The following is a 144,179-nucleotide window of genomic DNA, read 5'->3' on the forward strand; positions in this document are numbered from 1 at the left end:
GCAGGGGGTCCTCCTTCCCAAGCTCCGGTTCTCCTCTACTAGGCCCTCGGCCGCAAGCCGAGGAATTACCTGCAGCCGCCAGGGGTCCGCTTTTTCCGCCAGGGAGTGGACGCGGAGAGGCGGGCGTTGGCAGTCACCCGCCTCTCCCTCCCTTCTCCCCGCCCCGTCCACGCCCCCATTTCCTTCGCCCCTCCTTCCCAAACACCGCTCTGCTCGGTCAGGAGTTGCTCCTGCTGCGAGGAGTTTCCAGCCGCCCCACAGCAGAGTCTTCGCTGGCCCGCTGAGCGTGAGCCAGGCAAAGGGCCAGAGCCCGGGCGCCGTCTCCGTCTCTGCTGTCCGTTTGGGTTGGACCCTGGCATCCAGGTGGGACCCGCTTCTCTCTACTCCATTCCCCTACGGCCACCTCTTTCCGCCCAGGGCAACTCCAGGAGCCGGGCTCTGGGGCGCGCGCGCCCGGCGCGCAACCCGTGGACTACGTGGGGACCGTGAGTTCGGGGCAGCCCAGCGGTGCCGCCAGAGACGCCAGCGGCCGGGGGCGCTTGGAGGGGCCCCGGAGAGCTCTCGGCTTCCCGGTGCTGGGGAACGGGAGGCCCCGGAGGGGAGGGGAATCACGGCTCGAGGCTGAGGGCAGGCAGCGGAACCTGGGCGCACCTGGGGGAGGCTCAGGAAGGATTTGCCAACTGGCCAACTTCTTTTCCAGGTCTCCTTCTTACTTTGGAAACTGAAGGGGCTGCGCCATAAACCAGTAAGCCATGGGGCCTGGAGGAAGGTTTTCTTGGTTTGGATGACAAAACAAAAAAATTGTGTTTAGACCTGACCCTGTTTTCCACCTTCCCTTGCTGTCCTCAAGCAAATGAAAAAACAAGATAACAGGAAGCAACCCCAACCGAAGCACTCATTTATAAGGCATTCATAGAGGTGTGAAAGAGAGACCCAAGTGGGGATTCACTTTTGAAGTGTCAGGTGCGATGAGGCTGGCTAAGAAATTGATTATTCTGGGCACTATTTCTAGGACTGTGTTTGTAAATAGAGGGTGACCCTGGCTCTTGTATACCTGAGGGAGTTCTTCATATTGAGGGTTCCTCGGAGTGTCCTCTGTTACCATTATTTACATAAGTGTCGAAGTATAGCGAAACAAATGCTCTTTTAGAGCATTGGAGTTGGAGTCACAATTTTGGTATGATTTGCCATTTATCTGGGACACTGGTTAACTTCTCAGATAAGTTTCCTCATCTGTCAAATTAGAGGGTTGGATTAAGATTCTACTGGCCTTTTTTTAATTTAAATTTTATTTTTAAAATATATTTTATTAATTATGCCATTACAGTTGTTCTATTCCCCCCTTCATTCCCTTCCACCCTGCACACCCCCCCCCCCCACCATTCCCCCCTTTAGTTTATGACCACGTGTCTCAAGTTCTGTAGATTCCATTTTCCCATACTATTCTTGCCCTCCCCCTATCTATTTTCTACCTACCGTCTATGCTACTTATTTTCTGTACCTTCTCTCCCCTTCTCCTACTCCCCTGTTGCTAACCCTCCATGTGATCTTCATTTCTATGGTTCTGCTCCTGATTTAGCTGTCCTCTTAGTTTGCTTTTGTTTTAGGTGTGGTTCTTAATAACTGTGAGTTTGCTGTCCTTTCACTGTTCATCTTTTTTCTCTTCTTTTTCTTAGGTAAGTCCCTTTAACATTTCATATAATAAGGGCTTGGTGATGATGAACTCCTTGAATTTGATCTTATCTGAGAAGCACTTTATCTGCCCTTCCATTCTAAATGAAAGCTTTGCTGGATAGATCAATCTTGGATGTAGGTCCTTGCCTTTAATGACTTGGAATACTTCTTTCCAGCCCCTTCTTGCCTGTAAGGTCTCTTCTGAGAAATCCGCTGATAGTCTGATAGGAACTCCTTTGTAGGTGACTGTACCCTTATCTCTTGCTGTTTCTAGAATTCTGTCCTTCATTTTAATCTTGGCTAATGTAATGATGACGTGCCTTGGTGTGTTCCTTCTTGGGTCCAACTTCTTTGGGACTCTCTGAGCTTCCTGGATTTCCTGGAAGTCTGTTTCCTTTGCCAGAGTGGGGAAGTTCTCCTTTATTATTTGTTCAAATAAGTTTTCCACTGGTGGCTGTTCCTCTTCTTCTTCTGGTACCCCTATAATTCGGATGCTGGAGCATTTAAAGATGTCCTGGAGGTTCCTAAGCCTCTCCTCATTTTTTTGAATTCTTGTTTCTTCATCCTTTTCTGTTTGGTCATTTTTTTCCCTCCTTCTGGTCCACTCCTTTGATTTGAATCCCAGTTTCTTTTCTATTACTATTGGTTTCCTGTGCATTTCCCTTCATTTCAATTAGTTTAGCTTCCATATGTTCCTCTGATTTGTGACTAAAATCAACCAGTTCTGTGAGCATCCAGATCACCAGTGTTTTGAACTGTGCATCTGAAAGTTTGGCTATTTCTTCAGTGCTTAGATTTATCACCTCTGGGGCTCTGAGTTGTTCTTGAGCCATGTTTTGATCTGTTCATGCCTATTATGTATGAGGAGCAGAGTGTTAGTTGTTCACCAGGGCGGGGCCGCCCAGGTTGCTGGTTTGTGACGCTGTATGTGGGGGCGGGGTCAGAGAGGGACAATGGCGGTTCCCTCTGCCGCTTTCCACCTCTGGGGCCTGTGAGGTTCGTCTCATCACCGCTAGCTCCTTCACTGGTTTATCTGCACGAGAATGTGTGACCACGGTTCACCCTCAGTGGGTCTGCCTGCTTCTCCACACCTGGGATCCGCGCACAGCTGCTGGTGCACCTGGGTCTTGCACCTGGGGTTGGTCCAGTGGCTCTTTCCTGCCTGACCCGCTCTGCTGCTGGCTCTACCCCTCTTACCAGTTTGGCTGAAGGGTTGGTTGTTGTCAGACTTCCGTGTAGTTCAATTTTCTGTAGTTTGGCTGCGTTTTTGTTGCTCAAACTTTGTTGTTTTTAAACTTGGTTGTGTGAGAAGGCGAAGTGCTTCCACCTACACCTCTATCTTGGCCGAAGTCCTTCCACTGGCCTTTTAATAATATCTAAGGCATTTCCCAATTTAAAAATTATAATTCTTGAATTAACATGTTAGATTCTTTATTTCATGACAATGCTCTTAGCATTTTTGTTTATATGCATTTATGATTTATATCTTTAGGATTTTTCAAACAAAAATAGAAGACAAAGATACTTGTAGAGGGGTTCAGAAATATATAGTTTATATGCAAATACTTAGCTCATCTCTCATGCTGCCTTAAAGAATCATGTTACCAAAAAGAGTCATGAGTTCAGTGGTAAGTCAGTATTTACAACGCCAAAACAAAATGTGTGACTTCAGCATAGTACTCATTCTCTTCCAGTATTTTACATTTGGAATACATAAAAATGGTTCTGGAGGAAAACACAAATTTTACCTCCTGTCAATTACTGATCCTAAACAGTGCTTGTTACTTTTTAGCATAAAGTTGTGTGCAGAATATTAAAAAAATGGTTTCAGCCCACTTCAGAGCCTCTCTGAAATTAAGCTCAGGAGCAGAGATGCCAATTTTAGTAATGCATTTTAGTTGCCTTGGAATTAATCCCAGAAAATAGCAGAGGTTAACTAAACCTACAAACCAGAAATTAGGAATTTCCACACACACACAAAGTTATACAAGAGTGAAAAAAAGAAACAACAACAAACCACTACTGGTGTAAGCAGACAGAGAATGTTGGAATGGCTTTGGTTGTCACTTGTATTTCAAAACTACTTAAGACTTAGTCATCTGTCTTCAGGATGGGGTGAGGAGTGGTCTGGTTCTTTCTGGTGGTTTTGAGCTAAAGTAATGTGTTTCCACCAGCATGTGTGTTGTATGTGGTTTGGGAGAGTGGAATGGATTTGAAGTACTCTTTCATGAACACATTTGAACTTAATTTCAGTGCCTTTTTGCTTTTGGGCTGGAGGTGTCAGCAATCAATCATTTAGCCATTTGTCTTTCCTTATATCCTCTGGTGAAGTAGATAATCATCTCCTTTGAAACAGATGCTCAAGGAACTCAGCAAATTATGGAATGAATGCAGGGTAGTAAAACCCTGCTTTCTTGTTGCTTGTTGGAAGACATCAGGAAACAGTGGATAAATCTGACTGTTCATGGTCTATAGTTGACTCATTCATAGCTTAGAGTCATCATTATGGTTGGCAGAAGCTCTATTCCACTTTTGTAATATAGGGATTTGACTCTCATGAATTTACCAAGAAACAAATCATGTCTTCACCCTTAGATCACTATTATATAACCAAATGGTTTGTGTCTGCAGTGCAATATCTTGGAAATAAAACGAAAATATCCAGAAAGAAATGAATTGTCTTGGCAGTGACTTACTCTACCGCACTTTTTCATACTCAGAGCCCAAAACACAATACCGTCAAAAATGAAGACAATGGCTTATAGTCTGCTTTAGTTCTTAAGATTTTATGTGATTCACAAATTCTACTTTTAATTAAATCAGAAAGGCACAGATGTTCACCTACTGGCCAAACCTGGTACATATAAGTTTTTGAAGTTTCAATTTAAATTTTGTCTGCTTATAATTTGAAATATTCCTTTACAAATACTTTTTAAAACTTTGTGACAATTGTGATATTATCTGTTGTCTTTTCATACACATGATCTTACTAATTAAATTTTTTAACACTGAACCATAACATTTATAGGGAAAAGTCATAAAATAAATGTACTCATTGACAAGTAATATTATGGATAATTATAAGGCAAATACCCCAGTGTTCACTATGTAAGAAAGAGAGCATTTGCTAATAATACTCCGAAACCTCTTGCTTATTTCTTCCTGATCACAAGGTTTTTAAAAACATTTTATGTGACTGTGGGAGGCATTCTTTCATAGATTCTTTTGCTTAACATTATGTTTGTGAGATTAATCCATTTCTTTGTTCCCCTTTAAAGAAAAAAATTTTAAGTTGTTTATATTCTTTCTCTCTAATTGATCTTTTCAGTTTCTCTTCAACTCATTCTTACCAGTCTTTTGTTTTCAATACTCAGCCAAAACTACTCTTATCAAAGTCACCAGTATCACCATCTTTCCTAAATCTGATAGTCAGTCATCGGTGTTGATCTTACTTTGCCCACTGGTAGTATTGTCACAGTTGAAATATTTCCTTGTTGACTTCCGGACACTATGCACACTGGATGCCCTCCCTCACTGGCTACTCTTTTCTGTCTCCTTTGTTGGTTTGTCTTCTTCTCTTCGAGGTTTTGAGCTTAGAATGCCTTAAGACTTAGTTCTTGGAGCGATTTTCTCTCTATACCCTTTGATGATTTCATGCAATCTTTATTTTTCCTCTAGTTTCTATATTTTTATGCTGATGACTCCAAAACAATAGCTCAGTCCTTGACTTCTTTCCTGTATAATGCATATCTCTCCATCCATCTGCCTACTTGGCATTTCCATTAGGATGCTAGTAGACACCTCTAGTTCAACATACTCCAAATGGAGTCTTCATCTTGCCCAGCTCTCTTTATCTGCATGCTTTCCCATCTCCTTCAAATTGCTTAGGCCCACAGTCTTAGAATCATTTTTGATTTCTACCATTCCCTTATACCTTAGTACCTCAGTTATGAAGTGTCAGAAGATCTTTTTTTGCTCTATCCTCAAAATAAATCCAGAACATAATTACATCTCATCTCCTTCAGGGCTGTTATCCTGGTCTGAGCTTCCATCATATCTCACATGGAGTATTGCAAGGGCCTCCTAACTGGTCTTCATGCTTTTATCCTTTGCCTTCCATTATCCATTTTTAAACTGCAGTTAGAGCTTGCGTTTTTACAACATGTCAGATCATGTCACTTTTCTGCTCTGAACTCCCCAGTGGCTTTCTAGTTTATACAGAGAAAGAAACGAAGTCAAGATGGCCTACAAGGCCCTACCTCATTTATCCATCTCCTCCCCTTTGCTATCTGATCTCATTCCCTACTGTTTTTCCCACTCACTCAGTTCCAGCTACACTGGATTCCTTGCTATTCCTTGACTATATTGGAGACCATGTTTGCACTTCAGCTTTCTCTGCCTGGAATGCTTTTCCCCCAGATATCCATCCACATGGCTTACTCTGTTACTGCCACTTCCTTTAAGTCTTCATTCAGTTGTCTCCTTTTCCATGAGGTCTACCCTGATTATTGTATTTAAAATTATATATATTCTTACTTTCTCCTTTCCTTTGCTTTTCTCCATAGTACTTGTCACCTTTTAAAATACTGTACAACTTTTATCATGTTTTCCTGTATCATTTCTAGGAGAAATGTAAACCCCATGGAGGCAGATTTTGTTTTATCTTATTTTACTTACTAACATATCCATTGTACCTGGAATAGGACCTAGCATGTAAGAGGTGCTCAGTAATTTTTTTGTTTATTTAATGATATCGTCGACTGTGGCTCTTGCATGTTTGTTTTTGTTGCCAGATATATTGCATTGTGTGAATGTGTCTTTGTGGTTTACTGGTTCCGATTGTGGATAACTGTGCCACCTCATTCCTTGCTGTAGCATGGATCAGTACTCCATTCCTTTTTATGGCCAAATAATATTCCATTGAATGGATACACCACGTTTTGTTTATTCATTCATTAGTCAATGGACATTTCGATAGTTTTCACTTTTGGGCTATTATGAATAATGCTGCTACTAACATTTGGGAACAAGTTTTTGTGTGAATGTATATATCTCTCTTGGGTATACTCTTATACCAAAGAATAGAATCGCTGAGTTTATGGTAACACTATGATTAATATTTGAAAATTCGCCAAATCATTTTCCAAAGTAGCTGTCATCATTTTGCATTTCCACCCGCAAAGTACAAGGGTTCTAATTTTTCTACATCCTTGTTAACACTTGTTATTGTTTGTACTTTTGATTATAGCTGTCCTCGAGGATGTGAAGTGGTGTCTCATTATGGTTTTGATTTGCATTTCCTGATGACTAATGATGTTGAGCATCTTTTCATGTGCTTATTGGCCATTTGTATATCTTTTTTGCAGAAGTACGGTTTGCCAATTTTTTCATTGGGTTATTTGTTTTTCTGTTTTTGTGCTGTAATAGTTCTTTATGTACAGATAAAAATCCTTTGTAAGGTACACAATTTGCAAATATGTATACCCATTATGTTGCCTTTTTAAAACTTTTGATGGTATCCTTTGAAGATCCAAAGTTTTAAATTTTAATGAAGTACAATTTAACAGTTTTTTTTTATTTACTTTTGGTGTAATATCTAAAAAAACATTACCTAATTCCAGGTCATGAAGATTTATGTAGGCACACTCATTTTACTGTACTTCACTGTAGAGTGCCTTGGATATACTACATTTTATACAAATTAAGGTAAGACCTTCCACCAGCGAAAATAAAGTTTCTTTTTTGAAATATGTGTTTAATTTTACATTTTTAAAAACAATTTTTTCAACTACAGTTTATTTTTTAAATTATATTTTATTGATTATGCTATTATAGTTGTCCCGATTTCCCCCCCTTTTTCCCCCTTCCACCAAGCACCCACCACTCCCTCAGGCAATCCCTCCAATATTATTCATGTCCATGGGTCATTCACATGAGTTCCTTGGCTACTCCATTTCCTATATTGTACTTTTCATGCTGATTGCTATTCTGTAACTATCTATTTGTACTTCTTAATCCTGTCACCTCTTCACCCATTTCCTCATATCCCTCTTCCTTCTCGCAACCATCAAATTGCCCTCCATATCTGTGGTTCTGTCTCTGTTCTTGTTTGTTTAGTTTGTTCTTTGGATTCAGCCGTTGACAGATATATAGTTGTGACATTTTATTGTTCATAGTTCTGATCATCTTTGTCTTCTTAAATAAATCCCTTTAACATTTCATATAATAATAGTTTAGTGATGATGAACTCCTTTAGTTTTTCCTCCTCTGGGAAACTCTTTATCTGTGCTTTGATTCTAAATGACAGCTTTGCTGGGTAGGGCAATCTTGGCTGTAGGTCACTGCTTTTCAAGACTTTGAATATTTCTTGTCAGTCCCTTCTAGTCTGCAAAGTTTCTTTTGAGAAATCAGCTGACAGTCTTATGAGAATTCCTCTGTAAGTAACTAACTGCTTATCTCTTGCTGCTTTTAAGATTCATTCTTTATCTTTAACCTTGGCATTTTCATTATGATGTGTCTCAGAGTGGGCCTCTTGGAATCCATCTTGTTTGGAACTATGTGCCTCCTGAATTTACACATCTAATTCCTTCACCAGATTAGGAAAGTTTTCTTTCATTATTTTTTCAGATACATTTCCAATTCCTTGCTCATTCTCTTTTCCTTCTGGCCACCTCTATGATGTGATTGGTGAAATGCTTGAAGTTGTCTCAGAGGCTGCTTATACTAATTATCCTCATTTTGGGGGGTTCTTTTTTTCTTCTTGTTCTGATTGGTTGTTTTTTGCTTCCTTAGGTTCCAAATTATTGATTTGATTCTCGGCTTCATTCATCCTACTGTTGTTTCCTTGTAAATTGTTCTTTATTTCAGTTAGTGAATTCTTCATTTCTGACTGGGCCTTCTTTATGCTGCTGAGGTCCTCATGAAGTTCCTTGAGCATCCTTATAACCAGTGTTTGGAACTCTGCATCTGATAGATTGCGCATCTCCATTATGTTTAGCTCTTTTTCTGGAGTTTTGATCTATTCTTTCATTTGAGCCATGTTTCTTTGTCTCCTCACTTTGGCAGCCTCCCTGTGTTTGTTTGTATGTATTAGATAGAGCTGCTTTGACTCTGTGTCTTGGTAGTGAGGCCTAATGTAGTAGGTGTCCTATAGGGTCCAGTGGCACAGCCTCTCCTGTTACCTGGGCTGGGTACTTGAGGTGTTCCCTTCATGTGGGTTGAATACACCCTCCTCTTGTAGTTGGGCCTTGGTTGCTGTTGGCAGGTCAATGGGAGGGATTTACTCGAGTCAGCTGTGACCACTTACCACCAAGCTCCCCCCTCTGTGGAGGGTCAGCTGGGCAGGAACAGGGTTGTGGTGCTCTGATGTGGTCTGTATCTGTTACCACGTAGAGGAACAATCAAAATGGATGCCCCAGTTCACTGGGTGTGCTGGCCCTGGGGTTTTTCAGCTGGTGCAGGCCAAGGTCAACCCCACTCCCCCGTGTTTTGCCTGGGACTCCCCTGCCTGTGCTATAGAACAATCTGAGATGGCTGCTACTTGTCCTGGGCTTGGAGATTCCCAGGAAAAGCCAAGCTGTGATCTAGGCTGGCTGCTGCTAGTGTTGTTCCTGGGGCAAGAGGCATAGGTGCTTGTACTTACTGAGGCCAGCTATTGCTTGTTTGAAAGGATTTTGGAAGTTGTGAAGCATGAGCTAAGACCCACCATGGAAAAGCCACCATTAACAGTTACAAGTTGGATGGGTTGGAGGATCTCCAGGGCAGGTAAATAGTGTTAGCCAGGTTATGGAGTCTGAGATATGGCAACCACCTGCTGGCTCTGTGGCTCTGCCCACCTTTCTGTCTGGGGGAAAACTGTCTCTCAGCCCTGGTCTTGATGCCAGACAGTTCAGTTCCTCCCCATATGCCACCGGTACCTTTCAAGACCCTACTCTGGTGCTGGAGCTTAGAGGGAGTGAGTCTGAGTAAGTTCGTTTGTGGGTTCTTTAAGAGGAACTTCTTGGAGCTTCAGAAATTCTTCCTCTTCCACTAAATCCCTGCTAGCTTTTCCAGCCCGAAGTTATGGGAACTTAAGTCATGGGATGTTATGAGATGCTAGCCTGTAGTTTTCTTTTATTGTAATATCTTGTATTTTCCATCTTGGTACCTGAGTGATGCTGGCCTCAGAATAGGTGCGGCAGTATTTAAAACACTTGGTTTTATATAGTTACATATTCTGCCAGCAACCTTGCTGAATTTTCAAATTAAAGGTCCAAGAACTTACACAGAGATACTTTTGGATTTTCTACTTTTCTTAAATAATGACTGTTTTGTTTCTTCCTTTATAATCTTTAAACTTTTTTACCCTTCTCTTGCTGCATTGACTAAGACATCAAGTATAACAATTATTTTAAGTGCTTACAGAAGAAATCATTTTGCCATTGAGAGTGATGTTTGCTTTGGTTTTGGTTAGATATGTTTTTTGAGATTTACTTAGTTCCCTCTGTTTCTAACTTGCAAATAGTTTCAGTTTTGGGGGGTCATGAATGGATATTGACTATTATACAATGCTTTTTTATACTTACTGATATAATCAAATGCTTTTCTTCCTTCAATTTATTAATGCGGTAAATTGATTAATTGTTTTTTAAATATTTTATTTATTTATTTTATAGAGGAGTTAGGGAGGGAGAAAGAGAGAGAGAGGAACATCCGTGTGAGAGAGATACGTTGATCAGTTGCCTCTTGCACGCCCCTAGCTGGGGACCCAGTCTATAACCCAGGCTTGTGCCCTGACTAGGAACTGAACCTTTAGGTTTGCAGGCTGGTGCTCAATCCACTGAGCCACACCAGCCAGGGCATGCTTTTTAAAATAGTAAATCATAGTAGTCCCCTGCCCCACTATCTTTACCATAATAATTGTACTCATGCTATATGCATTTTTTACGCATTGCAAAAATCCATTTGCTAACATATTGTTAAGATTTTTTAAAAGCCTGTAGTCTTACATAAAGATTGGCTATTATGTTACTTTTTCAAATTGTACTTGTTGCATTTTGGTATTAAGGTTATTATCTATAAATTTGAATTGTCAAGTGTTTGACTTTTTCTAGTCTCTGGAAGTTTTTTGCTAGTTTAAAATTACATGTTGCATTGTAAAAATCTTTGGTGAAACCAGATTTTTTTTACCATGAAATTAATTTTTTATGGTTATAGGACCATTCCCTCTCTCCCTTCGTTCCCTCCTCCTCTCTTCTTCCCTCTTTCCCTCTTCTTCCTTCCCTCCTCCGCTCATCAGCTTTGGTAAATTATATTTTCTAAGAATTTGCTTATTACATTTAACATTTCAAAATTATTGCCATGAAATTGGTCCTGATGAATTCTGCATTAATGCCCTGCTTTTGCTGCTGATATTGGTTATTTGTGCCATCTCTCTTTTAATCCCATCAGAATTTTATTTATTTTACTTGTCTTTCAAAACACCAATTTCATGATTGTTGATTTTTACTTTTGTGTGTTTATTTTCTATTTTATTAACTTCAACTCTTACCTTTATTTGACTTTTTACTTTCTCCATTTTACTTTTTATTTCTCCATTTTACTTTCTTTGAATTTTTTCTATTCCTTTCTAATATCTTAAAGTGAATGATAGCCCATTAATTTTCAGCCTTTCTTCCTTTCTGGAATATCATTTTCTCATGATTTTGAATTTCTCTTTAAGGACTCCTTAATCTGCATGGAATAAGTTTTGAGGTGCATCTTTCACTGCCATCAATGTAAAATATATTTTGATTTCTATTTTGTCTGTTTTGTCCAGTGGTTTGCTCAAAATATTTTGTCCTAAAATAGGGCATCTGTGCAGTTATGTTTTTGCTGTTTATTTCTGCCTTAGAGTGTCTATGGTCAGAGAAAGTGGTCTGTCTGGTTTTGGTCCTTTGGTTTCGTTTGTAACATGCTTTGTGCCTTTGTGTGTGTTCAGTTTTTGTAAATGCACTATTGGTGCTTGCAAATAGTGTTTAATCTGCATGTTGAGGGAGCAGAGTTCAATGTATGTCAAAGTTGTTAATGTTGTTCCAGGTTACTTGTTAGTGTTTTTCCCATCTCATGTATCTTTACGTATTATATATATATATATGTTGTTTTGCTTATTCTATTCATTCTTTAGGAGGGAGTGTTAAAATCTTCCACCATCTGTATGGATTTCTGCTTTTTTTTTGTAGTACTCTGAATTTTCACTGTATATATTTTGAAGCTACATAATAAAATGCTATTTTGAGGTTATATTATAATTTATACACACATTTAAATTATATATTTCTAGTGAATGGAAGTTTTCATCAACTGGAGTGACTCTTGTTTCTGCTGCAGCAGGATTATATTGGGGGGATATTATTTTAAAACTTATGTTTACATATGTAACAACCTTTTAAAATAGTTCTGAGTTAGGGTTATCCCCATACTGTCTTTTAGCTTTAACATAAAATGTTTTAGCTTTAACATAAAATGTACTATATCTACTCTGTAAGCCCTGAAATCTGACATGCCAAGCCTAAAGATGTGACTAGTGCCATTATATTATTTTTAAATGAATTTTAGTAAGTGTAAGAAATATAAGAGACAGAAATGCTGACTATGTAGTAAAAATCATAGTCAAATTTAAGTGCCATGAAATTGGAAGTTTAAAATCTTTTTAAATAATTGTGAACACTTAATGTGTTTAAAGTAGGCTATGGGAAATTTGGGGGAATAGTGATTCTCACTGAATGAAAGTCAGCAAGTCACTTACTTTCTCATAAAATTAGTATGCTAGGTTCTTCCCACTTAAACAATTTTACACAAATGAAGTCTCCCCCAGAGTGAAAACAGTTCACTTGCAGTTAGCTGGGGAGAACATTTGCTTGGTCATTGAAGCACTGATGTAATCCCCTCCGTGGGGATAAGTGGTGGTTCTGCTTAGCACAGCATGGGGGCCAGCTGAGAAGAGATCGGAGCTGTGGGGAGCCATGGCCTGGTGAGGTGTGGCTGATCTTGAAGGAGAGAGTCACACATTTGAGAACTAGTGGAAAAAAATTTGTGTTATCCTATGGACTCATTTAGTCAAACTAGAATAGTATGGACTAGCAAATGAAAATTACCTGCTAGAGATGCTTAGCGGGTGTTGTGGTATTAACATTAATTTAAAGTCTTTGCCAGTTAGTAGGGAAAGATCTAGAAATAATATAGCCTTACAAATGTGTATACATATGTGTGTAATAATGCATAAAAGAGAGGAAGAGGAAGGAAGAGAAGATTGGGGGGGCAGGGAGGGAGAAGAAGAAAGAGAGAGAAGGGCTCTATTCTGGCACAATAATTTCTAAAAGTTTATGGGAATGTATAAGTGTTTATGTGTTTGTACTGGATAATAGCTAAACTTAAGGTCTGAGCCAAATAGAGATTCTCATGAGCTTCTATAATGGTATTATAATAGGCTTTAAAAATGTGAACTCATGTTTAAGAACAGCTGTTACCAAATATCTATTTTGGGAAGGCATAGGACAACGTAGTTTTTCTTAGAATTATATTATCTTAGTTTTACTTTAACTAGCAGCTGTTATTTGGGGTTTTCATAGTTTCTATGAAAATTAAGAAACTATAAACATGAGATATTTGAACAGTTATATTTTTGTATGCACCAACAAAATTTCTGAGCCAAATTGGTCAATGTTTAGGAGAGAAAGAGAAAATAAATTATAAACACACATATAGTAAACAGAGAGAAAGTATGTTGACACCTTCATAGTAGCTCCCAATAATTGTAGTTGCTGTAACATTATTAAGATGTTACTCTTTGAATTTGACACACTTACTGTATTAGACTTACCCTGGAGGTAGCTGGGTATTTCTCTAGCCACCTAGAGAGTGTCTTGCAACAACATTGTCAGTCACAGGTTTGATTTAGGGGAGAAAAGATTTTTGCCCAGAAAGAACAGTATGTACATATGTTCTTTCTGTGAAAAACAGTCATCTGCACAAGTGGCCTCATGGTCTTTTGATTCCAGATTTGCAAATCAGTGCTCACGCAGGGGTTCCTCTTGTGTTTTACAGATATTTTTTGGCTGATCTTGAATCTTTTTTGTAATACTTGCAATATGCTTCATATCCTCCCCATTCTTCAAAGGGGTGGTTAAATCCCCACTTTCCTTTGGGAGCTCTTATGATTTCTCCAAAGTAAAAGTAATCTCTCTGATTTCTCCTAATTACCACTCTTTTTAGGTAGTTGTGATTCTTTAAATCTAGATACTATGATTTTTAACTATTTAAAATATTATTTAACTATTTCACAATGCTGTTCATCTTTTATTTAGAATTTATTGTACCTACTGGGAGAGCTCTTTTAGGAATTTTTAAATGATGATTTTTGTTTAAGTCTTATCACTTTCATAGGAGATCATAAACCAAAGAACTTGGTTAAGGGATTCTTGTTTTTATATTCAGAATCTGGTTTTCTTTTTAATCACATTGCAGTTCAATGTTGTTGATGTTCATGTTTTCCCAAATGATACGGTACTCTGGGTTATGAAGAATATTTGGGATATGCACTTCATAAAAGAATGCTTCACTATGGTTTCTGAGATTTTCTTCTAGGTTTGTCCATTTTACAAATTTTATGCTGGATGTTTATTAATATTGTCATAAGATGTCAATGAAAGATTTCTAGACAGTACTCAGCACTCGTATTCCTTCATTAAATGGTCTTTAAATAGGTTGTTGATCAAAATATTGACAAGTTAAAATTATCCAGTCTGTCGTGAGGCAAGTGCCCCAGTTTTTATGTAAGCAGTCAATGACAGGCAGATCACAGCTGCTTCCAGGCCATCGGTAATTGTAAGATGACATCGATTTTAACAAAGATCCTAATGTCAGAGATGTGAAAATATTGTGAATCTTAAAATAGAAGAAATACAGTACTATTCTTTTCCTTTGCATTTCTTAGAGTTCAACTACAATTTCATAATATGAAACTTTTGTTGGCCCTTGGACTTTGATAGTAGCTATTGTCTCTGAAATCTCAGAGGACTTTATTTAATTAAAATAATTAAATAATAATTTTGCATGAAAAAATCCATTCATATGGCTACACAGACGTACAGAAAAAAAATAGTACTCCCGAGGCCCAGTACCCTCACTATGCCAGTCCCGATCCTGGTGACAACTGGTTCGAATCATGTCTCGGTTTGGTTGTTAGACTCGCGGCTACCCTTCTAAGGCTATAAATATACTCAGGCTGCTTTTTTCTTTTAACATTTTATCAGATATTCAGTTAATATTTAAATGAGTTGATTTAGGTACAGATTTTTAAATTACTTTGTAGGTAAGATGCTTATTCTGACTCAAGATTGTTGACTTCAAATTTTTGAATTGTAGCTGATCCCTCTGCCTTTTCAAGCAGTTAATTTCAGACAAGGTCACACAATTAGAGTCATTTCAGTAATTAAAGTACTTGAAAGTATGTTTTCAAAGTGACATGCTATGTGCCAGGATGATGGAAAATATGTTTTTTCATTTCAAAGATAATTTAAGTCTTTAAAGCTACTTGATGGGAATAACAACCAATTTCTATTGTAAGTGAAGAAATAAAAGTAAACATACTTCAAATGACAAGGTTACCACAAATAGACCAGATAATATTTATTTTGTTAAATATTTGACACTTGAAGGAATAATGTTTTTCATTTATATTTAAATGAAATGCTTAAATGTTATTTAAGTGAAAGATAGATGGGTACTTCTCCTGCAGAATAATAAAAGCAAAAATTAGTGGCAGATGGACTTTATTAAGCTTATTCATCAAGGCAAAGAATTGTCAGAATAGCTTTCCTTACTCATAATTTTTCAAATCTAGAGACTTTATGAGGTCATTGGAATAATTTATTTCCTGCCCAGTTATCCATTCAAGCACTAATTGAGACTATCCTGTTTTATATTTAAGTAGAATCTTATACATAAAAGTAACACAAAGAGAGTTCCCTACAATAGAAGTTAAACAGTCTGATTTTCTTCTGAAAACCGATAATATCATAATTTATCAGAATGTATATTTTGATTTTTTTGTTTAAAGTTTATAGTAATCATTAAAGAGTTAGTGTTACATTTAATATGCTTACTGTGCTTAATGCATTATGCAAATAGAATTATTGTCTCCACGTCCAGGTATACTTGATGCATCATTTAGATCAGGCTATGACTGAGTCTTTGTATGCTTCAGAAATATTTCTTCAAACATATTAATTAAAACACATTTCTCCTTTTAATTGTCAACATGGAATGACTACATACCAGGACAATGTTAGACAGTATTATCTCAAAATCCTCAGAGCTTGGTATCCATCAGTGGCTCAATTTAGGGAGCTAGACTAACAGAGGATTGTCTGAGGAAGGAGCACTCCTTTGATTACCTACATCAAGCATTAGAAATGCTGTAGAAACCATAAAAAATACCAGTCAGAGATGAAGAATGCAGTATCTGAAATGAAGATGCACTAGAAGGAATCGATAGCAGAGGATCAAATCAGTGATTTAGAGGGCAAGATAACAGAAAACACCCAAGCAGAGCAACAAAAAGAAAAAGAAGCTAAAACATGAGGAAACTCTAATGGCTCCTGGGACAACATCAAGCCCAACAACATCTGCATCATAAGGGTATGGAAGGAGAAGCGAGAGCAATGGATCAAGAACCTGTTTTAAGAAATAATGGCTGAAAACTTCCCTAACCTGATGAAGGATAAAGACACAACTGTCCCAGAAGCACAGAGAGTCCCAATCAAGATGAACCCAAAGAGGGTTTAAGACACATCATAATGAAAATGGCAAAGGTTAAAAATAGACAGAGAATCTTAAGAGTGGCAATAGAAAGGCAGTTATCTTTAAGGGGGCTTGCATAAACCTAGCTGATTTCTCAACAGAAGCACTTCAGACCAGAAGGAAATGGTATGAAATACTCAAAACGGTGAAAAACATGGACCTAAAATCAAGACTACTCTACCCAGCAAGGCTATCATTTAAAATTGAAGGTGAAATACAGAGATTTCCAGACAAGAAAAAGCTAAAAGAGTTCATTACCACCAGTCCAGTAGTATAAGAAATTGCAAAGGGCCTTTCTGAAAGAAAAAACAAAAGGAAAGGAACATAGATATAAAGAATAAAATGGCAATAAATAAGTAGCTATCAATAATTACTTTAAATGTAAATGATTAAATGCTGATATCAAAAGAGATAGGATAGCTAAATGGGTAAGGAAACAAGATCCATATATATGCTGTCTCCAAGAGACCCACCTCAAAACAAAAGATACACAGAGACTGAAAGTAAAGGGATAGAAAAGGTATTTTATGCAAATGGAAAGGAAAAAAAGCTTGGGTGGCAATACTTTGGCTTCAAAATAGGCTTCAAAACAAAGGTCCTAACAAGAGACAAAGGAGATTACATAATGTGAAAGGGATCAGTTGAGCAAGAGGATATAATCCTTGTAAACATTTATGTATCTAACACTGAAGTACCTAAATATATAAAGCAAATCTTGATGGACATAAAGGGACAGATAAACAGTAATATAGTTGTAGAAGGGGATTTTAGCACCCTATTGACATCAATGGATAGATCTTCCAAACAAAAATTCCAAAGGAAACAGCAGCCTTAAATGACACACCAGACCAAATAGATTCAATTGATATTTTGGGAGCATTCCATCCCAAAGCAGCAGAATATATATTCTTTCAAGTGCACATAGAACATTCTCTAGTTAGATCACATGTTAGAGCATAGAACATGTTAATAAATTAAAGAAGATTGAAATCATATCAAGTATCTTCTCTGACGACAATGCTGTGAAACTAGAAATCAATTACAAGAAAAAAACTGAACAACACACAATGACATGGAGGCTAAATAACATGCTCCTAAACAGTGAAATGGGTCAACAATGAAATCAAGGAAGAAATCAAAGGTTACCTTGAGACAAATGAAAATGAACACACAACTCCAAATCTGTGGGTCACAGCAAAAGCAGTCCTAATAAGAGGGAAATTCATAGCAATATGGGCCTACTTCAAGAAGCAAGAAAAACTCAAACAAACAGTCTAACTTTATTCCTAAAGGAACTAGAAACAGAACGACAAACAAGGCCCTAAGTAATAGAAGGAAGGAAATAATAAAGATTAGAGCAGAAATAAATGACATAGAGACTTAAAAAAAACAATACAAACAATGAACAAAATGAAGAGCTGGTTCTTTGAAAAGTTAAACAGATTGACAGCCTTTAGCCAGGCTCAAAGAAAAAGAAAGGACTCAAATAAATAAAATTAGAAATGAAAGTGGAGAAGTAACAGCTGACAACACAGAAATACAAAGGATTGTAAGAAAATACTGTGAAGAACTACATGCCGGGGCTGCTTGGGCCAGCTGAGGATGAAAGGCTTTCCCCTGCCACTCTGGGTTGGTGTGCCTACAGCATTTCTAAGGTGATGCTGAGGGAAACACCTATGAATGTTTCTGTGACCTTCCAGACACTAGAACATCAGTTCAGAAGTTCAGATTTCCACTACCTAGAAACAATGAAAGAGCTACACTTGCTTTTTGGAGAACTGAAAGATTGTGATAAAGAGCTTAATGATATGGTTACAGTACATCAGAGACAACTTCTTTCATGGGAGAAGAGGATTGGTAGAAAATATTGACTTTGGAAGACTATTAACGCAAATTAGGTGAGTGACAGGAAAGACCTGAAATAATGAGGTTACTCATGGAGATGGTAAAAAGCTGTGAATCTAGTCAAATAGAATGACAAACAGCTTTACAGAAGACTCAACTACAGCTGAAGGAAATGGTTCAGAAGGCAACCCATTCTTCTCCCCTCTCTGGAGACCTTGAGAACAAAGATATTATTGAGGCAGTCAGTCATGTTGTAGAACATTCAGGTAAATTTAAATCCTTAGTACATGCATTATATGATGCCAAGATGGTGGAGACTTGTATTGTGAAAGAAAAGCAAGATTATAAGTAGAAATTGAAGAACCTTAAGATTGAAATCAAATGAAAAGAGGATCTAACTGAGAAGATAACAGAAAATACTCAACAGTGAGAAGAGATTATTTGCTGAAGCAAGAGATGAGTTGCATACATGATGAATTGGTTTTTACTATAGAGAAAAAAGGAAAGATGAGTTACTTGTATTGCAAGTCAAAGCAAGAACATACAAACTCAGAACTGTATTGTCTGAGACAGATTTACCTAAAAATAGTAGAGTGATCAGCAGCTTTTAAATTTCAATGTGGAAAATTCTTAGGAATTAATACAGATATATAACTCAAAGATGAAAGAATCGAAGGCCTTGGAGTGTAGACTTAATGGATAGAAAAATCTTAGTCTCTGGGAGGAAAACTCCAGATTGAACCCTAAAACAAAAGTACCCTGTGTAAAATCAATGCAAAATCCCCTAAAGGTAATATAATTGAGATTCAGACTGAAGAGAACCAGCTCTCAGAAACTTCATCAAACTTCATTTGATGAAAAGCCATGGCATGATGTCAGTATTTACCTGAACCTTGCCAACTGTTCAGGTTCAAAATGACCAGAAAAGCAGGATGCCGAATGCCATGATCACATGGAAAGACTGGGATTCTCATGTTGACGAAAAAAATGAAGCCTGTCTGGGTGAAAATGACATGTGTGAGTTCAGGTGCTGCCACTCAAAAGACTTCATCATCGAGGCCCCAGGCCATATGTCTCACATCTAGAGGATGAGTATTTTCAAGCCTTCTAAACTGCAGGGAGTTGTTCACCACAGGTCTGTGTGCACTTGTTCAGAAAGTGCCAGTGGAACAAAATACAGCTTCTCCTCGGGTGAGCTAATTGTCACTCGGCATTCCTACTGTTTGGGTTCTGCCTTAACAGAGGATGAGAAGTTGGTAGAGACAGCATCTTCTGATAAAAAGAATTCACGTACAATTTTGTTGGTGAACAAAGATGCAGCATTGCTCAGGGAAAAGGATGATTTTTCTGCTACAAGTCGTCTTAAGCATCTGCAGGCAGAATCTCATCAGATGGTTACAGATCTGTAGTACTCTGCTCCCCATCAGCTCTGAGAGTTTTAACAGCATAGCCAAACATAGCTTAGAAGTCTCAGAAGAGTCAGTTCAAATAAACACCTCTCAGTAATCGAAGAAAACAAAAGACTATTCAATATTCAATATTTGTGGAAGCAGATTTCTCATATATATATGCAAGGCAGGAAGCAGATATCAATATCTAATACTTAACTTTGAAAACACAAAGAGGATTGGAATCCTTCATAAGCAACATTTCATACCAAAGGGGAGCAGAAACTGAAAGCTCATTTTTAAACATCTCTGTTTTGTTTGTTTTCAAGTTAACCATTTGCATAAATCAGATATTTTTTACATGTAAGAAATTAGACCTTATTGTCTGTAGTATATACACAAACTTGGAATTATGCTATGAGAGAAAATGACTTCCCTGTAAAGATACATACTATGATTAAATACCAGAGAACTTCTTTAAAAGTACAAATATCAAATTGAGAACCCCTGTACATAAAATGCTGTTTTCACTATCTGATTTTTTAAAACCTCTACATACATTTAAATTATAACCAGTAGCTTATCAGAATGAGCTCCAAATGTATGAGGACTAGTATTCTCTTTTCTTGTGGTTTTAGCTCTGAAATTTGCTTGTAAGTAGACATAAAGTTATATAAAATATTTATGACTGGAAGTTATCTCCTCTGTTACTGACAGTTGAGGTCCTTGTCTCCCCAGGCTGAGCAGAGCCCTGTCTTGTCTGGGTCTGTAGTTGTCCCATCTACTTATACAAACAACAGCTTGCTGAAACATCAAGCTTTATACGCATTTAAAAAATGATTAAAGTCTAAAACACTTGCATTTTAACTTGTTATTTAATTTTTAAAGAATATACTATGTGCCTCTCTGTCCTTCTAAGAGAATTGATCAGCTTCAGTCAATAAAATGATGTTTAGTAATTTAAAAAAGAAAAGAAGAACTCTATGCCAGCAAATTGGACAATCTGTACAAATTGAATAAATTCCTAGAAACTTCAAAACTTTTGACAACCGAATCTGGAAGAATCAGAAAATCTGAATAGACCTATTACAACTAATTAAATCAAAGAAGTAATTTTAAGAAACCTCAAACAAACACAAGTCCTGGTCCTGATGCCTTACAGGTGAATTATTCCAAACATTCAAAGAAGAGTTAACACTATCCTTCTCAAACTATTCCAAAAAATTCAAGAGGAGGCAAGATTCCTAAGCTCATTTTATGTGGCCAGCATTCTCCTAATTCCAAAACCAAATAAAGACACTACAAAGAAAGAAAATTATAGACCAATATCCCTGATGAACATAGATGGAAAAATACTCAAGAAAATATCAGCAAACCAAATCCAGCAATACATTAAAAACATTATACATCATGATCTAGTGGATTTATTCTGGGGATGCAAGGTTGGCACAATATCCACAAATAAAAGCGATACACCTCATAAACAAAATGAAAAAAAAAATCACATGGTCATGTCAACAGATGCAAAAAAAGCATTTGATAAAATCCAGCACCCATTTATGATAAAAACTCTCAGCAAAGTGGGAACAAAAGGAACATACCTCAACATAATAAAGGCCATGTATGACAAACCCACAGACAACATCATAATCAATGGGCAAAAACTAAAAAAAAAAAGTTCTGTAAGATCAGGAACAAGACAGAGATGTCCACTTTCACTATTCTTTTTAAACATAGTACTGGATGTTCTAGCCATAGCAATCAAACAAGAAGAAATAAAAGGCATCCAAATTGGAAAGGAAGAAGTATAACTGTCATTACTTGCAGATGATATAATACTGTATGTAAAGAACCCTAAAGATTCTACCAAAAACTACAAGAACTGGTAAATGAATTCAGAAAAGTAGCAGGATACAAAATTAACATTTAGAAATTGGTGGCATTTTTATATACCAATAATGAACTACCAAAAAGAAAAACTAAGAACCAATCCCATTTACATTTGCAACAACAAAAAATAAGATACCTAGGAATAAATTTAACCAAGAAGATAAAAGACTTACACTTTGAAAATGATAAGTTAGTGAAGGAAGAAATTGAGGAAGACACAGATAAGTAGAAGCTCATAACAGTGTCCATGGATAGGAAGAATTAACGTCATTAAAATGTCCATGCTACCCAAAGCAATCTATAGATTCAATGCAATTCCTATCAAGATTCCAATGACATATTTCACAGAAGTTGCAGAAATATTCGAAAAATTTATATGGAACCACAAAAGACCCTGAATAGCCTCAGCATTCTTGAGAAAGAACAAATTTGGGGAGTATCATGCTACCTAATATCAAACTATACTTCAAGGCCATTAGAATCAAAACAACATGGTACTGGCATAAAAACAACATAGAAGTTAATGGAGCAGAATAGAGAGCTCAGAAATAAACCCATGACTTTATGGTCCCTTAATATTTAACAAAGGAGGGAAAACACGCAATATGGTAGAGAGTCTATTCAATAAATGGTGTTGGGAAAATTGGACAGATAGGTGCAAACAAAAAAGAAACTAGGTTACCTTCTTACACTATACACAAGAATAAACTCACAATGCACTTAAAGACTTAACATAAGACTCAAACCATAAAAATCTTAGAAGAAAACAAAGGTAATAAGATCTCAGACTTTTCTCTCAGTGACATTTTTTTCCTGATACATCTTAAGTAAGGAAAAACAAAAGAAAAAAAGAATTAGTGCTGCATCACACTAAAGCTTTTGCACAGCAAAGGAAACCATCAGCATAATGAGGACAACCTATGGAATGGGAGAACATATTCACTGATTATACATGTGATAAGGGGTTAATATCCAAAATTTATAAAGAACTCAGACAACTTAACACCAGAAAAACAACCAATTGAAAAGTGAGCAGAAGACCTGAATAGACACTTCTACAAGCAAGACATGCAGTTGACCAATAGACATATGAAAAATTGCTCAACATCACTAATCATCAGAGAAATGCAAATCAAAGCTACATTGAGATAACACCTCACACCTGTCAGAATGGCTATTATCAGTAAATCAATAAACAAACGTTGGCTCAGATGTAGAGAAAAGGAAACCCTCATGCACTGTTGGTGAGAATGTAGATTGGTTCAACCACTATGGAAAACAGTGTAGAGGTTCCTCAAAAAATTAAAAATGGAATTGCCTTATGACCCAGTGATTCCACTTCTGAGAATGTATCTGAAGATGCACAAAACACTGATTTGAAAGAATATATGCATCCTTATATTCATTGCAGCATTATTTATAATAGTCAAGATTTGGAAGCAGCCCAAGTAGTCATCAGCAGATGAGTAGATAACAAGAAGTGGCAGCACATTTACATGATGGAGTGCTATTCGGCCACAAAAAAGAAGGAAACCTTACCTTTTGTGACTGCCTCAGCAGACCTGAAGAGTATTATGCTAAGTGTAATAAGCTAGTGAGAGAAAGACAAATACCATATGATTCCACTTATATGTGGAATCTAAGGAGCAAAATAAACTAATAAAATAGAAACAGACTCATAAAGAGCTCAAACTGACAGCTGCCAGAGGGGAGACACTGGTGGGGGGAAGATGAAGGGATTAATTAGTACAAATTTGTACTAGTAGAATAGCTACAGGGATGTGGTTTACAGTGTGATGAATATAGTCAATAATGTCAAAATAAGTGGGTATTGGTCCAGGTGGGTCCAGCTTGGGGCCCATGTGGGGGAACATTCTGTAGAGAGCATGATTTTCTGGCTACTTTGCTGTACAACTGACACTGATGTGGAATGGTACTGAATATAGAAGAATTCTTAATTTCAGAGTTTTGCACAAATTTTACAGAGTTTGTCAACCTTATTAAATTATAGCTTTAATTTTGGGTGTATGAGTGTCTTCCAGGCAGTTGGCACATTGCTGTCACTAAATTCTCTATAAGGTATATATTGAATGAGAATCACCATTCTGAAATTCTCTGTGGTATTAAGTTGGATTCTTAAAGAGCTGTGTGTGGATGATATTAGAATGCTTCTTTTAAAGACTGCTTTTTCTCAGTTTTGTCTTGGAGTGATGGCACCAGCTTACTTTGGAGAATATTTCAGAGAAAAGTTATATCTTGCGATTCACTCATTCATTCAGTTAATATATATGGAACACCTACTATGTGAGAGGCAGGCTTTTGTGTATGAAGGATGTAATGATGAAAAGGCAATAGTAAAAAAATAAGTTATTGGTCTGGTGGAGTTGACATCCTAGTGGAGAGAGTTAGACAATAAATAAGAAAAATAGAAAATCACCTTCACATTAGTATTAAGGAGAACAAAGTTAAGCACAATAACAGATATGACAGATTGGGGTGGGGAAGGTGTTGACATTTTAGATAGGTTGGCCAGGGAAGGCTCCGCGAGAAGGTGACTTGAGCAGAGGGGAGAGCAGTGGTTGATGAGGTCAGAGAGGTAACAGGGATTCTGTGCAGAACTGAGACTTTTACCCTATATGAAAAGGGGAATACAGCAGTGGTTTGGGAAAGAGGCATAATCTGACCTCCACATTAACAAGACCACTCTGGCCACTGCATTGAGAATAGATTGATTTGGGGAGCAAGGGCAGCAAGCAGCAGGGAGACCAATTAAGAGGCTCTTCTGCTCTTCCAGGGAAGAGCTAGTGGTGGCTTTAGAGTGGAATATTAGCAATGGTGGGGGTGAGAAATGATCAATTTTCTAACTTCCTCTGAAACTCTGCTACTATTAGGATATTAATGAGAGTGTTACCTCCTATCTTAAAGTTAGACAATTTTTTTTCTGTTCTTAGTGTTAGGATTATTTGTACATTTCCCTAAGCTGTTGCTCTTATTTTATATTAATTACTCTGAATTTATAATTGAAAAATTTGACCATACAAAAGCTTAAAGTATAATAGCTCATTCTTACAAAGTGAATTCCACTTAATGACATTTTGTATATTAGACTTATTTTGGTAACTTTACTACTAGTTTTCCCTTTGGAAAACAGATAGGACAGATAGGAGGCAATGAGCAGACCCAGTGAGGCACACAAGGCGGCTGGCTGACTGCAGTCACACATTCTCGGGCAGATAAACCAGATGAAAATGGGGAGCAAGACAGACTGTGCAACCCAGGGCCCCAGCACTGGGAAATAAAGCCTAAAAGCACCAATTGAAAACATTGTGGGGGCTGAGGTGCTGGGAGAGACTCCCAGCCTCACAGGAAAGTTTGTTGGAGAGACCCACAGGGTCCTAGAATGTACACAAGCCCACCCACCCAGGAATCAGCACCAGAAGGGCCCAATTTGCTTGTGGGAAGCAGGGGAAGTGACTGAAATCCAGCAGAGAGTGCAGCGAGCCCCATTGTTCCCTCTCAGACCCCTCTCCCACATATAGTGTCACAACCCAGCTACTGGGTTGCCCCACTCTGGTGAACACATAAGGCTCCACCCCTTACTATGTAAGAGGCATGACAAGACCAAAAATGGCTGAAACAGAAGAACAAATCAAAGCCCCAGAGCCAATACTTTTAAGAGACCAAGAGTTACCCAACCTATCAGATGCACAGTTCAAAGCACTGGTGATCAGGATGCTCACAGAACTGGTTGATTTTGGTTGCAAATTAGATGAACAAATGCAGGCTATGCTAAGTGAAATGAAGAAAATACACAGGGAACCAAGAGTGATGGAAAGAAAACTGGGACTCAAATCAAGGGAGTGGACCAGAAGGAAGAAAGAAGCAACCAAGCAGAAGACAATGAAGAAACAAGAATTCAAAAAAAATGAGGAGAGACTTAGGAACCTCCAGGATATCTTTAAATGTTCCAATATCTGAATTTATAGGGGTACCAGAAGGAAGAGCAACAAGTGGAAAACTCATTTGAACAAATAATAAAAGAAAACTTCCCCAACCTGGCAAAGGAAATAGACTTCCAGGAAGTCCAGGAAGCTCAGAGAGTCCCAAAGAAGTTGGACCCAAGGAGGAACACACCAAGGCACATCATAATTACATTAGCCCAGATTAAAGTGAAGGAGAGAATCCTAGAAGCAGCAGGAGATAAGGGGACAGTCACCTACAAAGGAGTTTCCATCAGACTGTCAGCTGATTTCTCAAAAGAGACCTTATAGACAAGAAGGGGCTGGAAAGAAGTATTCCAAGTCATGAAAGGCAAGGACCTACCTCCAAGATTGCTCTATCCAGCAAAGCTTTCATTTAGAATGGAAGGGCAGGTAAAGTGCTTCTCGGATAAGGTCAAGTTCAAGGAGTTCATCATCACCAAGCCCTTATTATATGAAATGTTAAACGGACTTATGTAAGAAAAAGAAGATAAAAAACATGTATAGTAAAAAGACAGCAAACTCACAGTTTTTAACAACCACACTAAAACAAAAACAAACTAAGCAAACAACTAGAACAGGAACAGAACCACAGAAATGGAGATCACATGGAGGGTTATCAACAGGGGAGTGGGAGAAGGAGTGAGGGGGAGAAGGTACAGAGAGTAAGTAGCATAGCTGGTAAGTAGAAAATAAACGGGGAGGGCAAGAATAGTATGGTAAATATAGAAGCTAAAGAACTTATGACACATGGACATGAACTACAGGGGAGGAATGTGGGTGGGAGGGGGTGTGCAGGGTGGAGGGGAATGAAGGGGGGAATAGGACAACTGTAATGGCATGATCAATAAAATATATTTAAAAAAACTTCAGACACTTCTCTGAAGAAAACATACAAATGTCCAGTAGACATGAAACGATTCTCAACATAATAGTCATCAGAGAAATATAAATTAAAACCATGATGAAATACATCTCATAACTGTCAGAATGACTATCATCATAAGTCAGTAAGTGCTGACGAGCATGTGGAGAATAGGGAACTCTCATGCACTACTGGTGGGAATATGAATTGGTGAAACCACTGGTGGAAACAGTATTGAGTTTCCTCAAGAAATTAAAAATGGAACTGCCTTATGAAAGAAAAAATATTGTGATGTGAGTTTATAAAGAACCCAAATTTTGATAAACAACAGATAATCTGAAAAACAAATTTACCAGACTACAAAATATTTATGTACATCTATTTTTTCTCAAGAGTTATTAAGTTGTGAATGAAACAAACATGTTTTTCTGTTCACTCGTCACATGGTACCAATTCTGAGACATGACTTATGAGACATGTTTCTCACTTAATATTTTATAATATTCTTTGTGGTAAAGATATGAGTTCTGTTTTCAAATAAAATCGCTCAGCATTAGGGAAGCTCTGAAAGTGACTGTAGAGATTATCCATCAGTCTGATTTGTAGATGAGGAACATGAGGTCTAGGGTGTTGTAGTCCCCAATCTCATAGCTGATCAGTAAAGAGCCTAGATTGGCATCTAAGACACCTGACACCTAATTCACAGCTTTTGTCCTCAGATTTACTTGTGTATAGTGAACTGAATCTCCAGTTTGAGGTAATAAAAAATTTGGAATATCAGAAGCTTTTAGTGTGTCATTACAAATCTAACCCCAATATATTAAAGTAATAACCAGCATTCTACTTCATGACATTCTACTACAAATAATCTTATTTAGAATGTGGTTCATACTGAGTAGAATTCAAGGGAAGGCTTGTATCTGAAGTCAGCTTATCATTTGGATATATTAAGCCATCAAATTTTCCTTGAATTACTCTGATAACTCTCCAATGTGGGTATCGCCTCATTTGCAAATGAACAGCTGGTTTCCAAAAACGCATTGGAAAATTTCCTCTTAATTGGAAATAAATATGCAGTCATTACCTATGCTATAACTATTTGGCTTTGTTGTATCTTAGGAAGAACAAAGATCATTTTTTGATTATGTCACATATATGAATGTGTGGCTTATTTTAATTATGTGAGATGGCATGTGACCAAGAATAAATGTGTAACACAGTTGTACTATAATGTGAGACACTTCCCTAATATTGATCCAGAGTATTATAGATGATAAAAATGTAGAGACTTATTTATAATCCCTTTCCTTTTATATTTTCCACAACTTGTATGTATATGTGTCAGTTTTGTGTGTGTGTATATATGTATGTATGTTAATTTTAGATTTACTGTTTTTCAGGTGTTCTTCTCTGAAGTAAGATGGGTTGTCAAAAATTTTGTGTGGCTTTGCTGTACTGCGGTAAGTTATTTGCCTTTTAAACATCTCTGTGTAAGGTAGAGATTTGCCCTTTGAGATACTCTTTCCTTTATTGGCTAATAGAATTTTCCATTTCCAGTTAGGAATTCTCATCCTCTTGCCTACTGAACAAAAGTGTAAATGTGAAAATAAAACCCCTTTCTAACCCTTTGAAAATAGAGTGAAAATGAAAACTACTACCAAACTCTTAGACAAAACCTGATAAATGCATATTCCTTCCAAAAGTGTAGTACACATACACAGTTCATATCTATAGTTGCAAAAATAGAATTGGTTAATATATACTGTTCTGCAGTTTTCTTTCTCCACTTAACAGCTTTTCAATTTATCATGCCAGTTTTTTTTTCAGTATTTACCGATGCACTTATTTGTTTAAGGTCACGTGACAATGAACCGTATGAATGTACCTTAAATTATTAGTTTATTTGACTGATTTCTCATTGATAGAAATTTCTTTTTATGTAACAAATAATGCTGCATTGAAATCCATATATCTTTGAATATTTGGGATAGTATTTCTGTAGATTAATTTCTAAAGAAGGATGTTTATATTGTATAGTGTACACATTTTTGAATTTGATAGACACTGTGAAGTCTCCACAAAGCTTTGTAACATTCCCAGTCTGAACATAAGTATATGAATGCTATTCCATGGCACTCATGACGAAGAAGCATATTATCATTATTTTACTTTTTTTGCCCCGTCAGGTAAGCAAAAGATGGCATCTCATTTTAATTTTGTTTATTTGATTATTTGTGGGGTTGAGCACTGTTTATTGATATATTTCTTATGTGATTTTCAATTCATATACTTTGACCATTTTGTTGTTGGATTTTATTTGGCCTTAGGTGATTTTTAGGAATTAAAAAAATGTAATAGATATTTAGATTTGTAGTGGTAGTCGGGGTTCTCCAGAGAAACAGAACCAGTAGGATTTATATATATATATTCAGGAAGAGATTTATTATAAGGTTATTGGCTCACACCTTTATCTTTGGCAAAGTCCCTAAATCTGCAGTTGGTGAGCTGGAATCCCAGGAGAATTGATGGTGTAAGTTCCACTCAAAACACTGGCAGGTATGAGACCTAAGAAGAGCTGATGTTTCAGTTTGAGTCCACAGAAAGGAAAAAGCTGATGTCAAGCAGGCAGTGAGAGTTCCTTCCAAGTCAGCCATCGTGTTCCAGTCAGGTCTTCACGGGATTGGATGAGGCCCCTCCACATTAGGGAGGGCAATCTGCTTTACAGGTTCAAATGTTAAGTTCATCCAGGAATATTCTCACAGACACACCCAGAATAATGTTTGACAAAATGTCTGAGTAATTTGTAGGCCTCAACAAGTGGACTCATAACACTAATTATCATAATCCTAACAATTTATTATGTTTTGCACAATTTTTCTCTCTGCCCATAATTTGCGTTTTAGCTTTGTTTTCTTTTACATCCCCTTAAATTGATAAATACACAGTGATACCCTTATACATACTTAGAAACAAGATGTGATACTTAACTATTTTAATTTTATTCAGTGAGTGTAGCACTGTTAAATTATAAATATATGTATGTATGATATTTAAAATAAATGACTGGCACAAAATGATAGGTTTATTCTCAAGTGGAATGGAGTTGTCACTTGAAATGCAATCTTTTGCACTGTAAACAATAACAAATATAATGTTATAAAGGGATATTATTGAGAGATAGTGTACGTTACAAATTTCCATCTTGAATACCACTAGAAGAATGCTTTCAGAAATTAAGATGTATACTTGTCTTTCTCCTACCCATTGCAGGAATATCCTCAAGAGAAAGCTTACAGATACTCTTTTTTCTATCTTGTGATTTAAACTGCTCTGAACCACAGACTTCTGTTTGAAATTAGTCATACATTGCTGATGACTTTTGAGCATACTATTTTCACTTGTTTCTTACTGTATTCTAGTTTTATTCTGGTGTTAAAAAAACCTATCATCTAATTTAATTAGGTTGGTTTCCTAGTTTTCAAAAGTAAAGTGAAGCTATCTTGAACAACACCCATCGTATCTGGCAGTCTTTATCTATGTGCCCACTAGTTCTGAGCATCTCATAGACCGCTCCAACCTAAAGGTGCTCTTGTGAGCTTCTCTACTAGTCTTCCCTGTTGCATCTAACTGTTCTTTCTCATTGTCGCCATCTATACATTCACAGAAAATGCTCAGGACCACTCCACTGTTACAGATTTCAGGAAAAAGTGTGCCACAAAAGACTATCAAAAAGTAATAACATACTCTTTCTTTCTAATATAATTCTCTGTTATATTCTCTATCTTCTTTTTGTTAGGTTCCACTCAAAGGTTTCACATTAGCTTTCCAAAAGGTCTGCAGTTTGATCAAGTTTGTGAATAAGGAAAGTTCCTGGGATCTCGTTACCATGAAAACATGTGCTTTCAGATGCAAGTTCTGGACTCTTAGCAGGTTTAGAACTCATTTGGAGGGAAAGAAATATCATTTGCAAAGGAAGCAGTGCAAACAAAATAGGATCACTTCTAATTAAACTGATTCAATAATTGCTATGTTTGTGACATTCATTATTACATTTTAAATTTCTTCTTTGAGGAATTTAGGCTAATTTCATTTCAGCCAACTGAATTCTCCACGTGCAGCTAGAAAATATAATGCTTTTAATTAAAAAACACATATTTATGGTTTTGTAACACCAAAGAAATAACTTATTCTTTTTTCATTGAGATATTATAATTTTAGAAATGTGTTAGTAATATCGAAGTACAAAGGAACACAACTTCAATGAGGATTCACTTTCGGTAATGTTATGGTAGCTAATCGTGAACACTGTGGGCAAAATATTAGTCATGCTAATTATTTGTGCCTTAATTTTTGCATCTGATACATATTTATGATAACTTATAGAAAGGATTTAGAAACCAAATTGTTAACAGTCATTTATGTATTATCTGAATATTTTTACATGTATTATTTTTATAACTTAAAATGATTGTAAATTGATTTTTAAACATTTCTGTTTTTTTACATTTCCCTAATCCTTCAATATATTTATTCCATATAAATCCATGCAGAATTCTCAGGATTCTCATTCTTCATTAGTTTGTATCTGAAGTAACACAGCTGTAGGATTATTTGGGTAACTTGTAGAAGAAAGAACTATGGAAAATTGTTATTTTATTTTTAAACAATTATTTAAAACTTGAGGACCTTTTTGTTACAGGATTACATACGTGTTTTAACTTTTATGTATCTTAAGTGATCATTGTCTTTAATCAGCAGTGGAAGATTTCTGTAAGAAATCTTGTCATTGTGCCTTAGTTCTTGGAGAGTGCATTAAGGGCATGACTTATGTGATGTCGTACATCTGGAGGATTAATGGCAGAGTCAGGTCATCCAGCTATCCTGACATTGAAGACAAAAGCTTTCTAGAAGCATTCAGTGAAAGTACTGTTAACATTTCAGTGTTATTCTCTTTCAGAAATATTAAAACAGCACTTTAGTATTTGTTTATGTAATTGGCCATCCAGATATTTCTTATTCATGCTGGAGTTCATTGGAATATTGTTTTTTAGAAAAAGAAATGGAAATATTTAATTATAATTTCCTTTCTTTAAAAAATATATGTGAGACTAGTGAGGAAAAGGAAGCATGAATTTCCAAAAAGGGGTTTTAGAGTGTGAAGTTGTCCTGAGAAATAAAGGTACCCACTCAAGTCTGCTCGCTGTACAAGGGAAGGGCAGAGCTATGTGCTGTCAGGCACTGGTTGAGCACTTGGAAAGTTAAATAATTACTATTGAGCACTGCATGGTTTGTTCGTAGATACTTGCTATTTTTGTCTTAGCCAAAATGATTAATTGTTTTTCCATGCATCTTTTTACTGTCCAAACAGAATTTATTTATTTGGTAACGGCGTTTAACTTGGCATATCCCATTAAGTTGTTTTGCATGCCACCAAACACAACCTATGACTTCCTCATGCCTGCTGGAATCTCGAAGAACACCTCACATTTGAATGGACATTCTGAGACATTTTTTGAAGCTAAATTGAATTCAAGTGGTACCAACTCTTCTAACTTATTATCCCAAACAACTTTCCACTGTTGCTTCTGGAGGGAGGAAGATAAAAACTGCTCTGTGCGTGCAGATGGTATTGAAGGGAAGGCATTGGTTTCAACAGTAAATTCTTTAGCTTTTCAGCAAACAGGTAAGTATATTAATGCCCCAACATTTAGCTGTTATTTAATTGTATTGAACAAAATGTTTTCATTCTCTGAAAAATGTATGAAATAGATGCCTTGGGGATGGGATTCTTCACACATCTTATGTTAGCATCTTCTGTTAGTTATAAAATTAGGATTTATCATGTGACCAAATTAATAAACCCCAAATTCTTAATATCCCATAAAATAAAATAAAAATGTAACAAGGGAACTTTTTTAACTTATAAATTCATTTCTTGCAGTCTTCAAAATTTGCTTTAAAATAGGAAAAGCACACCTTATTTTTTTTTGTTAGAGAACATATTTAAATTAGTTAAATTGTAAAGCATTTATGAATAATATTTGTTTAAGCAAAGAATTACTATAATGACCACTGAATGTAGCTAGTGTAGTTAAAAATGTTGCATCCTGGTCAGCATGGCTCAGTTGGTTGGGCGTCATCCTGCAAACCAAAAGGTCGCCAGTTCTATTCCTAGTCAGGGCACGTGCCTGGGTTTCAGACTCTGCCCTGCCCCCATCTGGGTGCTCACAGAGGGCAGAAGGCAACCAATCAATGTTTCTCTCTCATATCAATGTTTCTCTTCCTCTCCTCCTTCCCCTGTCTCTCAAATAAAAAAGAAATATTTTTTAAAATGCCACACCTGGAGATATAAACAACATCATTATCTCTAAGCCTTCTGGAAGCACTAATAGAGCAGAGTCAATTGACTCGGTAATAAGAGACCTACAGTGTGAGAATAAAGCTCATATAGGTAAAGCACACCTATGCAGGACTCATTAGGATTTCTCCACCTGACCACTTTTGACATTTTGGGCCAGATGATCCTCGGTTATGGGAGCTGTTCTGTGTGTTGTGGGAGATTTAGCAGTATCCTTGGCTTCTACCCACGAGATGTCTGCAGCACTCCCTTCCCAGTAGGGACAGTCCATACATATATATCTCCAGACTTCGCCAGATGCACTGTGGAGGGTCCGATTGCCCCTGGTGGGGCACCGCTGATTAGATGGAGGGAACACTCCAGCTTGTTGAAATCAGTTTAGGAATAAGCATAAAGCATAAATATGCAGTAAAATCAGTTTTAAAACAAGTTAGCAGTACCTCCCATTGAATCCACAGTTATTTAATTTAATTTTGTTATACAGTGGAATTTTTATTCCACTGCATCATCATTAAAATGAAACACTTAAAAAATATTGTAAGGAAACGTAGCCATTCCAGTGATTATTAAATGTACTAAGAATGAACTTAAAAAAAGTCAGGGCCCTTGGGGTAAGCTTTGAAATGATCAGAAAATGTTAATATTTTCACTGCTGTAGATTTTAATTCTATATGCCATATAAATAAAGGCTAATACCTAGTTACTCCTAAGTGAATTAAAAGTTTTGTAACTAAAGTTACTAATTTCAGTAGTGGTTACTGAGGATTTCCATTTATTATTCTGCCGTGAGGCTGATAACTTCATAGGGCTCAAGAAGGTTGCAAAGTCCTTCTCCTAGATAGAAATCCCTCAGGTTTGAGGAAATATGTTGGTGTTGCCTGAAGAAGTTTAGTCTTGTCTTACATTAGTCTTTAGTTTCAGTCATTGCTATTCTTGCTTTCTAAATTACAAATCACCTTTATAGTTTTCCTATATTACCAGGTGAGTTTTTCAGTGTGCAGGGGAATAAGCTTTCCCCAGTTATGCTGAAGCCTGTAATATGATAATCGCAAGGATTTGACATGCATCCCAGTTCAAACGTGAATCATCATACCTTTATTGCTAAAGCAGACACACATAAGTGCTGCTCCAAATTTGCTTGTACTTTGATATTTAATGTTCTCTTTTCTCTTGGAAAGTGAGCATGAAGTGAGCTACGTGAGGATTTTGTTTTTCGGGTTTGTCCTACTCACGTGGTTCAGGGTAAAAAAGTTTGAGAAGCAGTCATTGAGTTTAATTCCCTTACTTTACACAAAAAGGAGTCGGAAGGCCGAAGGGGCCGTGGGACTTGGCCAACACACACCACTAGGCAGTAACTGTTTTTTTTCCTCTCAGAACGGGCAGTGGAAGTTGTAACAGAACACTGGTAAATTTAATTTAGCTCTTCTCTGTCAGTGAGTTGTTCAAAATGTTTTTCAGATTTAAAGTAGTTTATTTTTAATTCAGGTGCAAACTGGAACATACAGTGCTGGATGAAAGAGGACTTGAAGTTATTCATCTGTTCTATAGAGCCATTATTTAAGGATTCTTTCAAGAATTATGACCTTAAGGCCCATCTTTTGTATGTTCTGTAAGTACCAAATTAATTTGTACATTTTTATGACACATTTTTAGGGAATGAGACAGTGCCTGTATACAGAAGCGGATTGTGAAACCTTTCCTATCCCCACATTTCCTTTTATGTTGTGTAAATTTCTGTGAGGGAATTTATATATTTTTTATACAACCTTCTGTTCCATTAAGTTTTCTTTTTTCTGCTCCTGTTGATTCAGGTGGCAAGACATTGCAGACAGGAATGGGCACATATTCTGAAAAAAATGTGAATTCAATTTAGCGGTCTCTGATGTTTAAGTGGAGGATGGGAACATTTTGTTTTCTATTTTTTTCAGGTAGACTTTTTTCCTCATTATTGTGTGAAAAGTATAAGGTGATTAATTTTATTTGTGCTATGTGCAGTGCCAAGATGCTGGTTTCGAATACCCATACACTTATGATCCTCACAGCGAATACAGTATTCAAGTTTACTAAGAACTCCAGTATTCATACGTACCATTTCTACATGACTTTTAACTCTTTAAGATTCTTCCTCATTTGTTCTTTTGTTTGATGCTTGAGAAAGACTCACCTTCAGTTCTCCAGATAGAGAAATCACGCCATTAGGAGGCGAGGTGCTAGAAACACGATACATACAAAGATAAACAGATATAAAACAGGATGATGGTTACCAGAGACTAGGGGTAGAAGTAGTGGGGGGCTCTTGTTTAGGTGTGTACAGAGTTTCAGTTTGGGAGGATGTAAATTGTTATGAAGGTGGGATGGTGGTGATGACTGCCCAACAGTGTGAATGTACTTAATGTCACTGAATTGTGCACCTAAAATGGTAAATTTCATGTTTGCCACAAAAAAAAATGTAAAGAAATAAATTTAGATTTGTCAACCCCCCCCAACAAAGAATAGGTATGATCTGTGTCCTTGAAGCGCTCTCAGGCTGGTGGTGGAGACAGGCACAGGGTTTCAGCGTCGGTGGTTACTGGTGTGTGTTTGGTGGGCACAGGAAGCCATGGGCACACAGGGGTGCAGTGGGGGCCTCAAATGAGGTTATCTAGTACAGCTGGTGAGGGAAGACAGGTGCGAGGGCTGCCTGAGGAAGGAGAGGGCTGAGTGTGAGGCAGGAGACAGCATAGGAAGAACTCTGAGACTGCACTGCTGTCACTTGCCCGCATCTAGCGTCCTGGTTGCCAGGAAATGCCTCTTAGCACTTAAATAGAATGAATAGCAAACTGAGGCAGGGAGGAGGAAGGAGACATGTCTCACCCGCAAACTCTTTAGTGCTGAGCCTGGTCTGATAATATTGCCAGGTGTTCTGACATCACAAGGAACATTATGTTAGCAAGAAAGAAGGGAAGTCCTTGAAATTCTACGGATGTTTCCACTACCTGGGAAAGAAAGTCCTGAAACCGTGCTTTCGTCCCAGGGCCTAGAATGAGTGAGAAGGTCCACAGTGCCCAAAGAAGAAGCCCATAGAACAACTTTGGTTAATTATCTGTCTCTGGTCACCATCTGTTTTACTAGGGAGTTTCTAGTGTTTATAGAAAAAGCCCCTAAATGACTTTGGGAAAGCGCCCCACTTTAATGAACTGCCTCTTGCCATGTATTTGTTTTATGGCAAGGTGAACAAATGGAGTCTGGAGCAAGATAAGGATTTGGACTAACAGACCCCCACACATACCTAAGTTTGGGTAGTCACATTCCCCCCAGGAAAGCTGGCACCACATTTACATGTTAATCAATATGTAACTTTTTTCTCCTATCCCACCAACTATATAAATCCCCCAAACAAAGGGCCCTCTCTCTCTTCAGGGGCTCAGGGAGCTTCGGGTGCTCTTGGCACTCTTGGCTCTCTGGCCACCCGGTCTCAGACCACCCGGGGGCTTGCCACCTGGTCTTCAGCCGCTCCTACTTTTGCCACCCTGCTTTGCCCTGACTCTTTGCCTTTCATCCCACACTCTAGCTAGTCCCATTCTCTTCCACGGGAATGGACCCCTAGTAAACTGATTGCATGCTAGTAGATTTGCTGATCTGTAGTTTTTTACACGTGTCAGCAAGAAGAACCGGGTCTCTCCCATCAACAAGTTGAGTGTCTAAGGATGAATAAGAGCTAATAAGAAAAAAAAAAACGTTAGTAGGTGGTATTGAGAAGCTGATCAGCATCACCTGGAGACTTCTTAGAAATTTTACTTCTCTAGCACCACCCAGAACTAGTGAATCAGAAATTCTGAGGGTGGGATCCATCAATCTGTGTTTTTCCAAGCCCTTTAGGTGATTCTGATAGAACCAAAGTTTGAGAATCCCTGGTAGAGAGGTTGCAAAGATATATTTTAGAGTCGGACCACCTGTATCTACCACTTACTAAATGTACACACTCAGCACTTGCTATGCTTACCACTACTCCTAACTCTAGAATTAACTCACTGGAAGGAGTCACACAATACTTCAAAATTATTTGTTGAATCAATATTGCTAAAATGCTTTCTAAGAAAATTTTGTCAATTTATCCTCCAGAAATGTATTAATGAGGTAAAAATTATTGATGAAGAGATAATATTATCTAAAGGTGAAACTATTGAGAACTCAGTTGTGCCAGATATAACAGAAAGGTGTAGTAAGATCTGAATAATATCTATTGATTTGGCAATGCCGAAGTCATGGGGACTTTGGCCAGAGCTGTTTCAGGGAGAGGAAAGGGTGGTAGCTAGAGCAAGGAGAAACTCAGAGGAAGTATGTGGAAGAGCTGACTTCTGAGGAGTTGATACTGGTTCTTCACATACTTGATGGAGGGGTCCATGTAGAGCTGGAAGGCATATAAATGGGGAGGGGAAAATAGATGGCCGGTATTGAGGGGTCTCTGAGGAGCTGTGCTGTGGTTGGTTCTGAGAATGTGGGGCTGGGGCAACCTGGTTACTGAAATCCACTGCAGGTCCCCAGTTGAAGAGACTTGGGTGATGAATGGAAAGCGAAACAAGAAGGATGAAGTCCCTTGTCCCTCTATCAACCTTCTGGTGTCCTGGCGCCCCCTCTAGGTAGAAATTAGCCAACATTCAGTAGTGTGCAGAGTTGCAGCCACAGATTAGGAAAGCTGAGAGACAAGAGCTGCATCACCAGCGTAACTCACCCTGTTGGCTACATAGCGTCCACACACCTTTCTACACATTCTTGAACTACAGCTTCCCTATAGCTTTATGCTTTCACTTAGTAGAATGCAACTACATTTTGAACAAAAGGAGACACCAAAAACAGGGCAATGCTGTGTGTCCTTTGTCATTGTGTCCATTTCTGGGCAATGTTTACGGAACTGATATCTGGACAATATTAATTTCTCTTTCCATTTAGACTCAATCCCACTTAAGTGAATATTCGGTAAACTAAATACTAAATTGTAAAGTTAACACCACCAAGAATCCTTTTATGTAAAATGATAGGGGAAGGCAAAAATTCATAGGAAATTATTTAATATAATAAAAAAAGAACAAAAAAGCCCTGGCTGGTGGCTCAGTTGGTTAGAACATCATCCTATAGACCAAAAAAAAAAAAGTCAGGGGTTCTATTCCTGGTCAGGGCACATCCTGGGTTGTGGGTTCGATCCTTAGTCAGGGTATGTATGAGAAGGCAACCAACTGATGCTTCTCTCCCAAGTCAGTATTTCTCCCCCTCTCTCCATTCTGCTGTCTCTAAAAGCAGTTAAAAGATATCCTTGGGTGAGGATTAAAAAAAAGAAAAAGAGAAAAGTTGTCAATATATGTATTTTGTGTATATAGTATATATACAATATATAATACATATATAATAATATATAGAAAATACAGTTCATGTATACAAAAAAGAAGAAGATATTCTTAATTGACAGCATCCTCATTTTTGTATTGATTGTCAGGCTGTAGTGAATATTTATAACTTGTTGAACTAATTCTTAAAGTCACACCAGGAGTAGCCCAGATAGTAGCCCTCGCTGTCACATCTGGACATTGAATGTCTCTGTGCTAATAATTTCTACATCTAACCGCCGGTCACAAGATGCTACCACTGATGAAGCTACAAGTCCCTGCTAGCCCCCGCTTCTTTGTGCAGTTCTCATAAGGGCCAGAGTCCTGACTGGGAGTATCCGATTGGCCAGTATTTCTTTCAGCCTTACAAAATGGTAGATTGTCCACTCTGACGCTGGGCAGCCAGGGCACCTAGACAAGGGTCCTCAACAGAAAAGGGTGAACTATGAATCTCTAGGGGTCCAAGAAGCCTCACTGAGATTGTAAAGTGGGGAAGGTGGAGGTATATGGGTAATGCCCGGCAAAGGGTAGACATGTAAGTATGAGAAAGAATGAGGTTATTTCTAGTCTATAGAAAATGACCCAGCAGGGACAGAAGAGTTGAAGATATAATAGAAAGGGACTTATTGAAGATATATGGTAGATAGTGAATAGTTGATAAGCAAGTTCCAAAAAGAGAGCACAGATAGAGGGTCAGTCCTAAAGTGAAGAAGGCTCACCTTGTCTTCTGAGTATTGAGAGAATAAAGGAAACTGTGGGGATGAAGATATATTTGAAGCTCGGGGCAGAAAGTTCCCTGCTTTAATGGGTAAAACAGATTTTAGCTCAGAGAAAAGGATTGCTTTGCAATGTATTACATTCCTAAGTGACCTAAATACTTTGGATGATGATCAAAAACTCACTGGGTGTCTATTCGAGAGAATTTCAAATATTATCAGCAGGCTAGGGCAATGTACTCAGATTCAAAAGCTCTGTGGACATGTGTAAGGATTTAAATTTCATCATGGATAGACTGTATTCATGCCTTGAGGTCTGACCTTTCTGAAAAAGATATTTTTAATGAATGTATCAGAGCATTACACAATGGCGCAGTAACTTAGCCACAGCTGGAAGTTTTTCAGCTGCGTGGCCACTGGGCCAATTCACCTAAAAGGTAAGACCTAGAAAAATGAGAAAATTATGATACATTAACTAAATTTTTAAAACTTGCTCATATGATGAATTTAGCAGATTCTTTTCACCTGCTTTTATTTTGAACTGAGGTTTCTAAAGATATCAGTACAGGAAGACCTCTCATAAGTGCATTCAGTTTGAGAAACATTCTTTATTTTTTGCCACATTAATTATTTTATCCTTTGTATGATTTGGTTAATTTGGGTAATATGTATATTTTACCAATTGCCACATGCTATTTCTGCTTTGAAAATTCTATTTTTGTACATAACCTTTGGCAATGTATCTCCAAGTAATTTAAATAAGACTTGTCAGATCAGGTTTAACCAATGAGACCTCCATGGAAGAGAAAATCCGTAATGGTGGCTACTGTAGAAAAGTGTTTAATCAGAATCACACTTCCTGGACATTAGGGAATTCACAAGAGATATCTTTCAAATGCTTCCTTGTATAAATAATTAGTTTTTCAAAAGGAACTAACACCTAATGCTTATAAAAGATTTAAAGCTCTATAAATGTATTCCTTCAAGAAAGCATTGTTTGAGCTCAGATATTAATGTTTGTCAGAAAATCTGAAGGAGAGATACCAAAGAAATGTGCTCTTTTGGAACTGCTTTCAATCTTTTATCTTAGACCTGGGGCAGACATCCTCTTCTTCCATCATGAGGTGCCTCCTGTGTACACCAGGCACTGAGCTGAATGTGGGAAATAATGTCGAACAACTTGAACTCAGCCCCAGCTCTCCTGGAGCTAATAGTAAAGACGATGAACATAATAAAGTTTGAAAATACTGTCATGTAATAAATACAGGGACTTTTGGAAACATACTACAAGCATGTACAGACATTTGGAGACCTGGAAAGTTCAATGTAGTTGGGTTGGGAAGCTGGGCAATGATTACAAACCCATGTGGATGACTCAGCAAGGGTTATCCAGGGGGTCAGACTTTTGTAACTGTTGACACCTAGTTTACTTGGTCTCTTCACTGGTACTCCTGTCAGCTCCCTCGGGGACTTCAACATGTACAGGGATGATCTTCAATTTCTTTAATGCTTTACTGTCACTACTTTTTTTTTAACCCCACCTAATTAACCCACACTCATGGACATACATCTAGATCTTGTCCTTAATGATAAGCATGTTCTTGCTATAATCTTAGTTTCAAGGGTACCACACTTTGACCCTCTCTCCCCCGACTTCTCACGTTAAGCTATTCCTTCTATTACTTGTACTTCAGGAGTGATTCTCCGTGTTTCACGGCTCTGTCTTCTGGGTACCTGGTTCTGCCATCTGTATCACCCTCCCTTTTTCATGAAAGGTCACACATCTCTGAAGCCGAGTAGTTTTCTCAGCACGCTTCTGGTCGGCACAATTTGGGGAGCCGGTGGCTTTGTTTCATTCTGTACTCTTTGAGTCTAAGCTAGCAGCGTTTCTGCTACTCACTCTCTCACAAGACCACACAGCCTCCTGTGAATCATATGGGGGTTCATTCTAGTAGATAAAAGTCCACAGGTCTCTTTGAGATAAGCCCATCTCCGCCTTCTCCTTGATCTTGCTGAGAAGCCATTTCTTAATTTTAACATCCTTCGCCATCTGGAGAGCCTATGCATTTCACAGCTCTCAAGTCCTGGTTCCTTCTCCTTAATAGCCCATTTCCTCAATGTATATCTCTCCTTTTTCAGCAAGAAGAAACCAAGAGGCACCTTCAACACCTGCTTGAAAATCTAAAGGAGATCACCCAGTTCATTTATCACAGGCACATTCTATGCTGTCCACACAATGGCAGATGTGTTACTTAGCTGTCTGCTACAAAGGAAAGATCCCCTTTCCTCGGTAACATGTTCCTCACTTCTTTTTGTGCCCACATGGACAGTGTCCTCAAAATCCAGATTTCTACTTAAAGTCTGTGTAAGGCAATTTAGGCTTTCTTTGTCATGTTTCTCCAACTCTCTCCAGCCTCTGTCTAGCTCTACGTTCCAAAGCTACTCACATATTTTTAGTTATTTTTTATGGCAGCATCCAACTCCCAGGTACCAATATCTGTCTGGGAGATACTGGTTATCTGTGCTGTACAATAAATTACATCAAATTTAGTGGCTTGAAACAACAAACATTTGCCATCCTACAGTTTCTGGGAGGGGCATCTGCCTCATGGTCTTTCACAAGTTTGCAATGAAGATGTCAGCTAGGACTACAGTTGTTTCAAGGTTCAACCTTAGGAGGATCTGTTTCCAAGCTCTCTTCCTGAGCTTCCAAGTTCCTCATAGGTCATTGGACTGAGGGCCTCAGGTCCCCCCTGACTGTAGCTGCAGGTCTCCTTCAGTTCTTTGTCACATGGATTTCTCCACTGGACACCTTACAATATTGCGGCTGGTTCCCCTTAAAGAGAGCCAGAGAGATCTGCTGGATTTGACATTGCTTTTGATTTTCACCAGGAAAAAAAGAGAAGGGAGGGAGGTTCTCTTGTGATTGTTTTCATAAAAATGTGTCAGCCTGCTCATGTCCATGTCCATAGAGTTTTCTTCTTGAATTGCGAATGCAATTTCTTTAATCGTGGGCAATGTCTCTGTGTTCCAGTCTAAAGTGAGCTCTTTCTCATGGATTTTCAGTTCATTCCCTGTTACCTGCTCAAGAACTTTGTTCTTGCAATGATCCCCTTTCTTTCCTGCATTATCAGGTTTTCCTCTCAGCTGATAGACATGCTCTAATAACTCCCACTTAAAACATGGATTTTCTCGATCACATATTTTCATCAAGAAGCTACCCCATTTCACTACTCTCTTTAAAGAAAACCAACTTTTGGGCTGTGTGAATGAATACCTTATATCTTCAGAAGTTAATATAAATATTCAACAAAAGTAGCTTCTGACCATGAGCGAGAAACTGGGTCTGGGATTGCTCTTCTGTCATAAACAACTTGAAAGCTTGATAAAATGTGTGAAGCATCTCTTTTCAGATATTGGACAAATACAGAACAGAACTGTGATTTCTGAGAGAAGGAAGCAAAGTGAGTGTGATATTATTCAGCTTTCTAAACTAGAGGTAATTTCTAGAACATGGCACAGGGCTGGGGAACTCAGGCAGAGCCCAGATATACTGATGACTCAAGAAGACAAAGACAGAAGTTCAGGGAATACAAAGAAGTGCAGAGCTTGAATTCACATAGCAGAGTACTTGAAGCAGGAAGTACATAGAAATTGTTATGGGGATCTCCTTGACTCTTTGGCTGAATACCAATATGCCTGTGATGTTAGGTAGGAAACCTTCTAGGAAGAAAACAATTACCAGGAGCTCAAAGCTAAACAATTCCCAGAAGTCACTCAGGGCCAAGAATAATTAAACTTTGCATCAAGCAGATTGGAGAGACCTTGTTAAATATCAATGACATTTGGTAAAAAGCCATAATAACCTACTTTTAAGTGGGACCCGATTAGTCCTAGAGTCAAGGCTTCCTTATAACTATCCCCAAAAGAGCTTAAAAAGCTTTAAAGGTTTAAACTGGTGCCAAAGTGTAACAGGGTACAGGGCATGGGTCATGTGAGGGTGGGGGGAGCCCCACCATCACCCCCAAGTTCTGCAGGGGGTAGGAAGGGGGCCAGAGGGATGCCCACAGAGTGGCAAATGCAGCATTTAAGAAATATTGCATAAGAAAGGCAGGTTAACAGCCTGTGCTGTCCTGAAAGGAAGGTCTTAGTAGCTGCAGAATTGTATACGTGACTGTAAGAACATGTAGTGACTCTTGACACAGCCAGGGGGGAAGCTCACCCAGTGTCTGTGGGAGCGATGGCTGGGGTGGTGGAGGGAGGGGGTAGATGCCCTCCCTGAATACCTGTGCGTTGCTGGGGTCTGTTGTCCTGACTAGAGATGGTAGCTGAAAAAAGGTCAAAGACACTGGGGAGCTGACAAAAATGGTGGACACTAACGTGCCACAGGAAGAGCTAGATGTTAGATTATGCAGGAAATTCTGAGCTGAGCATTGAAAATTGGAGCAGAAGTTCTGAAGGTCAGTCAGCCACAAGGTCTGCAGAGGTCAGACATGAGGGCTGCAAAAAGGTCTGTGAAGAAGGCTGCCACGGGCTCAGGAGGTCTGCTTGGAAGTCTGCCTGTAGAAGATGGGGCAGGGCTGGCGGTGCTGCAGGGACCTGCCTAGCCAATCACACAGAGACATGAGAAATGCCAGGAGCTGGACTGTGGCTGGGAATGCTAAACTATAGACCTGCTTGTCTGAAAGATGGTACCTCTAAGTGGTGTATTCTGAAACTGGACCGATTTGGCAGAGGGAGGGAGGACAGTTTGTTTTGGGGGTGTTTTTAAAGGAAGCAGGACTTAACAGCAGAAGTTTGCCATTATTTGAAATCTGTATAATCTTTAAATAAACAATGCCTTTCCTTTGTCACCAAACTCTTGCCTTGTAGTTCTCTTGCCTTCTTGGCAGTGGGCAATTGAACCCCATGGCTATTTCAGAACACCATTAACTGGTTCTGTAACAAAAGTAACTTAACTGACTCCATTGACTACTAGAACAAAATCTACCCTTCTTTTAAAGTAAGACAATGTAAATAACTAAATAAAATTATTTTTAAAAAATAAAGTAAGACAATGTGACTCATCCCTCAAAAACAGTATTCACAAGGTCTGGCATCCAGTGAAAAGTACTGGATATATGAAGGAACAGGAAACTGCAACCTATAACCAGGAGAAAAAAGAAAAATTAGTCAGTAGAAGCAGACCCAGAGGTGACAGAGATGATAGAATTAGCAGACAAGGACAGCTATTATTAATATGCTCCACATGCTCCAGGATATAAAGGAAAGCATGGATATAATGAGAGAAATTGATGATAAAAGAACCAGCTGAAATTTCTAGAGAAGAAAAATGCATCATTTGTAAACAAAAGTGCTCAATGCTAATTGAGTCATTTTAGAATTAGTGTTATTCAATCAATAAACACTTGGTTTAGTGTTTAGTGTGTGCAAGCCACAGTGCCAGGTGCTGTGAGAAGTATATTTTCCATTCTCCTTCCTTCTTCCTTCCTCTCTTCCTCCCTCCCTTCCTCCCTATCAAGGGAGGAAGAGAATAAACTCATGGATTATTTTAATTAATGGACTATAATCAGTTACTCTCATTATTTTATTTCTCAAATTGTCCCATATTTGGCTAGTGGGAACTTATTCAAGTTGACCCCTGTGTCTTTCAATGGGTCTTTTTAACTTTTTTTGATGACTTCTATACAGTACTAAGATATGTTTCAGGTTGATTTTATACTTTTTCTGTTATAACATTGGAATCTGCAATTTTTCTAAGTAGTCCTGATTCCGTTTTGGGGGGAATGGTATTTACAAAGCAGTATCTGGGGTTGTACACAATAAGCAGTATCTAAATGCTTATTACATGGGTTGGATTGTTGCTAGGCCCTCTCCACCACAGAGATAGTATATGTTTATACACCAAATACACATATGATGTGTACACATGTTATATACAAATCTATATATCTATATCTATTGGTATATCCATACATTAAAAGCTTGTGTTCATAATAATATCTCCCATTCTAGCCTAAAACCACAGGATCTGTTCTAGACTTTCTTTTCTTTCTTTCCCTCCCTCCCTCCTCCCTTCCTGCCTTCCTTCCTTCCTTTTCATAACCCTTTTCTCCAGTAGTAAGAAAACTTGGCTTCCCTTTCCCACAATATATTACTTATTTGCTCAGTCTTAGAATACATGTGAAGTAATTTTGAAATTGCTAACTAGTACCACTATGAAAAATAAACATACTAATTAGAGTATAATATTTGTTTAGACTTATTTTGGCTTTACTAAGGCTGAAGTTTACATGGTCAAAATACTAATTCCAAAGTTAATTAGGATTCCTTCCCCATCTTATGGTTCTTTATTAATTTCATATGCTTTAAGGCTTTGACAACTACTGATCAATGACTCATTAGAAACAGATGCCTTAGCACCAAACCTACTTAATTCTTCAAGGAGGGCCTAGGAGTTTGTTTTTTAACAAGTCTCTGGGTGATTCTTATGATGAGACGGGCCTGGGACACTAATCTGGTCTTCGAAATTATTTGGGATTGGCAAAGTAGGCTTTTTGGATAACATTCATGTGGATTGCTAGTCTGAAATTTAACATAAATGACTTGATTAAATTATATGCAAAGCTGATACTGAATTTTCCAATTCCTGTTCATTGGTGTGTCCACTATGTTTTACTCTAAGTTATGTCACAATCAGAAATTGGATGGCACCAATTTGGTGTTATTTTATAGTATTTAATATAAATCTTTGTTTATAGAAGTTTTAATATATTCATAGAACAGTATTTTGGAAACAAATCATTTGAATAAAGTTCAGAGGACAGAATGTGCTCTCTATAAATCACTGTGGCTACCGAAAGTGGAATTTCACTACTAAATACATACATATATATAGATATATGTAAATTCTGAGTGGAAAATTGGGCCAAATGATGAAATTTGCAAATAAGCCAAATTTAAAATTTATGTGATAAAAATTTTTTTTTACTGTTTGCACTTTCAAGTAAAGTGAGGTTAAAAAGAAGTGCTGAGTGTGTATGTGCACCTATGTACACTGACAAGGCATAAAATATTTTGCTGTATAAAAATTTTTCAAGAAATTTAGTAATTCTTAAGTTTGGTTGTTTGAAGCCAGTGTATCTCTTTTTTAAAAAAAATACTGGTTATCATTTTAATCCTTATAGTTTACAATGACCAAGTATTTAGAGTATAATTTGATATTTATAAATACTTAAAAACTTTAAAAAGTCTTTTTGAAGGTAAAGGAGTTTTTGTGCAGACTTTGGCAAGTAACAAAGCTGTTATTTTCCAGGTTGCACACAAACGTGGAAAAATTTCTGCTCTCTCCCTCTTTTCTTTTTTTTTTAGATTTATACTTATTCATTTTTACAGAGAGGGGAAGGGAAGGAGAAAGAGAGGGTGAAAAACATCAATGTGTGGTTGCCTTTTGCATGCCCCATGCTGGGGACCTGGCCCACAACCCAGGCATGTGCCCCGACTGGGAATTGAACCTGCAACCCTTTGGTTCACAGTCTGGTGCTCAATCCACTGAGCCACACCAGCCAGGAACTTGTGCTCTCTTAAATATCAAAGATAATTACAATTTTCCTCTGGATAAATTAACATATAATAATTATTTTATTCTCTAATGTTCTGATTTATAGAAATATTAACACAACTCAGATGAAAGATTCTTTAACTGTGGCCCCTAAAGTCTTCATTAATCCTCTAAATAAATGACAGTAGCAATAAAAATTTTATCTTGTAATAGTAAGGGATCTTGGGTGTAATGAAATGAGCACTGAAGATGGAAACGTAAGACTTCATGTGAATTTCAGGTCTACCGTCTCTCTGAGCCTCAGTTTCTTACCTATTAAGTAGGTGATGCTAGTTCCCCCATAAGGTGGCTTGAAACATTGTAATAGATATCTATCCTTAAGATGTTGTGTAAGTAATAAAAATGTTGTAAAATGAAAGTTGATATATTTCATGTGATTTCTCTGTTTTTGCATCCTTTGCCCATCCAGTGCCCACCAGGAAAGAGTACCAAGTATTTTGGCCTATAGCCGGTATTAAAAACTTATTTTCCTTAAAGGACCAGGTAGTAAATGATTTAGATTGTGTAGGCCATAACCTTGCACTACAGTTAATATGTAAACAAATGAGCATGACCCTGTTTGTGGACACTAAAATTTGAATTTCAAGTCATTTTCATCCATCACAGAACAGTTTTCTTTTTTCCCCCTTTTTTAAAAGAACATATGAAAATGTAAGAAGCCTTTCTTAGCTCATAGGCTGTACAAAAAACAGGTATGTTTGGCTTAAGGGCTGTAGTTTGGTGGCTGTTGCTTACAACATCCTTAAATTAGTTTTAGATTGATTCTTACGGATTCACGATAGGGTTGTCTGTTGGGGTGGTTTGGGAAATTTCTGAATAGAGGTGCTCTTAAGAAAAGACAAGTTATAAATTCACAGTAATATATAATGTAGTTATATATAGTCATTATAAGCAATGAATATTTGCCATGTAGTTTACTTTATTTGAATATGTTGAAATAATAGAGAAAATAAAGATTGATTGAACAGAACACATGACAGTGAAGTGTTAGAAAACCAGTTACTCTAATTGGCAGTCAGCTCCCCTCTACCGCATCTGCCATATTTGGAAAAGGACAGCATGGGCAAGACCGCCTGAGTCAGAGGGTATCATTTTAACTGTTTTTGTTTTCTTTTAAATACCACTAGAATTTCCTGTCTTTTAAAATATTAGTCAAGAATGTGTGTCTTGTTTCCTGTTCAGTTCTTTTATTTTTTATTTTTTTGGCCTTAAAATTTGGTAGTACTTCAGTCAAAGATTCTGACACAAAATACCACAATTTATTTATCTTGTTCCATACATTTTTGGATAAAAGCTTTTTATTTTAATACGTGAAAAACACATAAAAGCCATGCATGTCATGATATTTTTTTAAAAATTGAATTATTGGTTTTGTATAAAGATTTACAAAACATCAAAAATGAGAAGTCATCCCACCTCTGATTAAAAACAGTATTTTATGTGTGTATAGCACTTCAAGTTTTCAGAAATACTTTCATGTAATTTTCTTTGATTTTTACATCAACCTTGAAAAGATAGATGGTGCAGCCTTTTCTTTGTTTTATTGCTGATGGAAGCTGAGGCTCACAACATACTCCTACATGGCTATGGTCTATGGCTCAATCAGCAAATGGATGAACTTGAGTTTAAGTCTCAGTGTTTAGTGTGCTTTTTACCACAGTATTACTCCTTACACAGTGTCTAGTAGTAGTAGACTGCTTTGTACATTAAAATGTCTGTGAATGTTGTTTCCTGTTCACACTGAGCCATGCTGGTCAGGGCCTCATTTTCATTCTTATATCTTCTACAGTGAACGAACTGTTGACATCTTTGTGTATTTTTTTTAAGCTTTTATTTACTTACTTTTAGAGAGAGGGGAAGGGAAGGAGAAAGAAAGAGAGAGAAACATCAATATGTGAGAAATACACCGAATGCTGCCTTTCACACGCCCCCAACTCGGGGAGGGGCCTGCAAACCAGGCATGTGCCCCGACTGGGAATCAAACCCGGGACCTTTTGGTTCACAGTCCAGTGCTCCATCCACTGAGCCACACCGGCCTGGGCTTTGCCTGTTTTTAAATTGGATTGTTAATTTTAGTGTTACTGAGTTTTGAGCATTCTTTATATCTTCTTGGACAAGTGCTTTATTGGGTAGATGACAGGCAAAACAGTCTCTCAATCTATGGCTTGTCTTTTTGTATTTTCATAATGCCTTTCAAAGAACAGAAGTTTTCAGTCTTGATAGAAGTCGCTTTATCAATTTAATTTTTATGAATCATGCTTTTGGTGTTGAGACTGACACATTTTTATCCAATTCAAGGTCACAAAATTTTTTCCCATGTTCTATTCTGGAAGTTTCATAGCTTTAGGTTTTACGTTTGAATTGGTGATCTATTTTCAATTAATTGTGGATCTGGTGTTGGGTATGGATCGAAGGGTTTTTTTCCCCCTGGAATATAGGTATCCCATTGTTCCAGCACAATTCATTGAAACAATTACCCTTTCTCCACAGAACTGCTTTTTTTTTTTTTTTACTTTTGTAGAAAATTGGTCGTCCACGTAGGTGTTGGCCTCCATTCTGTTCCGGTAATCTGTTTTTCTATCTTTACACTAACACTCCATTGACTTGATTGTTGTAGCTTACTAGCTATAACTTGTATTATTATTTTAGTGGATGCTTTTTTGGTTTATAATATAGGTCTTTAGCTTACTGTAGTCTGATGTTATACCTCCAAGGGATATTGCACACTTCACTGCACACCAACACATGTCCTCTTTCCCCAGGCTTGGTGCTGACATCATTCATTTAACTTTCTACTTATGTTACAAACCCCACATTACATGGTAATACTTTTTGTTTTGTATGGTCAGTAAATACTTATCCTTTTAGTTAAATTTTATTTTTTGTGTGTAGGACCAGACTTTCATCTTCTATCGTTCATTTTCTTTTTTCCTGAAGGAATTTCTTTAGCATGTTTTATAATGTAGGTCTCATGGTGATGAATTCTTTCAGTTTTGGTATATCTAAACAAAGGCTTTTATTTCATGCTTATTTTGAAAGATACTCAGACTGGGCATACGATTTTAGGGTAGCATTTTTTCTTACCTTGTAGTATTTCCCCATTGCTTGACTTACCTTCTTGCTTGTATTATTTCTGATGGCTAACCTGCTTTAACCCTTATCTTTTTTCCCCGGATATAACCTACCTTTTTTGCCTTTGCCCTTTAAGCTGGGTGTCCAGAATAGGTTATCTCAATTTGGGTTTCATATCCTACATTTTAAACATACCCAGTACCTTCACATCTATATTAACATGTGGCTCTTCCTTTCACAAAGGTCTGATGTGTTAGAAGAGTCACCGTCGGACCCTGAGACAGGCGGTTTTCAGCCCGTTCCATGCAACTGCAGCGCTCAAGGAGGTTGTGAATGCCGCGTGTCTGTGCCAGCAGCCAAACTCAATGCCACTCTTCTTATGTACTTAAGAATCTCATTGGCTGGAATAGTGTTTCAGTCACCTCTCATGTCAGTCCAACCCATGAATATCGGTAAGTTGTGCCTAAGAAATATCACAGATCTGAAACATCAGTCGTACAAATGCGTTGAAGCCCGATTACGAATTCTGTCACTAGCGTGTCTCACTTTGACCAGTGCTGAGTGATGGCACAATAAATGTAGGGCCAGGGAGTACCGAGAGCAGCTTCTGGAAGGACTTACCAGTAGTACTGTTGTTTTTGCAGCTGGAACTTGAATTCTTTCTTGAAAACAGATTGATTTCTTTAAATTCTGGATCTGTCTAATGGATATGATTGTTCGGTTATTACTTTTTTTTTTATCTCAGATAACTATAAAAATAATTAGAAGTTTTTGTTTGCTGGAATTTATTTTTTCAAAACATAGTTTTTAGAGGCTCATGATTTGGGAGCTGGGAAAAACAGTGGTGAATGATACAAAGTTCTTGCCTCATGGAGCAGGGATAAATAATGCTGCACCGAGGTAAACAAACACATAAACAAGGAGTAATTTGCTATACAAATTTGATCACAAGAAAAACTGAAATAATAGGTAATACCCCATATTTTTAGTGCAAAGATACCCCCTAATTTATTTTTGATGAACTTGAATATACCAGTACAAATGTGACTAACATAAGTAAATGTTAACTTAAACTATTCAACTTACTCAGTTTTGTTTACATGTTAAATTATATATTATATACAATACATGTAATTTAACAGTGTAACTATTTTCTAGTCATATTTCCTTAAGTAATTATATACAAGCTCTTTATATGCATCTTTGCATCATTGTTTTGACATCATTTGAGCGACTTTTCTGATACATTTTCCCTCCACTTTCTAAGTTATTGGGGATATATCATGTTTTGAATCTGCATATGACATTATATGGTAACATGAGGACTTTCAAATAATTTGTCCACCAGGGGTGTATTTATGATCTCACAGCATAATTACAATGATACATAAGGAATTCAGTCATGAAGATAACTTTATTAAATATTATTGTCTCTTTTTAAAACCAGTTCTATGAGATGATTTTTCAGAAACATTTGGAGCCAGCTAGAATTGAATTGTTTTTTTAAAACAAGGAGAAAGGGCTATGAGAGACTATATAAAAACTTTAAAAATAATTTTGTCTTCCTTTAGGGATAACTTTGGGGATTTTTCCACATATTTGGGTGTATATGATAATGTCCAAAAATCATGTCATGAAAGAAGTGGCAGGTGGTGATGGAGACTGTTAGGCATGGGGATTATTATTTCAGCTGAAGAGGTGACAGAAAGTCTCTTTAAGGACATAGAATTTGAGCTGATGAAGAAGAGATAGCCATACAAAAATCCAGAGCAAAAGGTACTCCAAACAGGAAGGATAGCACTCACTAAACCCTTGAAATAGAATGAGCTTGGTCGTTGGTGGAACCAAAGAGAAAGCCATTGTGCTTGGAGTGAATGAGATAGAATATTTGGATATGTGGTCAGAGCTGTCTGTGTTCAGATCATATCACAGGCCACAGTTACAGAGTTTGGGTTTGATTCTAGTGCAATCAGGAAGCTTTCGAATCAGGAGAGCCATATGGCCAGGTGTGTGCAGGTGTGGGGGGGCATATTTGCATATTTAAAATTTACTCTGTATGCGGAGAAATAAATAGATGGGAAAGAGGTATTGAATGATTGCAGGAGTGGAAGCAGAACACCCAGCCAAGCCACTGTTGGAGTTGTCCAGCGGGCGTAGGGTTAAGCCAGTGGAGAATTGAAATAATGATCCGACTTGGGATCTATTTGGGAATATGGTGCAGACTGAAGCTTCTAGGGGATTGGGTATGGAGCGTGAAGAATAGAGAGGACTCATGGATAACACTTAGGCTTGGACCTGAGCATGCCGGTGAAGGGTGGTACCAGATACTGAGATGGGGCACTTTGGGGAGGATTAGGTGTCTGATACATTATGTTTGAGATAGAAACCTGAGAAATGTTGAGTAGACCGTAGGATATATGAGCTGAGAGTTCAGAGGAGAGAGCTATTTGGGTGTCTCTATCATACAGGTGTTTATGGGATTGTATATGGTTTATATTTTATGATTTAGAGTCGTGTCTTGTTTTGTTTTGTTTTGTTTTTGGTCATGGAACCCCGTGAATGTTACCTGTTTTTTTAGACTTTAATGTTTAACTGTGCCTTCTTTAAAGTAAATACAACTTGCAGTATGTTGCATAAAGTAAAAACTGTTAATTTTGACTCAAGGAAAAGAGAAAAATTACATCCAAATTTCTAAAAAGATAGAATATAAAAATATTTGTGCCATTTTATTTCTTGAAAATAAAACTCAAATTAGTAAATGTTCAGTATAATGATTATTTTCTGTTAATTGTAAAAACCTTGAAACAAATGCACAAAGAAGAAAAATGCATCATCTGTTTTCTATCATGTTGGCATTTTTCCTGTTTTTGGTACATATATATGTTTTTTTACTTAATTATAACAAATCAGGAATTCAATACAGATGTTTAATAAACTTTTAAAACTAGCAATATTAAACATTTTCAATAGTCTTATCTAATATGATTTTTAATAGCTATATAGATTACCCATATAAGGATGAACCATAAATTTATTCAATTCTTTATTGTAATATGTTTACATTGTTTCTGCAAATAATTTAAAGGTTCTGTTATATGTTTAAAACATAACAGAGTCATAACAACACATTATATACATGGATGTATAACCCCACATATTATATATGAAAATGCATATCATACATAAACACACATGTATACATATGAACTCAGAAATCAGTTACCAGGGTAGAGAGCCCATTAGGCTGAGAAACTCCATCCCCATTTCTGGTGGCAAGGTCTGCTCATTCTGTGTTTATTACATGCAAAATATGCATGCTGTGAGTTATTTCAATAGGTGTATCTGGGTTGTTCTAATTTAAAGTTAAGGAAATTTTCTGACTTTTGCATGCATATTCACATTAATTTGCATGCAGATTTTAGGCATTTTTCAAATAGGGCTCTGCAAAATGCTTTCTTTCTTGTTATCCACCAAAACAAGTGAGTGGATGTAGTGGAGGGGAGGCTTCATAAGTCTGGGAAATGCCAAGTTGAATAAAGTGAAGACAACTTCTTTAACAGCAGGAATTCACATTTATCAAAATAATTTTATTTACTAATTTATAGTTTTTGTCACTTAGGAAGAAGGAAATGAGATTGCTATGATAAGATATAAAAGAGTAGATCCAATATTTTGGTTACGTAATTGGCTATTGAATAAGGTCACTTTTTAAGTAGTTGAAAGAATGGGATGTGCTAAAAATTCAATTTGACTTCATTTAATAGTTATCATAAAAATTCCTTGACTTAAAAGTGTTCTTTTCTTTTTTTTTTTTAAAGTGAAGCCAGATCCACCATCAGGTTTGCATATGGAAATCACAGACAGTGGTAACTTAAAGATTTTTTGGTCCAGTTCAACACTGGTACCTTTTCAACTTCAATATCAAGTGAAATATTCAGAGAATTCTACAACAAGTGTGAGAGAAGTAAGTAAATACAAGGAAAAGTTGAGACACAACTAAAGTAAAGGTGAGACCCATCCAGGTCCCATAGAAAGTGCCGTCTGCATATCAAATGTGCCCACTCCTCGTAGAACAGACTCAGTTATAACTTTATATTCTACCACTGGCTTTCATTTAAGATCAGCATAGGAAGTTACCATATCAACAGCATTTCTGCCTCTTCTGTAAAATGCTTTTAGAAAAATCATTTGATGGTACTCAGTGTTGCTTATATATGGATCCATGTTATATATTGAGGAACATGACAAATTCCTTCCAGAATTTAGTGACAGAGAAAGTTCCTCCTCCAAAAAAGTTTATGTATATTAGATTGATTTCTCTCTCTCCTCTTCCCTGTTCTGTCTCCCATCTCTCCTCTCTTCCTCTCATTTATATACACACACAGACACACAGTTAAATGGCTACAGGAAGTTCAGTGACACAAACTTGAATTCATTTATAATTTTTTCACCTACAATCTTTGATTTCCAATTTTACATTTAATCCTTTTCAAAAAATTGCTCAACATACTTGATACCATGCAGTGCAATGCATGCATTTGTACTGTCAGTTGCATCAAATCCTTTTTTCATTCTTTCAGTAAGTATTTATTGAGCACCTGCTAGATATCAAGAACGGTTCTGCTTGCCTCAGGTTACATTGGGATAGTAGACCAAAATAAGAGTTCGCGAGTGCTGGTGAAAGATGGTGGGTATTAAATAGAGATAGGGAAATATCTCATTGAGAAGGTAACATTTGAGAAAGGATTTCAAGGAGATGGTGATGTGAATATCTGGGGGAATTGGATTCCAAATAGAGAAAAAAGCCATTCAGAGGCTCTAAGCTGGATGGTGGCCAGGGGAGTGAGTGAGGGTAAGAGAAGTAGTGGGAATCAAAGAGAGGTAGGGGAGAGTGATACAGCTTCCTTCTGTTGCATGTGGCTGTCCAGTTTTCCCAATACCAACAATTTTTTAAAGTATATATTATTGATTATACTATTACAATTGTCCCAATTTTTTTCTCCCCTTTACCCCCTCTGCCCTGAACTTACTCCCCCAATCATGTTCCCCCCCATTAGTTCATGTCCTTGAGTCATACATATAAGTTCTTTGGCTTCTCCATTTCCTATACTATTCTTAACCTTGCCCTGTCTATTTTGTGCCTACCGATTATGCTTCTTATTTCCTGTATTTTTTTCACCCATCCTTCCCCCACCACCTCCCTGCTGATAATCCTCCATGTGATCTCCATTTCTGTGATTCTGCTTTTTGTTCTAGTTGTTTGCTTAGGTTTTATTTTAGATTCAGTTACTGATATTTGTGAGTTTGTTGTCGCTTTACTGTTCATGCTTTTGATCTTCTTTTTCTTAGATAAGTCCCCTTAAGATGTCATATAACAAGGGTTTGGTGATAATGAACTCCTTTAACTTTACCATATTTGGGAAGCACTTTATCTGCCCTTCTATTCTAAATGATAGCTTTGCTGGATAACGTAATCTAGGTTGTTGGACCTTGCTTTTCATGACTTTGCATAGGTTTCTTTTGAGAATCAGCTGATAGTCTTCTGCACTTCTTTTTAGGCGACTCTCTCCTTTTCTCTCACTGCTTTTAAGATTCTCTCCTTATCTTTAATCATGGGTAATTTAATTATGGTGTGTCTTGATGTGTTTCTTCTTGGATCCAATTTCTTTGAGACCCTCTGAGCTCCCTGGACTTGCACGTCTATTTCCTTCCCCAGAATGGGGAAGTTTTCCTTCATTATCTTATCTTTTCTTTTTTTTTTTTTAAGCCCACAATCTTTATTTTTAAAAAGGTTTTATTATTTTATTTTTAGAAAGTGAGGAGGGAGGAAGGAAGACAGGGAGAGAAATATCAATCTGTGGTTGCCTCTCATGCACCCCCTACTGGAGACTGGGCCTGCAACTCAGGCATGTGCCCTGACTGGGAATCAAACCATTGACTGTTTGCTTCACAGTCTGATGCTCAATCTACTGAGCCACATCAGCCAGGTCCCTTTATTATTTCTTCAAATAAGATTTTAATTTCTTGCTCTTTCTTTTCTCATTCTAGCATCTCTGTGATTCAGATGCTGGAATGTTTAAAGCTGTCCCAGAGGTTCCTAAGCCTCTCCTCATTTTTTAACTACTTTTTTCTTCATTCTGTTCTTATTGAGTGTTTATTTTTTTCCTTCTGTTACAAATTGTTGATTTGGGTCCTGGTTTTCTTCCCTGCACTGTTGGTTCCCTGTATATTTTCCTTTATTCACTTTGTACAGCCTTCATTTCTTATTTTATTTTGCATCTGTACCCAACCATTTCTGCGAGAATCCTGATTACCAGTGTTTTGAACTTTGAATCTTATAGGTTGTCTATCTCCGTGTCGTTTAGTTCTTATTTTGGAGTTTTGATCTGTTCTTTCATTTGGGCCATATTTCTTTGTTTCAGCACACCTGTTATGGCACGTCTGTTACCTAAGGTGTGGAGCCTTAGGTATCAGCCAGGGGAGGGCAACCCACTTTGCTACGTTGTGGTGCTGTGTGTGGGGGCGGGGAACAATGCTGGTTGCTTGGCTCTCGCCCCACTTTTGTCACTTCCCTCACTTCCCACAAGCAGATTGTGCCCTTTCAGGTGCTGATTCCTGGGCGGGTGGGTTTGTGTATGTTCTAGGATCCCATGGGCCCCTCCAATAACTCTCCTATGAGCCTGGGAGTTTCTCCCACCACCTTAACCCTCATAGGTTTTTACAGCCTGAGGTTTTGAGGCTTTAGATTCCTGCACTGGAACCCTGGGTTGTGTGGTCTGTCTCACTCCCCAGTTGTCCCTCCTGGCTTATCCACATGTGAATGTGGGATTTTCTGGTCCACGAATTGTCGCCTTACCTGTTGCCATCTGCCAGCTGCTTCCTTGCTGCCCCAGCTTCCCTTCTCCACCCTTCCTGCCAGTCTAGATAAATGTTTCCTCTTTAACTCCTTGGTTGTTGGTTTTCCATACAGTTCAGTTTTCTGGCAGTTCTGGTTGTTTTTTTTGTTTTTAAAATGGTTGTTATCCTTTTTTTTAAATTGCCATAAATCTGTTATTTTATTTTTACTGGAAAATTTCATGGAAGAATAATAACTAAAGCACACAAATAAGCATAAGCTCAATGAATTTTTACAAACAGAGCAAATATGTATATACATAGCAAATAGAGCATGTATCCAAGAAATGTGTATCCTTCATTTGATTATGCAAGGATGTGAAATGTAGCCACCTACACCTCCATCTTGCCTGGAAACTTAACACCATTCAATGTTATTAACCAATGTTACCTCAATAAAAATCCATCAATCCCTCAATCAGTCTGCAGTAAAAACAAAGAGGGGTAGGGGAAGAGAAAGAGGAGGTTGTAAAGAACCTCATGGGCCATGCAAGGACTTGGGCAGTTTGTGAAACTAATTGTTAGGTAACTTAGAGGCAAATACCTGTTTTTTAAATTTTAAAAAATTTTTTAGACCTGGGCCCTGGCTGGTGTAGCTCAGTGGACTGAGCGCAGGTCTGCGAACCAGAGGATCGCGGTTCAATTCCTGGTCAGGGCACATGTCTGGGTTGCAGGCCAGTTCCCTGCAGGCCAGTTCCCAGCAGGGGATGCACTAGAGGCAACCATACATTGATGTTTCTCTCCTCCTCTCCTTCCCTTCCCCTCTAAAGATAAATAAATAAATATTTAAAAAAATTTTTTTTAGACCTGAGCTAACTTTTTAATTCTTTGTTTTCATAAAGAATAGGGTGGGAATCCTTAATGTTGTATGAAAAAACGGAATTAAGGATTCCCTGGGCATCAGCTCTATGATCTGTAAAATGGAGAAAATAGGATTTTAAATATTGTAAGTGGTCTGATATTATTGCAGGAGTAGCCAGCCTGTGGCCCCAGGGCCACATGCAGTCCAGGATGGCTATGAATGTGGCCCAACACAAAATCATAAATTTACTTAAAACATTATGAGATTTTTTCTTTTGTGATTATACGTCACAATGTATTTACTGTGTGGCCCAAGACAACTCTTCTTGTTCCAGTGTGGCCGGGAGATGACAAAATGTCGGAGACCCCTGGATGGGTTCCTAATGCTTTTCACCATTTTCATTCTGTGGTGCCCCACAGTCTAAGTGGCAGGCGAGTTCACTAGTTGTGAAGAATATTAGTAGAGCCATGGCTGGTGTGGTTGAATTGGTTGGAGCATTGTCTCATACACCAAAAGGTTGGGGGTTCGATTCCTGGTCAGGGCACATGCCTAAACTGTGGGTTTGATTCCTGGTTGGGGTGCATATGGGAGGCAACCAGCTGATTTTTCTTCCTCATGTTGATATTTCTTTCTCTCTCTCCATTCTTCTTTCTAAAATCAATACACATGTTAAATTAAAAAATTATTTGCTAAGTAGTTCTTTGCTGGTGTTTTTTAAATGCAGAGTGAGGTTTCTTAAATATTTTACCTCTACTTTGTAAACTGTATTTTGATTCACTGTAATTTATCATCAGGCTCAGACTCTTAAAAATCATTTGTGTCCTTCTTTTGTGCTGCTTTCCACTAGGAAAGTTTACAGCTTTCTGTTCACAGTTTTCTACCATGTACTTCATTGCAGTTGTCAGTAGTAGCTTGACACTTTCCACCAACATTAGCTGTAGAGGTCTATCCAGAAAAAGTCTATCCATTTTTAATCCAAAGAGAACAGTTTGTACCACATTGCTGTAACTTGGAAGTCAAGAAGAATGGACTGGAATGCGCGTGTGTGAACAATGAGGACTTCACTGTACTAGTTAGTGGGGGTGGTAGACCTCATTGAGTGAGGACATGTACTGTGTGGCCATCACATTCAAAATGACTAAGTGAGGAAAGCAATGAATCTGCATCAGATTTTGCATTAAGCTTGAACATTCCTCCATGGAGACTATTCAGATGATTCAGAAGGCTGCAACTATGGGCAACTAGAGATTGGCAGCTTCATCATGACAGTGCACCCACTTATGCATCTCATCTTGTGCAGAGTTTTTGGCAAAACATCAAATCACCTAGGTGCCTCAACTCCCCTACAGCCCAGATTTGGAGCCCTGCAACTTCTGTTTTTTCTCAAAACTAAATCACCTTTGAAAAGGAAGAGAGTTCAGACCGTCAGTGAGATTCAGGAAAATCTGAATGGGTGTCTGATGGCAATTGGGAGAACTGCGTGAGGTCTCAAGGTGCCTACTTTGAAGGGGACTGATTGGTCATTGTCCTATGCACAATGTTTCTTGTATCTAATATCTTCTTCAGTACATGTCTCTGTTTATATTACATGTTTGGATAACTTCTGGACAGACCTCATATATCTCAAAATTTGAAAAGTCAATATTCATTATCATCCAGTTAAAAATATTTATTATTATTGTGGTGATTCTTTTCTTGGACTCACAGGCTATGTAAAATTTTGTTGTCTAATGTGCCAACCTTTGTTATTTGGTTATTGATTTATGTTTAATTCCATTGTGGCCAGCTAACTACTCTGTAAGATTTTAATACTTACAAATTTGTTGAGACTTGCTTGTGATTAATTTGGTAAAGGGTTCATATTGAATTGATGCTCTGGTATTTTCACATAATGTTTAACAGGCCTATGAGATTGTCTCAGCTACATCTCTGCTAACGGACAGTGTGCTTCCTGGGTCTTCATATGAGGCTCAGGTGAGGAGCAAGAGACTGGATGGCCCAGGAATCTGGAGTGACTGGAGCACCCCCGTTATTTTTACCACACAAGGTAGGTTTTGTAATGTTACCTTCTATTAAAAAAGAAATATGATTTTTGAAGTTGTTTTTGGAATATGATAAGACTCTTAATCTTTGTGGTACTAAAACAAGAAAGGAACACAATATTAATTTTTTACTTAAATTTCAAAAAGTTAATTTGCTAGTGAACTTGCGTAAGAACTCCCAGGTTTGTGTGCATCCAGAATAATACCTTGTTGAATTGCTTTCTTATTCAAAAGATAGAATTAGTATAAAAGTTTCAAATTCACAAATTCAGAATACCACTTATATTTATGCATCAGATATATTATTTGATGAAAACTCCAAATATTAAAATTTTATTTGAATATTACAAATTATGTACTAAAATAACATTTTCATTTCAGATGCTTGATTTGGAGAGTTTTCATATTTTTAAAGTTATATTTAACATCATAAAAACTGTTAGCTTGTTCATGACTTCTTTTACATAGAGGCCCATGAATCTTAGTGTAGTTTTATTTATTTAGAATGAATTTGCATACCTGATTCATCATTTCCAAATACTTTGGATTTATTTACTTATTTTTTTAGACAGAGGTTATGTGATATATGGCTGCCATAGCAAACAGAAGGCTGATTGTGAGCACCTTTACAGCTACCACAGTAAATGAAGAACTACCTATTCCTAATCAGGAAATTACTGATGCTCGGAAAATGAATTGGCTAAGTTCTTTTGCTTTGGCTGCTGAGAAGGCGTGGACTTGTAGAGGAAAATCTAGGACCTTGCCAGAATTTACAGAGTCCAGGGATATTGCATTGAGGTTATGCTGCGTGCTAAAACAATTTTAGACATGCTGAGTTCTTGTAATACCTTTATTAACTGCATTCTTGTTGCTGCCAAGGAAGAGGATAGATAATGGATAATGTCTACATTTTACATGGCCGTCTTAGAATAGGTTAGGGAATATATTTCCCCATAAAAAATTAGGTAATCTGCTCTAAGGATTAAAAAATCAATTTTCATTTTAAATAAGCACATTTTAAAATAGCATTTAAATGTTCTAAAATATATTCTTTTCAGTGATTCATTAATAATTATCAGTAGAATTTCTTTTAATAAAATTCTTTAGTGTAGATGCTGCAAAGGTATTGCTACTTGGCCATGAGAAGAAAATTATTATTGTTTTATATTTTTACAAATTAAACATTATATAGATCTCATGGGAAAATAAAAAATATATATGTTATTTTAAAAATTAGATAGTCAACATTTACCACAGACTTTAACCTTATTTCTCCATTAAACCTTAATTGTATGCATTCAATTCTGAAATGAAAAATTTGAGTTTTCGTTAGCTTTAAAATGAAAAGCTTCAGCTTAATTTTTCAAAGTTCACTCGTACTCTTTTAAAAATGGATTATTCGGAAACTTGTGCAGCAGTTCAGTAATACGGTGTGGAGCACACTGGAGGCAGGTCAACCATCTCTCAGGTCAGTGCCAGGTACTTGTGCGCACTCAGTAATGCACCAGAGAGGCTCGAACGCCTCCCCGCACTCGCTGATGACTCTAATGGACTGGCTTCGGTCCAGTCACTTCGTGCTGCTGAGTTTTTCCTTGTTTATGTTTAACTGTAGATGTACAAAATGCCAATGTCTTACATGGATTGTAAATATAAAGAAATTGGAGTTTAGCATGGTATTATAGAAAAGTTAATAACCAATTAAATGTTTTCAGTTTTGTTTTTGAGGCTAATCCAGATGTTGTGTAAGAAAACCAATATTTATATTTTATCAGCAGAAATGGGTTGCCTTAATTCGTACAACCAAAACATGCTGATTTTATAATCACTCTGGCAGAAGTAATTTCCCCCTATGTTAACAGTGTTGACTTTTATTCTCTCTCTAATTAAAAAATGTAGACAAACTATGTTTCCAACAATAAGGAACTGAAAAAGAAGTATGGAATAGTGTATAGTCATTAAAAATAATATTTGGAAAAGTATTGGTTCTCCTTGTCTTCAACCACGGGAGACTGTTAATAAATAACTCAAAACGATACTCCAGACCTGCTTTGCTATTTAGTAAATTATTAATTTTATATTTCCTAAATAGTTTTCCTATTTAATGTTTATTTTTGTACTGTCTCTGCTGATTTGAAATTTTATGTCTCATATGTTCTAATGAGACAATAGCAACCACCTTTGGTGGGGGTGGATTTTATCTTAAAGTGATTTAAGAACTCATCTTAAGATGCGTTGATTCTTAAAGCAAAATCTGGAAGACGTGTCCTTGTGGAATTAGCCTATATTTCACTTCGTTAATTTTCTACCTATCACTTAGTAAGTGACCATTAGAATAATGGTCTAAGTAAGACATTTTAGAATAAAAGTGTCTCTATGTTTAGGAAATACTGATGATATTTGTGGAAGGTCAAGTATTTGTGAATGAGCATGCTTAGGATGCTAGGTAACTGTACACAAACAGGTAGTTACATTTATGCAGTCCTTTGGTACACTCCTTTTATTTTTGGCAGTGTGATTCTGAATGCTTTGTGAATCCTTCTTACAATGTTAATTGTTCACGTGATGTTTTCCTGCCGTCTGATTTGCTACCTTTCTTCCCTTGTTACAGATGTCTTATACTTTCCACCCAAAATTCTGACAAGTGTTGGGTCTAATGTTTCCTTTCACTGCATCTACAAAAATGGAAACAAGGTCCTTCCCTCAAAAAAGATTGTTTGGTGGATGAATTTAGCTGAGAAAATTCCTGAAAGCCAGTATGACGTTGTGGGGGACCACGTTAGCAGAGTTACCCTTCCCAGTGTGAATGCCACCAGACCTCGAGGCAAGTTCACCTACGACGCAGTGTACTGCTGCAGCGAGCAGGAGTGCCACCATCGCTACGCTGAGCTGTACGTGCTCGGTAAGCAGCCCGAGGTCTTCACTTTGTTCCGCAAAATGCATTTATCTTCTGGACCCCATAGTGCAGTCCCGTTGAAGAAGTATCTGAGGGAATTTTATTTTCATTCAGTGTTTTTGTTGTTTTTGCTATACATTAATATTTTATATGTTTTAAATAGATGTCAATATCAATATATTATGTGAAACTGATGGGTACTTAACTAAAATGACCTGCAGATGGTCAGCCAATGCGATCCAGTCACTCGTGGGGAGTACTTTGCAGTTGAGGTATCGTAGGTATGTATTATTTTTGCTATTTTTATTTTTCTGTAGATATGGTGAGGTAAAAAATTTCCTGTAGAAATATTGCTACTGCAGTATTCTTGTAGATTTCCTTCTTGAAAGAGGAAGGTAGAATATACTTAATTAGGGAACAGTAAGTGCTACTTTGGCCATTGTGATGTCATATTAAGAGCAAAAATAGTGGCAGAAGGGGTATTTCAAGGAAGAGGAGAAATGCTTTGTATGTTTTGAGGTGGGGTATAGATAGGGACTCATCTACACCACACCTCAGGGGGTTATAAGACAATATTTTCTTCTCTGAGAAGAATGATATATTTGACTACATGATTCATATACAAATCAAGAATTATTTAAAAATTTTTATTGATTTGAACTGAAAAATATTAGGACACTCTAATGCTGTAGTTTACTATCAACTATGTTTTTAGTTTGTCATGGAATTTAATCTGTATTGAAAGCATAAGAAATTTACTTTCCTTCCCATCTTAGAGTTGCTCATTACTACTTTTGATCTTAAAGTTGTATTTCTTAAGTATAATATTAGCTAAGTTTTCTAAGTGTTATACATTCTATCTCTGATTGGGTCATTATCTTCTTGTTAGAGCAATGCACTGAATTTCACTTGCATTCCCACTTAGTGCATAATGAAATATTTAATAAGGGTTACTGTCTGCTTTTATGGATAGACAAGATTATGATGCAGTTGGGAATTCAAACGTACCCGTTTAGAAGAACGTCTGTTTTCCGATGGAGAAAAACTGTACCTTTTAAACAGCAAAGCAGAATTCTCGAATGTCTTGCTGCTTTCATCAGTGTTGTATATTAATTGGCTGTTTTCATATCTTTCAAGGAAAAGCCTTTACTGTCCTGATGTTCCAACTATTCATCCCACCTCTGAAGCCAAAGACTGCCATGTGCAGGGAGATGGTTTCTATGAGTGCGTATTTCAGCCCATCTTTTTGTTGTCCGGCTACACAATGTGGATAAGGGTCAATCACTCTTTGGGTTCACTTGACTCTCCTCCAACCTGTGTCGTTCCTGACTCCATGGGTATGTGACACTTTGTTGTCCGTCTTTATTTTCATTAGAAGATTAGGATTTAGGTTGATTGAGGGTAATTGTTATATTTCACTGTATTCTGATCATCTTAGATTTAAATTTTTCCCTGTTCACAGTGGATGAGAAGACAATCAACCGTAGAAAGTTTTACCATTTTGATTTCATTTTAAATTGTATATAGCACAGTTTTTTAGCAATAGGTATAATTTCAGTGTACTATTTGATGAATTATATCGGTCACTGGGAATGAAATCCAACAACATTCTGAATAGGGCACTACTTTGTATTTCTACCCCTCCCCCTGCCTGGGTACTTATGGAAACATTTGATGTTTTTAAATCTCAAAATTTAATTTAGGTATCCTGATGGTTTTTATAATCTGAATAGTAATAACCCAAGGCTTTAATTTATGAGGCTGTTTAGGGAGCATGATTCAAAATAGCTAAAGGCAAGTGAAAAAGAAAAAAATACACAAGGAATGATGACATCCATCATGAACTTTTAAATACTCTTTTAAAAAGACATTTTGATTTCAAAGAATTAAGAGAGCCCTGTGAAAAATGGATATATCCCTCTGGTATTACTGTGGAATCTTTGAGAAATAACCCATTGGTGATTGTGCAGCAGAGGTAAAACAATATGTTTTAGTGCTATATACTATTTTGGGGGGAAATCATGCCAAAAATTACTATTTGATTTACTGTGCTTTCAAATAATTAGTACATATCAGAATTAAAACCTGCATTTTGTTAAATATAAGAAGCACACCTAATGTTTAGATTTTTTTTAACATAAATGTCCCAATTAATCAACACACATACACTCAATTTAGTTTGGTTCCATGTTAAGTGATTTTACCATGGGCAGTACCTATTTAGTACTAAATATCCTAGGATAGCAAAGAACCCCGTACCTCCCCATTCCACAAACATGAACAGATGCACTGTCACATGTAGTATGTAACAAGTGCAACATGGACTCAGTTCTATACCTGAATAGCATGGATGTTACTCTTTTCAGTACTTAAATAAGGAGTTTAAACTGGGATTATGATGCCTAGTTAGTACTAGAAGACAATATGGAGATTATACTTTGGGATCCAAATGCTGGCTCTACTTATTACTAGCTTTATAAACTTGGGCTGTCCAGATAAGGGCTCTGTGACTGTTTTGTGACCCAGTAAATGTAGCCACCTCCTCATACTTCTCAGTGTATTGTGGAGACCACATCAACATTGTACGTCCAAGCATCTTTTCTGTAAGCTGGATAGTCATGAAGTATATTCATATGATATCCATTTGATTCAGTCAAGTACAATTACAGATTTAATATCTTTGGGTCTCTCACACATTCATTCTGTACTTCCTTTCCTGGGGAGAAATGATCTCTTTAAGAGGTGAAGTATATGTCATTTTACAAGTTGGTGAAGAATGCCTTCTTGGTATATGAAGAATTGAACAATCAAGAGAAACTGTGTACTGATGACAAAGTTTAGTTGTTTTGGTCATTGACAATTTATAGTATTATTGTCGATGAAGTGCGGTGCTTTAGAGGCTCCTTCTATTGTGTGTTGGCTTGGATTTTTGGTTCCCAAATACATTAAGTTTATATATTTTTTTTAAAAAAGTTCTTCCTATTCTAGTCATATATAATCTAGCCCCTCCATTTCTGCCTCTTAAAAGCCTGTTTTTCTTAGATTTTAGAGAACAAAGTCTTCACTCTGCGAGACTACCTCTGACCTTGACCCACAAATAGTTACTAGTATATAGTAGGAGAAGAGTTTGAAAATCACACATGTGGAAATGGATATAGCACCATGATTTTGTTTTTGTTTGGCTTGAATTAAAGCTGTACATGGAATAGTTTGCTACTGATGTTTATCATGTGTTCCGTCTGGTATCTTCTGCATGCAGAGCCAAAGGCTCAATTTCTAACCTAGTTTTACTATAAAGTTGCAGAGTGACATGGACTGCCTTTCTATTTGCAGAATAATCCCTTTCTTGTTTATTACATAAAGTTGTAGGCCATCAAATGAGATAAGGAATGTGAAATTTTTCAAAAAGAGATACTGCTTTATAAATGTAAGGCAGTGATTTTCAACCATTGTGCCACAAGAATTTGTAAAACATGCAACAGCTGGCTATTTGGTTAGGATCATGGATCTCTTTTCCCTTAGATTGTCAAACAACAACAAAAAAAATGACAACAGCCAACTCAACAATAGCTGTCTGGTGTGAATGAATCGAATTATACCTATTTGTGTCAGATTGGCAAAAAATAATGTGTTTTTCGGTGTGCCACAAAGTTTTAGCAATTAGTTTCCATGAGATGAAAAAGGTTGAAAATTGCTGATAGAAGGTATGGAGATTATAACATCATAGTAATGTCTTTTAAACATTATACTGTTACACATACTGTTTAAAAATTTCCAGTGAAACCACTGCCTCCATCCGATGTGAAAGCAGAAATTACTGTAAAAACTGGATTACTGAAAATATCTTGGAAAAAGCCAACTTTCCCAGAGAACAGTCTTCAATTTCAGATTCGTTATGGTTTAAATGGAAAAGAAATACAATGGAAGGTAACTTTGATCTAGAAATTTCTTCAGCTTACTTTACTAAATGTTATTTCTTATAATTTTAAAGAACTTTATTGCATAAAATTATTTTGCTGGCATAAGATTTATTTATTTAGTATATCCTCTCTATTCTGTAGCTATTTTTATTAAAGTGGTATAAAGTTAAGCCTTTAAAGGAGTAAAATTTCCTCCAATCTATTATTTCCCAAAGTGATTTTTTGTAGAACATTTGTTCTATAAAATATTCCTTAAGAAAAACTTGCGCGGCTAAGTAAGTTTAGGAAACCCTGTATCACTGTACGTCCCTACTGTAGAGTCACAGTTTATTCAAGGTTGTAAGAGGCCCTGCATGAAAGAAACATTCGTGACTTTATTTCCTGCTATGTTTCTCAAATTCATTTCACCAAGAAACCCTCATTTCCTCTAACATCTAATAATATTCTTTAGTACAGATGTGGTCAATGGAACACATTTTGGAAGAAGCTGCTTTTATCAAACAACCAGAATCATACTCATAGTTGGGACTATTTACCTGCTTCTTGAGGAGACTGAGTATCAGAGGTTCTCTACAAGGCAGGCCTGATTAAGTACTAGGTTAAAATTCCTAAGAGCAAGTGAACCAGTCCAAATCTGGTTACTAGAAGGAAACAACAAGATAACCAAGACAATCCTTAGATCAAAGGAGCTCATGATTCAAGGCATATTAGCATTTCTAAGCCAGAAGACATGAAGTCAGTTCCCTCTTAATTTTGGAAGAGTGTTAAGGTTTGAAATAAAATGCATTGAGAGTCCTTTAGCTACCTACATGTTAGTAATGATCAATCTGATGCTTTGACTTATGTTGCAGATGTACGAGGTGTATGATGCAAACTCAAAATCCGCCAGTCTCCCAGTGCCAGACCTGTGTGCAGTCTATACTGCTCAGGTGCGCTGTAAGAGGCTGGATGGACTGGGATATTGGAGTGACTGGAGTGCTCCAGCCTACACAGTTGTCACAGACATCAAAGGTCTGTAGAGATTTTGATGGTGTCTTAAACATGCATTCAGTGTGTGTTTCAAATACGACTGAAAAATATTCCTTCCAAGAACACATGTACAACTTGGGCTCCTTGTTGTTTTGCAGTTCCTATCAGAGGACCTGAATTTTGGAGAATAATTAATGAAGACATCACTAAAAAAGAGAGAAATGTCACTTTACTTTGGAAAGTATTGCAGCTTTTTTATGTTATTCTTCATTGTTCAATTTCTGCTTTTTTATGCTGTTCTTCATAGTTCAGTTTCTGCTTTTTTATGTTATTCTTCATTGTTCAACTTCTGCTTTTTTATGTTATTCTTCATTGTTCATAATCCTGTCATTTTTATGCTCTGCATTCCCATATTTCATTTCCATTTTGAGAGGTGACCACAGAGAGCTAAGATCCTTGGTGGAGGGTATACCAGTGTAGAATTCAGTGACTTTAATTCTATTCTTGGCTTAACTTACTATAGTTACGTCAGTATTATTTTGGCAAAGTCACCTAGACTCTTTAACCTAATCAGTATAAAAGTAGGATTGCATTAAATGATACCTGTGGGGGGGCTCCATCCTCAGCCCCTCCCCCCCCCAGTCTGCCATGGATGAGAATAAGTCTACCAAGACATTATCTGCTTGGGGAGGAAAGGTGGCCAATCTCTCAAAGGAGAAGGGCCAAGGGCCTTTTCCTCAATGGGCTTTTATTGGGTTTGTTTTGCACAGGAGTACAGGTAAAACTCATTAATCATTGTCAGGCAATAAAGATCAAACAATAGATAACAAAGAGCTCTGAAGGCCTATTTTGAGTTAGGGTCAGATAGCTAAAGAGCTATAAAACTTTGAGGAACAAACTCACTTCTTGCTTGGACCCTTATTTAATTGAGAGCATTCTAAACAAAGCAGGTTTCACGGCATTTTACATATTCTTTCTTAGGCCTGATTGCCCTAGGGGACCTGCCCTTTCCAGCACAAGGCAGTATCCACCACCAGCATTGTTTCAGGCTTAAGGCATTGTCTCAGGCTTAAATCAGTCAGCCAAGAGATTAGAAGACAGAATGAGGACTCAGGTTATGTCACAGTCCAGGGACAGGGGTCCATCACCCCCTTTTGCTGTAGCCCCCCAAGTCCTTCCTTGGGGCCTTCACGTGACCGTGCCTGTCTTAGGTCATTCCCCCCTTAGGGAATCTTACCCGTCATTGGCTAACCGATCAAGCATTAAAGGCCAGTTATGGATGAAGTAAAAGGGGCTGAGGCGGTGCCCCTGCCAGGGAGATAAGCTTTGTTTCCTTAGTGGCTTATGGTCCAGTGGTCACTCACGCAGCCTTAGCCTTAGCCGTGGCAAGGTTACAGCTTCTGGAACCAGGCAAGGCGGTTCCCAACAGGTATCTATTGTTCCTTCAAGTTAAAAAATTCTACTTATATTTAATCCTAAACAAAGTAAATTCGGCCTTCTCCATCTACTTCAAAGACATCTAAAACAAGGGATAAAGATATTTCCATAAACAGTGGATATTTACCATAACAATTTTCAAAGCATTCTCTTTCCCATCTGTATTTATCCCAAGTGAATGGAATTTTTTTGGTCAAAACTTTGGGAAGACAAACATGTGGTCCTCAACAAACATTATCTGTCATTAGGGAATTACAAATTAAAAGAACAATGAGGTACCACTGCACACTTCTTAGAATGATTACAATTCAGAAAACTGATAATAAATTGTTGGCAAGGATGCAAAGCAACAAGAAGTTTTATTCACTGGTGGGACTGCAAAATAGTACAGTTACTTTGGAAGATAGTTTGGTAGTTTCTTACAAAGTTAAACATAGTCATACCATATGATCCAGCATTGCACTATTCAGTATTTACCTGACTGATTTGAAAACTTGTGTTTGCATAAAAATTTGCGTATACATGTTCACAGTAGTTTTATTCATAATTACCAAAATCTGGAAACAACCAAGATATTCTTCTATAGACGAGTGAATAAACAAACTATGGTACTTCCATACAATGGAATGTTATTCAGTGACAAAGAGAAATTGCTATAAAGCTGCAAAAAGACACAAATGGATCTTAAATCCATGTAGCTTAGTGGCAAAAACCCATCAGAAAGGGCTACACAATGATTCCAAAGACATGATATTCTGGAAAAGGCTTTACTGTAGAGATGCTAGAAAAATCAGTGGTGTCTAGGGGTTGGGCTGATAAGGAAAAGTTTGAAGAGGTGAAGCACAAGAGGTTTCACTTTGTATGGTGGTGAAACTCTTCTGTATGTGCCATGGTGGATACATAACATGGTGAATATATATGCATTTGTCAAAACCCATAGAACTTTACAGCACAAAGAGCAAACCTTAACATATGCAAATTAAACATAAATCACTCAGGGGGGTGGAGGATTCCCAGATGGAATCCAGGCTGGGACAAACGACTCTAACTGTGTGACAAGTCTATGAAAACCCGCACTGAAGGAGGTGGGAGAAAAAGGTGCAGGCCTAATTAACTTTGTAAAGGAGTACAGTCTTAAAAGTAGAGTCAAAAGAAGTGGTACTATGCACTGAGTTCTAGTTGATAAAATTAATTATCATGGGGCAATGGGTTAACAATTCTTGTACCACTATACATGCAAACTGGAATTGAACAATTAAGGAAATGGATGTGGATGGCGGGACCCAGGTGTCTCTTTGTTGGATTGGTTCTAGAGAAGCTAGGGGCAGAAAACCAGAATGATCCAATGGGGCAAGGGATTAGAGTTGGAGACATCAGCGTAATTCCTGTTTAGCTTACTATGGCTACAGATGGATTCATTTAGAAATATTTGTAGATGTGCACATTACAGGAGTTAGTGTACATCCCTTGATTTGTAAGCTGAGAGGGCCTTGGAGTAACAGCACTCCAGTAGCAGGCAGCATACCCATATTTGTTCTCCAATAAAAGGAACTAAGGCTCCTTGAAAAATGTCTGATTTGGGACTGGGGTAGGAAATACACAAGATGAGCCGTGATGAACTTTGTTGTACCACAAAGTAAAGACGTATATCTCTTTTTTAATTGGTTACAAAAGTAAATATGTGTATATGAAAACACATAGAAATTTTCTTTATTTTTATTGTTGACACTATGGCAGATGTCCCCATTTTCACCCCTCTGCCCACTCCTCCCAGCTCCCGCTCACCCTTCCCTCTCTGGCTATCACTACACTGTTGTCTGTGTCCATGGATTATACATATTTGATATGTATTTGTTCTTTGGCTCATCCCTTCACCTTCTCTTATCCAGTTCTCTCCCCATCCCTGACAGCCTGACATAGACTTTTAAAAACAAAATGCAAAATTTGCATGACTTTTCAGACATTTCATTCTTGCAGTGGTAGCAAAAATCTCCTTCCCCATTTACCTAGATTACTCAGGCCCTACAGGGATAGATGTGCATGTGCTTGTGTATTTTTTTCCTTCTGGTATTTCTGACTTATAGGAATCTCAGTAACAAAGGAAAAAAGAGAAATGGAGCAGCACTAGTCTAGTCTGTTGTATAGAGTCGGGCTTTCTATGGGTTTACAAAGGATTGGCAGCTCTTACTGTTACCTGACACAGGTGGAAGGTGATGGGCAAACTGGTATGTTCTGTAGAACAGAGGAATAGAATTGGGCTGACTATGTATTTGACACTGGAATTGTCAGTGACCTGGTATGATTTTTTTTTAAACATAGGACCGAAATTCTGGGTGTCATGCACAGCCTTTGTTACTTGAAGTGGCAGCAAATCAGGGGAAGAGAAAATGAGTGACAAATCACTCATTTTACTGGGATTATTATATGTGATGATTAACATTTTTAAACTTTCCTTTTTTTATAGAATCAAAGGGTTATTTTTCCCCCTTTTTAGATGAGGAAATTCTCAACTTTCTGTCAACCTTTCTTTTCTTTAGAATTAAGAGTGAAACTTTTTGGTAGAAAAGCTTCCTATTTGTATCCATACTTCAATGTATCCACTATCCTCCAATGATTTATTCTCTGAGTCTTAAGAAAAAAACCTGGGGGTGGGGGAATGACTTTCCTCTGCTCCATGCCCACATGACACCTTCACTGAGCCTGTGGTCAGAGGCAGACCCTTCCCTACCCTCCCTCCCTGAACTTCAGCCTGGAAATAAGCAGTGCTGCCTCTGGTCAGACCCCTGCCTCGCAATGGGAACTTAGAATTACAGCTCCATGAGCTCAGTTGGTGTAAAAAGCACTGTGCTCGTCAAGCTAATCCATTTTTATGTTTTTTCTAGCCCCTGATGAAACACGACTCATTGTGCAGCGTGAGAAGATACGTGGTAAAGCATAACACTTCCCTCAATGGAACGTGGTCAGAAGATGTCGGAAATCATACCAAATTCACTTTCCAGTTGACAGAGCAAACACATACCATTACAGTTCTGGCTTTCAATACTATTGGTGCCTCTTTTGCAAATTTTAATTTAACATTCTCACGGCCTATCAGCAAAGGTAAGAAAAAAGCATAGGGTAGTAAACCTGTGCCCTTTTATATATTTAATCTTTGCAGACTCTTCCAATTTTAAATGGTCTTCCAAGAAGCCTGTGATTCTGTGAACCTGAAAGTCTCTCTTTTATCTCTATTTCTTCTTCGTCTGAAAAATAACAAACTGCTTTGTACTCTGATTACATAATATGGTCCTGGGATTTTCATGTGGTAGTACATGGTTAAAGAGATATTATAGTGAGAATATTCTAATAAATCTAATACTTTTGGACCAATGGGGGTCATAGGTAAATCAATCTCAATTTCTCTCTCCATATATATAAGTATATATGTGTACATACATATATATGCATACATATATAAATATATAAAAATAAGTATATGTACATGTTTACCTATACTATTACCTATATATAGGTAATACTATAACATATTATATGGATGCAAGTAATTGCTCAGACCTGAAAATTAGCCTGAATTCATTTGATATGAGTGATGAACCCTCTTTAGTTAATTCTGATGTATTTGATTAATCAGAGAATTGAGAACCACTTTCAGTAGGAGTTTCTAGTCTGGATTATATATTCAAAATATACACTTTTAATAGAAAACTCAAATTTCTGCACCTTTACCAATCTCCTCCATGAAACCTTTGCTTTTTACTTTAATCACATATGTCCTATCCTGTTCTAACTCTCAGAGTGCTTTCTGCCTTTCTGATGGTATTTTATATCAGGCTTTATATTATGGTTACCTTTGTACATATAGTATAAACTTCTTTTAAGTTCTGTTGCATTTGCACATGATTCTACTAAAGGTACTTTCAATCACTATGTTCTCAAGACATTTATTAAATCCCGTACTGTGGTAGGTGGTGGGAATTCCAGTGTGAGAAAAACTATAATGGTCTCAGCATTTGTAGAGTCCAGTAGGTGGAATGGACATTAATCAAATAATCATGCACATGAATGCTTATTTACAAACTGAGGAAGGCGTTCCCAGGAAAGGAATATAATTGTATAAAAGGAAAGAAAACAGGAACCTAATCTGGTGTGGGGGGTGAGAGCTTTCTTGAGGAAGTGTTATTACAGGAATTGAACTTCCCCAGAGAAGGGGGAAGCGCATTGGCGCCTGGGACAGGAGCAGCCTGAACAAAAGTCCTCAGGGCACAGGAGGGGATGTGAAGATAGGACCAGGGTGCCCCATGGCAGAAAATCCTCAAAGGGCCAGAGGCAGGCTAAGGTGTGGGCCCCAGGGCCTTGTAGACCTGGTAGGAATTTTATCCTCCTATGTGGAAATCCACTGGAGGCTTCGAAGTGGGACTCTGTGCAGAGGGTGTTAAAATGATCATGTGTGTGCTCTGAAAGCATGCTACGTCAGAGGGAGAGAAGAGTTTGGAGGGAGTACGTAGAGTAACTACTAGGCCTGTGCAGCCTTCCAGTGGAGAACAACTCTGACCTTCTCCAAAGAGCCCTTTTTTAGGCTTTAGGTAGCTAGCATCTTGTTTCTCCCACATAGTGTAGACTCCCACGTCTTTCTGCTTCTGTGACTCTAGTTATACAAAAACGATTGCCATGTATTATATTTACTTGTGTAAATGTCTGCCATCTCTACTTCCTCCCCTTTTCTAGTAGGTTATATATTTTTCAAAGGTATTAGGAGATTTTCATTAATTTTTATTTAAAAAATAAATTTCTTTCTTTTTCCCTCAGTAAATATCGTGCAGTCACTCAATGCTTATCCTTTAAACAGCAGTTGTGTGATTCTTTCCTGGATGCTATCACTTAGTGATTACAATCTGATGTATTTTATTCTTGAGTGGAAAATTCTTAATGAAGACGGTGAAATTAAATGGCATAGGATCCCTTCATCTGTTAAGAGGTATTATATCCATGGTAAGTTAGTTTACTGTACTTCAATAAGTTTCTCTTAACAGATTAGTATGACACTACACATTACTAATTCATTTAACAGAGCCAGTTAATTAAATGAAACTTAAAAAATATTCTTGTAGTATACCATCTTACCAGAAACATTTAATTCTATCTCATTTGATCCTTTGTCCTGTAAGTATTTTACACAGTTGTCACAATACCCTATCATCTACCACTTTTCTTCCGATTTGTTCCTTTGATATATCACAAATGTGTTTCCCCTTTAACTATTATTTTCAATGACTGTATTACATTTTATTCCCAAATCTACTTAAACTGTTTATTTATTGGAGAACTATTTTTGTTGATTTCAGCTTTACCTTTATCTTTAAACCAATTTGTAGTGGATTTTGGTACCTGCTGCCCACTTGTCCTACCAGATCGTCGATTTTATCATTTCACTGTCAGCGAGTGGGGGTGCTGTGCTGAGGGTCTGAGAACCTAGGACCTGGTGACACAGACCAGCAGAAACTCCTGAAAGTAGACCTCTTGCCTCAGGAGGTGATTACAAACTTTAAGTGCATGACACAGCATCTCTGACTCTGAGTTAGGTTTAAGTATAGGGAAGCTAGGCATTGCTATGACCTTATTATGTAATATCATCCCAAAGGTTCATACTTTTATTTTATTTCCAAGGCCTAGAATTAGCACTAGGGTGAAAAGAAACAAATTGTTGACAGAGAACTAATTTAATTAGCACTGTTGTCCGCGTGGTTACTCTCTGTGCTTTTCTTTAAACTGTGGGGAATTTAGGCTTCAAAGAGATTTATCTCTTATAAAGCAATGTTCCTGCATATTAGTAACACTTGATAGATTCATTTTTGAGCTTTGCTGTGGAGATGGTCACCCTCCATGATGCTAGAATCCTGGATATTGCAAGGGGATTCCTCATTCCCACCCCCATCTTTCTTGTATAGGATTTCATGAGACTTCCGGCTGCCCTGGGTGGGGAAACTAATTAAGGGAAATTCCCGTGTAAAGGGAATATTGCTCACTTTGGAGATACAGGAGAGGGGTAGAGTGTACCGCCCTGGACAGGGAAACAAAAAACTCATGCTCTGAACTTGAACAGAGGAGCTGTCACTGGAACGTGTTCTATCTCCTATCTCTATGTAAAAATTTTTAAGTATTGTTTGTAAAATTATTGCCATTACTAGGAGAATTTGGAGTGCTCAGTTTGTTTTTGAAACTCCCTTAATGATCACCTTAAATCCATAAATAACAACTCATTTCTGTGTCTGGAAATACAGGAGGATCACTTAAAATTGTTTTAGATAGATTTCACTCATTTACATTAATTCAGTCAGAATAACCCTTTAATTTGTTTTCTCCTCAGATCATTTCATCCCCATTGAGAAGTATCAATTCAGTCTTTACCCAGTATTTATGGAAGGAGTGGGGAAACCGAAGATAATTAATAGTTTTACCCAAGGTAAAACTTTGACTTTTCCTTGCTTTGTACGCAAATGGGTGGTTTCCTACTTAGCAGTGATGTCGCCATCTGGTTATTCCCTTTCTGATGGAACAGTGGAAGAGCCAGAGTCCTCTGTGTCACGGGTGCACGCAGTCAGGCCTCTGGCTCCACGGTGGTAGTAAGAAGGGGAGTAACCAGGCATAGTTTTGAGTTCTTGCATTGGTAAATAAAATTTTCAGTCTCCAGTAGGTTAAAAAGTTGATATAAACGAAATGAAGGGAAACACACAGCTATACAATAAAGTATATCTTCATAAAGCCTAATGAGAAGTATATTAATTTTATGCACATATTTGTATAATGTATATAAATGCACCTTTCCCTCCAAATACATTTGGGGACATCGAGTGTGGCTGAAGTAACGCCTACCTGAGTGTGGTTGGTGGGGTAGTATTATGGGAGTAATGATTTATAGTTTTAATTTGAACATTTCACCTAAAATGTCATATGGTGTATATTACAGAATTACATGCTTATGATTTTGTAATAAAAAGGGGAATTATTTGTGCCGGACCCTATATTTGTGAGCCCATAAATTTTCATCAGTCTTCTAAAGGAAATGTTTTTCCTCTGAAGGTAAAACTGGAGAGATTATCACAGACTGGGCCTTTCATATTGTTTGGTTCATCTTACCATATTTGGCATATCCACAATATTGCAAATTGTTCTCAGATCCAAGCACACCAATAATGAAGTTTCAAGGGAGAAACAGTTTACCTGGTTTTAGGATTCAAATAATTGTAAAGATTAGTTTATGTATTATTTAACAAATATAGATAGAGCACTCTTCTAAGCACTGGGGTTGAACAGTAAGCGTCATTCTTTGCCCCTATGGAGCCTCACCTCCAGTACTCCAGTGGGAGTGACAGGCAATAAATTAATCATGTAGGATATAAGGTCAGATAGAAGTGTGACTTATGTGCCATGAAGCAAACTAAGATGAAGGGGTAGTCTTAAAATGTGGTGTTGTAGTTAGAATGGCCAAAATTGGCCTTTTCTTTGTGCAAATCATATTTGAGCAGAGTCCTGCAAATACAAAGGAGAAGAGCATTTCAGCAAAGGGATAGCAAGTACAAAGGAGTGCTTTGTACAGATGAATGAGCATGCTTGGTAATTCAAGAAACAGCAAGGGGGTCAATGTGTCTGGAGTGAACAGACTAGAGATTGGTAGGTGTTATAGGCTGGCTTCTTTAGAAGCAGATGCCCAGTAATCAAAACAACTAAATGGCGCGTGGACTCGTATTACCTGAAAGGGATCAGTCAGATGGAGAGAACTGACAAATCATTTTGACAAAAGTATTTTCCTAAATTACAATAAGCATAATTCTGGACACAGTAATAATTATTTTATTAATATGATCATAACTATATTTTTATCTTCCTCTTTATTTTTATATTTTAGAGGTAATATAGATTTATGGTGAAATCAGGAGACATATTATAAATTTTGATACACAAAGATCTTTTTTCTCAAGCTTCTGAATTATGTGAATTGCTTTTCTCTTTCAGGTGATATTGAAAAACTCCAGAATTATACAGGTGTATATGTAATTGTGCCAATAATTATTTCGTCTTTAACCTTGTTGCTTGGAACATTGCTAATATTACATCAAAGGTACTGTAGTTGATGTTAAGAACCTTCAGTATATTTAAACCTTGATTTAAAATACAAATCAGAAAATTTATATTCTAAATACCTTTTTTGTACAATTAAGATGGCATAAAAAGAAAAAGCCTGTTTTCAGTAGCTAAATTCTGTTTTGCTAGCACAACATAAACCTCATGGAAGAAATTAACTTTCTGTGTAAATACACTCAGCAAATAAGCCCATAATAGGGAACCCTGGGTTGTATGTTTTTGGTGATGGCAAAAGTGGCTTTTGGGTTGTGAATGTGGGTTGAGGGCTTTTAGTGGTGAAAATTTACCTGGAGCAGTCAGTTCTCAAATAATCAGTAAACATTCTGCTTTTTAAAAGTCAGCACTGATGGCTCTAGTTAGTCTGGTTTGGCAAATGGCCTTGAATTTCTTGTGGCTCTGAGTGCTGCATTACTCTGTGCTGAGAGGTCTGGGCCAGTGAGTTTATTTCACAGAAGGCATCTCTACAGAAACCTTTGTCTTCTGGCAACAAAACAAAACAAAAACAAAAACAAAAATGAGAGAGTAAATTTTAGACTCAATTTATCTTTCAGTTAACTGAGCTAACGGGACCACATAAAATGGAATTGTTTCTGAAACTCACTTGATGACCATTTTTAATATTTTATTTTCTCTGAGAAAAACCTATGTAAATTGCCTGGCACATGGTTTCCAATATGTGTTGTTTATTTTTATTAATATACTGGTTATTAACTTTGGTCTAGACAGGTCATTAGTGGGAATCGTTATGTGATAGCATGTGAAAATGAATCTAACCCTATTGAGGCATAGCTCTGGGGGATTAATTTCTAGTTTATACATTCATTAACTGTTAACATTTTCAATATGAATGTTTTCTTTTTAATTCTACTGCTTTCTTTATCCTTTGTAGAATGAAAAAACTGTTTTGGGCAGATGTTCCAAACCCCAAGAATTGTTCCTGGGCACAAGGACTTAATTTTCAAAAGGTCCCTTTTTCAATTTTCTTAAGCCAAAATATATAAGATTGTATTTTAGATGTCATATGCTTTCTAGAGTTTTAAACATTTTTAGGGTTTAAAAGTTCTTATTTTATTCATTTTATATGTTTAAAAATTTATTATATTTTTCCATTGCCATTTATCTGCCTTATGCTCCTTCCCTACCACAGTCACCACACTGTTGTCCATGCCCCCGAGTCTTTTCCTTTTTGCTCAATCTCTCCACCTCCTAACCTCCCCCAACCCCATAGCTGTCAGGCTGATCTCTATCTGTGAGTCTGTCTCTATTTTCCTTGTTAGTTCAGTTTGTTCATTAGTTTCTACACATGAGTAAAATCATATGGTATTTATCTTTCTCTGACTGGCATATTTCACTTTGCATAATGTTTTCCAGGTCTATCCATGCTGTTGCAAAGGGTAAAATTTTCATTTTTATCCATGATAGTATTCCATTGTGTAAATGTCTCATAGCTGTTTTATTCATTCATCTACTGATGGACACTTGGGCTGCTTCCATATCTTGGTGATTGTATATAATGCTATCATGAACATAGGGGTGCTTTTGTTCTTTTGATTAGTGTTTTGGGTTTCTTCAAATATATTCCTAGAAGTGGGGTAGGTAGGTCATAAGGCAGATCCATTTTTAATTTTTTGAGGTCTCTTCAACTGCTTTCCACAGTGGTAGCACCAGTCTGCATTCCCACCAACAGTGCAAGAGGGTTCCCCTTTCTCTACGTCCTTGCCAGCATGTGTTGTTTGTTGCTTTATTGATAATAGCCATTCTGACAGCTGTGAGGTGATTTCCTCAATGAAAATGATTATTTCATTATAGTTTTAATTTGCATTTTTCTGATGATTAGTGATGCTGAGCATCTTTTCATATGTCTATTGGCCATCTGTATGTTCTCTTTGGAGAAGTGTATATTCAGGTCCTTTGCCCATTTTTTTCTTTTTTTAAATATATTTTATTAATTATGCCATTACAGTTGTTCTATTCCCCCCTTCATTCCCCTCCACTCTGCATACCCCTCCCCCACCTTCTCCCCCCTTTAGTTTATGACCACGTGTCTCAAGTTCTTTAGATTCTATATTTCCCATACTATTCTTGCCCTCCCCCTATCTATTTTCTACCTACAGTCTATGCTACTTATTTTCTATACCTTCTCCCCCTTCTCCTTCTCTCACTCCCCTGTTGCTAACCCTCCATGTGATCTTTACTTCTATGATTCTGCTCCTGATCTAGCTATCCTCTTAGTTTGCTTTTGTTTTAGGTGTCTTTCTTAATAACTGTGAGTTTGCTGTCCTTTCACTGTTCATCTTTTTTCTCTTCTTTTTCTTAGGTAAGTCCCTTTAACATTTCATATAATAAGGGCTTGATGATGATGAATTCCTTGAATTTGATCTTATCTGAGAAGCACTTTATCTGCCCTTCCATTCTAAATGAAAGCTTTGCTGGTTAGAGCAATCTTGGATGTAGGTCTTTGGATTTCATGACTTGGAATATTTCTTTCCAGCCCCTTCTTGCCTGTAATGTCTCTTTTGAGAAATCAGCTGACAGTCTGATGGGAACTCCTTTGTAGGTGACTGTCCCCTTGTCTCTTGCTGTTTCTAGGATTCTCTCCATTTTCATCTTGGCTAATGTAACGATGATGTGCCTTGGTGTGTTCCTTCTTGGGTCCAACTTCTTTGGGACTCTCTGAGCTTCCTAGATTTCCTGGAAGTCTATTTCCTTTGCCAGTTTGGGGAAGTTCTCCTTTATTATTTGTTCAAATAAGTCTTCCACTCATGGCTGTTCCTCTTCCCCTTCTGGTGCCCCTATAATTCGGATGTTGGAACGTTGAAAGATGTCCTGAAGGTTCCTAAGCCTCTCCTCATTTTTTTGAATTCCTGTTTCTTCATCCTTTTCTGTTTGGTCATTTTTTTCCTCTTTGTGGTCCACTCCTTTGATTTGAATCCCAGTTTCTTTTCTATCACTATTGGTTTCCTATGCATTTCCCTTCATTTCAATTAGTTTAGTCTTCATATGTTTCTCTAATTTGTGACTAAAATCGACCAATTGTGTCAGCATCCTGATCACCAGTGCTTTGAACTGTGCATCTGAAAGTTTTGCTATTTCTTCATTGCTTAGATATATCGGCTCTGAGCCTCTGAGTTGTTCTCGAGCTATGTTTTGATCTGTTTGTGCCTGTTACATATGAGGAGCGGAGCCTTAGGTGTTCACCAGTGCGGGGCCACTCAGGTTACTGGTTTGTGATGCTGTATGTGGAGGCGGGGTCAGAGAGGGACAATGGTGGTTCCCTCTGCTGCTTCTTCCTGCAGCTGGGGCCTGCGTGGTCCATCTCACTGCTAGCTCCTTCACCAGTTTACCTGCGTGCGAATGTGTGACTACGATCAGCCATCAGTGGGTCCGCCCACTTCTCCACACCTGGGATCTGCCCACGGCTACTGGTGCACCTGGGTCACATGCCTGGGTCAGTCTGGTGGATCTTTCCTGCCTGACCCCACTCTGCTGCTGGCTTTGCCTCTCTTACCGGTTTGGCCGAAGGGTTCATTGTTGTCAGACTTCCGTGTAGTTCAATTTTCTGTGGTTTGGCTGTGTTTTTGTTGCTCAAAATTTGTTGTTTTTAAACTTGGTTGTGCGAGAAGACACAGTGCTTCCACCTACGCCTCCATCTTGGCGGAAGTCCCAATTTGCCCATTTTTTAATCGGATTGTTTGTTTTTCTGGTGTTGAGTTTTATAAGTTCTTACAAATTTTGGATATTAGCCCCTTATCAAATTTGAGGGTAATTTTGTTCTCCTATCCTGTGCCTTGTCTTTTTATTTTGTTGATTATTTATTTCCTTTGCTGTCCAAAAACTTTCCCATAAACATGTAGTCCCATATGTTTATGTTTTCTTTTATTTCCCTTGCCTTAGGAGCTACATCAGAAAAAAATATTGCTGTAAGCAATGTCTGAGATTTTACTGCCTATGTTTTCTTTGAGGGTTTTTATGGTTTCAGGTCTAATGTTTAGTCTTTAGTACATTTTGAATTTATTCTTGTGTATGGTGTAAGAAGGTGGTCTAGTTTTATTTTTCTGTGCTTATCTGTCCAATTATCCCAATACCATTTATTAAATAAACTCGCTTTAGCCCATTGTATGTGCTCACTTCCTCTGTTGTATAGTAATTGACTATAAAGTTGTGGGTTTATTTCTGAGTGCTCTATTCTGTTCCATTATTTATGTGTCTGTTTTTATGCCAGTACTGTACTGATTTGACTCCTATGGCCTTATAGTGTAGTTTGCTATTAGGCAGCATGATTCCTCCAGCTTTGTTCTTCTGTGTCAGGATTACTGGTGCTATGCGGGGCCTTTCGTGGTTCCATACACATTTTTGAAATATTTGTTCTAGTTCTGTGAAATGTCATTGGAATCTTGATAGGAATTTTGTTGAATTTATAGATTGCTTTGTGTAATACGGACCTTTTAATGATGTTAATTCTTCCAATCCATGAACACGGCATATGCTTCCATTTATTTGTATCTTCCTCCATTTCTTTCTTCAGTGTCTATAGTTTCCTGTTCTTCAGGAAACTATATACTTTCTTCAGTTTTACAGTTTCCTGAGTACAGGTTTTTTACCTCCTTGGTTAGATTTATTCCTAAGTACTTTATTTTTTTGCTGTTGCTATGGTAAATTGGATTTAAAAAAATTTTATCTTGCTAGTAGTTCATCGCTGATGCACAAAAATACTATTGATTTCTGAATATTGTCTTTGTATCCTGCTACTTTTCAAATTCAATAATTAGGCTGAGTACCTTATTTTTCAGACTATAAGACGCACTTCCCATATTTTTTCTCCCCAAATTTGGGAGGAAAGTGGGGGTGTGTCTTATATTCTGAGTGTAGCTTTACATTTACACTGGTGAAATGTTATGTTATTTATGTTATAAATATTTTACCACATTTTTTGTTTCAAAAAGTTTTTTCCTATTTTTTCTTCTCTAAAACCTAGATGTGTCTTATGGTCCAAAAATATGGTAGGTTTTTTTTTTTTATCGTACTCCTATGATGTGAATATTGGAGCTCTTGAAGTAGTCACAGAGGTTGCTTATACTATCCTCAGTTTTTTTGGATTTTTTTCTTCTCGTTCTTTTTGGTTGATTTTTGCTTATCTTCATTTCACATCATTGATTTGATTCTCGGCTTCCTCCATTCTACTGTTGTTTCCCTGTAAGTTGTTCATTTCAATTAGTATATCCTTCATTTCTGACTGGATCTTTTTTTATGTTGTTGAGGTCCTCACTGAGTTAGTTCTTTGAGTACCCTTATAACCAGTGTTTCAAACTCTGCATCAGATAGATTGTTTTTTTTCCATTTTGTTTAGCTCTTTTTCTGGAGTTTTGATCTGTTCTTTCATTTGGGCCATGTTTCTTTGTCTCCTCATTTTGGCAGCCTCCCTGTGTTTGTTTCTGTGTATTAGGTAGAGCTTCTACAACTCCCCGTCTTGGTAGTGCGGCCTAATGTAGTAGGTGTCCTGTAGGGTCCATCGGCACAGCCTCCTCTATCATTCAAGCAAGGTTCACCCTTTGTGTGGGCTGAGTATACCCTCCTGTTGTAGCTGAGCCTTGATTGCTGTTGGCAGGTCATTGGGAGGGATTTACACAGGCCTGTCAGCTGAAAGGACTGGCAGTGACGACTAACCACCAACCTCTACCCTCCATGAAGGATCAGCTTGGCAGGGCCAGGGAGGTAGTGTTTGAACATGGTCTGTAGCTGTCCACTAGGTGCCCAAGCTAAAATATGGTAGTTTTTTGCTGGGGCCTAGAGGGTTTTCTCTGTACACTACTATCATGTTTTCTGCAAACAATGACAGTTTACTTCCTCCTTTCCAATTTGGATGCCTTTATTGATTCCTCTTGTCTAGTTGCTGTGGCTAGGACTTACAATACTATGTTGAATAAGAGAGGTGAAAGAGGACACCCTTGTCTTATTCCTGATCTTAAGGGAAACGGTTTTAATTTTTGCACATTGAGTATGATGTGGGCTGTAGGTCTCTCATATATGGCCTTTATTATGTTGAAGAATGCTCCCTCTATTTCCACTTTGCTGAGTGTTTTTATCATAAAGGGGTGCTGGGTTTTATCAGATGCTTTTCAGCATCTATTGATTGATCATGTGATTTTTGTCCCTCATTTTGTTTATGTAATGTATTATGTTTATTTATTTGTGAACATTGTACTATCCTTGTATCTCTGAAATAAATCCCACTTGATCATGGTATATGATCTTTTTTAATGTATTGTTGGATGCAGTTGCCAGTATTTTGTTGAGTATTTTAGTATCTACGTTCATCAGAGATATTGATCTGTAATTTTCTTTCTTTGTTTGTCTTTACCTGGTTTTGGAATTAGTATAATACCAGCCTCTTAAAAGCAATTTGGAAGTTTTCCTTCTTTTTGAATTTTTTGGAATAGTTTGAGAAGAATTGGTGTTAGTTCTTTGAATGTTTGGCAAAAGTTGTCTGTGAAGCCATCTGGTCTAGGGCTTTTGTGTGTTGGGAGTTTTTTGATTACTGCTCCAAGTTCTCTGATTGTTATAGATCTGCTCAGGTCTTCTGCTTCTTTTTTATTCAGTTTGGGAAGATTGTATGTTTTTAGAAATGTATTCATTTTGACCAGGTTGTCTAATTTCTTGGTATATAGTTGTTCATAGTAATTTCTTACAATCCTTTGTATTTCTGTGGTATCAGTTGTTATTTCTCCTCTTTCATTTCTGATTTTATTTTTTTGGTTCCTCTTTTTTTCTTGATGAATCTGGTTAAAGGTTTGTCAATTTTGATGATCTTTTCAGAGAACCAGCTCCTGAATTCATTGATTTTTTGAATTTAGTTTTATATTATTTAATTCTCCTCTGATCATGATTCTTTCCTTCTACTTGCTCCGAGCTCTGCTTTTGTTCCTCTAGTTCTTTTAGATGCAGGGTTAGGTTTCCCTTAATTACTTTTTAAAAGAAAATCTCCAAGTTGAGTGTGGAGGGTAATTCTAATATGAAGGTTCTTCCATGTGCAGCAGAGGAGGAGAAGAGCCCCATTCCATAGGCAGAGTTTACTTTCTGCCTCAGCTTTCACCTCTTCTTCTGTTTTTGCCTGTCCTTTCCTCACCCACTATCTCCACTGCATTGAACCTGGCAAACTGACTTTCTCTTCAGCTATAGCCTACTCAGGAGACATTCGGGTCTGTAGCTTCCTATGCTCATCATCTTTGGTCTACACTCATTGAGAAGTTTTCCATTAAAAAATAATTCAAAATCTCATTCCCGCTTAGCATTCACAGATTATTGACTTTGTTGTGGTTATTTGATTTATTCATGTATTTTTTAATTCTAACAGAGTCTTTACAGAGATGAGAGAGAAACACATATGCCCAATCTTCCTTCTTGAATGAGATTACTTCTCTACATCATTTTTCTTAATATTTTAGAAATCAGGATTTTAAAACACAAAATACAATATACAGATGATATATTATAAAATTGCACAGCTGAAACCTATATAATTTTATTAACAAATGTCACCTCAATAAATTCAATAAATAATTTTAAAATAAAGTAAAAATAAGAATATTAGACAAAGGTTGAGTTGTATTGTAGGAAAACATATTGTAGTGACTCAACCTTGCTTTTCTTCTCATTCCAATTTCAGTGTTTCAAAGACTTTAACCAATTTTTATCCTTTTCTTTAGCATTTTTGCCTAATCTGTGATTTTCTTTCTGTAATTCCAAATCATCAGTATTTTTAAACCTAACCCTGCTCATTTTTTGTCTGCATTTATGTCAGGTTCCATAAGAGTACACTCTACTTAACAACCTTTTGAAGTGTTAAAGCTAAAACAAAATGGACATTTCCTTTTGATTTGAAGACTATTTTAGATCCCTCAGCCTTCCATAGGCCTCCAAAGAAGAAACTCGTCAACCTGTGGAAGAGCCGCCCTCAGCTCTGAGGCAGAGCACCCTGACACTGCTAGTGTGGCTTTGCAGAAGTGTGGGAAAGCGGGCGCAATTGAGAGGTTCTGTTGAGAAGTGCAAATTACTTAGACTTAGAAGTGTATATTCCAGTTCCCTAAAATATCATTTTGGTTTTGTTTATGTTCTTGTTCTTCTTACTGTTTATGCATGTGCCCTTAGGTTATAAGGAACCAGAAGAGAGTATGAATTAATTAGCTCATATTGATCACAGCAAATAGAAAAAGCAAAGCAAAAAATATGTTCTCCTGACTGTTTGTGTTTGGATTATCTTTTCATCTTCCATTGTTCTATACAGATTGTTGGACTGGAAAGAAAATTAATTTAGGGTCCTCACTCTGCTGTAATTAGCTCTGTAACTTTAAGATTCAATTATTTTGTCTAAGAAAGGGAAGACATGGACCAGATAATTTTTCTCTCTTTTTTTCTTTGGGGGAGAAGAATAGTTGTATATAGTTGTATATGTGGTTGAATAGTTGTATATAGCTTCTGTATATTAAGTTGAATAGCTGTATGTATAGTTGAATAACTATATATAGAATGACATAGTTGTAGGAGGCTGCCATATATTCAGTGGAATAGTAGTATACATCTGTATATATGGTTGAATAGTTGTATAGAGCTATATATGTTACTGTATATTTCAAATAGTTACATATAGTTGGATAGGTGTACATAGCTGCATATACAGTTGAATAGTTGTACATACCTATATATATAATTGAATAGTTGCATATAGCTATATGTGTAGTTGAATAGTTATATCAAAGTGATTTCTTAGATCTTTTTTCTAGTTTAAAGAAATAATGATTCTGTTTTTCACTATTTCAGCCCTTTTTTCTCATAATTTTTCATTTTTGTTTTCACTGCTTTATTCTTTTACTTTTCTTGTTCCAAACTATCTGATATTTCTATCGTTCCCCACACTCTTCTTATTGCTCCAGCTCTTTGTTTTTCTCTCTCTTATTTATTATGTTATTCCTCTACAGTTTTTCTGTTGCTGGGAAACCGTCTTCAGAGAGTTATATTAAGGCACACATTAAGAAAGTAGGAGAAGCCACCTTAGTTTAAAATTTTATCCTTTTTTAAAAAGATGTAGTACTGTAAGAAAACACAAGAAGTTATAGTCCAGAACCCATGCCAGCCAGAAAAGTGTTTTGAAATCTTTTATCTTTTCTTTTTTGAGTAATTTTTTATTTTTCTTTTCTTATTTTGTTTTATTTTATCTAAACAGAGTACGGACATTCTTTGAAGTCTAATCATGATCACTACAGATGAACCAAATGTACCAACTTCCCAACATTCTATAAAGTATTAGAAGATTCTTACGCTTTGAAGAAGGGGAGAACTAAAATATGATGGATTATGTTGATTTAGAATTAAAATATGATGGATTATGTTATTTAAAACTAAAAAGAGTTGGGTAAATTTGGGACCAGGATAAGGGTCTGAGTCCAATTCACTTTGGATGTATGATTACTTTTTAGGTCATCTAAAGTTTAAAAACCAGCATTCATGATATCTGGCTTTTGATTTATCATTTGGTCATAAAACATTGAAAAATTTTAAGTGTTGCTATTACTATATATTCATTAGATATCATTGCATATGGGGTAGACAATGCTGTAAGTAGGTGAAAACAGCAGCTTCTGACACATAGCTTTGCAAATACACTGACTCTAATTACAGAATGCAGTAAAAGTATTTAGTTTATACTTTTATGGCCCAAATTTTTCATTTATATTCTCTTCTAGACATTTCAATGTGGTCAGTCTGGGAATTTCCATTTTCTCTATAGCCTCGAAAATGGCTCAAGTGCTAACTTCCATCCCATTTCAAAGAAAGCCGGAAGTTACAGTTGGTGCTGGTCACAGGCCAATGGAAGTTACAGTTCCTATCAAGACGACCCAACATATCTAGGTCAGATTGGCTAGAAAACATATAAGCTCCCACTTCAGCCTCCTTGTGAAATTTTTGCCTGACTTTAACTTATTTATACTGAACCTCTCAAAGCTTCTGGCAGGCAGGGGGTGTGCAGTGATGCAAAAAATGAGACTTTTTTGGAGCTTTTACAAATATTTCATGGTGAGGACAGGACTTTTCTCCCTGAAAAAGACCACCTGCTATTTTTATGAACTTAGCATACTCACTGTGCTATTTTGCTCTCGTTCAAAATAAACCAAAGTTTTTGTTTGATGAACCAAAAAAAATAATTCAAATTTAGGCGATACATGGATCACTTGCATTTAGATTTTATTCATAGATTTATTTGAATGTAAAAAAATAACACAAACTATCAGGAGAACTGTATCCTTTTTCCCCTTCATCGACTTTACATATATTTATTTCCTATACCCGTACACATATTTAGTATGTTCCCAGACTGTTCTAAACTCAAAAGACTAGATAAATATAGTAATTTAAGTTATTTTTAATGACTATACTTTTAATAAAGGCTTATGACCCACTCATAAAATATTGCTCAATAATATAGGGGTATGTGATTTCTAATTAATTATTATTGGAATCTTCCATCCAAAATGAATGTATTTGATGCCATGTAAATTATTTGGTGTCAATAATTAGTTACCAGGTGTGAAGTTTTAGAGCATGAAATACGCGAAACATGTCACCTGAGTTTGACTGCGTACTGTGAGCCATCTGTATATCTTGTTTACACACTGACAGTATGTAATTCCCTTATTTGATGATCTTAATTTCTAGGTTAATTTAAATTTTAAGAAATTCAGTACATATATAGTAGTAACCGTAAGAAAAAGCAAGACAAGCAAGCAAGCAAATATTTGAAGGAAAACATGAATCCAATTATAAATTTCTGTCAGAAAATAGGGTCAGAAACAATGTCTCTTCAATTATTATGTTTATATAACAGAAAAGGTTATGCTAACATGGTATTTGTCCTGCAGCGTTTTAATGTCTATAGAAATCTATTCCATTATTATTATATTTAGTGTTTGGTATATTTATTCTTTTATGGTTATAATCACCAATAATTTAAGAGTTCAAAACTATACTAAATCAATTACATTTTTGTACAGCATAGATTTGCCATTTTGAATTCAGGCAATAAATCTCAATTCACTTCATTAGTTTCAAAATTCTAATATTTAAACCCTCAATTATGTGTATGATATATAAATTGATCGCATTTTCTATAGGACTTCATTTAATTGTGTTAATTTTTCAATGTGATGTGTCCACAGTATTCTTTACTTTGCATTTATGTTTTTCAGTATGCTCACACTGTATGAGTTGCGCTTTTTGCACACATATTCTTGATATGTAGATGCTTGGGAGGATTTTTTTCTTGTGCTATAACCACCATTCTGATAAAAAATGATATGCATTTGCTTTTGTGTCTTTGTCTTCATTTCACATGTCCCATACTATGTATTTTTATATGAAGTTATTTTAAGGAATGGTAATTTAAATGTCTGTGATCATCTTTTTCACCTTTGTTTTCAACACATAGGTATTCTGAGTTAATATTTTCTGATAGTCTTCAAAAAATTCTCAGTATGATATAAGGCAGATAAGTTGTTAGTAGTCACAAATACTTTACCTTCACATTATATCTTATGTCATGGGGGTTAAGTTTTTTGCTCAATTGATTTTATTTCAATTTACTTTTAGTTGAGGTTTAAATTTTTAGTTTGTGGAGATCAAATTTGCTATTGAATATTAGGAATTCTTCAGAAGACAGCACTTTCTAATTACAAAAATCAATGTTTGTTGAGAGCTAAGCACTTTTGGACACTATTTAACTTACTCCTCACCACAGTATCATGAAGTAAGCATTGAACATGTTTGTACAGATGAGGCAACTCAAATGAAAGGCAGAGTATGTCCTCGTCCGTGGCCACAGAAATAGGACTCAGACCTAAATCAGTCTCATTCTACTTTTAAACATTATCTACTACTTTTCCTTTATGATTTTTGATATATCTGTGTCAGTCCCAAACTAGTTAATTTTGGGTTGACTTATGTCCTTTAGCATTAACTTTTCACACTTCCATTTCTGCAAGCATGTCAGTGAAGCAAAAAGCAAAAAAAAAAAAAAGTAATACAATTGAACATTAAAATATGTCTTTTCTTTTAGCCAGAAACATTTGAGCATCTTTTTATCAAGCATACAGAATCAGTGACATTTGGTCCTCTTCTTTTGGAGCCCGAAACCATTTCAGAAGATATCAGTGTTGATACATCATGGAAAAATAAAGATGAGAAGGCACCAACAACTATGGTTTCTCTACTTTTGTCAACTCCGGATCTTGGAAAGGGTTCTGTTAGTGTGAATGACCAGTGCAATAGTGCCAGCTTGTCTGAGGCTGAGTGCGCCATGATAAGCTGTGAGGATGAAAGCAGGAGCCAACCCTCTGTTAAATATGCCACCCTGCTCTGCAACTCTAAATCAAGTGCAACTGATGACGAGGAAGGGCTTAAAAATAGCTCAGGCAGCAAATGTTTCTCTAGCAAGAATTCTCTATCAAAGGATTCTTTCTCATGGGATCTAGAAACACAGGCATTTTTAATGTTATCAGATCAGCATCCCAATATAATTTCACCGCACCTTACATTCTCAGAAGGATTGGATAAACTTTTGAACCCTGAGGAAAATTTCTCTGAAGAAAATAATGATGAAAAATCTGTCTATTATTTAGGGGTCACCTCAGTTAAAAAAGAGAGTGCTGTGTTTTTGACTGATGAGTCAAGGGTGTTGTGTCCCTTCCCAGCCCACTGTTTATTCACTGACATCAGAATCCTTCGGGACAGTTGCTCACACCTTGTAGAAAATAATTTCAATTTAGGAACTTCTGGTCAGAAGACTTTTGTATCTTACATGCCTCAGTTTCAGACTTGTTCTGCTCACACTCAGAAGATAATGGAAAACAAGATGTGTGACCTAACTGTCTAGTTTCAATCAAGAAACATCTCAGATTATGTCACAATGAATCGCACATATAAAGTGTTATATATTCCACTAGAGTTGTGGATAGGGGAAAGAAAAGAAAATTCAGTCAAATTTGAAAGTGATTGCTCCAAGAGTAATGGTATCTGTTTGTCTTCACTCAGTCATACGTAGACAAAAAACCGTGAGAAACTTGCATGAGCCTAGCAATGGAGACTGACTTTTCTAATGATTCTTTTAACAAGCTACAGTGGGAAGGTCTCCAATGACTTGCCTGTAGCTAAAAATAAGCCCAGCAAATATCTTTTGCTAACATTAGATCTGAGTAGAAAGATCTTCTGAACTACACCTACATCTATGAGAAGACTTTGGACTAACACTTGCGAGATATTAACTGTTACTTCAAGGATGTGGTGGTTCTACCTGGAGCTGCCTTTGTTTCACACTAATTTGTGAGCGTGCCTGTATCCTCACACACACACACTCCCTTAATAGGCATCATCGTGCTTTTTTAAAGTATGTGATGTATTTGTATTTTGTGCTACTACACTTTGTGATTTAAAGATTTTTCAGTTTAACAAGTTTGCCTTGAGCACTTACTCTGTGTTAAGCACTCCACTGAATGTTGCATATAAATAGAGGATTTAGCCCTGGTCTGACAAGTAAGCCAATATTTACATACAAAACCCAAGATATGTACCATGGAATGAAACCACTTAGCATAATGGCAATATCCACAAACCAGTACCTTGAGAACAACACAAGCACTTTTGAAAACGTGTGTCTTAAGCCCTCTTTGTAAAGATGTTGAAGTGTTCATTTACTGGTACAGTTACATTGCCCAGTGTTGCCGTTTATCTCCCCAGACTCACTGGCTCCCCCCATGCCCACTTGCATGCACACTTGTTTCTCACTCAACTGGATATTCCCTCTATATGTAAACCAACCGCTGTGCTAGTACTTTCCATACTTTAACTCGATTATTAAAAAAAATTGTATGTGACATATATTACTACTATATTTCTTTTAAAGATTAGGAGAGTAACTAATTTGCCCAAGTTCACAGGGTTAGTGGAAGATAGAATTCAGATTTAAACCCATATCTTTTCAATGCTAGTGATTATATTTTTAACCTCACCTTGCATTGCCTTCCATTAAAAAAAACTACCTACACAAACAGATGTGTAATCAAATGAAATTTATTAAGTACAAATATAATGCAGGATGAAAATTCAGTAAGAATGACCCAGATATTGTCTTTGCCTTTAAAGATTTTGAAGTTTATTTATGTCAGCTTTTTGTATGGCAAGGGAATTGAAAGACAGCATATCAGGCAAAAAAAATTAAATTAAAAGACCGGCACAGGGAGATATTCAATGGCAATAAACAAGAATTTGAAGATTATCAGCATCATCAAAAGAAATGCCGTAGTCCTCAAAAATATGCCAGTGGGTTGTTAAACATCACGAGTTCCTACTTAAACTGAGACGGGTCTGCTGATTTAACTGTTACCCAGATAAAGTCCTACATGCTGTCTGCAGTCCATGTATAGCCATATGAAATGAGCAGTTCTAAGCAATGACAAAGATCTTAGATCTCTATTGCGAGATATTATTTCACACTTCACGATCATTTGCCACTTAGGAAGCAGTAAAGCTGTTTCATGTGGTAAGTATTGTTGAACTGTCTCAGGTAATCATATCTCAACTGATGACCTCTTATAGGAGAAAGATGGAGAGCCCATACAGTCTCCTTACAGTTAGTGTGGTATGAACGTCTCGGTTCTATACAAACATAAGTTGAGAAAAAAATTGTTTTCACTGATTGTAAGTAGTTTACAGGATTAAAAGCAGAAGTTATTGCATATATGAAAGTTTTGTTAAAATCAACCAGTATTTTTAATATTGCTCATAGAACGTTTAATATTGCTCTAGACGTTTAATTGAGGATAGAGTATATAGAAGAGAGAAAATGACATTTTGCCAGATTTGCATATAGAGACTAATCATGTCCATTGAGCATGTCCATTGAGACCCCACATTTGCCTGTGGTCTAGGACCCAGAACAACATGGGAGAGAAGCTGATGGGTGTTTCCATCAGCCTCAGGATTCACCACGCTATGTGCTTGCAGCAGTGAACTCGGAAGTCCCCGGACCGCTGGGGTGCTGCAGGTGGGAGTTAAAGGAGCTTGCTAACCTGAGGTTACCGACACCATCCCACGGTAGCTTCAGTTCCAAAACAAACACAAACATTTCAAAAATATTGAAGTTTCCAGGGACCTTCTTTCATGGAGAGAGCAGACATGGTATAGTTCGGTACATATTACTAGATTCATATCATATTCTCAGTGTCAGCTGGGGCTCTGATTTTTGGCTTTTGAAAGTTCATTTCACTATATTACTGTATGTTATTGGGTTTTGCAAATTATGTGCCACTAAACAGTGGATTTTCATAAAAATTTAGGTAAAATTTAGAATGTTTTGTACATCAGGATAGTGAGATATTCCCCATTTCTTCCCAGAGATTCTGTTAAAAAATTTGAGAGGGACTGGTAATGAAATATGAGTTTGGACTTTTAAACTTAGGATAAATCAGGAATTTTGAATATTTTATTTAAAGGCCTTAAATCACACTCTTTGGTTTCTATAAATGTGAAATTTATGAAAAAACTCCAGAAATTAATAATTTGAGCTATGACTTTAAGTTTAAACAGATTGTTTGAGGATAAATCATTTTTGAAGGTTACTGAGGTTATAGGTTTCCTAGGTTAAGAACCCCTAAGAACCAAGATGAAAAACTAAATCAAGGTTTACTTAGTAAGAGTAGGGGCCTCCATTTAGAGGTGAGCTACATATTGATGAAACAGATGAATAGAAACAGATATTATTTTAAACCTAGTTTCAAATAGTGAAAAGACATGGATGAAATTCCCACACCAGTATGTGATCCTGGACCTGGAATAAAGTTTTATGACCCTAAGCATGATATTCTTCTACCTCTTCTCATCCCTTTCCAATAAAACCAATTTCCTCTTCCCAAACATCAAACATGTGGTTATATTCTCTCAGGAATATCCATCTTTACTATTCAAAAGCTGAGGAAATATAAATTTCCTCCACTAATTGATACCAGATTCCAAAGCTGCTTTGGTTGGCGGAGGGTACCTCAGGCTGTGAGAGCCGAGTCTGCAGGGCTCATGTGGACTGGGCAGAGAGCTAGATGGACCAGGACATACTGTGACCATGTGTCACCATAGAAGTGGGTGAATGAAAGATCTTTCTCTGCATTCTTTTCTGTAGTTTTTTAAGAAAAACTGTCCTACTTTTCATCCTTCAAGTATCATCTTGATAGTTACAAACTCTTCTAAAGTATCCATTATTGAGAAAACACATTCTCAAATTTTAAAACACAAAATTAAAATTGCCCACTCTACTATGGTTAAAAAGATTGCATTTGAGAAAAAATTTAGACCTAGTTACCACCCTGAAATTTGAACAATTATTGACAAGAGGAAACTAGATAAGTCAGTAGTTTTACTTTTTCTAAATCAAGTAGTTTAAGTAGTTCAAGTAGTAATGCACTCTACTTAATCACAATGTTGAAAGAACAACTTAGAAGGTTAAGGTCAAGGAACATATATAAAGGACCCATGGACAAAGACAACAAGGTGGGGAGGATTGTGTGTGGGAGGTGGGGGTGGGGAAGGTGGGGAAGAGTAATGGAGGGGGGAATGGGGACAACTATAATTGAACAACAATAAAAAATAATTGCACACTTCAAAAAAAGAAAAGAACAGGTATGTCTTGGAACTGAGATATTGTTACAAGTATTTGTATGCGCATTAAGAAATGGTTTCCACGGGTATTTATATGGATTGAGTTATTTTTATACAAAGTTTATCAATCAGTATTTATTTTGAAAAGATGCTGGTGTCTCAGTATATAGATGATGTACTGTAGAATTGTATACCTGAAACATATAATTTTATTAACCAACGTTGCCCTAATAAATTCAATGAAAAGCTGTTGATGTCTTTTTCACAATTAATTATGCTTAAGATGTATGGCATTAAATTCAATTTTATGAGAATCTTTGACAGATATTTTAAATAACATGTTCATTCAAAACACCTGGAACTGAGAAAAATCAGATGGTATTTAATTTTGTAATGAAATGCTTCTATTGTGGATATTGTACTTTTAAAACATCATTAAGTCTTTGGCATGCAGTTACCATTTTCTCTTTAGTCACAACTTGTATGGTAATAAATGTCATAAACACAAGCGCTGAGATATATATCTCTAATTGTTCTATAGAATTTAGTCATTCTAATTCTCCTTTATGTTCCTGAAGTCATAAAGTATAAATTATGTGTGTTGTTTTAATTTTTTATAATTATGAATTATAAGCAATGTCAGAAATTTTAGAAATGAAATCCAAATAGAATTACTATGTACTTGTTGTTTTAGGATTATGTTATGTATTGCATAATTATGACTTTCAGCAAATATTTGAAAATATAAAGAAGTAATCCTTGTAGTTTATATAAATACCTAACATAAAACTTTTATCTATTATTAGATTTTGTGTCTTCAAAATTCTTGCAGACATAATGCTTTGCCTTTGGAAGGGATTAGGAAACATTTGAAATCCAAGTAATCTCCTCTTACTGTTACTCTCTGGTGCCTACTGAATACATCACCCCATACCAAATTCTTGCTGGAATTATGACCACTTGCAATGAAAAAACTACTCATTTTAAACATTGAGATCTCTTTAGTTCCTTAAGAAATGTTGACATATAGTAATTTGTGAACATTGATTTTGTTAGTTAGGTTTCTAGGATTTTGAGTTTTTAAGCCTCTATTTAGGCTAGTATTTAAATAGACTAGTATAGTTCTCTTTCTTGTTTTTAATTTTAAATGTAAATAAAATGAATGCATAGGAAAATTTTCAAATCATGTAAAGAAATAGAAAATAAAAAGTGTAAGTCTCTTTGCATTCCCAAGCCTTAGTTCCTATTTCCCCAAAATAATCTCTGTTCTTGTCATACCACATACCTTTATTGAAATTTACATGGTTGGGATTGTATTCTGCTTGCTGTTATAAAATTACCCTTCCCTCTCAATATATTTTGATGGTATTTCCATATAAACTCAAATATACCTAATTCATTATTTTTAATGGCTGCATTGTATACCATTGTATCAAAGTACAATGATTCATGTAAGCATATCATGATTGGTGAATATTTGTTTCCAATCCTTCACTATTATGGGCAACATTGAAGTGAGCATTCTCACATGTAGTTAAGTCTTGCCTGTTTTTGCAAATACACTTGTCAGGACTCTTGGTTGCAAGTGTAAGAAACTAATTTAAGTTGTCTGAAGTATCCTTTGATATTTTAATTTTAACTAAATGAATGAAGTTGAGCATGCTTTTATGGTTATAAGCTATTTGGTTATTTCTACATTCATATTCCTTGCCTAACTTTCTATTGAATTATTATAATTTTATTGATTTCTTACAATTCTTTTTTACATATGCATCTTAGTTTTTCTTAATTGAGGTATAACTTACATACGCTGGTCTTTAATTTTCTTCACTGTTAAATGAGAACTTGCTTTACTTAATTTCTGTGGTGTCTTTCACCTCTGAATTTCTAAGAACATGTTTCTTTTACCAATATTTCTTTTTACCATGTTTACCAATGTTAATGATAAAGACAAAAGGGGGTATTTTTCACTTTCATTGGGTATTTTCTATTTTTGACTCAACACTCTGCATTCTGCTGTGCTGGTCTTAATTTCCAGGGACTCCTTGCAGCTGCCTTTGAAGCAGGGTCATGTGCAACAAGTGTGTTGCAGCCACATTAGGGAGTTAAACCTCTGGGAAAGAAGTTGCATGTGGACAAAACTGGTGGGAACTATCAACAGCTTGATGTAGGTGAAGGTAGATCTATTGACAGGTGAAATTGCTTGCAGTTTCTCATAGACTATATTGACAACACACTGGGATATGTGGTGAAGAGAAATAAAAAGATAGATGATGATAGGTAGATAGTTTAAAGCAACATCTATATATCCAAATCTCTCTCTATATAAGATATAGATATAAGAATAAGATATAAGAGCACATAAAATCAATTCTGATCCCCTAGTCTTATAAAAATTTCTTTAGTAAATATGAGTCTATAGCCTTAAATCCTGACATGATAAGGCAAGGTAATTTCATGGGAAGGCTATCAGGGAGAATCTGTAGTGGTTAAATACTTTTTAGTGACACTGTACCAGACTTCTCTTAAGTCCTCAAGGTGGCCAGATGTCCAGTCTTTTGCTACAAGGCCATTAAAGCTTTTGCATCAAAGGTATGGCACTTGGCCAGGAAGTTTGACTCCACCATCTCTCTTACTTATCACGCCCAATATATCACCACAGCCTCCTACTTCCATCTCCTGTCTCGGGGACCTATCCACAGTTTTCAACCCCTCTATCACCATTCTAGTCCAAGATTCCATGAAATCTCAGTAAATGATGGAAATTTTCTGTTTATTTCAGGAACCCGAGTGAATGTGTGATAGTATGGTTGAGCATCGTTTTGCATTTTTCTGATGAGAAATGAGATTAAGCATCTTTCTCATATGTTTTGGCCATTCAGATATCCACTTTTTAAAAATACTTGACTAAGTCTTTTGTCTGTATTTTTTCTACTTGGTCCTTTGCTTTTGTTTTCAATTGATTTGCAAAAATGCTTCATATATTCTAGATGTGGATCCTTTGTCAGATATAGAAATTGCAAAGATATTTCAACACTCTGTGGCTTGCTTTTCTACTCTCTTAATGAAATATTTTAATGAGCAGAATGTGTAATTGTATCACAATTTATTACTTTTCTCTAGTTAACATTTTTTTGAGTCCTATTTAAGATTTTTTAACATAGTTTAGGATTATAAATATATTCTTCTCTTTATTTTTCCAGTCTATGTAAAGTTAGTTTGTTTTTTTGGGGTGTGGTAAGACTTAAGGTTATCAATATTATTTTCAAATTATATGTTATTGATTATGCTATTACAGTTATCCTGATTTCCCCCCTTTGTCCCCTCCATCCAGCACCCCCTACTCCCTCAGACAATCCCTGCACCTATGTTCATGTCCGTGGGTCATGCATATAAGTTCTTGGACTACTACATTTTCTACTTTGAACTTTACATTCCTGTGGCTATTCTGTAACTACCTAGTTGTACTTAATCCCCTCATCCATTCTCCCTCGCCCCCTCCCATCTGGCAACCTTCCAGTAACGAACTTCTTTTCTCCTGCTTTTAAGAATCTCTCTTTATTTTTAATCTTTGGCCTTTTAATTATGATATGTCTTAATGGGCCTCTTTGCATCCATCATAATTCAGACTGTGCACTTCCGGGACTTGCATGTCTATTTCCTTCAAATGAGGGAAGTTTTCTTTCACTATATTTTCAGACAGATTTCTTGCTCGTTTTATTCTCCTTCTGGCTCCCCCTATGAGGCAGATGTTGGACCTCTTAAAATGATTTAAGAGGTCTTAAAATGACCTCTTAAAATTGTCCCAGAGGCTATTTATCTATCTTCATTATTTTGGATTCTTTTTTCTTCTTGTTGTTCTGATTAGTTATTTTTTGTTTCCTTAGGTTCCAAATCATTGTTTTAATTCTTGGCTTCATCTGTTCCACTGTTGTTTCCCTGTAAATTGTTCTTTATTTCAATTAGTGTATTCTTCATTTCTGATATGGGTCTTTTTTATGCTGCTGAGGTCCTCACGACGTTCCTTGAGCATTCTTATAGCCAGTGTTTTGAACTCTGCATCTGATAGATTGCTTATCTCCATTTTGCTTAGCTCTTGTTTTAAAGTTTTTAATCTGTTTCTTCATTTGGGTCATGTTTCTTTGTTTCCTCATTTTGGCAGCCTCTCTATTTGTTTCTATGCATTACATAGAGTTGCTTTGACTCTGTGTCTTGGTAGTGTGGGCTAATATAGTAGGTGTCCTGTAGGATCCAGTAGCATAGCCTCCCCTATCACCAAGCTGGGTACTTGGGGTACACCCTCCTTTTATAGTTGAGCCTTGGTGGCTGTTGGCAGATCAATGGGAGGGAATTACCCACGCCAGTCAGCTGTAAGGACTGCCTGTGACCACTTACCACCAACATCTGCCTTCTGTGGAAAAATCAGCTATGTAGAGGAGGGTGGTGGTGCTCCAATGTGGTCTGTAGCTCTCCACTGGGTGTGTTGGTCCTGGGTTTCCTGGGTGGTTCAGGCCGAGGTGAGCCCCAACTTGTGTTTTTCCCAGGGTGCCCTGCCTGAGCTGTAAAGCAATCTGAGATGGCTGCTACTTGGGCTGGGCTTAAAGATTTCCAGGTGAAGCCTAGCTGTCACTCTAATCTGGCTGCCATTAAGGCTTGCTGAAGCCAGCTGTTGCTTGTTTGATAGGATTTCGGAGCCAAGACCAGCCATTCTTATAGAAAAGCACCTTGGGTGGGCCCATAATTAGGTGGGGTGAAGCCTCTGTGGATTTCCAAGGTGAGTCAAACAGTGTTAACCAGGTTGATGGAGTCTCATATATGGCACCAACCTACCTGCTCTGTGGTGGGAAGGCTCAGCAACAGGACAATGGCCTCTGCTCTCCCCAGAGCCAGACATTTCTGTCTCTCCTTGTATACCAGTGGTGCTCTTCAAGCTGCCACCCTGGTGCTGAAGCTCAGAGGGAGTCAGTCTGAGTAGGTGAGTACATGTGTGTGTTCCCCAAGAGGAACTGCTGAGGGCTCCAGCAGCCTCCTCCACCAACTCAGTCCCTGCTGGTTTTTGCAGCCTGAAATTGTGGGGACATAACTTCTTGGCACTGGAATCCTGGGCTGGGGTGGGGGGCTGGTGCAGATCTTGGACTCCTCAGTCCTGAGATGTCCCTCCCGAATTTTTATCCATGTGAGTGTGTGGCCAGCCAGTTTTGCATCTGTGTCCCTCCTACCAATCTGGATGGATGTGCTTTCTTCAATTCTGCAGTTGTCAGACTTCCAATCGCCTCGATTTCTGACTGATGTTCCTGAGTGATGGTTGTTCTATATTTTAGTTGTAATTTTGATGTGGTTGTACAAAGAGTTGAGCCATGTCTGCCCATGTTGCCATCTTGACCAGAAGCCTTGCGTTAGTTTTTATTTCTGTGCAACAAATTACATGAATATAGTAGCTTTAAAACAACACATTTTATTTTCTCATAGTTTTCATAGGTTATCATATTTGGAATAGATGACCTGGGTTCTCCACTCAGGGTCTGACAAAGATGCATTGAAAGTGTTAACTGGGTTGGGTTCTCATTTGAGGTTCAAGGCCCTCTCCTAAGCTCATATGATTGTTAGCAGAATTCATTTTTTGCAGCTGTAGAATTTACGACTGCTTGTTTCCTCAAAGCTAACAAGAGGGAGAGGGGTATAGTGTTACTTTGGATTGCTCACTCCCAAACCCTATTGTAAAGGGCTCACTTGATTAGGTGAGGCCTCACTCAAGATAATTTGCCTTTTGATTAATTTAAAGTCAACTGTTTAGACACCTTAATTACATCTTAAAAATCTCTTCACTTTTGCCATATTCCATTGATTAAAAGTAAGTTACAGGCTGTGCCAGCACTCATGGAAGGAGAATTCGTAAAGGCATGGATACCAGAAGCAGTAATGATGGCAGATCATCTTGATGTTCTGTACAACAACTTGATGTTGCACAATCTTTTTCCATTTTCTTCCCAATGTTTACAATTGATCCAAGTCTACTTTATCAAAGACAACTTTCATTTTCTCCACTGAATTATAGTGTCACTTTGTCCTAACCATGTACGTATAGTCTGTATCTGGACACTATTTCATTCTGTTGAACCTTTGGTCTTCTTGCTCCAATACCCATATTATTTAATGACTGTAGTTTTATGATGAATCTTTATTCCTGAAAGTGTAAGTCCCTCATCTTTGATCTTCCTCAGTATTTCATTGACTATTCTTGGCCATTTACATTTTCACATAAACTCTGAAATAAATTGGTTTATTTCTCAAATCAGTCTGCTGGGATTTTGGGGGAACTAGGGGTAAATTTCACTGCTCTTATAGATCAATTAGAAAAAAATTTTACTTTAAAAATATCTGATATTCCAATCTATAAATATGGTATGTATGGGTCTTCATTTATTTAGATCTCCTTTAATTTTGCTAAATAAGATTTTTTATCAGTGTGGTGATTCATATATAATTTTGTTAGATTTATTCATAGATATTTGATTATTTGGATGCTATTATAATTGGTATAATTTAAAAACATTTTTATTAGTATTGTTGGTATATAAAAGTGCAATTGGTTTTGTATATATGCCTTATATTCTTTCAAAATATAATGGCCAATTTTAATGACTAAAATGTTTGTAGATCTTTTTAGATTTCTATATCTATAATGATGTCCTTTCTGAATAATGGCAGCTTCACTTGTTCTATTTGCTCTCATATAATTCTTAATATATTTATTTATTTTTCTTGCTTTAATGTACTAGCTAGTATCTCTATTATAATGTTGACTAGAAGTGGGAGAATAGGCAACTTTATCTTATTTCCAATCCCAGGGGAAATTTTCAGCAATTCACTATTAAGTATAATATATTCTGTAGGGGTTACAACAGTAGTTTATTTGATCAGAATGAAACATTTAAGAACTCTATTTGATGATAACCCATTTTAAACATAAAGACACAAATTAGTTAAAAGTAAAGGGATGGAAAAAATTATATGACACTAACACTAATTTTAAAAAGCTGAAGTGTCTATCATAATATCAGGCAATGCAGGTTTTAGGGCAAAGGATATTAAAAGGGATAAAAGGGAAATGACATAGTAATAAAGGCATAAATCCATTATGAGGATATATCAATCTTAAATGTGCATGTGACTAAAAGCAGAGATCTCACCTGTAAGTGGAACCAAATTAACAAAACAAACAAATCAGCAAAATAGAACCAGAGACATGGAAATAAGGAACAAACTGACAGTGAGGGGGAGGAGGGGGAGGTTGACAGGGGAAAGAAGGGGAGGGTCAAGTCAAGGAACATGTGTGAAGGACCCATGTACAGAGACAATTGGGTGGGGGGAAGGATTAAAAGTAGAAGGTGGGGAGTGGGTAGGGCAGGGGAAGATAATGGGGTAAAAATAGAGGCAACTGTAATTGAACAACAAAAACAATAACAAAATAAATTAATAAAAAGAAGTGGAGTTTTAAAATAGATGAAGAAAAATGGGTACAATTACATGGAAAAATATACAAATTTGCAATTATATTTGGAGTTCTAGCACCCACCTCTCAATAATCAATAGCACAAATAAACATAAAATCAGCAGCATATGAAAGACCTGAACAATGCTCTCAAGCAACCTGTCCTAATATTTGCCCCTACGCAGGGGGATGTTCATTCCTTTGATGTGCACATAAAACACGCCCCACTATGGACCACATCCCTGTCCATAAAGGCAGTCTGAATACATCATTCAAAATATGTTCTTTTTCTATATGGAGTTACTTAAAATCTAATCACCACAAAATTAGGAAATGTTCCTAATAGAAACTACATAGTGTACTTACAAATAAGCCATGGACAAAGAAGAAATCAATAGAGAAAATATAAAATATTTCTAAATGAATTAAACGAAAAATACAGCACATCAAAATTTGTGAAATGCACTGAAGGAACTTAGCAGAAAATTTATGGTACTCAGATAAGTGAAATCTTTGATCTTTAGAAACTAAAAATAATAGCATGTAAAATTTGATATATACTGAAGATAAGAACTAATAAAGATCTAAGCAGAAAACAATGACATAGAAAACCTAAAAACAAAAGAGAAAATCAATGAAATGCAACACTAGTTCTTTTTTACTTGAATTGTTTCATTTCTTTTTCTTTTTTTAAATGTGCAGTTACAGCTGTCCTCATTTTTACCCCCTTATTCTCCTGACCCTACCCACCTCCACCTCCCATATTCAATCCCACCCCCATTGTCTTTGTGGGCCCTTTAAAACTGGTTCTTTAAGACCAATAAAATTGATAAAATCTAGCTAGACTGGGCTGCAAAAAGAATAAAGACACAGTCACCCAAATTAGGAGTGAGAAAGAAGATATCCAACAGTTTCAACAGACATCAAAAGAAAAATAAGGTGCTATTGCAAATAATTTTATGTCAGTAAATTCAATACTTAGATGACATGGATAAATTCCTTGAAAGACCCAAACTACCAAAGTTTATTCAAGTAGAAATATATAACTTAAGCATTGTAATATCTATTAAATTAAACTTGCAGTTAAAAATCTTTACACAAGGAAAATTCTAGGCTGTTTCACCAGTGAATTCTACTAAATATTTAAAAAAAAAACAATTCTATAGAAATTCTTCAAGAAAAACTGAAGTGAAGGGACTATTTTCTAACTCATTTAATGAGACCAGCCTTCTCCTAGTGCCAAAATCAAGAACAAATACATTACAACTAAAGAAAACAACAGAACAATATCCTCCCTGAAGGTAAATTCCAACATTCCTAATAAAATTTTAGCAATTCATTCCAATAATATATAAAAGGATTATACATCATATCCACATTGGATTTATTCCAAGCATGCAAGCTTACTTCAACATTCATCAAATCCAACCTTTTCACCCAGAGAAATGAAAAACATATGTCCATGCAAAGATTAAGGCAGCAATGTTCTTTGTCTGTAATATTTAAAATAGCATGGGTGAATTGCAACATAATTTTACTGAGTGAAAAAAGGCAGACCAAAAAAGAAAGTGTACATACCATATAATTTTATTTATGTAAAATTCTGGAAAATTCACATTAATCTATGGTGACAGAGAGTAGGTCAGGTTTTGCCTGGGGCCAGTGGTGTGGAGGCGGGTGGGAGGGAGGATTACCAAGGGGCACACAGGTCTGAGTTCAAGTCAACAGGAGTGAACAGAAAAGATGTGTACAGTCCCAGGATTGAAATGCAAGGCCAAATGTACCTCTTCCATTCTCTCTTTTCCCTTCTGGCTCTTTGGTGCACCCATGATAACCCGCTTCCCTAGAAATAAAGACCTAGAGAGCAAAGCGACGTACTGTGTTCCCAAATGGCCAAACGAAGGAGTCCAATGTCTTACTTTGAACATTCCCTCAGACTGTTATGTGAGAAGAAAATAAACTCCAGTGTCCTTTTAAGGCATTGAATTATTGTTGGGTCATTTAGTTAGAGCAGCCTAGTCTTATCCTATCAAATATTTATTGAATTTTAAATTTTAATTAAATTTTTTAATTTTAGAAATTTTCAAATATTCTGGTCATTTCTATTACATCTTGTTCCATGCTTACATATATATATATATATATATATATATATATATATATATATATATATATATTAAATCTCAATGTCTATTTTAAGCATAGCTTATTAGTAATCATTTTGTATCCTGTAGTTGATAATGCCAATATTTGAAGTCCTAAGTCAACCAAATCTATTATTTCCTCCAACTCTAATTCACAGTGACTTGTTTACCCTTGTATATTTTTTAAATTATGAAATTATATTCTTCTGAACTTCACTTTTGGAAACTATAAGAGACCTGAATTAAGAGTGCTTTTTTTTCAGAGTGAATTTGCATTTTTTTTCTGCCTGACATCAGTCCGGTAATGACAATTTTTAGAAATGTAATTTCTCAGTTTATAGTCTCACCACACTGTAAATACAAATTTGAATTCCAGCCCTATGTTCTCATGGGGAGACTAATTAAGGCTACATTTTCTTTTCTCTACCCAGAGGTGTAGGAGGGGCAGATGAATTTCCATATCCTAGTTGGTGTGAAGCTTGCAGGTTTAGCAGCCACTGTTTGCAAATGTGTAATCTTCCTCCCCAGGATCACATGAGCATTAAAATATGGCCCTGAGACAGGCTTGTCAGATAAAATACAGGTCCCCTGCCTATGCTTATATTTGAATTTTGTGTAAACGATGGCTAATTTTTTAGCAAGAGTATGTACCATGCAGTATATGTTTTCACCTAAAACTTAAATTTAACTGGATGTTCTCTATTTTTATTTGCTAAATTGAGCATCTGAATTTTTATTTTCTTGTCTCTTCAGTTTCAACTCTCTGCCCCAATTTTTTTACCTTGAGGATTACATTACTGTTTTGTTCAGCATTAGATGTTTTGCAGTGGGATGTCCATCTGAGAACATCTAGTTCACCCCACCCCCATTTAAAGCAGAATCCCCACCTTCTGCTTTATGTACATGGATGCTTTCAAGTTGCAGCCCATTCTGGTGCCTTTTAGTGTTGTGTATCTCTGAGTAGGATAAGCTCTTTTGACTTCAAAGAATATTTATGCCAATTTAAGGAAATAAGCTTTTATTTTAAGGAAATAACTTTAGCTAAATAGATCTTCTCTGACACCTTTTTAACATTCTGGGAATCCCAGAGCTGCAGAAAGCTCATGTTGTCAACCTTACTATTTCAGACCTAATGTAAATCTTTCAAACTCAAGAAAATTGTATATTCTAAAATTAATGACTACTTTAGTTCTTTCTGAGTGTAAAATCTTTAATCTGTGCAGAACTGATTTTATTTAACAAAATAAGTGGATATAGTTTAGATTTACTTTCAAAAATTACATTCTTCGTCGTCTTTGGACTGAGGCCTGGTCTCCAAGTCTGCCCCAGGGACAATCCATGAGCACCCACCCACCTATCGAGCCAGCTACTTCCAATCAGGATTGGAACTGGAACTGGAAATCTGTCAGAGACCAAGGCAGCTAGAGGGGACACGAATTTCACTGTCCCCAACCCCACACTGGCTACTGCTCAGAGATTCTCCATTGCAGAATCTGTGTAGACTTAAGTGTTTCTCTGCATCCCACATCCAGATAACAGAGGGAGATTGATTGGTTTCAGTAATTTCCTGTTCTCCTGTGATGATCTGTACTTGGCTACGTGCCATCCTTAGTCACGCGCCCACCATTGAACCAATCATTGGCTACCACTGTGGAAAGACTCACGTAACCTTGTACCCAGGGTAGCAGTTGGAGGGAACTTAAGGTAGAAAGTGACCCTGGATGCTGTGTGTTCTAAGGCCCCCACACCACCTGGACACAGCAGTATCACATTGCTTACACTTCATGATACTGTCAAAACATCGGGGAAAAAGACTGATTTGTATCTAACAAATGAAGTCTTTTAAACAGGAAAATGCTGAAAGGAAGTGTAAATCTTGGTGAAGTGGATGGAAGGTACATAGGAGGTGGCTAACTTTTCTGAGCTGGGAGGTATTGTATCTGCAGTAGAGGGCACTTGAAATGAGAAATGCTCATTATTTTTTCCAAGGCAACTGACTCATTACAGTACTTGTGGCAAACTGATTCAAATGCCCTAAACTCTCCTTTCAACAATGTCAGCAATATGTGTCCAGCATTGTCAGGTACAAGGCTTTCTGTCCTGCATGCTCAGGTCATGGACACTGTGCAGAGAAACTGCTCCCACCTGAGATTTACAGGTAGACTCAATAGCTCGGCAGATGTGGAGGCCAAGAGTGCTGGAGGATGAGGCAATTAACAGAGATGTTTTTAGCTGTAGGGAGCACGTTTTTAGCTGTAGAAGAGAGAGAAACCAGGCCTAGCAGGAAGGCAGAGATGCCTTCCAAGTAGTACCTGGAGATACGAGTGATGAAGGTCAGCCGCAGTATGCCTCATTTCACTGGAAATGTACCTACCTAAAACCAGAAAATACAGAATTCTAAAATGTTACATTTGAGGAAATGAGTTGCTAAAATAAGAATTCCTTCCAGGCATGAAGTGTTAACGTAGAATTAATTTAAAAAACATGACTCATAAGATCCAGAAATCACAAGCCCAAATTGTGAATAAAACTAAATTCATACCCAGATATCAATCAGCTGAAACTCCCAACTATGAGCAGAAAGAAAACATACTAAGAGAAACCAGAAAATATGACAATCTATAAAGGTAGAACAATTAAACTCTAAGTAGACTTCTCAAACACCAGAGCAGAAACCAGAATAGAATAATATCTGTAGTCATGAGAGAAAATAACAGTGCAGTAGAGTTTACCTTGATAGCCCGTCGCTGAAAGAATCACCAAATGACATAGATAAGAAAAATAAAACCTGCAAAAACAGAATGAGATACAAGATGTGCTCTTCAGCAAATAAATTAGCAAGCAGCTGGATACACTAAGCGTAGTAAACAATAATAAAGATATTTGACTAACACACAAGGAGAAATTTCTCTATATTAAAGGATTGATAACCTTGCAAATTTTTTATTGATATGGGCATTACAATGTCAACCTCAAGCCTTACCTCAAACTTACAACCTTTCTTTTGAAATCAGCAAACTCAAATGGTGAGTATATTGCTAATGACCCTCAGATATTTCCCATGTTCCACCCTTGGACCTTTAACCAGGAGCATTTTCTTCCTCTTCTGTGATATCATACCTTCTAACTCAATAGAAAACGCAGAATTCATAGATTGTATAAACCAAATAGAATCCCCAGATATGAAATAGGTCGGCAGCCTAGTAAGGTGTTGCTTGACATACATAGGAAGAAAACTGTGGGGTCCACTGGGAAGATATGAAGGCCATAGTAGAGATTCACAGCTTCTTAGCAAGTTCTGAGAACTAAGTCAGTTTACAGAACCAAAGACCCTCAATTGAGAGCAACTGTAGCCCATTTACCCAATTAATGGTGCACTGAAGACAGAAAAACACCCAGATCTTCCAGGGGTTATTAGATACTGGCTCTGAATCCACACTGATTCTCAGAGACCAGGAACATCACTGTGCTCCACAGGTTAGCATTTGTAAGATCAGTGGTAGATGGAGTCTTGGCCTGGGCCTCAGGTTTGTCTTGTGTCTCTTTTCCCAGCCTAGGAAGTTCCAGTGTTCATGCCTCTTTACCATAAATGACCAAGTTTCAAGGTCCTCCAATCACAACTTGCCCCTCTGTTTCCCAGCCACTTAAAAAACCTATAATCTAGTCCAGTGAAAAAGATGCATTGGGGGCACCATTAAGCCTCTCATCTTCTTGCTTGGTGCCTTCTTGATCAATAATCCTTTTCTGACTCCAGACTCTGATGTTTTCAGTTTTGATCTTTTGAAGCATTGGGCATTGAACTTTGGCTTGGTAATGACCAATGCCCCCCAAATGGCCAAGATATCACAAGGAGACATTAACAAGCTTAATGTCTTACTTACATTTGCACCTCCAGTGTAGGTCTCTGGTAAAATTTCATTGAATGCCATTGAACAGAATCAACTCAAGTGGAATGTTAAGGACAGATAAGCGTCGATACTGCTTGCACTGCACAGGAGAGTTAAAAATAAAGAAAATTCTGGTTTCGGAATAATTTTCTCTACCTCTTTAAAACTATTTGAAATGACACCCCTCACTATTGCCTCTTTATTCACTTCACCTGTATGTTTCCAATGGGACAAGATAATTGTCATTAATTTAGGACTTCCCATGTGGTTAGTGTCCATTAGTATTCCCAGTGAGACAATGGGGGTTAGTTGCTTTTCCAACAACTCAGCACCAGTGAACGGGCGAGTAAGCAGTCCAGGCCTAAATGCACGTCGATATCACGACCACCTCGACAAACAGTGTCTTTCCATGACGAGAGATGTCCCCACTTGGAGTGTGAACACTGGAAGGGCAGTGGGTGAGGAGAGAGGATTCCTGGACTCCAAACCTCCCAAGGTCAGGACACAATCATGGGCTGGTCAGTTGGAAAAGGACTCATTAAGTCAGAGACTGTCGACCGGTATGCTGTGGCACACCGTTGCGCTGCAAGAAATTGTAAAACATGCAATCTCTGACTATTTAGTTAGGGACACTGTCCTCTTTTTCCTTAGACTGTCGAATAAAAAAATGACGGTAGCTAATACAGCAATAACTGTCCAGTATGAATGAATAAAAAGTATACTTTTTTTTTCAGATGGCAAAAAATACACTTTTTGTTGTGCCACAGAATTTTAGTAATTAGTTTATGTGTGCCATATAGTGAGAAAGGTTGAAAATTGCTGCATTAAATTATCCAAGAAGTAAAAAAATAATATGATTCAGAAAAAGTATGACTTCCAACTTTTTTTAACAGTCGTCCAGGTTTGAATTGTGTTCTTCTGCCACCTGCTGGTCATCCATGGGAAGGCAGAGGGAAGCTTCACCTGCCTTTGTTCTCAAGGAGGTTTTTTTAGACCCTCGGATTATTTCTGTGTTTTGTTTTTTTCCCCCAGGTGCCTCTGAAAAGTTCTGAGTGAAGGCCCTCTGTCCCAAAGTCTGAAGTTCCAGCTTTCAAACAGGGTGCAGGCAGAGGGCTCTCCCCTGGGCCCTCTGAACCTTTGGTATAAAGGAGATAGATGGCTCTCAATCATGGTCCTGCAGTGCTGACTGGCACATAGTGGGTGGTTTTCAGATAGGTGTTCTTTTTTCTTTTCCCTTCACCCAAGGTTGCCCCAGGACGTACTTGACCCTGCAGTACTCCCAGTGCAGTACACAAGAGCCTGAAATAATCCCAAGGACTTGGGGCCTTCTCCCTGGCATTTAGGACTCCCCCAGCTAAAAAAATTCAGTATGTGGACGGACCTAGGCCCGAGGGAACCGCTTTACTCAGGGTTCGCGTGCTGACCCGGATACGCAGGGGCTGCACCTCCGTGCGCCGTTGAGGTCAGCAGGGGACTCAGACTCCAGGTTGTGCAGTGGGCTGGAAACCGCCCACTAAGCCCTTTAGAAGACTGCTCTTTATTTTCCCGCTTGAAATCTGGGAACCACATTAAGAAAGAATGTGTGAATACACTGTAGACACACACACATGCAAAGAATACAAAATCTCTGAAGAAGGTTATATATTAACAGTCCACATACGGTGAGTTTGTTGTTTTATCTTACTGCATTTTCTAGTTTTTTTCTTACAGTGAATATATACTAGTGGTATAACATATATGTATAAATATATATCTTTAATCCTTACCCGAGTATATATTCATTGATTTTAGAAAGAGAGAGAGAGGGAAACATTGGTGCGAGAGAGAAACTTCCTTCCGTTGCCACTTGTACGTGCTCCGACCGGACAGGGGCTGGAACCCACAGCCTAGGTATCTGCCCTGATGGGGAATCAAACCCATCACCTTTTTGGTGTGCAGGGTGATGTTCCAACCAGTGGAGCCACCTGACCAGGGCAAATGGTGTAATATTTTTTAATAAAAAAAGTTCCTTACTCAGAAACCTGTGTACCTGGGACCGTTTTTAGTATCAGTAGGAGGAATGCAGGTCTCTCTGGCAGGAGATGCAAAGGCAGGAAGGCATGGCTCCATTTCATTATTGCAGCTCACTCACAGCAGCAGTTAGAAGAGAGAACACAGACTGACTGGTTTTCTCTAATGCCATCATGAACTTGGCTGGATGGAATGCTGCTGGTTCTGGAGTCCAGAGGCCTGGCACTGACCTCAAGTCCCCACCTGCTTTCATTCCTGCCTCACCCACAGCCTCCTGCCACCACCCCGGTCTGCAGCCCTCCCTACTCATAGCCACATGTACTCCCAATGTATTTGGCTTTAGGAAATTTCCTACTCCCATCCTCACTCCAACCTCTTTCCATTGTTGTGTGAAATGATCATAAGCAACTGGCTAGAAACAGATATTATTTGTTCAATATCAAGTCAAAGGAGAGAGAGAAGGGATGACAGGACTTTTATGTCACTGGAGAGGTTTGTGAGTGTCAGTGTTTAAGACTTATGAGCCCACAGGGTTAACTGAAGCTGAGGGGAGCCAAACGCTAGGCTCCCCCATTAGCAAGGAAATGCCACATGAGTGAAATCAGACTCATCTTCTCCCCATACCCAATAAACTCTTTCTTTTCTTCTTCCCCTTTCTGAAAACAGGGCCATCCTCTTTCCAGAAACCTAAGCATAAGTCTGGGAGTTGCTTTTTACCTTTCCCACCATGTAAACCACTGCCCAGTTCTGACAGTTCTGTCTTCACCTTCTCTTATTCCCGCTGTGCCTTCTCTGCATCTTCCCATCGCCTCTGCTCCCCACACATCACCGCTGCCTCCAGTCTGCCCTTTTCCAGCCCACCTGTCTTAGATGCTGCCTTTATCCATTTGAGGGACAGTTTTGACTGTCCTGCCGAAAACAGTCACAAGTTACCCAGTATTGATGAAACAGATCTGAATTCCAAACCTGGGCATATAAGACCCTCCACAATTGTATCCTGGGCACGTGGTCAATGGCGCTCCTTCTTGCCAGCAGCCAAGTTTGACTATCATGTTCCAGGCACTGTAACTGTCACTGAGGCTATAGAGGTGGATGAGACACAGTGTTTGCCCACCAGCAGCTCCCAGTCTTGTTGGAGAGACAGCCCAACAGTATAACTGGTGCTCTAGGTCACAGGTGGCAAACACCAGGCCCTCAGGCCGAATCCGGCCCTCCAGCTTGTTTTATCTGGCCCAGAACCTTGTTTCTACCCAGCATCAGCACCGAGCTCCTTGCCCTAGTTAAGGAGTAGTTACATTTATACAGTCCTAAAATTACATTCGGCCCTTTGAAGGCAATCTTGAGGCTGATGTGACCCCCAGTGAAAATGAGTTTGATACCGTGGTCTAGGAGGATGTCCAGAACTCTCTAGGAGCCTGTGCCAGAGAGTTTCAGGCTAAGGGCAGATAACCAACCAATGGGTGGGGAAAGGGGTTGGGGGATTGGTGAACACTTTAACCAAAGGCAAGAGTCGTCGTACAGACGCCCAGAATTGCAAGAATACATGGTAGGTAGTACTACAGGTTGTTCAGCACAGCTGGAGCTTAGGTTGCATGAGCAAAAGCAGTTGAAGATGATGCTATGGGCTTAAGAACAACAGCATTAATGCCAGGATTTCCCTAGGAGCCTGGAATTCTGCTCAACACTTTTCACAGGCTTTCCTTTTCACACGACATTATGGTATTGGTCAAGTTTGTTCTGGTACAATGTAATCCCAGTTAATATACCTGTGACTGGAAAATGGGGGGTGATTTCTGTGTAATGAAGTACGGTTAGTGCAGACACTTTTTTTTTTTTTTCTGTAAGCAAGGGGAATTGGCAGAGCAAAAGTAAAATTAGAACTTTCAACAGGAAACGAGAGAGTCCTTAGTCCTACTATGTTTTAGACTGGGCACTTACTGCTGTATGTTCAGAAAACTAAAAAGTTAAAAATGACAGGCTGCCCTGGGGTTCCCATCCGGGTAGCCTGGCCCTTGCATGGCTCCTGGCTCACGGCAGGTGCCCGAGCCCCTCTGTCCACACTCACTGCAGGCCCCTGGCTCACAGCTCAGCTTCTACCTGCATTTTCTTAGCTCCTACACAACAGCCTCTCCACTGTATAATTTTATACCTTTAAAATGTCCCCTGAAGCAGCCTTGAATGATGCTGAATGTCCTGCCTGGATCATGTTGAGTTATATTCCGAGATTCCAACTACTGCTTTTATTGGTGCTCTGGTTGCAATGCTCCACTGCTTTTGAGAAATCTGCCTGACTTTATTTTTCCCCTCAGTCCTTTTACTTTTAGTGTGTGCTTTTGTCGAACATGAGGTTTTTCAGGATTGTGTATAGAGTGCAGGAGGAAACCTGCACTATTAAATTCTCATTTTATGAAAGAGGTAACAGAAGCTGAGAGGCCTGGAACTTGTGTTTGCAAGGCCGGGAGAGGGTGAAGGTGGATTTCCCAGCTCAAGCTCCAAGGCTTGTGGATGCAGATTACGTAGGATCTAACGTGCCATGTGGTCTGGCTTTTAAAGACCTGTTATCTCTCAACAACAAATATAACTTTTTTATACATAACCTGTACTGTTGGGCTCAGGACTTTGCATTTCCCAGACTTTTCTGTTAGCTGCTGTCCTGTTAGGGTTTGCTGCTGGAAGACGGTAGAAAGCAGAGGAAAGTGAGAGGGAGAAAGTTGACCGCCTGTGTGTGTTTCTTCAGAGTCAGGGACAGTCGGCTCCAGGGTTTCCAAGCCCCACGGTTGCCAGCAGCAGCTGGGGGGCAAATCGTTTAGCCATCAGTGGAACAGCCACACCATGGCCTTAAATCCCTGATAATCACCGCGAGCCTCTGCCGGATTCTCCTTCCGCAGTGCTCGGAGCACCAGCTTTCTAAAGCTCCCTCTGGGAGTCTGACTTCCAGGCCCTTGGAGCTTCTCCCCCAAGCTCTTCAGTTCTGGAAGCAGCATCTTTTCCCTGCAGGTTCCTCAGTCCTACCAGGCGTGCGTGGTTAGCTTCCCGCAGTTCTTATTCTCTGGGTCACTGCCAGGTTCTCCTTTGGTCTGTCAAACGTCCGACATTTGGGTAATCAAGTCCCAGTTTGAAATGTTTTCTCTAACATAGTTAATGTGTTTTCTCTGCGAGCAGACCCTGACATGCTCATGAATATTTCTCCGTAGGGAAAGATGAGTCTTTGAAGGCTTTTGAGTAGGAAATGGACTCCTTGCTGCAGATCTTTTTTTAAAATTAATTTATTTAGTTATTTTTCAAGTACAGTTTTTTGTCTATTTTTCCCATCCCAGCCTCCCCCTGCCCCTTGCTCCCCACCTCCCTCCCATTTCCACCCCCCTTAGTTCTCGTCCCTGTGTCCTTCCTATTTGTTCCTCCAAATCCCTCCCCCTTTTTCCCCTTAACTTCCCTTCCTTCTCCCCTCTGGTCACTGTCCCCTTGTTCTCTATTTCAGTGTCTTTGTTTTTTTGTTTTTTTTTCCTGCTTGCTTGTTTGTTTTGTTGTTTAGCTTTCTGTTAAAGGTGAGATCATATGGTATTTGTCTTTCAGCACCTGGCCTATTTCACTCAGCATAATGCTTTCCAGTTCCATCCATGTTGTTGCAAAGGGTAGTAGCTCCTTCTTTCTCTCTGCTGCATAGAATTCCATTGTGTATATGTACCACAATTTTTGGATCCATTCATTTACTGATGGGCACCTAGGTTGCTTCCAACTCTTGGCTATTGTAAATTGTGCTGCTATGAACATTGTGGTGCATAGGTTCTTTGCTATTGATGTTTTAGGATTCTTGGGGTATAATCCCAGCAGTGGAATTGCTGGGTCAAAAGGCAGGTCGATTTTTATTTTTTTGAGAAAATTCCATACTGTTTTCCATAATGGTTATACCAGTCTGCAATCCCACCAACAGTGAACTAAGGACCCCTTTTCCCCACAACCTCTCCAACATTTGTTGTTTGTTGCTTTATTTATGATAGCCATCTGACTGGTGTAAAGTGGTATCTCATTGTGGTTTTAATTTGCATCTCTCTGATAGCTAACGATATTGAGCATCTCTTCATGTGTCTTCTGGATCCTCTGTATGTCCTCCTTGGAGAAGTGTCCTTGCTGCAGATCTTAATGTGTTTCATCACTCGGCAGCATTCCACTCTTTGACGATGTTTCCTTTCTTTAAACAGTGTATCATCTTGGCTTCTGCAGTTTTACCTTCATGGTTCTCCTCACCTCCTGCCTCTCTGGCTACTCTTTCTTAGTCTCTTACGAAGACTCTTCTTTTTCTCTCTCTTTTTGGATTATTTTCATTTTCTATATTCTTAAATTGTTTTCAATGACAGTTTACATTTAATATTATTTTGTATTAGTCTCAGGTGTACAGCATAGTGGGTAGAGAATCATACACTTCATGAAGTATTCCCCCTGATGTTTCCCGTATCCACATGGCACCACACACAGTTATTACAATATTATTGACTTTATTTCCAATGTTATGCATTACATCTCCAAGACTATTTTATAACTACCAATTAATAGTTCTTATAGTCCTCACCTTTTAATTTTGATTCTTTTTAACTTTCTGACCACATTTTTATTCAACACAAAATAATCCCTCCAACTTTACCGAGGTAATTGACCACGACCACGACCAAATCCGCCTCTGAACTGCATTCAGTTGCTGACCCAGCCCAGGCCCGAGCTTTCTTGTCGGCACCAGGGGGCACTGCGCTCCATCTCTAAGTGTCTGTTAGCTTCCCCTCCTGTGAGAGTCTTGCAGGTGGCTGGCTCTCCACACCTTTTGGGCCTTGGCCTGCCAGTGTCAGGCTGGCTTCAGAGCAAAGTGGCAGGCACCATCCTGGGGGTAGGTGGAGGTAATCAAGGAGATACTGGGTGTCCTTGTTGGTAAGGTACCAGTAGAAATGTCTTCATGTAGCCTTGCGATTTGAGAGATTGCACTGCCTTCATGATGGGAAGATGCAGCACGTTCTTGTCTGGCAGTTTGGGGTGTTTAGGCATGTGTGCATCCTTCTTGGATGTGTGCACAGCCACCATCACGCCCTCCTTAGAAAAAAGTTCATAAATGGCAACACAGCTCTTCTTGGGCATGCACATCGCAACAACTGCTGTGCATGGGTCTGGTGCACCCTTCACCTTTTTTCAAAAATTATATTTTATTGATTATGCTATTACAATTGTCCCAGTTTTCTCCCCTTTGCTCACCTCCACCCAGCACTCCTCACTCCCTCAGTCAATCCCCACACCGTTGTTCATGTCCATGGGTCATGCCTATAAATGATCTTTGGCTATTTTGTTTCACATACTGTACATTTCATCCTCATGACTATTCTGTAACTACTTATTTGTAATTCTTAAGTACCTCACCTTTCACTCATTCACTCACACCCCCCTTCCATTTGGCAACTGTCAAAGTGGTCTCTGTATCCATGATTCTGTCTCTGTTCTTCTTGTTTGCTTAGTTTGCTTTTTAGATTCAATTGTTGATATATGTGTATTTTTTGCCATTTTATTATTCATAGTTTTGATCCTCATTTTTAAATAAGTTCCTTTAACATTTCATATAATAATGCTTTGTTGGTGATGAACCCCTTTAGTTTTTTTCTTGTCTGGGAAGCTCTTTATCAGGCCTTTGATTCTAAATGATAGCTTTTCTGGGTACAGCAATCTTGGCTGTAAGTACCTGTTTTTCATGACTTTGAATATTTATTACCATTTCTTTCTAGCCTGCAAAGTTTCTTTTCAGAAATCAGCTGACAGTCTTATGAGAACTCCCCTGTATTCTTTTCTCTTGCTGCTTTTAAGATTCTTTATCTTTAAACTCTGGCATTTTAATTATGATGTTTTTTGAAGTGGGCCTCTTTGCATCCATCTTGTTTGGGACTCTGTGCTTCCTAGACTTGCATGTCTATTTCCTTTACCAAAATAGGGAAGTTTCTTTTCATTATTTTTTCAAGTAGGTTTCTAATTTCTTGCTCTTTATCTTTTCCTTCAGCCACCATTATGATGCGAATGTCGGAATGCTTGAAGTTGTCCCAGAGGCTGCTTATGCTATCCTTATTTTGGATTCTTTTTCTTGTTGTTCTGACTGGCAGTTTTTTGCATCCTTATTTTCAAAATTATTGATTTCATTCTAGGCTTCATCCACTCTATTGCCATTTCTCTGTAAATTGTTCTTTACTTCAAATAGTGCATTCTTTGTTTCTGACTGGATCTTTTTTATGCTGTTGAGTCCTAATTAAATTCCTTGGGCATCTTTATAACCAGTGTTTTGAACTCTACATCTGATAGATTGCTTATCTCCATTTCATTTAGTTCTTTTTCTGGAGTTCTGATCTGTTCTTTCATTTAGGCCATGTTTCTTTATCTTCTCATCTTGGAAGCTTCCCTGTGTGTGCTTCTATGTATTAGGTAGAGCTGCTGTGACTCCCTGTCTTGGTAGTGTGACCTAATGTGGTAGTTGTCCTGTAAGGTCCAGTGGCACAGCCTCCTCTATCTCCAAGCTGGGTACTTGAGGTATAACCTTCCTGTGGGTTGAGTACTCCCTCCCCTTGTAGTTGAGCCTTGACTGCTGTTGGCAGGTCAATGGGGGAGATTTACCCAGGCTGGTCAGCTGCAAGGACTGGCTGTGACCACTGACCACCTACTGCCACCCTCCATAGAGGATCAGCTCTGCAGGGGTAGGGTGGTGGTACATTGATATGGTCTATAGCTGTCCACTGGGTATGCAGGCCTTGGGATTTCCTGGTTGGTGTGGGCCAAGGCCAGCCTCCACCTGTGTTCTACCAGGGCCATTGTGCCTGAGTTATAAAGAAATCTGAGATGGCTGGTACTTGTGCTGAGCTTAGAGATTTCCAGGAAAATTAAAGCTGTGAATCTAGGCTGGCTTCTGCTAGTGTCAGGCTTGGGGACACTTAGCAAGAGGTATGGGGGTCGGGGCTCACCAAGGCCAGCTGTTGCTTGTTTGATAGGATTTAGGAAATTGTGAAGCATAAGCCAAGACCAGCCATTCATATGGAAAAGTCACTGTTAATAGGTTGGGTGGGCTGGAGTCTCAGGGGATCTCCAGAGTGAGGCAAACAGTATTAACCAGGTTGATGGAGTCTCAGATATGGCACTCTCCTGCTAGCTCTGTGGTTCTGTGGGGGGAGGGTTCAGGAAAGGGACAATGGCTACCACCTGCCTTTCTGTCTAGGAAAAATCTGTCCCTCAGCTCTCACCTTGATACCAGCTACTTCAGTTCCTCCTCATATGCCACTTCAAGCCACTCCCCCAGTGCTGGAGCTAGGAGGGAGTGAGTCTGAGTAAGTCCATGTTTGGGTTCTTTAAGAGGAACTGCTTGGGACTCCTGAAGTTTCTTTTACAGACTCAATCCCTGCTGATTTTTGCAGCCAGCAGTTGTGGAGACTTAATCTTCCTGGCACTGGAACCCTGGACTGTGGGGCCTGGTGTGGGGCTGGGACTTCTCACTCCTGAGATACCCTTCTCACATCCTTCCCAAATTTTTATCCATCACACATGGATATGGGACCAGCCTGGTCCACATCTCCACCCCTCCTACCATTTGGATGGATGTGGTATTTCTTAAATTTTTAAAAATTCTGTAATTATTGGACTTCCATACATCTTGGTGTCTGGCACCAAGTTCTGATGATGGTTGTTCTAGAGTTTAGTTATAATTTTGATGTGGTTATATGAGGCCGGCCATGTTTACCTTTGCTGCCATCTTGACCAAGAGTTCTCCCTTCATCTTTTTCATCAAATTTCCCAACTTCTACCCACTCTGGCAAACATTGGTCCATTCTTGTGTCTATGAAGGGCTCTTCTTTCTATATCTTGGTGTTTCTTGAGGTCCTGATGTTTCTTGGGTACTTGGGTTTTTATTTTTTTCAATTATACCTTTCTCTAGAATAGCTGGCCTATTCCCATAGCTTCAGCTACTCTGTCTTCTGAAGAAGCATATCTTCATGTCTTTAGCCCAGACATTTCTCTGCAGTGTGAAGATTCATTTGTCCAACTAGTGCTATATTCTCTGGTCATATCTTTTTGAATGTTCCTTTTCTAGTTATCATTAGACAGCTTATATTGTGATGGAGGGAGACCTCATTTTAATCCACAGTGTGGCTTGAAAACCCCCCTGACCTGCTTTAAACCCAAGCATCCCAAATTGATTTAATCACCTGTTTCTCCCACCCTCTATGTTCCTACTGTGAGTAACTAACTCTGTAGTTCATCCAGTTGTCTAAGTCAGAAACCTGGGAGTCTAATTTGACCCCTGCTCCTTCCTCTAGTCCCATAAACAAATAAATCCTATAGATTAAATATCTTCACTCAATTTACTTATTTCTGTCATCTCTGTCACCAGTCTGTTCTACCATAAATTTCAACAACATCTTTACAGGTATCTCTGTTTTATGCTATTTTAAATTCAATTTCCACATACCACTTAGAATATCTTTTTTCCCAAATAAAAACATAATTAATATCTTCTAATTAATCCCCTCAAGTGTCACCTACCTTTAGAATAAAGTATAAACTACATAACACAGCTTATCAATGAATAGCAGGGATGGTCTATGCGAGCAGCTAGGGCATATGGAAGTTTTCGCATGCTATGTAATCAGGAGACTCCAAAAGAAACAAATCAAATCTATGTTTATAACAAAGCTTTATGATTCTAACTTCCCCTTTCCTCTACTTCCTTTCCCCTCCATCATGGCTGCAGGCCAGAGTGTGCATGGGCTTGCTGTATCTCAATGCACTGGGTAGCACCCCTTTCCTTTTCCTGAATAAATCCTTTTTGGTGACAAAATACCTAGTTGACATTATTTTTCAGCCAACAAAAGGCATCCTTATGAGCAGATATCGCTCTGGGAAGAGTCAGTTGGGTGGTTGGGTAGTCTCTCTTACTATGTAAGTATTAGGCCAGCTTGTACCCATTGCCTTGAGGGAAGGCATAATAGGAGTGTAACTGAAGGTTGTCAATGAATGGCTGCTCTGCAGAAGGCACACATGCCTGTTCTTCAAGAAGCTGGTCAGTTGGAGTCACTGAATTTTCCAGAAACAAAGGCAACAAACTCTGACCTGTTTCCTATTGAGTTTCAAAGTTATTAGAAATTATTAGACGAATTGATAAAGTCTCTGCTCATATCCCCAGGCAGCACATATCACCATAGAATAAAGGTGAGTTTGCAAGCTGCAGGGTCCTACACTGACATGGAGACATAACTGGTTCCCAACCATGATATACTTACCATTGGAGGCCTGGAACTGGCAGGAGGATGGAATGACTCGTCTTGTGGATGTCAAGCCACCTCCTATCCTCAGTCATGGCTGTGCTTGTGCAATTGGACCATGAACATTTGAGCTACTGCAGATGTAGACAATATTCCTGGGACTAAGTGCATGGACTTCCTTTCTACAAGACTGGTCACAGAACTGGCTACATACTTTTTGAAGCCTGGTGCAAAATGAAAAAGTAGGGCCCGTGTTCAGAAATTATTAAGATTCAAGACAGCAACAACAGAACACTAAACCAAGTGTGGGCCCTTCTGTACTTGGAGCTCTGTGTGACTGCCCTGGCCCTCACCAGCCATCTACCTGGTGAAGCATTTATGGTGGATACCTTAGAATATGCAGAGGGGAGCAGTTTGTCCTTATAGCAATTGATACCTGCTCCAAGTATGGATATGACTTCTTTGCCTGCCATGTCTTTGTCAGCAATACCATTTGAGGATTTGTAGAAATCATGATCTGTTGATATGGTATTTCATATAGTATCTGACACAATACTGCTTCAGACTAAGGGACCGAGTTACTGAAAAAAAAAAAAAAAGTGCAACCATGGGCACAGGACTGAATGATTTATTAATTGTATTCTTTACTGCAGCAAAAGCATCAGGAGTGTTGACAGTACTGCAATGCGCTTTTGAAGGCATTGCTAAAACACTCTCCCTGGGATAGCACCATTCACCAGCGGTGCGTTGCTATCTGGATGTGCTAAAAAGTCAATGGCTAATATGGTGCTGTGCCCTCAGTAGCTTTAATAGATGGATCCTGGAAGCAAAGATAAACACAGATTTGACCTCATCACTTCCATCCACTTGCTTTCTGTCACCACAACCTTGAGTTCTGCTGTGTTTGAGGTCCTCATTCCCTTTTCCAGGGTGAGCTTCTGCACAGTTTTCTGAGTTGGAATCTGTGACTGCCACCCGGCCCCTTTGGATCCTCATGAACATAACTCATCTAGCAGATCAAAGATTTACTCTGTTGGTTGACATATTGAACCCTGTTTATTGGGAGGGTGTGTGTGCATGTGAAGAAATATGCTTGAAACCTGAGAATTCATTGAATTTATTCATGCCTCTAGGTTAGGAATTGACAATCCCTCCCCCATCCCCGATGGGCCAGACAATAAATACTTCCAGCCTTACAGGCAATATGATCTCTGTTGTAACTGTTCAACTCTGCTGTTGCCACAATCAAGTAAATGAGCGTAGCTGTGTTCTTAAAAAAATGTTATTTACAAAAAGAGGTCGCTGGCCCACAGGCTACAGTTTAATGACTTCTGCTCTAGATTTAACCTCAAGTAACCAAGAAGTACAGAGCATAGAGGAAGGTGTCAAATGACACCATGAAGATGGAATAAACTGTCCAGAATGTGGGAAATTCCACAAAACAAATGATTTTTTTAACAGATAAATAGTATAAAAACAAAGAAAGAGAAAGAATTGCTATATATTAAAAGAGGCCTAAGAAATATATTAATAAAATTCAATATATAAAGCTTAGATTATCAGTGAAAATCAAATATAGATTGGAAATAACAAGATGTTAGGAATTTTAAAAAAATGATTGGGTGTGCTAATGTTATTGTGGTTAAAGTAAAAGGTCATATGTGTCAGACAAGTAAAGTGAAGTATTTATTTATTTTAAAATTTTATTTGTTTACTTTTAGAGAGATGGGAAGGGAGGGAGAAAGAGAGGAAGAGAAATATCAGTTGGTTGCTTCTGCCCCCAATTGGGGACCTGGCCTACAAACCAGGCATGTGCCCTGACTGGGTATTGAACTGGCGACCTTTTGGTTCATAGAATAGTGCTCAGTTCACTAAGCCACATCAGCCAGGGCTCTGGTCAAGTATTTGTAGTGAAATAATGCAATACCTGTGAGTTACATTAATACAGTTCAGCAAAAGAAAAAAATAATTTCTGTGTATGTTATTGGAAGGTAGGTATTAATGAAATGATAATGGAAAATATTAACATTTGTTGAAGCTGTTAGATACCTGAGATTTCATTATCCTTTTCTCTCTGCTTCTGTGAATGTTTGAAAAATTCCATAATAAAGAGTATAAAAATATTTTTAAAATTTAATTGAATGAAAATGTTGAAGATGTTGCCAGGTCAAATTTCCTACCATTTTGCTCATTTATCACTTAGGTACTCACAACTGAAAAAAACATCAGATGCTCATTTCTTTAACTACACCACTTACTCAGCTTCCTCTGCTGTAGGCTAGTTTCTGATCTAAACCTTTGAATGGATAATTCATTCTACTAAGTAATATTTCCACTAGAAATTCTTTTATCTTTTTACTGGGCTAAAATATGTTGAATATATACAAGAGTAATAAGAAATGACACCCTCCCCCTTCCTTGATTCTCTCAGTCAAAAACTTAGAGAAGCAAATATTTATTTGCTTTCTTTTTTCCATTTAAACATTGGGAACATATACCCATGTACCAAATACTGTACACATGAATTGTTTTGCAACTGGCCACCTCCAACAATAACCTTAAGAGTCCAGTTCCCAAAGGCATTTGGTACCCAGAAAGTGTCTGTCACTGCCTTGCTCCCATGCTCTAAAGTGCTGTCTCTTGTCATAATATGCCATTTTTAAATGGGGAGTCTTCATCTTTAGCTCCCTTCCTCATCATTTTAGTGAATTTTGTTGGCTTCTGATCTTTCAGTACGTATGATGAAGATAATAAATGACTTGCCTTTGACCCCAGGCCAATGAATTTTTAAATGACTTATCTTGTGGAAAGTTTAGCTTTTGAGACTTTAACCTTAATCTGTGTTCAAAGCCAGAAAAGACAATGCATAAAAACCATTAATTAGGAGGGGGATTGGGCTGAGAAGTTTGGCTCCCCTGAATATCCTTTAGAGGGATGGCTTTCACCCCTACCTTGGGCCTTCAACATCATCTCATTCAAAACCTCAGATCAAACTACAGTCCTCCTTGACTGAAGGAAGACAGCTTCTTAATATTTGAAGTCTCTTCACCTACCTCCTAATTCTAGGTGGAAATTCAAACGCCCAGAATTTAACCCAGTGTGGATGAAGTTTTCTGAAATGTATTTTCCTAGAGAGGGATGCCTCTGTTCAATTTATAAAAGATACCAAGTATTCTAGAATAGCCCTAAAGCCAAAAGCTCTAGGGCCAGCTGGCCTGGAGCTTATGAAAATGTCCAAGGCCTCAAGAGCAAAAAATATTGGCCTAAGAATACACAAGGAAGACTGCAAAGTTGAAATGAATAAACATTTAATTAAATGCCAAAGAAAAGAGTTTATCTGCCACCAAAACTAAAATAAATTATACATTCATTAAATGAAATATGGGATGTGGCTGCATTTTGATGTGCTTGATATCTGAAGGGTGGGCTTTTCAAAAGTGAGAGTTTAGAGACTTTAAAGACTAGAAAACGGCCCCTCAGGATATGGCTGCAGTGGGGTCCCATTGCTCCTTCTCGCCAGCAGAGTGCGGTGTTCAGGCCTCAGGAATCTGCACACCAGGCTCAAAGTGTGGGACTGTTACTCTGTCCTGGGGTTTTGTCATCTTCTACTCTCAGTGTGTCCTAGCCACGTCTTCCCTTTCTGGACTCCTATTTCCTTCTTGAGGAAGTAGATTCAGTTCAGAAGGAAGCTGAGGCCTGGGGATAGACAAAAAAACTGTACTTGAAAAATAACTGAATAGAAAATAAATAAATAAATAAATAAATAAATAAATAAATAAATAAATAAATAAAAGAATTGTTTTAAGGTCAGAGTTTAACGTAGCTGTTCAGCCCGTGGAGGCAACCTGAAGCAGAAGACTGACTCTCCCAGAAGTAAAGTTGGGAAGCAACTGTTTTTCTCGTACCTCCTAACTTTAATTAGAATCCACCTCTCTCCTCACCAGAGACACACTGCTAAAAATCCATTTAACTCTGGGTTTCAAATGCAAATTAATTGTCTTAGTTAAGATGGATCAGGTCTCTAGCTGGGAGTCTGGAAACCAGGACCCAAAGAGGGACTATCTGGAGGTGCTGTGGAGAGAGAAAAGAACAAAGCAGCATGTGAAAACAGTAACTGAACACTCAGTGTGCATGAGGGGCCTTGCTATTTAAGTTCCCTGGCCTTTCCCAAGGCACTAAATCTCTTCTCCTGCAGCCCTTTGTTTTTGTTATTTCTTAATTTTTATTTTCTTTTTTAGCCCTTTGGTTTTAAATTCAAGTGTTGAACAGGTCATTTCAGGCTCTGCTGGCATAAGCCTGTGTGGAATTCACACTGGGGGTATTTCTGCTTTGTGGAGGCGGTGGAAAGAGGATGAGCCTTGGAATCCAGCAAAGTGTGATGGAATCCCTGTTCTGCTGGTTATTTGCAGCAGGATCACTTGTCATTGAATCGTTTTGAGTTGCAATTTCATTTTTTAAAAAAGAGTTATAATTGTACAACCATATAGACAGTAATTGAGAGATTAAATGATATATGTAGGCAAATTGCTGGTCAATAGTAGATTTTAAATAAATATGAAATCCTCCTCGTCCCTCCAACCTCCAATGTGGTCTTCACTACATATTCACCTTGGGCTGCAAAAGTGCTATTCGTTGTAAAAGGCAAACTGATTTAGTTGCAAGACCTGCCTGATAGCAAAGGTAGAAATTTACTTTCATACTCACACTCCCAGTGGAGGTGAGAACCGACCAGGAATAAGGCAGATGGTGTTTTAGTCACTATTTGGAATGGACTGGGGGATGATGCAATTAATTTACCAAACAGAAAGAATGCATTTTCATGAAAGAAATATATGACTAAGCACGCCACAAAACTGAGTGTCATTTTCCTCGCCTTCTGGTTTTGTCCTATCTTCTTCTCTGGACATGGGATTAATCACGGTAGTCCCAGTTACGTGTCCTCTCAGGCCGTACCCATGAACTTTCCTTACTCTTGGGCAGGTGCATATCCTACAGCCAGGGCCTGCATTATCATGACCAAAAAGGACACTTAGCAGCTTCCCTATTTATAATACAATTTTCCGGAGGTATCTTGACTGTACACATATATGAAAACTTTAATATGGTTGTACTCCTTAACCTGTCAATTCCAATTCTAGGAAAATATTCAAAGGACACTAGTGATATCTTATTACATTATCATGAATGAACAAGCATGCTATTTATAACTTGATTATTATTATGGAGTTTTATTTATTATATGAAAGATTACAAGCAAGGTTTTTCAGGTCAGGTCAAAGTAATATACTGGCTTTAGTTTCTATATTGTTCTATAGTTACCCTTGAGTGATATATTGTTTTCAGCCAGTTAAAGAGAAGTCTCCAGTCCCCAAATGGAGTCATTTATGCTAAAAGCCCATGACACCAAACCTAAACTTATTACTTGGTCTAATTGCAGTTTCAACCCTCTCCAGGAATGTAATATTAATGGCTCAGTTTGGGATTTTTTGGTCAACACCAGTGAGGCAATCTGTTACCTCCGCCCCCTCCTTCACCTTAAAGGAAGCCAGGCAGCCTGCTGATAAGACTTCCCACTCTCCCAGAGGGGAGGCAACCTTGCCACAAACAATCCTTTCTTGTCTTTTGCTACTAGTTTTCTTGTGTCACCTAGTTTCTGTCTACAAAAGCTTCCCATATTGTGCAGCTTTCAGAGCAGCACCGTTGGAAAGACCATCAGTGTCTGCCCCATAGTAACCCCTCAATAGATACTTAAGATTCAGAGATTTGTTTGAATGAGTATATGAATACAATTGTGGTAGTGTGATAGTTCTCATGTTCCCAGTCTCCATTCTCATGATCATGATCTAACATTTCTGGAGCAACTATTTTGCTCAGGGCACGTGGAATGGGCTTTAATACTCTCAACACATCTCTTGTCAGGGTTCAACTCTAGGGAGGCTCATATGGAGTTAGGATGGAAAAAAAAACAAAGCATGTGTGTTTGGGAAAAACTAACGGGAAGCAACAGTCTCAGAATGGCTGGGCCGTGGACCCCCTGCAGGCTGCCTCCCTTCTCTCATTACCACCTTCCATTTCCCTTCACGTGGGAGAAAAGGCGAGTCCAGAACACAGACTGCCTGCTGGCCTGGGTGCGGTGAGAGCCACTGATAAAAGCTGCAGATGAGACTCTTTTTTCTCAGTTTCATCTTTCTGAACCCACATCCGGCTGTGTTCCATGCTGAGCTACCACACGCCTGCTGGGAAGCCTTTGTTACCTGATGCTGTAAAAATGATGACATTTACTCCTTCAAGTGAGAGAGATGACCAGCTTATTAGGAGGCCAAAGGAAGGAAAAAATTTCCATTAGGTGTGTGTTTTTCATCCTCTGACCAGTTGGAAGATTTAAGAACAAAAGCATGAGTGTGTGCGTGTGTGTTTGCAGCAGTGTTGCTGTGGGTGTCTCTGTTTCTAAAGCATCTATGACGGTGGGAGAATTCAATATTATGAAGTTGAAATGGTAGGTGTCATGCTGGCTCTTGCAGGCACTGCTGGCCTGAAGCTCAGGAGTCCTTCCTTAGCTTTGTCTCTCACTCCTCTGGCTCCATTTGTCAAACTAAAATATAGAGAGGCAGAGTATATGCTCTGTCCTATAATACATTATTAAAAACATGATTTCTCACACACACAAAAGAGAAGCTGAAGAGAAGAACCAAGCTTTTTTTCCCTGGGCACAGCATGTCTATTTTCTAAGACCTTGTAGCACTGACCCTGGAGAAAAGAAAGAAAGAAAAGACTCAGTGTGCAATAACTGTTCTAAGGAAGAAAAAATGTGTGAAGATGGCTATTTATATTCAAATTCTGCACATCGCATCTGTCATATATTACTAGCACTTTCAAGGAATAAGAGGTTTAAAAATATTAAATAAAAACAAAAAAGGTATAATGATTTAAATTTAGAAGGGTTAGAATGTTAGGTGCTGTTGGGGTTGAGAACTTTGGGGTCAGATTGTAAAATTTGTAATTGAAATATGCTTTCACTTGCTTTATAGGCTACTGGCCAGGCAAATGGGGGGGAAGCCAGCAGCTCCGCATCAAAGTAAAAACATTGACTTTTCTAGGTTGCTGGTACAAGTTTAAGCGTAGTAAATTTGGAATATAACACAGAATTTACCTGGACCTGCTAACTCATGCTCATTCGTTGTTCTCTACTGAATTCCCATTGTAAAACATAGTGCCTAGTTCATAGCAGTCCCTCAAGAAAATGTTTTTCATTATCATTATCAACCCTATCCTTCTGAGTATTCAAATCTTTAGGGAACTCAGGAAGGTTCTTGTTTCTCCAGCGGTGCTTAGAGACACCAACGACCGTCAGCCTGCAGCACCTTACCCCACCCCTGAGCTGTGTTAGATGACTTTGTTTTTGTCTCATCTTCACCAGTGGGTGGATTCTTGAGTAGAGCACGTTGCCTTGAGCCCGGCATCTCCTGTGCCGGATGAGATGTCAGGGTGAGATCCTTACATGCTTAGACCTCCCAGCCTCGTTCCTGGGAGTATGCCCCGCTTTTCTTCTGTCTGGCAGGGTTTTTGCTTCAACAACGCTCAGCTAATGAACAGTGAGACAGCAAGTGTCACCTCTGCCTGGTGTCTCCTACTGTGCTGTGAGGGGAGAGATTATATGACCCCAAATACGACACTTTGGCACATGGATTATTTTAAACTGAAGACAATCAAGGCCCTACCGACTCAGGAAGAGCTTTTTACCATCCCTTACCTGCCTAAAATAATTTAGAGGGCTTGTACAAGAGAAAGATCATACCAAAGATATTCTTATCAGAAAGGTTTCTCTGCATTTGCTTATAGCAGACACTTGTTTACCAAACATTTGCTCTTCTTATTTTCTTGTAAATTGTCTTTCTTGCCTTTGTCACCCTAGACACTTACCCCCTTCTTAGCTAAGGATGGCACAGGGGTGGGACGAAACTAGGTTTGCAGTTATTTATGTGGACAGTAATACCATAATTAATAAACAATAAAACCAGAATACACTCTGTGTTTCACATACTCACAACTGCAAACCTACTTTTGCTCCACATTATATAAATGTCAGTTCCCTGACTATCTCTTTTCATCTCTTAACTTTGGGGCTACCATATATATAAAATTTGTTTTTATCCTATTAATGCATGTCAATTTAATAGATTAGCCAATGAGATTAGAAGGGAAGAAGGGAAAAATTCTAACTATATGCATAGAATGGGCCCTGTAGTTCAGAAAAATTAATACATATTTTTAAATGATAAAATATAATTTTATTTAAAATATAAATAGTATATCTTTATTTAATAGCTGTACTACATGATGGTTTGATAATACACAGTGAAAGGATCACTACAGTCAAGCCAATGAACATATCTCGTATAGTTACCCTTTTCTTTCTGTGTCGTGAGAGCATCTCAAATGCACTCTTAGAAAATGTTTAGTATTCAGTACTGTATTAACTATAGTCATCATGCTGTAGGTTACATCTCTAAACTTATCCATCCTACATACCTCAACTTTGTACCCTTTGACCAATATCTACCCATTTTCCTTCCTCCCTGATCCTTGTTAATCATTCTACTCTCAGCTACTCTACATTTAATTTTTTAAAAAAAGATTCTAGCATAAGCGAGATCATGCAAGTGTTTTTCTTTCCATACCTGGTTTATTTCACTGACTACAATGTTCCCCAGTTTCCTCTATATTGTTGCAAAAGACAAGATCTCCTTTTTAAGGCTCAGTAATATTCCATTTGTATATATAAACCACCATGGAAAAATTAATATTAATAATCAATACTTACTGAGCTTTTATATTCTTGGCATGATTCTAAACATGGCATCTAGCATGGCACATTTAATCCTCATAACAACCCTATGAAGAAAGTACTCTTATTATACTATTTTGGAAGATAAGTAGATTGAGCACAGAGAGGCAGAGAAAATTTTCCTCAGGTTAAACAGCAGCATGGTTCAATTCAGGTCATCATCTAATTCCAGAGCTCAAAGCCTTAAATAGTATGCATACCACTATCCTTTCAGTCAGGGAGAATATTTAGCTATTATGCACTGATAACTGTTAGTAGCCAGTGTCTGTTCTGATTGGTTGGGAGTCCATTCTGCATAAATATTTTGAATACCAGCTATTCCCTTTGGAACTTCCCTTTGGACCTTCCCTTTGGACATTATGAGGGGGAATCTTGGCTATCTCTTGGAAATTGCTATGTAGTTAACCTTCACAATGCCACTCCATCTGGTTCTGGATCCCATTCCTTGACTAGTCACACAACTGAGGGTACATGGCCCAAGGAGATAAAGAGAACAAAACAAATATGTAACCTCTATCTTGTTAAGGCAGGATTTGCATAGAAAATAATAGTTAGAGCTTGACTCAGTTTAGCTTACATAAGACACCAGCAAAGAGGAATAGACAGAGCCATCCAGAAATTCAGAGAAGCAGAATCCCTGAGACTTCTCACAAAGGAAATGGGACTTGAGTTGGACCTTGAGGGAAAAATCGGGCCGATAATATGCTGAAGAAATACTGGGAACATGGTGTGTCTAACAGCCAAGTCCACCTAATGGCAATGACTGTGAATCAGTAGAAGGTGTCAAAATTCCAGCTCTAAAAGCTTTCTAGGTAGATGCTGATTAAAAGTGAAAGTAAAATTTTTCTCCTGAGTGTTTCTTTCCAGAACACTAACAAGCTTTTTCTTGTATTTAAAACTAAGATCAGTAGAAGTTTTATTAAGTTCTAGTAGCATTTTGGACTCATACCTGTTCAGGGAGATGACAAATAAGTTTTTGCAATATGCAAGATATAGAAATAGAAGTCCCATATAGGATATCTAGGGGTAGAGTCAAGTATTCATTAGGGGAAGAGGTCATGTGTGTGCAATCTTTAGCTCAGTCAGGGAGAGCATGAAGGAAAGCATGCCAATTCAAGGGACTAGATTTTGAATCTAGTCTTTACCGTTTATTAGGGTTTTTAGAGTCTAAGAATGCCCAATGGTTTAGTCTATTTGAGCTGCTTATAACAAAATAGCACAACCTGGGTGGCTTTTAAAGAACAAAAATTGATTTCTCATAGTTCTGGAGGCTGGGAAGTCCAAAATAAAGGTGCAGACAGATTTGATGGCCATTGAAGATCCACTTCTTAGATGGGTGTCGTTCTGCTGTACTTACATGGCAGAAGAGGGAGGGAGCAACATAGGGTCTCTTTTATAATGGCACTGATTCCATTCAAGAGGTCTTCACTCTCATGACCTAAGCAAGTTCCAAAATTCCCTCCACCTGATACCATCATCACTGTGGACACCAGGTTTCAACATATAAATTTTGTGGGGAAATATAATCAGTCCATTTCATCCAGAAACCCATTTTACTGTGAACTCACTACAGTGGTGAACACTTGAATGGGTTTTGTTACAGAATACCTGGGTTCAAATACTCACTCTGCCATGTACTTGTGGCAAAATCTTGGTAAACTTTCAAGAACTTAATGATCCCATCTTTCCATCTGTAAAATGGGATAAACAACAATTCATAGAGTTATTGTAGAAATCAATGAATTAATTTAAAAATTAAAATAATGCCTAGTAGAAGAGGATGTCTTCAAAAAATATTGGTTAATATTAAAACTGGCCAAGTGGAGATAATAATAATTATATCTTAATTATCATTCTTATGTAAATTCTCCAAGGTTATTACCTACAATGAACCTACATTTGGGAGATGAAACATGGCAGAGGAGTAAGTGGAAACTAACCTCCTCCCAGGACCAATCTGGAATTATAACTAAATTGTACAGAAATTGCCCTGAATAACCAACTGAACACTAGCTGGATAGAAACCTAATAACCACAGACAGACAAAATAAACCACTACAATGAGACTAGAGTGTGCAGAGGAAGTGTGAGAGGGCTGGTTGGGCTACCATGGGTGGCAGCCAAAATTCTAGAGGGATATTTCAGTGGCTGGAGAGTCTCCTGAGAATTACTGGGTCTGAACCCCTAGCTGAGCTCCCTAGTCCACAGAACCAGAGCCGGAGAGAAACCCAGATAGCATCCAGCTGTGAAAAGCAGAAGGGTTTCCGTCTATCAGGGAGAGATGGCTAGAGATGCAGAGAGCCTCTTAAAGGGCCAACATACAAAATTTTGTTTGTAGCCACTTACCCTGGGCTCCACCAGAGGGAGGGCAGAGTGGAACGGAGATGCTTGAAGAGAGTATGGGATTGGTGGCTCTGAGAGGGGGACTTAAGGAACAGCAGCCATGACCACTGTGCTAAGTCATTCCCCATACTGCAGATGCCATCTTTCTCAGGCAGAGAGCTCCTCTCCAGGTGGCATCAGCTTGAGGGGAAGCAATAGCCTGATCCACAGGAATTACTCTGCACCATCCTGTGGTGCTTAAGCCCAGCTGCTGATTATATCTTAAGGATATATCATTGGTTAGTTTAACAACCAACTCAGAAAATACAAAGCAGTAGCCAAAATGGGAAGACAAAGAAACAAACCCCAAAATGAAAGAAAGAGGAGCCAGATGAAAGGGAGACAAGCAATTATCAAACAGAGAGTTTAGGTAATGATTATAAGGATACTCAACAGCATTAAAAAAACACATAGAAGCCATTAAAAAGACCAGTCATAAATAAAGAATGCAATAACTGAAATAAGTAAGAAATTGGAAGGAATAAACATCAGGTTAGATGAAACAGAGGATTGAATCAGTGTTTTACAAGACAAAGTAGAAAAAGACACTCAGGCAGAGCAGCAAAAAAAAAAAAAAGAATTTCTAAAAAATGAGATTTTAAGAAACATTTTGGACAACATGAAGTGGAACATTTGCATTATGAAAATACCAGAAGGATAAGAGAGTGAGCAAGAGATTTAGAACCTATTTGAAGAAATAATGACCAAAAACTTTCCTAATATGGTGAAGGTAAAGACACACAAGTCTAGGAAGCTCAAAGTGTCCCAAGCAAGTTGGACCGAAAGACGCTTGCACTGAGATTCATCATAATTAAAATGACAAGGCTTAAAGACAAGAAGAGAATCCTAAAAGCTGCAAGAGAAAAGCAGATAGTTACTACAAGCAATCACAAATTAGACTGTCATCTGATTTCTCATTTCAGGCTAGAAGAGAGTGACATGAAATATTCAAGGTCAGGAAAACAAACAAGACCACTTTACTCAGTAGGTTATCATTTAAAATCAAGGGAGAATTAAGGAGCTTCCCAGACAAGAAAAAGCTAAAGGAGTTTCTTAACAACAAACCAAGTAATACAACAAATATTAAAGGGCTTGCTTGAAGAAGAAGAAGAAGAAGAAGAAGAAGAAGAAGAAGAAGAAGAAGAAGAAGAAGAAGAAAAAGAAAACAGAGGAAAATAATCTAACAATAAAATGGCTACATACATATCTATCAATAATCACCTTAAATATAAATGGCTAAAAATGCTGCAACCAAAAGACATAGGGTAGCCAAACGGATAAGAAAACAAAACCCATATATATGCTGTCTCCAAAAACCCATCTCAGATAAAAAGGTACATATAGACTAAAAGTAAAGGGATAGAAAAATATATTTTATGCAAATGGAAAGAATAAAAACGCTAGGGTTGCAATACTTATATTTGACAAACCGACTGCCAGCATTTTATTCAATGGGTGAAACTACAAGCATTTCCCTTAGGATTGGGAACAAGACAGGGATTCCCACTTTCACTTCTCTCATTCAAGTTAGTTCTTGAACTATTAGCCACAGCAATTAGATAAGAAGAAGAAATAAAAGACATCCAAATTGTAAAAAAAGAAGTAAAACTGTGATTATTTCCAGATGACATGATCCTGTACATAAAAAACCCCAAAGATTCTACCAATAGACTATTGGAACTGATAAATGAATTCAGCAGAGTAGCAGGATACAAAACTAATACCATAAGTCAACAAAAAATAAGTGCTGGTGAGGATATGGAGAAAAGAGAATGCTTTTGCATTGTTGGTGGGAATGTAGATTGGTGCAGCCACTGTGGAAAGCAGTATGGAGATACCTGGAAAAATTAAAAATGGATCTTCCTTATGACCCAGTCATCCAATTTCTGGGAATATATCCAAAAGAACCCAAAACACTAATTTGAAAGAACATAAGTATCCCTATGTTCATTGCAGGATTATTTATAATCACCAAGATATGGAAGCAGCCCGAGTGTTCATCAGTAAGTGAGATGATAAAATAATGATGGGACATTTACAAAATTGAATACTACTTGGCTAGAAAAAAGAAGGGAATTTTATACTTTATGACAGTATGGATGGACCTAGAGAACATTATGCTAAGTGAAATAAGCCAGTCAGAGAAAGATAAATACTATATAATTTCACTCATATATGGAATCTAATGAACAAACTGAACTGACAAGCAAAACAGAGATAGACTCATAGATAGCAGAAGGACATCTGGTAGGGGGTGGGGAGGTAAAGATGTGGAGAGATTCAACAAAAGGAGAAAGGACTCATGGTCATGGACAATAGTGTGGTGATTGTTGGGAGGAAAAGGGTGTAAGGGGACCAAGTAGTCAGGAAAAAATACAATAAAAATTAAATTAAAAAATAAATAATATGGTATAAAATAGATAGTAATTATTGACTCTATTATTACCCTAATCAATAATAACTCCCAGGTTACAGAAGAAAATATGGAAACAGCAAGGCATAATTTACTATCATTAGATCTAACCTACATTCATACTTTATTGGAAACTTATCTTGTACCAAGCCTGAATCACTGGCAGAAAAATGCATGGTCTTTTTGGGGGTTTTTATTTTTAATTTTTATTATTTAACAGCTTTATTAAGGTATAATCTGAATACCAAAATACACATATTTAATGTATATAGCTTGAGTTTGGACATATGCATATACCTGTGGAACCATCACCACAGTCAAGTAAGAAATATTTCTATCTCCTTCAAAAGTGTCCTTTTGCACCCCTTCCCCACTTTTTTGTGGTAAGTACAGTTAACATGAGATCCACCCTCTTAATACATTTTTAAAGTACACAACACATCAGTGATAACTATAGGCACTATGTTGCATAGATCTTTAGAACTTATTAATCTTGTATAATTGAAACTTTATACTCACTGAGCAAGAATTACACATTTCTCCCTACTATTCCCTGTCAACCACAATTGCATTCTCTGTTTCTATGAGTTTGACTGTTTTTAGATACCCATATAATCATGCAGTATTTTCCCTTTGTAATTGGCTTATTTCACTTAGCATAATGTCCTCCAGGGTCATCCATATGAACAGGACATCACATATGGTAGGATTTCTCTCTTAAGACCGAATACCACATTTTCTTATTCATTACTCTGTTGATGGGAATTTAGATTGTTTCCATATCTTGGCTGCTGTGAAGAATGCTGCAGGGAACACGAGGGTGCAGATATGCAAGAAGACATACAAATGGCCAACAGGCATGTGGAAAGGTTCTCACCATCACTAGTCAGCAGAAAAATGCAAATCCAATCCGAAATGAAATAGCACCCTACATTTGTTCAAATGGCTATCATTAAAAGAAAAAAGATATGTGTCAGTGAGAATGTAGAGAAATTAGAATCTTTGTACACTGCTGGTGGGAAGGTAAAGTGGTGAACCTGCTATGCAGAGCAATATGAAAGGGCTTCAAAAAATTAAAAATAGAACTATATGTGATCTAGTAACTTCATGTATATCAAAAATAATTGAAATAAGAATTGCATTTTCCTTTTAAATTCTCTTAAATTCACAAATCACCATCCACAGATGCTAATTATAGTCTTCCATATGTAATACTTATGCAAACAAGTTCACTATTTTCTCTACTCTCAAGAAATACTATTTAATTTGGGAAACATGATCTTTGCCCCGGAAATTAATGATCTATTGGAGATTTGCAATATTGTTTTGTTGTGTACCAGGAGGCCAGATGGATAGTCCATGATTCCTAAATTTTTTTCCTTACCTAGTCCATTCATGTTTCAGATATTTGTGCTCTATAATTTTTAATGGATGCATCCAACCTTGGGCCTCAGATTCCTCATATGTAAAATTGGGGCAAACACAGTGCCTTCCCCCTGGGATCATGATGAGGAATGCAGAGTTAGGTTGGTTAAATATTCAGAATAGTGCTGACACATATGAAGCCCTATTAAATGTGTTAGGTATCATTTGGTCTCCCTGCGTTTCCTTCAATATTTTTTCAGGGAGGAAATATTGTCCTTTTCCTGGATAGAATTTAGTGTCTGTCAGGTCTCAAGAGACAATTCTGTCTTTTTATGTTTCACACCAATTTGGGTTATAATTTTAAAATGTCCAGTCCAAGATAATGATTTTCCCTTATGTATTGATTAAACATTCAGACTTATAGTTGTTGAGCTACCAGCTTCCAGGGAGGCTGCTCTCTGTCCACTTCCTCCCTAATAAGCTAGTTGCTAGTTCTCATCTTGACCAGATATCTTTATAATCTTGGTGTTTCAAGCAAACTCGCTTTTCTGGGTGCTTTTGTGGCTCTCAGAGCTATTCCCTTTGTGCATGCAATGCTTTGCTTTGACTCACCAACCAATTCCTCATTGCCACTCCCATCCCCTAGTTTTTCAGTTCTCTCTCCAGTGGATTGTCCAGTGGATGGTCTAGGAGGGGAGTACTTCACCCTCCTAGACCATCCTGCAGACAGAACTTAATATGGCTCCAGGTTGGCCTCCTCTCCTGTCTAGCTTATATCAGGACCACAAGGAAGGGCACTCATCCCTTGCTCTGACACTCTGGGAGTGCTGGTCCATTGAAATGCAGCAGCACTTATCCTTTCCCTGCAAGCCATCTTATCCTTCTCTCCTGAGGGTCAAAGCAACATTCTTTAGTGTTTTTGATAGCAGGAAAGTTGGAGTTCATGATGCCTATCACTACCAGAACCAATAAGCAGAGACAGGGATGGAATCTTTATGGGTGCTTTATCCAGGTGGTCAGTGAGCTGAGAAGACAGTAGGTTATATACCCTGACAGACCATCTTACATTTCCTTTCAAGCCAGCCTTTTTTATAAGGAGGAAAAAGTGTAGGTAAGGGATTTGGAATTCAGGAAAGAGGTTAATCAGATAAAAGTAACAGTGCAACAACTTCCCTAACATCCTTTCATCTGCTGACCAGTGATTTTCTATCTGGGTCCTGTGTCCTGTGTTCTGGGTGATTTTCTTTATCTGTGTCCTGGGTGTTGGGATGCCTCTCCCATGAACACAATGGCCTAGATACCATCTTGATTGCTTATGGTCTCTTCTGGAGCACAAAGCTCAAATAGGTTTTGGTCTCCTGGAGTCAGGGTGGGCCATACCTTCAGTCCCTAAAACCATAGCTTTTTACATGCATCAACTATTAAGTTTATGAACTATTGCCTAAAACTAATATTTTCCAACTCTTGACTCCCCCATCATTTTCTTGCTTCAAAGAATAATTTAAAGCTCTCAGAGAAGCCAGTGGCTTCTCCCACACCTCTCTCACCCTTCTGCAGGAGATGATGAATATAAACCCTCCTCTCACTTTGGGTGCAGTAGGTTGGGGTAAAAGCAAGCCATGCTGTCACCAAAGAAATTATTTTCAAATCCTTCTGTTTCTATATTTGCTTTCTCAACCTTTTTATAAGTTGATATCTATGTAACACATTAGTCAAAACTGAGATTTAAATAACCCATCATTTTAACATCGTTTTTTTTTTTTTAATTCACAACTGGGAATACAAAGCCTGCAGAAATTTATTTTTTCTTTCTTTTGCTGTATCAAGGAGCTGGGGATTCTGCTGAAGAAAAATTTTGAAGAATACTGGAGAATAATTACTTATATAGAAGCAATTAGAAGTAAAAAAAAATAGTTGGGTGAACTCTCAATCAGAAGGTGGCAGAAGTCCCAAGTTAAACTGGGAGCTCAATTTAAGCCTATTTTCTTTGTTGCTTATTTCATTAAGACACTGGGAAGGAATGCCAATATTCAGCCTTAGGGACTTGGTTAAAAGCTTTTTAGATTGAGAGCTACAGGATCTTGAGATAAATAATTTTCTGAGTTTAACAGTGGCTTTGCTGAAAACAAGTAATTCTTAATATATTTAAGTACAATAATAATTAGGAATATGGATTTATATTAATACAGGTTAAAGATGTGATGTGAGGCTCTTTGATGGTTTAGTAAATGGAAAATAACCAATAATCTTTTTGAGATTCTCAAAAATTATATAGGTATTTCTATCTTTGTTATTTTAAACTTGTATCAAACACTTCATAATAAAAACAGCTCATTATAATGAAATTAGCGTAAGTGTGTCATTATTAATATTGATGAGGTATGGTAAGTAGGAACTTTCACATAATCCAGGTAGAAGTGTAATTGTATTAGGCAAAGTGGCTTCTGGTGCTTGACATGATGGATGCCATCTTAACGGTGAGCCACTATCACCAGAAAGGAATGTTCTTACACACATAAATAGACCCATTTACTTGTTTATTGCTTTGGAATACACAGCTAACAAGCATGTGCCACTTGGCCATAAGTCACCTGTGTTCCTGGGGGCTTTTATATAAAGCCTTCATCCCCTTTCTGGTGTGGAGATCCACTGTCATGCTGCCGCCCCAGATTCTGCTTCTGGCTGCAAGTTCCCTTCATTATCTCTGGAATTATAAGCCTCTATCTTTGGTCTCTTTGGCAGTCGGAGGTTGGTTCCTGGGCATCTCTGATAAAATTTCCTAACAAATTGTCACAGTCTATGAAGAATAATTTGACAAAATGCATCAACAGCATTAAAAATTACATAGTATTAAGTCCAGTGATTCTCTTCTAAAATCTTTCCCAAAGAGGAGACTTCCTCCAAGATGGAGGTGTAGGTAGAAGCACTGCACCTTCTCGCACAACCAAGTTTAAAAACAACAAAGTTTTGGCAACAAAAATGCAGGCAAACCACAGAAAATTGAACTACACGGAAGTCTGACAAAAACCAACCCTTCAGCCAAACCAGTAAGAGGGGCAGAGCCAGCAGCAGGGCAGGGTTGGGCAGGAAAGATCCTCCGGACCAACCTGGGCGTGAGACCCGGGCATGAGACCCAAGTTCATCAGCAGCTGTGGGCAGATCCCAGGTGTGGAGAAGGGGTGGACGCAGTGAGGGCCCAAGGCTGTGGACCCACTGAGGGCTAATTGCTGTCACACATTCGCGTGCAGATAAACCGGTGAAGGAGCTAGCAGTGAGACAGACTGTGCAGGCCCCAGCAGCGAGAAGCAGCAGAGGGAACTGCTATTGTCCCTCTCTGACCCCGCCCCCACATACAGCATCACAAACCAGCGACATGGGTGGCCCCGCCCTGGTAAACAACTAAGGCTCCACTCCTCATACTTAATGGTGCGAACAGACCAAAAATGGCTCAAGAACAACTCAGAGCCCCAGAGCCGATAAATCTAAGCAATGAAGAAATAGCCAAACTTTCAGATGCACAGTTCAAAACACTGGTGATCAGGATCCTCACAGAACTGGTTGATTTTAGTCGCAAATTAGAGGAATATATGAAGGCTAAAATAATTGAAATAAAGGGAATTGCACAGGAAATCAATAGTAATGGAAAGGAAACTGGGACTCAAATCAAAGGAGTGGACCAGAAGGAGGAAAAAATGACCAAACAGAAAAATATGAAGAAACAAGAATTCAAAAAAATGAGGAGAGGCTTAGGAACCTCCAGGGCATTTTTAAACATTCCAACATCCGAATTATAGGGGTACCAGAAGGGGAAGAGAAACAGCCACAAGTGGAAAACTTATTTGAACAAATAATAAAGGAGAACTTCCCCAGTCTGGCAAAGAAAATAGACTTCCAGGAAATCCAGGAAGCTTAGAGAGTCCCAAAGAAGTTGGACCCAAGAAGGAACACACCAAGGCACGTCATCATTACATTAGCCAAGATTAAAATGAAGGACAGAATCCTAGAAGCAACAAGAGATAGGGGACAGTCACCTACAAAGGAGCTTCCATCAGACTGTCAGCAGATTTCTCAAAAGACACCGTACAGGCAAGAAGGGGCTGTAAAGAAGTATTCCAAGTCATGAAATCCAAAGACCTACCTCCAAGATTGCTCTATCCAGCAATGCTTTCATTTAGAAAGGAAGGGCAGATAAAGTGCTTCTCAGATAAGATCAAATTCAAGGAGTTCATCATCACCAAGCCCTTATTATATGAAATGTTAAAGGGACTTATCTAAGAAAAAGAAGATAAAAAAGATGAACAGTGAAAGGACAGCAAACTCACAGTTATTAAGAACCACACCTAAAACAAAGGCAAACTAAGAGGACAGCTAGATCAGGAGCGAACCATAGAAATAAAGATCATACAAAGGCTTAGCAACAGGGGAGTGGGAGAAGGAGAAGGGGGGAGAAGGTACAGAAAATAAGTAGCATAGAACATAGATAGAAAATAGATAGGGGGGAGGGCCAGAATAGTATGGGAAATATAGAATCTAAAGGACTTGAGACACATGGTCATTAACTAAAGGGGGTGAATAGTGGGGGAGGGGTGTGCAGGGTGGAGGGGAATGAAGGGGGAAAATAGAACAACTGTAATGGCATAATTAATAAAATATATTAAAAAATAAAATCTTTCCCAAAGAAAGAAAAAAAGCAAATATAGTTTTCAAAAAGATATTTTTATAAGTGAGGCAGTCTTAACATTCAATGAAAAAGTTTTACTAAATTAATTACATATAATAGAATTTTGTGGATTCCTTTAATATTAGAATTTGAGTCTACAAATGTTCAAAGAAAAGCAAGTACAGAGGAATATTTAGAATCAAATTTCTTGTTATAAAAATATATATAAAAGTTACACAGGTGAGTTACACAGGTGTTAAAATGACTAACATTTTAACAGTGGTTATCACTAAGTAGTAGAATTTGAGTGATTCACCACCTTTTCCTACTGTGTTTTCCATATCAGGTATAAATTATAAGCAGGTTTCATATGATTTATAAGCAAGAAATATATCAAAAAGAAGTATAAATGCAACCACTCAACATTACACATAGATTAGTATAAGAAAAAAGTATAGCTTAGTGCTAATGGAAATGACAAAACTGGAATCTTCTTCTGAATGAATATTATCGATCACCAGTTAATTGTATGGTCTTTGCAGCAGAGTCCCTAAGATGCTTAAGGCGAGAAGGTTATATAAAAAGAAGTTGTTAAAAAATAAGAATGTAGAGGAGTATATATTTTGAAAAAAAGAGCTTAAATTTTCTAGATTCTGAATAAATATTGGTCCCCAATAATTAATCTACTAATGTCAATCGATTTAAAATTTTATATTATTATTATTAAAAATCGAATTGGGAAAGTTGTTTTTTTAGTTTTGCATGTTTTCTTCCTACAATAGAAGGTATCAATTATGCATAATTAATATTAGCCGTAGTGGTTTCATTCAATTTGAGTTCAGCTAAACTCTCCAGAATGACTCTTATACCAAACACTTTCATCTGCAATGCAAATGTATTCTTCTGCAAAAGCAAATGTTTCTAAGGAAAATTTATGGAAACAGAAAAGCTCCAAATGTACTATCTTATATCCAATGGAGAAAATCACACACCCATTAGTAATGAATATGATTGTTTCAGGCCAAGGGAAATAAGTGTTGTCACTATTCAGGATGAGACCAGTAATAAAAAGGGATGTCCTAATTCTGTTATGCATGCAAAAGAGAGAAATGTCCTTTTATTACCTCTTAGCTATAACCATGAAAGGGAGAGAGTGTTTGTGGGAGTAAATGGAAAATCATTAGCTGGTCTTTTTTTAAAAAGGGAGAGAGTTGATACATTAAGGCCAAAATAGCTTCTCAGAATATGTTTATTTAATCTGTCACCAGTCTCCCTCTCACCATCTTTGCTTTCTCTTTACAATAATCTGAAGCCTTGGCTTATAAGAGAAGGCAGCTGTTAATGCCTAAATTCTGTGTGTAGAATAACTGAACCAACAGACTTGGTGTTCCGACCAGCAAAGTCAGAAGACTGACACTACCCGACTTCAAGACTTACTATAAAGCTACAGTAATCAAGACAGTGCAGTATTGGCAAAAGAAAAATACATCAGTGGAAGGGAGTCGAGTCCAGACACAGATCTCTATCAATGTAGTCAACTGATCTTTGATAAAAGAGCAAATGCAATACTCTGTAAAGATAGCTTCCTCAGCCCTGGCTGGTGTAGCTCAGTAGATTGAGCGCGGGCCTGGGAACCAGATAATTGAGGTTCGATCCCCAGTCAGGGCACATGCCTGGGTTGCAGTTCCCAGCAGCGGACTTAGGAGAAGCAACCACACATTGATATTTCTCCTCCTCTCTCCTTCCCTTCCCCTCCTAAGGTAAATAAATAAAAATCTTAAAAAAAAAAAAGATAGCTTCCTCAATAGATGGTACTGGAAAAATTGGGCTTCCATGTTCAGAAAAATAAATGAATCTAGTTAATAATACTGTATGGCATGTTTGACAGTTAAGAGAGTAGATCTTAAAAGTCCTCATAAGAAAAAATGTATAACTTTGTAGGTGATGGATTTAACTATAGTTATTGTGGTGATCATGTCATAATATATATGCATATTGAATAATTAGGTTGTACAGGTAAAACTAATATGATGTTATATGTCAATTATGACTCCATTTTAAAAAATTACCTTGAAAGCAATGAGTCTAGATACAGACTTTACATTCTTTACAAAAATTAACTCACATGGATCATAGATCTAAGTATAAAACACAACACTATAAAACTCCCAGAAGATAACATAGGAGAAAAATTAGATGGCCTTGGATATGGTGATACCTTTTTATATACATTGCCATAGCCATGATTCATGGTTCAAAAAATGGGAAGACAAGCTGTAGACTGGGAGAAAATATTGGCAAACAACATTTCTGATAAAAAAATCACTCAAAATATACAAAGATCTCAAAGTGTAATGATATGAAAAGAATGCCATTAAAAATAGCCTAATGATTTTAAGACACCTCACTAAAGAAGATATGCAGGTGGCCAACAGGCACATAAAAAGATGTTCCACGTCACATGTCATCAGAGAAATGAAGATTAAAACGATGAGGTGAGATATCAATATATACCTGTTACAGTGGCCCAAATCCAGAAACTGACACCACTAAATGATGGTGAGGAGAGGAGCTCTCCTGTGTTGCTAGTGGGAAGGGAAAATAGTAATTCCACTTTGGAAGCCAGTTGAACCATTTCTTACAAAACATACTCTTACCCTGTGATCAGTAATTATACTCCTTGGTATTTGCTCCAAAGGGATGAAAACTTATGTCCATACAAAAATCTGCCCAAGAATGTTTATAGCAGGTTTTAGTCATAATTGACAAAACTTGGAAGCAACCAAAATGTTTTTGAGTAGGCGGAAAGATAAACTGTGATACATCCAGACAATTGAATGTCATTCAGCACTAAAAAGAAATGAGCTGTTAATCTATGGTAAGACACAGTGGAACCTGAAATGCATATTATTAACTGAACAAAGCGAATCTGAAAAGGCTGCATATGCTCTGATTTCAACTATTTGATATATGGAAAAGATAAAGATAGAAACCATCTGAATAGTTTCTGTGGAGGAATGTTCAAGCTTAATGCAAAATTTGATGCAGATTCATTGCTGTACTTGCTCTGTCATTTTGAATGCGATGGCCACACAGTACACATGCTCACTCAATGGCATCTACTGTCCCCACTGATAGTGAGGTTGTCATTGTTCTCGCATGTGCAATCCAGTGCACTCACCTTGGCTGCCAGATTCCATTGATGTCCTGTAAACCACTCTCATTATATTAACAATAGCTGGACTTTTTCCAGACAGACCTCATTTAGAACAAGGATTTGCAAGCTGAGGTCCATGGGCCAAACTTGTCCTGTTGTTGTTTTTGTAAATAAAGTTTTCTTGGAATACAATCACATCCATTTGTTTACATATACTCTACACTGTTTACCAATGGCAGAGTTGAGTAGTGTGACAGAAGCTATTACATGTAAAGCCTAAAATATTCAGTATTTACAGAGGATGATTGCTAGTCACTAAGCCAGAAAAGGAAAAAAGGGCAACAACAGACAAGAATGCATTGAAATGAAAAATTAGAGGGCACTTTTAATTCTACATTTCAATCCCCTCCAACCAGCTTTAATAGCCAGAGTTCCTAGTTTTCAAGAAATACATTACTTCCTCATATTTTTAATGTCCTGAAATTAATGTGAATGTTACAATAGATCTAGAAATAATCTTGCCACCCACCAGATAGAATGAGTGCCACAGTTGTCGCTTATCTAGCCTTGTATAAATTTAACTTTCTGTAGAAAAAACCTTGCATCTTCACCATCTTATTGAAGTTATGGGTGGTTAACAGTATACACTATTCAGCTGTAATAAATGAGTTCACTTCTCTACATATAAAACCACAAACATTCTATAAACATGTCCTGGGAAAAAACTGGACACATACTTAAAAATGAATTCATAAGGATAGTAATGCAAATGTTGCAGGGTATAAAACAGCAAATGATTTTTATAAAATAATATGTCTGTGCTTGTTTCTACATTCACATTCCTATCCAGTCATCTATCTAATTATCCATCTATCAAGGCTGGGAAGAAATACACCACAATTTTACCAGTTGTGTTTGTGTTGAGAAATAACTAGAGATGTCTCATTTTTTCTTATACTCTAGTTATTTTCTCATTTTAAAAGTGGTTCAATATTTTAATGAATAAAAGCTATTTTCATTAAAAATGAGAGGCAAATGGAAAATTTAAATTTTGGTAATAGATACAGCAAATTATTATCCTTCTATACCATTGATTACAAGTCAGCATCAAGTGATAACTCTCCAATATTAGTATAACAAAAAGTCCTGAAAATGAAATTCACAAAAAAGTAAAAAAGTCCATCCTTCCAATAATCAAAGTAATGCATTCAAATGAGATACTTACTTTTTCCTATCAAGAAAAAGCAATTTCTAATGCTAAGCAATTGAGTGCAGAGAATTAGACAACATTAGAGCAGAGCTTCCATTCGTTTTGACTCATGTTTACACTTGGAGGGATGCAAGACTAACACTTCTGGCTTCTCTCTTCTCAGCTCTCTCTCTCATCCTTTGTTCCTTCCCATGGGTGAGCCTTAGAGAAGAAACTAAACATGAATGTCTAAATTCTTTCACAGTTCTAATTCGAACAGGGCTGCTTACTGGGCATGATCCTGGGAACAGCCTATGGAATTCCACCTGGGCCAGGGATTGAGTCTATAAAACTGACTGGTTTAGAGGTCAGATATTAACAAACAAGTCTGATGAAATCTAAAGCATGGTCTCCCATTTTATCAGTAATAAAGCTGATGTTTTCATCTTTATTTGTCTGAATCTTGAATCTCAAAAATTCCAAGAGTGAACGTAAGGGGAGAGGAGAATTCACATATACTTTTAGGGGCAGTATAAAGATAATCATTTCTCTATATGGCAATTTCACAATGAGTTACAAAGGCTTTATCTTTTGCTGGGCACTTCTCTAAGAACTCATGCTAGAAAATGATCAGAGGAATGTCCAAAATATGTGTATATGAATGTTTAGCATAGTATTATTGATGATAGCAAAAACTGGAAAACACAAATGTCCAATACAGAGGATATTTAAGAAAATATATTTGTATATCACACAAAGTTATTAAAAATAATATGGTGGAGGAGTATTTTTGGCATGGGAAATTGTTCACTATATACAGTCATGGATCACTTCATGATGGGACGTGTTCTGAGAAATGCATCATTAGGTGATTTCACCATTGTGCTAACATCGTGTAGTGTATGAATACAAACCTAATGGTATATAATCCACTACCATAATTGTATGTGCTATACTTTGATATGACTGAAGTGCAGTAAGTATGTATGGACCAGCATCACTACAAGCACATGAGTGATGCCTTGCACTATGATATTACACAGTTACACATCGACTAGGAGATAGGAGTTTTTCAGGTCCAGTATGATCTTATGGAACCATAGTCATACATGCAGACATTCATGGACCAAAATGTCATTATATGGTGCATGGCTGTACTGCTAAATTTTTTTTAAATGAGGTATAGTATAGTATATGCATATGATAACAACTTTGTAAGGCATTCATAACTGGTAAATTTGAATAAAAATACTGGTAGAACAAATGTAAAAATATTGATAGTATTTACATCTGGATTACAAGGGTTACTGTTCCTTTTTTGCTTTAGATTGTCCAAGTTCCCTATATTATGTATTAATAAGGACATTTGAAAAATATTATTGAAATATAACTAAACAGTGGATATAACAAGTTAACAACCCTAGTTTATGATTATTTTTATAAAATTTCTCTTTCCATAGAATACAATTTAGTTGATTATGTTCATGTGTAAAAGAGTTTTTGAGCAACAGCTGGCCTTAGTGATCCCCAGGTTTGGCACTGGCAGCAGCCAGCCTAGATTCACAGCTTGGCTTTGCCTGGGAATCTCCAAGACTAGCATAAGTAGCAGCCATCTCAGATTGCTTTACAATCCAGTCAAGGTGGCCCCAGATGACACACAGGTAGGGGCTGACCTTGGCTTGTACCACCTGGAAAACCCCAGAACCTGTGCACTCAATGGACAGCTACAGACTATGTCAGAACACCACCACTGTTCCCCTGCACAACTAATCCTCCACAGAGAGTGGAGGTTGGTGGTCAGTGGTCATAGCAAATCCCTGAAGCTGACTGGCTTGGGGAAATCCTTTTCATTAACCTGCCAAGAGCAACCAAGTGTCAACTACAAGAGGAGGGAGTACTTAGCCCACACAAAAGAACATCCGAAGGACCCAGCTTGGGTTATAGGGGAGGCTATGCCACTGGATCCTATAGGACACCTACTACATTAGCCCACAC

At 37.7% G+C, this 144,179-nt stretch overlaps 1 protein-coding gene and 2 pseudogenes across 5 annotated transcripts; 2 read left to right on the forward strand and 1 right to left on the reverse strand.

Moving 5' to 3' along the window:
* Positions 1-219: 219 nt before the first annotated feature.
* LEPR (leptin receptor) lies at positions 220-89,619 on the forward strand. 5 transcript variants are annotated; one of them, XM_053655397.1, is made up of 20 exons: positions 220-363; positions 701-745; positions 27,863-27,922; positions 31,831-32,145; positions 34,306-34,429; positions 49,833-50,041; positions 53,408-53,553; positions 59,188-59,332; positions 61,936-62,226; positions 62,384-62,501; positions 63,358-63,557; positions 65,999-66,147; positions 66,992-67,151; positions 67,268-67,350; positions 71,429-71,645; positions 73,353-73,535; positions 74,911-75,006; positions 76,557-76,662; positions 77,575-77,650; positions 85,903-88,035. In XM_053655397.1, the coding sequence occupies exons 3-20, from the start codon at positions 27,883-27,885 to the stop codon at positions 85,918-85,920; spliced, it is 2,676 nt and encodes an 891-aa protein (XP_053511372.1). In that variant the 5' UTR covers positions 220-363; positions 701-745; positions 27,863-27,882; the 3' UTR covers positions 85,921-88,035. The 5 variants fall into 5 exon arrangements, with proteins under 5 accessions (XP_053511372.1, XP_053511375.1, XP_053511371.1 ...); XM_053655400.1 differs by lacking the exons at positions 701-745; positions 85,903-88,035 and adding an exon at positions 88,789-89,619; XM_053655396.1 differs by lacking the exon at positions 701-745.
* On the forward strand, positions 7,388-26,363 carry LOC128625858 (coiled-coil domain-containing protein 62-like; annotated as a pseudogene).
* A 23,923-nt stretch (positions 89,620-113,542) lies between the features above and the next one.
* On the reverse strand, positions 113,543-114,034 carry LOC119063514 (40S ribosomal protein S10-like; annotated as a pseudogene).
* Between the last annotated feature and the right edge of the window lie 30,145 nt (positions 114,035-144,179).

This window comes from Artibeus jamaicensis, unplaced genomic scaffold (genome assembly GCF_021234435.1).
Source record: "Artibeus jamaicensis isolate MK-2021 breed Jamaican fruit bat unplaced genomic scaffold, CSHL_Jam_final scaffold_1019, whole genome shotgun sequence".
Lineage (NCBI taxonomy): Eukaryota > Metazoa > Chordata > Mammalia > Chiroptera > Phyllostomidae > Artibeus > Artibeus jamaicensis.

Excerpts from the sequence above, each read along its gene's own strand:
- LEPR (XM_053655400.1), top strand. The coding sequence starts at position 27,883 with ATGGGTTGTCAAAAATTTTGTGTGGCTTTGCTGTACTGCG. Across the intron at positions 32,146-34,305 it reads TTTAGCTTTTCAGCAAACAG|GTGCAAACTGGAACATACAG; the intron begins GTAAGTATATTA and ends TTTTTAATTCAG. Across the intron at positions 66,148-66,991 it reads GAAAAGAAATACAATGGAAG|ATGTACGAGGTGTATGATGC; the intron begins GTAACTTTGATC and ends CTTATGTTGCAG.